The 144,179-nt window shown below is 38.6% G+C and overlaps 9 protein-coding genes and 1 long non-coding RNA gene across 10 annotated transcripts in view; all 10 read left to right on the top strand.

The window, feature by feature from the left end:
• LOC118557514 overlaps nucleotides 1–1,013 on the top strand; it is a 2,585-nt gene extending 1,572 nt beyond the window's left edge. The window contains exons 2-5 of the mRNA XM_036127645.1: nucleotides 1–184; nucleotides 283–408; nucleotides 561–592; nucleotides 698–1,013. The exon at nucleotides 1–184 is cut by the window's left edge and continues 176 nt beyond it. Of these exons, the coding sequence (XP_035983538.1) occupies nucleotides 1–184; nucleotides 283–408; nucleotides 561–592; nucleotides 698–826 (471 nt within the window). The 3' untranslated portion in view covers nucleotides 827–1,013. The remainder of the gene's footprint in view (nucleotides 185–282; nucleotides 409–560; nucleotides 593–697) is intronic.
• Nucleotides 1,014–11,230: 10,217 nt separating this feature from the next.
• On the top strand, nucleotides 11,231–11,793 carry LOC118557344. The gene is made up of 3 exons (XR_004927818.1): nucleotides 11,231–11,353; nucleotides 11,506–11,537; nucleotides 11,638–11,793. It is a non-coding gene; the product is annotated as an uncharacterized LOC118557344 (long non-coding RNA).
• A 10,630-nt stretch (nucleotides 11,794–22,423) lies between these two features.
• LOC118557513 lies at nucleotides 22,424–26,519 on the top strand. The gene is made up of 6 exons (XM_036127644.1): nucleotides 22,424–22,466; nucleotides 22,584–22,910; nucleotides 25,563–25,928; nucleotides 26,007–26,132; nucleotides 26,231–26,280; nucleotides 26,388–26,519. Exons 1-6 carry the CDS (start codon nucleotides 22,424–22,426, stop codon nucleotides 26,517–26,519), a joined length of 1,044 nt encoding a protein of 347 aa, XP_035983537.1.
• Nucleotides 26,520–59,691: 33,172 nt separating this feature from the next.
• On the top strand, nucleotides 59,692–62,745 carry LOC118557512. Its single transcript, XM_036127643.1, has 3 exons — nucleotides 59,692–59,932; nucleotides 62,179–62,535; nucleotides 62,615–62,745. The coding sequence occupies exons 1-3, from the start codon at nucleotides 59,692–59,694 to the stop codon at nucleotides 62,743–62,745; spliced, it is 729 nt and encodes a 242-aa protein (XP_035983536.1).
• Nucleotides 62,746–71,260: 8,515 nt separating this feature from the next.
• LOC118557511 lies at nucleotides 71,261–72,784 on the top strand. The gene is made up of 4 exons (XM_036127642.1): nucleotides 71,261–71,507; nucleotides 72,053–72,065; nucleotides 72,109–72,452; nucleotides 72,642–72,784. Exons 1-4 carry the CDS (start codon nucleotides 71,261–71,263, stop codon nucleotides 72,782–72,784), a joined length of 747 nt encoding a protein of 248 aa, XP_035983535.1.
• A 2,635-nt stretch (nucleotides 72,785–75,419) lies between these two features.
• LOC110367835 lies at nucleotides 75,420–78,733 on the top strand. Its single transcript, XM_036127640.1, has 5 exons — nucleotides 75,420–75,762; nucleotides 75,865–76,209; nucleotides 76,936–77,055; nucleotides 77,492–77,535; nucleotides 77,635–78,733. Exons 1-5 carry the CDS (start codon nucleotides 75,420–75,422, stop codon nucleotides 77,722–77,724), a joined length of 942 nt encoding a protein of 313 aa, XP_035983533.1. The 3' UTR covers nucleotides 77,725–78,733.
• Nucleotides 78,734–90,374: 11,641 nt separating this feature from the next.
• Nucleotides 90,375–92,780, top strand: LOC118557509. The gene is made up of 6 exons (XM_036127639.1): nucleotides 90,375–90,389; nucleotides 90,497–90,823; nucleotides 91,752–92,102; nucleotides 92,297–92,422; nucleotides 92,503–92,546; nucleotides 92,655–92,780. Exons 2-6 carry the CDS (start codon nucleotides 90,502–90,504, stop codon nucleotides 92,778–92,780), a joined length of 969 nt encoding a protein of 322 aa, XP_035983532.1. The 5' UTR covers nucleotides 90,375–90,389; nucleotides 90,497–90,501.
• A 9,651-nt stretch (nucleotides 92,781–102,431) lies between these two features.
• LOC118557508 lies at nucleotides 102,432–104,561 on the top strand. The gene is made up of 4 exons (XM_036127638.1): nucleotides 102,432–102,452; nucleotides 102,560–102,886; nucleotides 103,984–104,331; nucleotides 104,542–104,561. Exons 2-4 carry the CDS (start codon nucleotides 102,565–102,567, stop codon nucleotides 104,559–104,561), a joined length of 690 nt encoding a protein of 229 aa, XP_035983531.1. The 5' UTR covers nucleotides 102,432–102,452; nucleotides 102,560–102,564.
• Nucleotides 104,562–116,210: 11,649 nt separating this feature from the next.
• LOC118557507 lies at nucleotides 116,211–127,980 on the top strand. Its single transcript, XM_036127637.1, has 6 exons — nucleotides 116,211–116,253; nucleotides 126,570–126,902; nucleotides 126,998–127,339; nucleotides 127,439–127,564; nucleotides 127,651–127,688; nucleotides 127,771–127,980. The coding sequence occupies exons 1-6, from the start codon at nucleotides 116,211–116,213 to the stop codon at nucleotides 127,897–127,899; spliced, it is 1,011 nt and encodes a 336-aa protein (XP_035983530.1). The 3' UTR covers nucleotides 127,900–127,980.
• Nucleotides 127,981–140,554: 12,574 nt separating this feature from the next.
• LOC118557506 lies at nucleotides 140,555–142,083 on the top strand. Its single transcript, XM_036127636.1, has 5 exons — nucleotides 140,555–140,604; nucleotides 140,788–141,120; nucleotides 141,208–141,549; nucleotides 141,645–141,770; nucleotides 141,974–142,083. Exons 1-5 carry the CDS (start codon nucleotides 140,562–140,564, stop codon nucleotides 142,081–142,083), a joined length of 954 nt encoding a protein of 317 aa, XP_035983529.1. The 5' UTR covers nucleotides 140,555–140,561.
• Nucleotides 142,084–144,179: the final 2,096 nt, after the last annotated feature.

Genomic DNA, 144,179 nt, shown 5'->3' with positions numbered 1-144,179 from the left:
CATATCATCTACACTAATGAAAAAGTACAGCAAAATTGTGAGGATATATCTACATTGAACGATCAGAAGAAATGTAGCTACAGCTTTTCTAGGAACTTCAGCTCCTCTGAAGTTGGGACGGTGTACTGCGCTGTGGCAACATGTGGTGAGATATTATTTGGAAGAGGAACTAACACAACTGCAGGTATGGTTTTAGTTATTTTAGTATCATATTTCAAGCTATGCAAATACTGTTATTTCTCCATAGACAGTGACATCTTTCGTTTCCTCCTTGTTTTTCAGATCAATCACCAAGTTCTAAAGTTAATGTGCTGATAATCATAGTAATCTGCTTTGCAATTTCCATGATTGTAAACATTGCTTTTATCTGTCACCAAGCTCAAAGATCACTGCGTAGAAACCTTAAAGGTATGTTTTGTTGGTTAAATTACTTGTTTTGAAACAGCATAAATGCAATAATATTACAAATACCTAAATCTTTTGCCATTAAATGAAACAAATTCTATAAATTGATGAGGAGAGCACCTATTGAGGATACTTTTTGTTGTCTTTTTTGACAGCACAACACAATGTGAGTCAACCAGATAATACTGTAAGTGAATTGTGCCAAATTACCTATCTTCTATTTGTTTCTGATTTAAAAAAAAAAAATACAGCTGAATGTAATACTAAATTGTAAATGTCTTTTTCATCCTAGCCTGAAGATGGACAGGATCTGAACTATGCTGCCTTACATATCTCAGAACGGAAACCTTCAAGAGGAAAGATGAAAAATCAGCTGAAAACTGAAGACAGTGTGTATTCACAAATTAAGGGATTAAACTGAATAAGACACAGTGCTGTATTTATGTACACAACTTAATTTTGTAGATCCAAATATAACCGCAATGACAATTTAAGACTTTAATATAACCCTATGTCTTCTTTTCTGTCTAAAAGAAGCTCAAGTTCACTAGATTGTAAAAAAAAAAAAGAAAAAAAAATAATTTTGTATCTTACATTTTCTCATGTAAACATAAGTATGTTTTGGCCCAAATGTTTTTAATGATTAAAATAAGCACTAATAATAATTTCTGACTCTCATTACTGTTTGGGATAGTCTCATCTTTTAATAAATAAAATAAACTGCTTTGTGGAAGACAATCCAAAACACTATTGTTGGTTTAGTTACAATTTGTCACTGAACTTCTGTAAAACTGTATTAAGTTTTTATATATATATCAAGTGTGCTCAAATATAAAGCAGTAGCTCTCTAACATTTTGGACTATCTCAACCGTTTTAATCTATATGTTTATGTCGAATGACAGGTCAACATAAACTCCATTTTGTCTCAATCAAATGCACGTCGCTGTAAATTGTTATGAATCAAACAAAAAAACTGACAAAATTGTACTGGTATTTAATAGTATTTGAAGAGAACAATGAAGAGACTGTTTACGATTGATAAAAAAAAAAAAAAACATTTTGCTGAAGGAGATAATGACAGCTTTTGGGATATTTAGAAAACCTTTATTTGAATTTCTGATCATTCCGTCAGACACATGTTGTTTCTTAAGTTACAGCTCCTAAAAACATATCTATCTATTTTCATTTTGATTTAAATCAAATCCAAACATTTGGTTAAAAGTTATTCTTTAAATATGTTCTTTGTTTGATAAACTTGTCCTATTTTCCTGCAATCTTTCCTGCCGTTCATTTTACCTATGAAGAAATAATTTTCACTGCCAGAATTATAACACATATAATATAAATATAATAAAGTATATAACATTTTTACAACACAGTCTGCTGTTCTCCACAGAGCGTGTGAGCCATTAGTGCAAACTTTACAAATGAGCATCTTCTGTTGAGAAAAAGGCGTTAATTTCTGGGGTATAAAATATTACATAGCGTCTCACCCTTGAGCTTTGTCGGACTCTCGTCTCCTGTTATTTGTAATAATATTTCAGTTATTCAGAACTGTATAAATAAAATGATGTATGTATTACTTTGAGAAAAACTGTATCCTTGTTTACTAAGCTTATATAATATTCCACATTCCAAATGTTATTAAGAAAAACAAAACAGTTAAGTAATTAATGGTACATTTGTGATTAATTGAAATCATTTATTTTTCATTCATACTGCATCTTGAAACAACTTTCCAAAAAAAAGTAAAAAACAAAGCAACTGGACTTAATGGCTTTAACGACCGCCCATTACTAAGGGGTGGACCTGTTTCGATTGAATTTGCATGTTATCTAAGCCATTACAAGGCCTTTGTTGGGCAATGGTATAAAGCTTGTTACTCCACATTACTCCAGACTTTTTGAATTGAGAAAGCTTCCGGGAGAGGAAGCAAAACGTCTTCAACTACGGAAAACAAGTCCAGTTGCTTTGTTTTTTACTTTTTTTTAGAATGACCATGACCTGGATGACTGAGAATCTTCACCAGCATCTTGAAACAACCCAGTGCTGCATTTTTACTATCAGCACAAAACAAATTTAAGAAAAGAGGGAGGCTTACTTTTACAGTCATTACTATGTCCTGCTGGCTCAAGTAGATTCATTGTATTTTCCTGGTTTAATGAGCAACATTGTTTTCTGTCTACAAGTAGAATGGGGCCTGATGCAAGAATGACAAGCAATTTGTTTAATGCGTAAATTTTTTAATGTGTTTAGCTACTTTAGGAATGAATGCTTGGATTTTCACTGAACTAAGGATTATGTAGCTAAATTGAACAAACTTTACAGCCCCAATTTAGCTCTAATATATGGAGGCAAGGACCATATATTTTTCACATCATGATGCAAATCCAGCTAGAAGCTCACAGAAGGGGTTTCTACTGTTTTCTATCATAGTCAGAGCTTATAGTTTTAACTGTAGCTCAGATGAAAGTCCCTCTGTTGTCTTTTCCTCATGATGACCCTGATGATGCTCACTGTGTAAACCTCCACCTCACATCTTGCATGGTGAATATAAGTGATAAGCTGTAGCTTACAATCAGCCCCTTCTGAGTCAGAATTCAGTTTTGTTACTGTTAACTTCAGCCTGGGCTATGCTGCTCTGCTTCCACCTGTTCCTCTTCACCACTTAGTTCCTCTCCACCAAGGAGAGGGTATACCAATTAGAGCACACTCTTCTTGACTCTGCAGTTGCTCCGAAGTAAGCCCGGTTCCCCATTGTAACCCACTGTTTGGCTAATACATGAGGTAATGCAATGGCCCTGGACTGAACAGTGCTGAACACAGGATTACATGGAATTAGGGCTGAGCAAGTAAACGTGTTAATTTCGCGTTAACTCATTAGACTATTAACGGCGATATTTACTTTAACGCGGGTTAACGCATGTTGCTCACATGCTTTTATTTTGTGAAGGTCTGTTGCTGCGGTGTAGGGGTTTGAATCAGAATAGTAGGTGGCGGTAATGCGCCAATAACCTTGCTGTCAGCCCAGCCTCGGATTCAAAGAGGAACAAAGGTGCTGGCCGGAAAAAAACAAAGCCGACATGGGGAAGGCGGTGTTTCAATTCCCGCAGGAATTTGCTTAGGCGAGGCGGTGAGTTGGCGAACGGAACAAGTTTTGTGCAGAGCGGAGCGGAGTCTGCATCGACGCCGTCGGTGAAGTCGCTTCTCGCTTCAAAGTATCCGTGTGTTTTTGCCTGTTTTTCCCCTGCCATTCACTATATGCACGCGAGAAAGCAACAACAAAAAAACGCGTGTCAACGTCAAATAAATGCAAGCATATGGAGTTAGCAAGCATTTCAGTTTAAAGTTCTTCCAGCATGGAATATGACAGAAACAAGTTAGTTGTAACCACTGCCAAGTTAAACTTTGGTATTGAACATAAAATGGTAATGCGGCTCCCTGCTGTTACCTCAGAAATTGCCTGTTTTTGGTAGATTTTTCCCCATAAAGAGAATTCCCTGTCAGTGGCAATAACCTTTAATTTATTATTATTGCTATTTTTGTTTTACATGTTTAAGTTGAGCTTTACACTATATATGTGTTACTGATAAGTGCTACAAATTTTACAACACTTTTGTTCATATGGCAGCAGAACATTAAAATAAAAGTACTCTTTACACTACTTTTGAATTCATTCTTGGAGTTTGTAAATACAATGCGATTAATTATGATTAATCAGGCAAATTATGCGATTAATCGCGATTAAATATTTTAATCGTTGCCCAGCCCTACATGGAATATAATGAAAAAGAGTCGGTTGTTTTTAAATAAGAGAATTTAATCTAGTTATATCTTGGGGCTTGATCATCTTTTCAAAAGACATCTAAATGTTAGTGAGATCCAGAGCTGTTCCAGAGGAGGGTGCTGTCCAAGCTTACATCCATCATGGACAACACCTTTCACCCCCTGCACCAGACTGTAGAGGAGCTGAACAGCTCCTTCAGTGACAGACTTATACACCCTATTTGTAAAAAGGAGCGCTACCACAGATCATTCATCCCTGCTGCCATCAGACTTTACAATGCTGCACTATAACTGCAATAACTTGTGCAATACCTAATGTGCAATTACTATTTAATACCCTGTGCAATAACCTGTGCAATAATCCTGTTAAATAAGAGACTTCAGCTGTTATAGTTATCTCACTACCTCACTGTTGCTCTTACCTGGTACCACTTTAATGTACAACGTCACGTCCATATGTATATAAGTTACCTTAAATGTACATGAGTCATGTTAAATCTCTGCTTTATTTTTTATTTTTTTCTCGATCCACTGTATATATGTGGACGCACTGTATATACCTCATGCACCTTTTCCTCCTTTTGACACCTTCTTTTGATTATTGAGCCGATGTGACACATGAATTTCTCCACTGTGAGATCATTAAAGTCTATCTTATCAGAAAAAACTATTTGGGTATTTAACAAATCGTTAAAAGGGAAAATAATAGAGGATGGGAAGAGGGACAAAGAGAATACAAATTAAAACACTTGAAATCTGCATCTACACCTGCAGAAAGAGAAACAAAAAGAAAAACAGCGACTAACAGCAAACACATAACAGTACTGAAAGGTAAACGGTACAAATAATGCAAGATGTATTTAGTGACAACCACAGCTCTATATAGAGTATATCTGTATATCTGTAAGCACCTGAATCCATACACCTTTGACTGTATGCATGACCCTTGAAGTGTATAAGGTTTCTCCATAAAAATGTTCCATAGCCACAGAACCACCCCAGGACCGGTGGCAGACAAGGGAACCACCCAGTAGCCACATTACAGAAGCCTCCAGGGGAGCTGTAGTGACGAGCCCAAAGGTCCCACTGGCAGCAAACTATGCCAGAGCGACTCCAGCCATGCAGCCACAGACCCAAAGGCACACCGACCCCAGCAGAGGCCCCTACAGAGCCAAGGTGTCCAGGCTCTGCCAAGCAGCCACCTGGAAAAGAGCCAGCACACACCCAAGTACCCAGCCCTTCTGATGCCAAGCTCTGCTCAGAGACAAAACCTGTTAAGCTCAAGTCAGGAGACACCGGGAACCACCAACACACCAGCAGGCAGTGGTTTTTTAGCTTTTCAGCTCCGTTTTAAAAGCTCAACTTCTTTCTCCTTTCTGATCCCTCCCGCTGCTCACTCAAGCGACACGCTGCATTTCCAAGGTTTTATGTGTTGAAATGTCTGTTTTAGTAAATGGAGAGGAGCAGAAGTCAATAAAGCAGTGTTGCGGTTTTGAGTATTATTTTGATTGTAAGTCATATTTTTTCAAACAAACATAAATAATCCAATGGCACTGTTAGGGTGGTGGGCAACCAGCTGGAGGGACCCATTACTGGTAGAGGGCCCGAGGTGGTTTCCTACTTTCCTATAACGGTAAGTCCATGCCTGGTCAGACTACAACCACGTTAAACATGAAGTGTGTGATTTGAGAACATCAGGGTTGTAGCTTTGCTTTTTGTGGGTGAAACATTTCTGTATAAATCTTGGTGCCATAACCTTTAGTTGGCAGTTTCATGGTAAACAACTTAACAAGCCAATGATAAAATTACAGCAGATAAACACATCTGGATGTGCACTTTTGTCTGTGAACCCATTTATGGCTGGTGCCAATGTCCTCTGTGAGGCAATTCACCAAATAGCTTTTTATGAAAAAGTTAAAATGCTTTCAAAAGACCATTATGCTTTCAGAGCCCAACTCAGGGCTTTATGCTGGTGAACACATCTGAGTCCAGCACAGGCCACTATGTTCTTACTAAGTAACTCTATTATTGATTATTGATCAGAATTAGAATCAGAATCGGAATCAAGTTTAATCGGCAAGTAGGTTTGCACTTACAAGGAATTTGACTTGGTATTGATGGTGCAGACAAAAAATAAGAATACAGTAAAATAAGAAGCAAAAGGATATATACACGGAAGCTGTATACACTCAGCAGACTGTGCGTTAATGTAACGCAGAAGCTTGTAAGTCCTGAACGGGGGAGAGAGACAGTGTCCAGTTTTTTACGGGCGGCTCTTGGCCTTGTTCATAAGACCGGTAGCAGATGGGAAAAAACTGTTCTTGTGGCGTGAGGTTGTGGTCCTGATGGACCACAGCCTCTTGCCAGAGGGAAGTGACTGAAATATTCTGTGACTGGGGTGTGAGGGATCAGTCACAATCTTCCCTGCACGCCTCAGAGTCCTGGAGGTGTACAGGTCCTGGAGAGATGGAAGATTGCAGCCAATCACCTTCTCTGCAGACTTGATGACACGCTGCAGTCTGCCCTTGTCATTAGCGGTGGCACCAGCGTACCAGATGGTGATGGAGGAGGTGAGGATGGACTCCATGATGGAGGAGTAGAACTGCACCATCATTGACCTTGGCAGGTTGAATTTCTTCAGCTGCCACAGGAAGTACATCCTCTGTTGGGCTTTCTTGGTTAGGGAGTTGATGTTCAGCTCCCACTTTAGGTCCTGGGAGATTATAGTTCCCAGGAAGCGGAAATACTCCACAGTCTCAATGGTGGAGTCACAGAGGGTGATGGGGGTAGCTGGGGCTGAGTTCTTCCTGAAGTCCACAACCATCTCCACTGTTTTTACAGTGCTGAGCTCCAGGTTGTTCTCCCTGCACCAGGTCACCAGATGGTCAGCCTCCCGCCTGTAGGCGGACTCGTCACCATCAGAGATGAGTCCGATGAGAGTGGTGTCGTCCGCGAACTTCAGGAGCTTGACAGACTGATGACTGGAGGTGCAGCTGTTGGTGTACAGGGAGAAGAGCAGAGGAGAAAGAACACAGCCCAGGGGGGAACCAGTGTTGATGAGCTGGGAGTCAGAGTCATGTTTTCCCAGCTTCACGTGCTGCTTCCTGTCAGACAGGAAGTCTGTGATCCACCTGCAGGTGGAGTCGGACACATTCAGCTGGAAGAGCTTCTCCTGAAGCAGAGCTGGGATGATGGTGTTGAAGGCAGAGCTGAAATCCACAAACAGGATCCTGGCGTAGAGTCCAGGTGCTGAAGGATGTGGTGAAGGGCCAGGTTGACAGCGTCGTCTGCAGACCTGTAGGCAAACTGTAGGGGGTCCAGGAGGGGGTCGGTGATTTCTTTTAGGTGTGAAAGCATGAGGCACTCAAAGGACTTCATGACCACAGAGGTCAGAGCGACGGGTCTAAAGTCATTAAGTCCTGCGGTCCTTGGCTTCTTGGGAACAGGGATAATGATGGAGGCTTTGAAGCAGACTGGCACGTGACATGTCGCCAGTGAGGTGTTAAAAATGTCTGTGAACACTGGAGACAGCTGGTCAGCACAGTGCTTCAGGGTGGTTGAAGAGACAGAGTCTGGTCCAGCAGCTTTCCTGGGGTTCTGTCTTCTGAAGAGTTTGTTAACATCTGTCTCATATCTTTGGAGCTTCAACAGGCCTTTTTCTTAATGTTGCTTATTTCCTGTCTTCTTTTGTGACGAGTCACAATGGTGGTTAACCATCAAATGGTGCACAGCCTGGATTTGCTTTTTAGCCCTTTTATTCACCACCACCTCAGCCTGATACCTGATACCTTTTTGCAAACCTTATTATTATTTATTTTAAAACATTAAAATGGAAATAAAATGTTAGTTTTTAAATATGACAACAGATGCAGACATATATGATAATTATTGTAAGGTTTATTTATTTCAGTACCTCTATTCACCAAGTGAAACATGTCATACAGATTAATTGCACACAGACTAATGTTTTCAAGCCTTTTTTCTGTTAAGATCATTTTGAACTTACAGGTAATGAAGACAAGGCACATAAGATAAACTCATTACATCAGACTAATAAAAACATTGTTTACACAGAAATGTGGGCTTGGGGTGCACTGGGTTAGTGCGCTCGACCCACATATTGAGGTCTTAGTCCTCAATGCGGCCGTCCCGGGTTAGACTCCAACCCGTGGACCTATGCACGTCTTCCCCCTCACTCTCAGCCCCCTTTCCTGTCAGCCTACTTTCATGTAAGGCCACTTGTGCTACAAAATATGACAAAAAAAGAAAAAGAAATGTGTTTAATACTTATTTAACTGTTGTTATTTTCAAAAGATGCTTTCATTTTCAGAAACGATCCTCACCTGAATGTATATTGTAGCTTAACGACTATGAATGCAGTAGAAATGTATAAAATATTTGAAGTTGTCTTTTTACAAAAGGTCCTGTAACATTTGTAGCTCTAAACGTTTTATTACGCTGGGCAAAAAGGGCTCGTCAGATTGTAAAGGTTGCCAACCCCTGGTATAAACCAATGATATATATATAAAAAACATTTATTGACTCATGGCTAAATGATGTCTTCTTATAGCTTCAACATAAAAGGCCTATTGCTCTCTGGGAGCCTGTGAATCTCTGTGACAGACATTGTATAATAACAGTATCTGTCACAACATGTACATATTTACACTTTACATGCAATGATGTTTGGAATAATTGCCTGAACTTATTTTAAATGTCCAGGTGGGTACATTTGGAAACTTGTGTCAACACTAAATGTAATGGTAGAACAAAGAAGAGACCTTTATTGTGGCAGGAAGTGCACTTTGATTGTATATGCTAACCTAGCCAATCAGGTGCATTTGACTGTCTGAATCCCACACCTCCCCCTCCTACTTAAGAATCAAATGTCTCAATGAAGTCAGTGTGAACATGTTTCTGTTATGGGTTACACTTTTCCTTCTTCATCAAGGGCGTAAGTAGCATGTTTTATAAGCTACACAATTGCATGGATAGCGATTATTTTTTTTTAATATTCATGATATTTTTCATTGAATCATGCAGATACTTTGGTCCCTGTGGTCACAGTTCAACCTGGTGATCCTGTGACTCTGTCTTGTGCTTTTTCGGAGAAATTTAAGCGCACCACATGGATTCACTGGTACAAACAGAGTACAGGAGATACTTTGAAGTTTATTGTGATGCAGAAGAAAACCATAACGCCAGTGTATAATCCGGACGTCTCGGTGTCAAGAATAAAAGCGACAAGTGATGACAAATTCAGCAATCTAACCATCCTCAAGACAGTTCTACAAGATGAAGGAATGTATCACTGTGCTCATATGGACTGGATTGAATCTACTTGGAGCGGGACTTATTTGTCAATAAAAGGTACCAAAGTGGTTTAGTATTTCCAGAGTTTGGTGATGTCTTATTTTCTCTGAAAATGCACAGCTGCACTAGGGGTACACAACATGAAACAAAGTTAAGGTACACAAAAGTATTTTTGGCATTGATCCCCCTCTCTTATCAATGCAATCCATGAGCTTCACCCATAAAATAATAATAACTCTTTTTATTTAATATACATATTCCTTTTAATGTTTATTCCCATTCATGCAAAGTGAAAATGTGAGAATAAAAGGTATACTTTTTAGATAAAGGAAGAAAGATTTGACATTAATTGCTCATTTGAACTAGACCTAGAAAACTTGAGAATTTTTTTGGAAGGACTAAAGTTTTTCAAATTATCCTAATTGTTTTATACAAAAAATACATATATATCTAAGGGAAACACCTGGTAAATTTATGATCTAAACAGCAGCAGCCAAATTATATTTATTGCTGTCAAACCTTTAATTGTTAGAATTAACTTTGACAAATATTTTTATTGGACAGATTGTTGCTCTGTAAACTGTAAAGATAACATTTTGACTTTGTAAGAATTACTTTTATTAAAATATTTCCTACTATAGTTTATTCTGTTTAAGCTGAAAAACATAGCGTCTCTGAGTAGGAGTAATTGGGCGATGAAAATGTGAATGCGGGAGCCATCAAGACTAGAAAAAGTTCAAACTATTGGCTTTGTCACACACACATCTGGATATGTGTATAGATCTGTATATATATTTGGTCAAATGTATGAGCCTCAGTAAAAGTGACTTTCAGTAAGTCAACAAATATTAATATTTAAGTTGTCATTTTTTATTTGTGTTAATTTTAAGGGAAGAGAAGCACAACAGCAAAAAGGGCATTTTGTTCTCTGTCATTTCTGTTTTTCTTACAGAAACATTAAGATGACATTGAGCTACACTACTGTTTAGGAAAACCGACAAATATATCAAAACTTAAAGCATCAACCATAGTTTTTTCATCTTAAATTGAGATGACAGACCTCTTGTTTACACTGCTGTCTGTCATTTCATTTTCTCAAAGAAAACTGACAAGACCTTGAGCTACATTGAGCTCAGCAACATTAATGAAATTTTGCTCTTATGGGTTGTTTTTGGACATTAGACATTAATGAAATAATTTTCAGCTTGAATACAAATGGAAGACCTTTTTTTCACAGTTTATGTTCTTTTATTCCTTTTTTAGGAAACTCCGGAAAGACATCGAGCTACACTGTTTTTCAGAACCCAGTTTCTGATCCCGTCCATCCGGGGGACTCAGAGACTCTGCATTGTTCGCTTTTCTCTGAGTCTGAGGACAAGGTGTGTTCAAGGGAGCTCAGTGTGTTCTGGTTCAGAGCTGGATCAAAACACTCCCTTCCACATATCATCTACACTAATGAAAAAGTACAGCAAAATTGTGAGGATATATCTACATTGAACGATCAGAAGAAATGTAGCTACAGCTTTTCTAGGAACTTCAGCTCCTCTGAAGCTGGGACGGTGTACTGCGCTGTGGCAACATGTGGTGAGATATTATTTGGAAGGGGAACTAACACAACTGCAGGTATGGTTTTAGTTCTTTTAGTATCATATTTCAAGCTATGCAAATGTTGTGTTTTCTCCATAGACAGTGACATGTTTCGTTTCCTCCTTGTTTTTTCAGATCAATTACCAAATTCTAAAGTTAATGTGCTGATAATCATAGTAATCTGCTTTGCAATTTCCATGATTGTAAACATTGCTTTTATCTGTCACCAAGCTCAAAGATCACTGCGTAGAAACCTTAAAGGTATGTTTTGTTGGCTAAATTACTTGTTTTGAAACAACATAAATGCAATAATACTACAAATACCTAAATCTTTTGCCATTAAATGAAACAAATTTTATAAATTAATGAGGAGAGCACCTCTTGAGGATACTTTTTGTTGGCTTTTTTGACAGCACAACACAATGTGAGTCAACCAGATAATACTGTAAGTGAATTGTGCCAAATTACCTATCTTCTATGTGTTTCTGTTTTTTTTAAATACAGCTGAATGTAATACTAAATTGTAAATTTCTTTTTCATCCCAGCCTGAAGATGGACAGGATCTGAACTATGCTGCCTTACATATCTCAGAACGAAAACCTTCAAGAGGAAAGATGAAAAATCATCTGAAAACTGAAGACAGTGTGTATTCACAAATTATGTACACAACTTAATTTTGTAAATCCAAATATAACCGCAATGACAGTTTAAGACTTTAAGATAATCCTATGTCTTCTTTTCTGTCTAAAAGAAGCTCAAGTTCACTAGGTCGTAAAAAAAGAAAAAAACAATGGAATTTTGTATCTTACATTTTCTCATGTAAACATACGTATGTTTTGGCCCAAATGTTTTTAATGATTAAAATAAGCACTAATAATAATTTCTGACTCTCATTACTGTTTGGGATAGTCTCATCTTTTAATAAATAAAATAAACTGTTTGTGCAAGAAAATCCAAAACACTATTGTTGGTTTAGTTACAATTTGTCACTTAACTTCTGTAAAACTGTATTAAGTTTTTATATTCAAGTGTGCTCAAATATAAAGCCGTAGCTCTCTAACATTTTGGACTATCTCAACTGTTTTAATCTATACGTTTATGTCGAATGACAGGTCAACATAAACTCCATTTTGTCTCATTCAAATGCACGTCGATGTAAATTGTAATGAATCAAAAAAAAAAAAAAAAAAAAAATTTTTACTGGATTAAGTTTTTAATAGTATTTGAAAAGAACAATGAAGAGACAGTTTACAATTGATAAAAAAATAACCATTTTGCTGAAGGCGATAATGACAGCTTTTGGGATATTTAGAAAAACCGTCATTTGAATTTCTGTTCATTCCATCAGACATGTTGTTTTTTAAGTCAGATAAGATCCTAAAACATATTTATGTATTTTAATTATGATTTTAATCAAATTCAAACATTTGATTAAAAGTGATTCTCTAAATATGTACTTTGTTTAATAAACTTGTTCTGTTTTACTGGCATCTTTCCAGCTCTTCATTTTACCTATGAAGAAATAATTTTCACTACCAAAATTATAACACATATAATATAAATATAATATAGTATATGACATTTTTACAACACAGTCTGCTGTTCTATACAGAGCGTGTAAGCCATTAGTGCAAACTTTACTAATGAGCATCTTCTATCGAGAAAAAGGCATTCATTTCTGGTAGGGCTGGGCAAATTATTGCGTTAATTTCGCGTTAATTCATTAGACTATTAACGGCGATATTTATTTTATCGCGCATTAACGCATGTTGCTCACATGCTTTCAGTCAGTGTCAGTCAGCACGCGCGCTGACTGCAGCGCGCTGTGTCACGGCAGCACTCTCCCGCTCCCCCTCCCCTCTCGTACATGGCTCAGTGGCGCCAGCCAATCAGCACGCAGGCTCAGCCTGGCCCACCCACTCAGCTCTCACACAAACTCAACACACAAACAGCTGAGAGCGACCGCAACAGCGGAAAAACATGAACAGGGGAAGTAGCACCGTTTGGCTTTATTTTAATACCGTAAATGAAATCAAGCTGTATGTTTTGTAAAAAGCCGGTTCATTTCAGTGGAAACACAACAAATTTATCTAAGCACGTGAAAAAACATGAGCAAGAAAACGTCGAGCCACAGAAACGGAGAGAGGAGACAAAACTTCTGTCATTGCCCCGACAGACCCACAGACGTCTCTGACTGAGGCGTTTTAGTCCTCTAGGGAACATCCAGGTAGATCAGTGGTCATCTTCAGCAGCAGTTCATGTTAACTTTCAAAGTAGATATTATCTATCATATGTTACTGGAGCCCACACAGAAAATGTAATTAAGACCTTGAAAGAACCCAGTACATATATCCTATTAAACAGTGTTATTTAAGAGAAGATAACTTAGCTAATCCTTTTTTTATCCCACGACGGGGAAATTTATAGGATTAAAGCAACAGGCAGGTGCACACAACACAGACAAAATTACATAAGGATTGAAATATATAAGAGGTGGATTAGCGAAAAAACACTGAACATAACATTATTGTTATTATTATTATTATTTAATTGTAATAATAAAATAAAAACCACAAAACCCAAAAGGTCAACAGTTTCATGATACATCAAGCTTAGGGACTGGCTAATATACAGCAGGTCAAAAAAGGCCATATTTTGGCTGCAGTGCTTGCTGTTCTCTTATGAAGAAAAGATCAACTAGTGCACTAAATTCAATAGATGGGTTGAAAATATCCAGTATAAAATAAGTGCTACAAATGTTACAACACTTTTGTTCATATCGCAGCAGAACATTAAAATAAAAGTGCTCTTTACACTACTTTTGAATTCATTCTGGGAGTTTGCGCATACAATGCGATTAATCATGATTAATCGGGCAAATTATGTGATTAATCACGATTAAAGATTTTAATCGTTGCCCAGCCCTAATTTCTGGGGTATAAAATATTACATAGAGCCTCACCCTTGAGCTTTTTTGGACTCTCATCTCCTGTTATCTGTAATAATATTTCAGTTATTCAGAACTGTATAAATAAAATGATGTGTATGTATTACTTTGAGCAAAACTGTATCCTTGTTTAATTAGCTTATAGAATATTCCAAATTCCAAATGTTATCAAGAAAAACAAAACAGTTAAGTAATTGGTACATTTGTCCGTCCGTCCGTTGTCTTCCGCTTATCCGGGGTCGGGTCGCGGGGGTAGCAGCTTCAGTAGGGAGGCCCAGACGTCCCTCTCCCCAGCCACTTGGGCCAGCTCCTCAGGAGGAATCCCAAGGCGTTCCCAGGCCAGCCGGGAGACATAGTCCCTCCAGCGTGTCCTGGGTCTTCCCCTGGGCCTCCTCCCGGTGGGACATGCCCGGAACACCTCTCCAGGGAGGCGTCCAGGAGGCATCCTGACCAGATGCCCGAGCCACCTCAACTGGCTCCTCTCGACGTGGAGGAGCAGCGGCTCTACTCTGAGTCCTCCCCGGATGACTGAGCTCCTCACCCTATCTCTAAGGGAGAGCCCAGACACACTACGGAGAAAACTCATTTCAGCCGCTTGTATCCGGGATCTCGTTCTTTCGGTCACGACCCAAAGCTCGTGACCATAGATGAGGGTAGGAACGTAGATCGACCGGTAAATCGAGAGCTTCGCCTTTTGGCTCAGCTCTCTCTTCACCACAACGGATCGGTACAGCGCCCGCTTCACAGCAGACGCTGCACCAATCCGCCTGTCGATCTCCCGCTCCATCCTCCCCTCATTCGTGAACAAGACCCCAAGATACTTGAACTCCTCCACTAGGGGCAGCACATCCTCCCCAACCCGGAGAAGGCACTCTACCCTTTTCCGGTTCAAGACCATGGTCTCGGATTTGGAGGCACTGATTTTCATCCCGGCCGCTTCGCACTCGGCTGCGAACCGCTCCAGTGAGAGCTGTAGATCACGCCCTGATGAAGCCAATAGGACCACGTCATCCGCGAATAGCAGAGACGCAATCCTAAGGCCACCAAAGCGGATCCCCTCAACACCTTGGCTGCGCCTAGAAATTCTGTCCATAAAAGTTATGAACAGAATCGGTGACAAAGGGCAGCCTTGGCGGAGTCCAACTCTCACCGGAAACGAGTCCGACTTACTGCCGGCAATGCGGACCAGACTCTGACACCGGTCGTACAGAGACCTGACAGCCCTTATTAAAGGGTCCGGTACTCCATACTCCCGGAGTACCCCCCACAGGATCCCCCGGGGGACACGGTCGAATGCCTTCTCCAGATCCACAAAACACATGTAGACTGGTTGGGCAAACTCCCATGCCCCCTCAAGAATCCTGCTGAGGGTATAGAGCTGGTCCAGTGTTCCACGGCCAGGACGAAAACCACACTGCTCTTCCTGAATCCGAGATTCGACTATCCGACGGACCCTCCTTTCCAGAACCCCTGAATAGACCTTACCAGGGAGGCTTAAGAGTGTGATTCCTCTGTAGTTGGAACACACCCTCCGGTCCCCCTTCTTAAACAGGGGGACCACCACCCCAGTCTGCCAATCCAGGGGAACTGCCCCCGATGTCCACGCAATGTTGCAGAGCCGCGTTAACCAACACAGCCCCACAACATCCAGAGCTGTAAGGTACTCAGGGCGAATCTCATCCACCCCCGGAGCCTTGCCGCCGAGGAGCTTTTTAACAACCTCGGCAACCTCAGCATCAGAGATGGGAGAACCCGACCCAGAGTCCTCAGGCTCTGCTTCCTCAATGGAAGACGTGTTGGTGGGATTAAGGAGGTCTTCGAAGTATTCCGCCCACCGACTCACGACGTCCCGTGTCGAGGTCAGCAGCACACCACCCCCACTGTAAACAGTGTTGGTACTGCACTGCTTCCCCCTCCTGAGACGCCGGATGGTGGACCAGAATCGCTTCGAAGCCGTACGGAAGTCTTTCTCCATGGCCTCTCCGAACTCTTCCCACGCCCGAGTTTTTGCCTCGGCGACCAGCCGAGACCATGGTCTCGCCCTGAGTACCTTAAATGGTACATTTGTGATTAATTGAAATTATTTATTTTCATTCATACTGCATCTTGAAACAACCCAGTGCTGCATTTTTACTATCAGCACAGAACAAATTTAACAGAAGAGGGAGGCTTACTTTTACAGTCATTACTATGTCCTGCTGGCTCAAGTAGATTCATTGTATTTTCCTGGTTTATTGAGCAACATTGTTTTCTTTCTACAAGTAGAATGAAGCCTGATGCAAGAATGAGAAGCAATTTGTTTAATGTGTCAATTTTGTAATGTGTTTAGCTACTTTAGGAATGAATGCTTGGATTTTCACTGAACTAAGGATTATGTAGCTAAATTGAACAAACTTTACAGCCCCAATTTAGCTGTAATATATAGAGGTAAGAACCATATATTTTTCACATCATGATGAAAATCCAGTTAGAAGCTCACAGAAGGGGTTTCTACTGTTTTCTATCATAGTCAGAGGTTATAGTTTTAACTGTAGCTCAGATGAAAGTCCCTCTGCTGTCTTTTCCTCATGATGACCCTGATGATGCTCACTGTGTAAACCTCCACCTCACATCTTGCAGGGTGAATATAAGTGATAAGCTGTAGCTTACAATCAGCCCCTTCAGAGTCAGAATTCAGTTTTTTTACTGTTAACTTCAGCCTGGGTAATGCTGCTCTGCTTCCACCTGTTCCTCTTCACCACTCACACCAATTAGTGCACCCTCCCCTTGGCTCTGCAGTTGTTCCCAAGTAAGCCCGGTTCTCCATTGTAACCCACTGTTTGGCTAATGCATGAGGCAATGCGATGGCCCTGGACTGAACGGTGCTGAACACAGGATTACATGGAATATAATGAAAAAGAGTCGGTTGTTATTAAATAAGAGAACTGAATCTAGTTATATCTTGGGGCTTGATCATCTTTTCAGAATACATCTAAATGTTAGTGAGATCCAGAGCTGTTTGAGAGGAGGGTGTTGTCCAAGCTTACATCCATCATGAACAACACCTTTCATCCCCTGCACCAGACTGTAGAGCAGCTGAGCAGCTCCTTTAGTGACAGACTTATAAACCCTATTTGTAAAACGGAGCGCTACCGCAGGTCATTCATCCCTGCTGCCGTCAGACTTTACAATGCTGCACTATAACTGCAATAACTTGTGCAATACCTCATGTGCAATTACTGTTTAATACCCTGTGCAATAACCCTGTTAAATAAGAGACTTCAGCTGTTATAGTTATCTCACTACCTCACTGTTGTTCTTACCTGGTACCACTTTAATGTACAACGTCACGTCCATATGTATATAAGTTACCTTAAATGTACATAAGTCATGTTAAATCTCTGCTTTATTTTTTATTTTTTTCTCGATCCACCGTATATATGTGGACGCACTGTATATACCTCATGCACCTTTTCCTCCTTTTGACACCTTCTTTTGATTATTGAGCCGATGTGACACATGAATTTGTCCACTGTGAGATCATTAAAGTCTATCTTATCAGAAAAAACTATTTGGGTATTTAACAAATACTTTCTTCTTAAAAGGGAAAATAATAGAGGATGTGAAGAGGGACAAAGAGAATACAAATTAAAACACTTGAAATCTGCATCTACACCTGCAGAAAGAGAAACAAAAAGAAAAACAGCGACTAACAGCAAACACATAACAGTACTGAAAGGTAAACGGTACAAATAATGCAAGGTGTATTTAGTGACAACCACAGCTCTATATAGAGTATATCTGTATATCTGTAAGCACCTGAATCCAAACACCTTTGACTGTATGCATGACCCTTGAAGTGTATAAGGTTTCTCCATAAAAATGTTCGATAGCCACAGAACCACCCCAGGACCAGTGGCAGACAAGGGAACCACCCAGTAGCCACATTACAGAAGCCTCCAGGGGAGCTGTAGTGACGAGCCCAAAGGTCCCACTGGCAGCAAACTATGCCAGAGCGACTCCAGCCATGAAGCCACAGACCCGAGAGCACACCGACCCCAGCAGAGGCCCAACAGAGCCAAGGTGTCCAGGCTCTGCCAAGCAGCCACCTGGAAAAGAGCCGGCACACACCCAAGTACCCAGCCCTTCTGATGCCAAGCTCTGCTCAGAGACCAAACCTGTTAAGCTCAAGTCAGGAGACACCGGGAACCACCAACACACCAGTAGGCAGTGGTTTTTTAGCTTTTCAGCTCCGTTTTGAAGGCTCAACTTCTTTCTCCTTTCTGATCCCTCCCGCTGCTCACTCAAGCGACACGCTGCATTTCCAAAGTTTTATGTGATGAAATGTCTGTTTTAGTAAATGGAGGGGAGCAGAAGTCAATAAAGCAGTGTTGTGGTTTTGGGTATTATTTTGATTGTAAGTCATATTTTTTCTATTTCAAACAAACATAAATAATCCAATGGCACTGTTAGGGTGGTGGGCAACCAGCTGGAGGGACCCATTACTGGTGGAGGGCCCCAGGTGGTTTCCGACTTTCCTATAACGGTAAGTCCATGCCTGGTCAGACTATAACCACGTTAAACATGAAGTGTATGATTTGAGAACCTCAGGGTTGTAGCTTTGCTTTTTGTGGGTGAAACGTTTCTGTATAAATCTTGGTGCCATAACCTTTAGTTGGCAGTTTCATGGTAAACAACTAACTTAACAAACCAATGATAAAATTACAGCAGAGAAACATATCTAGATGTGCACTTTTGTCTGTGAACCCATTTATGGCTGGTGTCAATGTCCTCTGTGAGGCAATTCACAAAATCGTTTTTTTATGAAAAAGTTAAAATGCTTTCAAAAGACCATTATGCTTTCAGAGCCCAACTCAGGTCTTTATGCTGGTGAATACATCTGAGTCCAGCACAGGCCACTATGTTCTTACTAAGTGAATTTATTATTGATGTGCATATTTTGAGAGATAAATACAAGTGTTTCACAAACAAGAGATGTGACTGCACAGAGTCTCAACCTGGGATAATCTTACTTTATGAAACAAGGTTTTCTTGGGTTTACACTTGAGTTCAGTTATTGTGGATCTTGGGCTGTACTAGTTTGCACAATTGTTAATTAACTACAAAAGTACGTCTATTTTAGCTCGGTTCCCAAAGAAGAGCTGGTTCTTTCAGCTTTCATACGGCTCTATTATTATTTGTAATCTCTTATTTTAACTTACGTTGGCAAATACAAATGGCTCATCAAGATAACAAGGCCAAGGAGTCGGCTCTCACTCAGTCGTAGCTGGCTCTTCTGATTCACTACAAAGCATCGGCTCTCAGAGCTGATACTTGTGAGCGTGACCCATCACTAACGGTTAACCTCAATGGTTAACTTATCTGATCTTATGCGACAACAGGAGAGATGGTTAGACTCATAGAGCAAGTCTTTACACTTTGAACCACTTTGCTGTGGACATGTGCTTTACAAATAAACTTGACTCCACCAAATCAGCGCAATCAAGGCTCCTTCCATTTCTCATTGGCCATATTATCCCTGAAGGTGATAGTACCTGGGAAGCTCTCATGCTTCTCAAAGACATTGTTGAGCTTGTTGTGGTGCCAAGGCATACTGAAGAGACACTGGATATCCTGAACTGCAAGATATCAGAAAACAGACTTACAGTCCACATTTCCATAGCTCCGTTTAAGGCCCAAGCATCGCTATTTGAAAACATAGCTTCTCTAAAGGAACTATAAATAAGATATTTACTGAAAAGTCAACCTACAACCTGGGATGGAAGTAACATTCCCTAAAAACAATCGGTCCTCTCCATCACCACGTTTTTCTCCTTTCAACTCTAGAGGTACGATCCGGAACTACTTCTGTTCAGGGTGTAGCCCGTGTTTACTTCCTGGTTCCTGAGCCAATCTTATGAGAGTTCCCAGGGTTCCCAACACAGAGCGCAGCATTTGGTATTTTATCTTGGCAAAAGAGCTGCAGCCTGCAAACATGGAAGCCAGTAAGAGAAGCGGCTCAGAAACAGAAAACAATATCATATACCTATCCTGTGTTAGTAAAAATTCAGAAGGGTTTCACAACGTTTAGAAAGGGAATATTAGATTGTTGTGATTGGCAAACTGTTGTACTGATTTGAGCCACAAGGTGTCAGGTATTACTTATCGCTCCTTTAAAAGGGTAAAACATAATGCCCACAATTTTAAAAATAAACGTGGAAGGTATTCTACAAATGCTTACCATCCCAATACAGCCACTAAGAATGGATGACCAAAACCTGGAAGAAACTTGCCAGGGTTTGGTTAACGAAATGACGAAAAAAGCCAAATGGAGCCACTGTAAAGAGAGAAATGAATGTCATATTGCACTTCTCAGAAAAGAAGTTGTTTGACAAGACAAACCTACAGTCAACCAGATGGTACAGAGATGGCAAGCTCTTTTCACAGAAAGTCAGCTTATATGAATATTTCAAATGCCTTGTGTTCTTTTTGATGTTTGATCCACTTTAAATGAGTTTATGCTTGAGATCTGCTAGTGATCAAATTTTCAAAGATGGTCCTGCACCCGTCTTTCCAGCATTTTGTTTTGTATGCAATTTAAATTCAGTAATGTTGATATAAGAAATTGGATAATATTGTTTTGTCCAAATCGTATATTGAGGATAATTTTTCATCCGGTTATTCATTATTTACTATGTTTCAGATTGTTCAGGAGTTCAGCAGAATGGTGGGTAAAAGTCTCAAAGACAACATCTTCGATGCACTTGACCGCTTCTCTGCCAGCTTAATGGTTTAGGTAGAAGAGAAGCCGAACTGGGCAGCTTCTAGAAGCACTGTTATGTCAGGCAAAGGTATTATTAGCAGTCTACACGACACTACTCAGTATCTTCCTTCAAAGTTTTGAGATCAATAAAGTTAAATTATTTTATTATTATTATTTTTATTTTAGTATTTTACCTGTTGCTAAACAGATTTTGGCCAAACAATTTTATCATCTGGGTTAGTTTGATGGTCAGAAGAGTCTGTTAAAAACTATTTAAAAAATTTAGAACCGAACATTTGACGATATGCCTGTACTGTAGAAAGAAATTGAAAAATATAAGGTTCATTCTTAGTTCAAGCCTGTGAAAATGACCCTCATGTTAACGTATGTAGCATTTGAATGACAGTAGTTAATATACTTAATATGATATTTGTCTTCACGGGTAACGTTTCAGCTCCACCATGGTTTTAAAAAAAAAATAAATCCTAGAGGAAACCCTGGACACTATATGTGTCTCCCTGACCAGAACTAAACAAGGGGAGGTAGCATTAGGTTTCTATTGTCCTCAGCCCTTGAACAAACTATTGGAAAATCTGAGATGTACAGAAACCCTTTTAAATGTGGGCCAGAGGGCCAGCACAGCTCATACAGAACAAAATAATTGTAAACAAATAAATAATTGTATTAACACTTGTTTCCTTTCAAGTGTTTGCCATGTTAAGCTCTCTTCTTAAGGAAAACATTATAATTTTTAGTTATTTTAACATCTTTCCTCTACTTTCTCTATGATCCTTTAGATAACCTTGTATATGAATGGTGCACTACAAATCCTCCTTGGCTTTCAGCAAAGACAGCAACAATAACACTATATAAAAATATTTGCTCACTTATCCAAATCTTTGAATTTAGATGTTCTGCTTCTACAAACATTTGTGAAAGAATGGGAAGTTATACAGTATAAATAATTTCATTTAGTCACCCCCATTTGGTTATTTTCCACTTCTGCTTTTGAAAGGATTTCCTGTTCAATCACAGTTGCTTTGTTCCTGATAACAATCATTTAACGTGAAGCTCTGCACCTGTTTTTATCTCTGAATTGGTTTTAGTTGTGTCAGGGCGCAGCAGATGCAATGATTTTTATAGCTTTAGAAATGTCAAGTACCTAGACAAGAAGACTGCTCACCCAAAAGCATATTCAGCAATAGGATCATTTAACTAGACTCTGCCATGATTATTATTTGGATTTTTAGGAAAATGTTGCAGCTGTTTATATTGGTGCAGCTCATGGATAAAGAAAAAACTCTATCCAGCTGGTTGAGATAGAGTAAAAGCCAAGTGATTATAAAAAGCACAAGTATTATTCTTCTGGTCTTCATCAATGCAGTACGATGCATTGTAAAAAAAACCTTGATTGCAGTTTATTTGCCTTGATGAAAGAAGTGATTATGTGCTCATTTGGGTCAAATAGGAGAAAAGCAAAAAGTTAGTTGAATTTTGTGACGCTAAAAGAGCCTCATTGTGGCGGCAAGCCCCCTTTGAGAGTATATTCTGAGGCAACCAATCAGATACATTTGTCATTGTGGATCACCACACCTCTCTCAGTTTCTTAGGCATTAAGTGTCCTCATGAAGACAGTGTCAACATGACTCTGCTATGGGTTATACTCTTTCTTCTTCATCAGGGATGTAAGTAGTATTTACATGAAGTAAAACATAATTAGTGTTATCCAATAATTTTATTCATGTCTGATTTTTTTCAACTACTCTTTATTGTTTCCCCATGTTGCTTTTTATGTACCGCAGACACTTCAGTTCCTGTCGTCACAGTCCAGCTTGGGGAACCTGTGACTCTGACATGTGCCTTGACTGAGAAATTTCAGGCTGTGACATGGGTTCACTGGTACAAGCAGAGTGCGGGAAACACTCTGAAATTAATTGCAATGCTGCGTAACAAAATGCCGTCCACCTACGGACCGGGATTTTCAAGCTCAAGATTCAAAATAACACATGATGGCAACAAAAGCAGCTTGATCATTTTGGCAACAATCAAACAAGATGAGGGAATGTATCACTGTGGTCATATGGACTGGACTGAATCTACGTTTACTGGGACGTATTTGGCACTGAAAGGTAATTAACCATTTCATTTTGTGGGTATTTCTCTGATGCTCAAAGTTTGGATTTAGGTAAAATGGGTAAGGAGTCTCTCACTTGCCTCAGGATGGCTTTTCCTACAGAGTGTGTTCTCTTAGATTCCAAAAACGTTTCTAACTTAATCTATTGTGATTTGTTTTCTTACATATAAAATATATAAAAACAGACATCACAGCAATTCTGGGGTCTTGGCTGGTGGTGGACGTTGGGTCAGGGGGATCGGCTGGGACTGTGGCTAGCACTTCTGCCAGCCATAGCCATGGGGCCTGGCCCCCCGTGGCTTGGTTGGGGCCCCCGCCGGGGGGGGTTGCTTCTGGGGCCCCAGGTCCCTGGGGCTCATGGCTGGATCTGCTCCGGCGCTCCCGGGGACTTCAGCATTGTGGCTGTTGGGGGGGGGGGGGGGGTGTTTCTGGGGCTCCTCTCTGCTCTTCCCTTAGGTGGGGGAGGCAGAGTCCCTGTGTTGGTCCCTCTTGGATTCCTTTGCTCTGAAGGCCCATTCAGGCATCTGTGGTTTTGGTTCCCCTAGCGTCTGCCTCGTTGCTCTGCGGGCAGGTCTTTTGGCTTTTCACAACCACTATTGCTCATTTTTCTCATGGATAGATCTTACGTACACAAGTGCACTCTCACAAACACCTACAGGTGCTTGGATCCAGGTACGTACAGACTTCTATACATCTTTTATACAGAAAACCCCTATTATCATCTTCAGCTGTCACTTTATACATTCTGTATGAAATAATACCGTATATTCTTCAGTGATGGTATAAAGGTGTTGCTTGTTTGTACCTGTATTTTTCTTTCATATTTTCTCCTTTTTTTCCTTCTTTTACCTTCTTGTTTCAGCATCCATGTAACATGAAATGTTCCCTGCATAAATTGTAATAAAGCTTCTTGCATGCAGGATCAAAGCGGATCATTATGGCGAAAGCAATAAGGCTCCGCTTGTGAAAATAAAATCTGTTGGGCTCTTTTTGGCAATAAGACAACAATTCTTGCTACATTGCCAGACAGGACACAAAAAAGGCACACAAAAAAGACATCATAGCCATTTCAAAAACTGACATTTGAATAACATTTTTGCAATTGTAACTTATTGATATCCCGTTATGTTATTCTTCTTATTTGTTCCTAGCAGAATATTAAGATATTTACAGAGAAAAATTATATCAAAACTAATTTGAACATAAACAGCCTTATAGATTTTAGGAAGATTCCAGGTTATGAACTGCAATAGTACGCATAAACATTGTTAAATAATAGGATTATTTTCTATAGTCATTTGTTTTGTCAAAATACTTTGGAAAGGTGTAACCATGAAGGATACATTTTTAAAAATGCATGTCATCATGGATGTCATCTATTCTTAGATCGTACCCTTTTAAAACCTACACTTAAGCTTCAAATTATTTATCCACCTGGTAGATTTAGGTTTAACGTAATGTTGAAATTTGACCAACAATTTTATTCTGTTTAGAATATTAACATTTTGGAGTGGCACAACCTTAATCTTGAGTTCGAACAAATAGTAGTTTGTCAAGGAAGCTAAAGATTAAAGTGATGGCCAAGAGGTTTTCCAAATGTAAAGCTTTGGAGTTCATGACCAAATGCAATTAATCAAAATATTTGTGGAAACATGCATACAAAGCTGTTGAGCAATTAAGAGAAGGGTTTTGCTGCTCTTACTTCCTTGCTGATAAAGATTTTTCCATTGATTATTGGGATGGAAAAAACAAGAATATCCAAGCAGGTTTATTAAATAATTTTGGAAAAGAGCAATACACAGATAATCTAAGTATTGCTCTGGCTTACAGAGTTGGCACTTGTCTTTCATATGCAAAAACAGGAGGGGTGCAAAATATTTGCAGGACTGACTGTAAGAACTAGTTTTTTCCTAGTTATTATAAAAATAAGAAAATGATGAGTAGTGGATGATGAGGCAGGCAAACAGAACCAGTTTAGACAGGAACTCGCAGATGTACTCAGAATGACCAGAAGCCAGAGGCAGAACCTTGAGAAAAAACAAAAAACACAATGTTTCTCCAGCGTAAGCAGAGCAAACAACAGAATCCCTCAGGAATCCTCCCTTCCAAGTGGCGCACACAAACACTAGCTGATGAACTAGCAGGGCAGAGTGAGGACTGGAGCCAGGGAAACACATCTCGCAACCTACATGTGTTGTTAGCACAGGCAGTGCTCCTTGGTTGCTTCTGAGACATTCTGGCCCCAAGTGGATGAGTGAGGCAGGTAGAAATAGGGAGAGTGACAGGTGGACATAATTGACTCTAATTAGTGGCAGCAGGTGGAGCTGATCTAGTGTAGAGTGGTAGCTAGGATGTGACAGCACTGATTGGCTGGTGGCTGGGAGGTGACTGAGGTAATAGGAAAATTACTGGTGCCCGATGAAAGAGAGGAATGAAACAATAAATAGTCCAGAAAGGTAAAAACACCCCCACAAAAACCCAAATCCATGACATAAATACACTTTTTCGAAATACAGACTCAATTAATGAAAAGGTTTCCTCAGTTTGTAACAAATCAGAAATTAAAAAAAAAACATCTTAAAAGACAACTTTCAGCTTCATTCAAGATGGAAGGCCTCAGTTGCTTTGTTCTTTCATTTCTTCACAGAAAACTCCCAAAGGACATTGAGCTACACTGTTGTTCAGGAGTCAACATTATCTGATCCTGCCAGTCCAAAAGAGTCAGAGACCCTGCAGTGTTCAGTCCTCTTTGACTCTGAGAATCCAACCTGTTCAGGAGAACCCAGTGTGTTCTGGTTCAGAGCCATATCAGACACATCCTATCCAGAAATGATCTACACCGAGGGAAGAACACCGGACAATTGTGAAAAGACATCAGACCAGCCACATAAATGTAGTTACAACTTTTCTAAGGATGTCAGGAACTCTGAAGCTGGCACTTATTACTGTGCTGTGGCCACATGTGGACATATCTTATTTGGAAATAGAACAAACCTGGTAAAGAGCAATCAAGGTACTGTGCATATTATATCGTTTATGTTGTCATAAAAATTCATGCTTTTCTCAAGCAATTATATGTTTATTTTTCTAGATATAAATCCAAATACTGAAAGGATTGTGTTGGTGATCACATTAATCTTATTGGCTATTTCCATTATCTTGAATGTCATTTTCGTTTGCTGCCAAACAAAAAGATCTGCCTCTACTCTATGTAGTGGTAAGTGTAACTTACTAACCTAAACATCTTGAAGTCATTACATTATGAATTCTATCAAGGTTATTAGATCAATTCATGTGTTTGTTCTTTCTACGCAGAAAGTTCTTCTCAACTACAGCACAGAGATATTAGCCAACCAAGAGATGAGGTGAATAATAGTACTAAATTACAGTTGTTTGAGTGTAATAATAAACAACACAGCTGGTTTCATCAAACTTAATTTGAAATAAACAAATTTTTAATTCTACTCCACAGACTGGAAATGGGCAGGATCTGAATTATGTTGCATTGAATTTCTCTGGAGGGAAAGCACCAAGAAGCAAGAAGAAAAGAGAACTGAAGAGTGAAGAAAGTGTGTATTCGGAAGTTAAGGATAATATGATTTAATTTAGGCTCATGTCACAACGAAGCTGACAATGTAAATTATTTAAATCCAGAAACACTTGAGTTTCATTTAAACTTTGAGAGATGAAACAGTGTGCAAAGCTACATATGGTGAATATGTTCCTAGGTTAAGTACTTTGACTATATCAGTTTAAAGAAATATCTCCAGGTTTTTACATTTTGGAAAAATTGCCCCAAGTATAGTCGTTTAAAAAAATAAATGCTTTTCTTGTGTTAGAAATAAACCCCTTTTTGAATGTTTCTCTAATGTTAACAAAAATGTACTTAAAATAAAGAGCAAATTAATGAATGTTGTTTTAAGCATCAAACGTTTCAGTTGAATGGCCTACATATTGTTTTGATAACCATGCCTATCATTCTTAAAAAAAAACTTTAAAGATGGCAGATACTGATCAAACTAATCTGTAAAAAGAAAAAAAACATATACTGTCTTAAGTTTGATTATTTTACAGATCAGACCCCTGGCAAAACATTAAGCAGTAAAAAAAAAAGTAAAATTATTGTTTGAGTTATAAAGCCCTTAATAATAGGGACGTATCATATATCAATGGTTTATATAAGTGGGCTTGAACAGGAATGTCTTTCCTTAAACACTTGGCTGATTTTCACTTTTTCAGATGGAAAGTAGTTTGTGGTTACCACAGGTAAACCAGAACAAATTTTCCCGTGTTAAAATGAACACAGAGGTTTTATGAAATGCGATATGTGTAAAAGATACTGTAAACTCTTTAAGAGATGGCCTTTGTTCCTGTGCTTCAGGCTTTGCTCTTCTTTAGAGAAGGCTCAAAGGTGACTGTTGAATGAAAACAAAAGCCTGACACAAAATGTTTTGATATATTTTAAGTAACAAATGAGTTCCATCAATTACTTGCCGTATGGATTATTTTTTAACTTTAGTAAAAGGAAGACAGAAGGATGTATTCTATCATCATTTTCACCAGGATGAAAACTGACATCAATGAAACAAAGAAAACAATGTTGTTTGCTGCAGTAAAAAAACTTCAGCCGTTAAGAAAATGCTCTATGACCTTTTTGCTGACTGATCCAGTACAAGGTTGTGTTGAACTATACATTACAGTGTACTTTGATGTATCGGATCACTTTTAATAAACATGATTACCAATTGCATTTATTAATTTAGATACACTTCTTTCTGTTGAGGACACACAATGTGATCAACGGACGACATAGATGTGATGGAACGTTATACTATCTTTAGTAGTAAATAAAAGAATGTTCTTTTGGGTCGGTAGACCGGAACACTGGTGGGTTGTGGATATGAAGCGCACCGATGCACAGTTAACTAATTTAAAAAAACAAAAGGAATTATCACATCTGTTCTCTAAAATGTGTCTGACATGATTTTTCAGCATTCTCATTCCATTCCGGACTTATTTGAGTTTTTGTTTTTGTGTAAGTCTAAGGTTGTATTTTATAATGGCGAGTGACGGCAGCCAGATGAGTGTGTATCTGTACTTTTAAATTGCTCGCTTCCATGTGACTCCTAGCTGGTCTCCAATTAGTTACTTAAAGGCATACTATGCAACATTTTTCAGTTAATTAATGTGTTCCATACCGATTTGGATGATTAAATGAGTCATTTCAGGTCGAACAAAGGTTTTCTCGGCCGCCCTGGGGGTCTGTGGGGGAAATACGGCCCGCACACACAGAAGTCTCGCTTTACCGCGAGAACTCCATGTGTTTTTGCCCTGCCATTTACTATATGCACGCGCGAAAGCAACAACAAAGAACCGCGTGTTAACGTCAAATAAACATGCAAGCATTTCGAGTTCTATTATTATTATTATTATAATCTTTTTTTTTTTTTTTTTTTTTTTTTTTTTTTTTATGTTGGCGAGACGCTACCGCGGCGGCCGCGGCTTGGCGAGGCGGTGGCGTCTCGCCAACATAAAAAAAATAAAATAATAATAAAATAATAATAATAATAATAATAATAATAATAATAATAATAATAATAAAACTGGCGAGGCGGCGGCGGCGGTCGCGGCTTGGCGAGGCGGCGGCGGCGACCGCCTCGCCAAGATAGCGCTGCGGGAAGCCTGATGTTCATACCTTCACTGTGTTAGTCATTGTTTGTACTGCCGTTTTTTCCACTTTTCGTTGCGTTCACCTGTCTGCTAAGCTCAAAACAACCGCGCCTGGCTTGACGGAGGAACCAGAACAGCTGAGCATCTTTACGATAGTGCACTTTTACTTTCGCCCTCTGGGGGGAGCCTCGCTGGAAAATCAACCCCAGTTGCATAGTATACCTTTAAAGATTCTCCTCGGGACCCAGCTCTCTGCTCCCATAGCCAATCAACGCTTTTTGTGCCATTCTTCATATAAGAAGATTAATTAACAATATGTTGTCTGTTTCTTTTATTTCTGTCATGTTTTTTAATCTCTACTGGTTTTGGTCTTAACAATTATATTGATTGATTTCATTTTCTGTTATAGTTTACTGTATGTATCAGCCATTTTATGGTAGCTTTATCTGATGTTTGTTTTGTGCAGTGTCTGTTTCTGCATCCACATCAGTAAGCTTTGCTTTTTACCCAACACATCAGCTCTTGGTTTCTTCTTACCAAATGTTATTGATATTCTCATTTGTCCACTTTATTTGAGTTCTGTTCTGTGTATTTAATGACTTGGGTCCTCCCACTTCCTGCTGCCCTCACTGAAAGTTAATTTTCTTTGCATCTAGATGAGTCTTTCTATGTAAATCCCCTTCACCCACACGAGACTTTGATCTTTTTTGTTAGACTAAATACATAAATATATATTTCCTTTTTTATACATTTAAAGCAAAGTGACGTCAAATTCCCTGTTTGTGTGACAAATTTGGCAATTAAAGTTGATTTGATTCGGATTTTCATTTGAAATTTCCTTTTTTCATTATAATATGTCCAGGCCTATTTATTATTGGAAACTGTGTGTTTGAGTCTGAGTTTAACTAATGAATAAGTGGTCAGGTTAATTATATGTCAGGTACTGAACAAGTAAAACAAACCACAGTTTAACCTTTACTGTGGCAGGAAGTGCACTTTGATTGTATATGCTAACCTAGCCAATCAGCATTAGACTGTCTGAATCCGACACCTTCCACCTCCTACTTAAAAATCAAGTGTATCAATGAAGTCAGTGTGAACATGTTTCTGTTATGGGCTACACTTTTCCTTCTTCACCAAGGGCGTAAGTAGCATATTTTATCAGTTACACAACTGCATGGAGAGCTATTAATTTAAAAAAAATGTTGCTCATTATCTTTTTCATTAAATCATGCAGATTCTTTGGTCCCTGTGGTCACAGTTCAACCTGGTGGTGCTGTGACTCTGTCTTGTGCTTTTTCGGATAAATTTAAGAGCACCACTTGGCTTCACTGGTACAAACAGAGTACAGGAGATACTTTAAAATTAATTGTGATGCAGCAGAAAACCATAACGCCAGTGTATAATCCGGACGTCTCAGTCTCAAGAATAAAAGCGACAAATGATGACAAATTCAGCAATCTAACCATCCTGAAGACAGTTCTACAAGATGAAGGAATGTATCACTGTGCTCATATGGACTGGACTAAATCTACTTGGACCGGGACTTATTTGTCAATAGAAGGTACCGGAGTGGTTTAGTATTTTCATTGTCTTATTTTCTCTGACAATATTAAGTGGCCCTGGGGGTACACAGCAGAGAATAAAGCTAAAGTGCAAAGAAGAGTCTTTAGCATTCATCCATCTCTGTCATCAATATAATTTGTGAGCTTCTGCCATAAATGATTAGTGACTCTTATTGTTTAATATACATATTCCTTCTAATGTTTATTCCCATTCATGCAAAGTGCAATGAAATGTGAGAATAAAATATATACTTTTTAGATAAGGGAAGGAAGATTTCACATTAATTGCTCATGTTAATCTTATAAAATCTAGACCTTTTCTTGGACGAATTGTTGCTCTGTAAACTGTACAGATAACATTTTGACTTTGTAAGAATTAAATTTTATTAAAATATATCCTAATATATTTTATTCTGTTTAAGCTGAAAAACATAGCGTCTCTAAGTAGGAGTAATAGGGCGATGAAAATATGAATGCGGGAGCCATCAAGAGTAGAAAAACTCTGAAATCAAGCCATTGTTGAGGCTATACAATGTGATCAACGAATGAAATAGATGATGCAGCAGTATAAAATGCAGCAGTATAAAACAAATACCTTTTAGTCAGTATATTCTGTTTCATAGATCTGGGGTCTGTTCTTCGTACGTTGCTTAAAACATCCGAAATCAAATGAGACATCCAAGATGATTTCATCCGACTAATCATGATCCGGCTAATTGGGTTCTTCAAACACACCTGTTGTTTATGATTAGTATGGCTGGTTGAGTTATCTGAGATAACTGCGCGTTCATGCGTTAGTTTAAAAGGGGAAATGTATCGATAGTAGAAACATTGATCAGCAACGCTGCTATTGGCTGTTTAGCATGGCCAAAGAACGCCCACAGTTTTTCTCCCAAGCAGAACATGAGCTTTTAATGGAAGGTTATGCCGAATTTGAGTCATTAATTAAAACGAGAGGGAACACCTCAAAATCTCTTAAAGCAAGGAGAGAGGGCTGGCAATAAGTAGCAGACAAATTAATGCGTAAATACTGTCCATGTTTCTATCACTTTCTACAGTATAAATTTTTGCTTTTTAATAATTTTATATTTACTTTGTTCTTTTATGTCATAGCCTCCACAGGACCCACTAGAACATGGGGACAAAGTGAAGAATATTCTACAAAATGGTAGCCTTTAATTATTATACTGTATTTTAAAAAGCCACTTGTTATGGCAACAGATCCAATATCGGTGTCATTCCTTAGACACTGGAAGTAAAGGACACGTGCAAACTATAATAAAAGGAAGTTTTTCCTTTTCCAAGTCATACACAGTTTACACGGTAAAACTGTATTGCTCCGTGTCTAGATAATCCATCCATAGTTTTTTCTAATACAATATACGGCTTGACAGGAAGCAAGCCTTTCAAAGTAAAACTAAACTTCAGAATAAAATGGCCTGAACAAATCTTCTTACTTATTATGATAAAAATAAGCAAACCATCATACAAATAACTTAAAGGCATACTATGCAACATTTTCAGTTAATTAATGTGTTCCATACCGTTTTGGATGATTAGATGAGTCATTTCAGGTCGAACAAAGGTTTTCTCGGCCGCCCTGGGGGTCTGTGGGGGAAATACCGCACTTGCAATTGCAAGAGCTCACGGCCCGCACACACAGAAGTCTCGCTTTACGCCGAGAACTCCATGTGTTTTTGCCCTGCCATTCACTATATGCACGCGCGAAAGCAACAACAAAGAACCGCGTGTTAACGTCAAATAAACATGCAAGCATATCGAGTTTTATTATTATTATTTTTTTTATGTTGGCGAGACGCTACCGCGGCGGCCGTGGCTTGGCAAGGCGGTGGCGGTAGCGTTTCGCCAACATAAAAAAAAAAAAAAAAAAAAAAAAAAAAAATAATAATAATAATAATAAAACTGGCGAGGCGGCGGCTTGGCGAGGCGGCGGCTTGGCGAGGCGGCGGCTTGGCGAGGCGGCGGCTTGGCGAGGCGGCGGCGGCGGTGGCCGCCTCGCCAAGATAGCGCTGCGGGAAGCTTGATGTTCATACCTTCACTGTGTTAGTCATTGTTTGTACTGCCGTTTTTTTCACTTTTCGTTGCGTTCGCCTGTCTGCTAAGCTCAAAACAACCGCGCCTGGCTTGAGGAGAAACCAGAACAGCTGAGCATCTTTACGACAGTGCACTTTTACTTTCGCCCTCTGGGGGGAGCCTCGCTGGAAAATCAACCCCGGTTGCATAGTATACCTTTAAATATTTTCTATTTATGGCTCTAACACCACTTTTTCCTCCTTAAAAGCCACTGTTAAATTATGTGTCTGTTTATAACAGCCACCAAGAAAAATCTCTCTACAATTACACTGTCGCACTGCGCTAAAGGATTCTGTCTATTGCGCAATATGCGATTAATTCGAAAAGCTCTGAAATTATTCTTGCACCTTCGGCAACAGGTTGCTGTCGTAACAATGAACAAGACAGACTTCCCTATCTCCTCCGCTTATAAAGCTGCGATCTAATTCTGTTTACATGAAATAAGCCTGCTCGTGAGCTGGGGTAAGCTGGCGCACATGTTGCTATGACAGCAAGTCCAGGATAAGTTTCAAAGAATCAAACGATTCAAGATCATGCCAAACCGGCAACAATCCAATCCAGCTAACTGAGTTAGCGACGTACGAAGAACGGGCCCCAGAACAGAGGTGCCTTGTCAACGGCGTGCACTGTGGCATTGCTCTCAATAAAATTGCAGAAAAATGTGTCAATACAGTAAACATGAATTATGAAATAAAAGGAAATGATCACATTTGTTATCATTAAATATGTCTGACGTTTGATTTTTTTAGCATTGCCATTTCGATTTGAGGTAAGTTTTTTTTTATTGTGCAAGTTTAAATTTGTATTTTGTAAAGGTCAAGGGATACTGGCCAGATGTGTATGTGTGATTTTAAAGTTTTGACATCCATGTGACTCCATGCTGGTCTCCAATTGGTTACTTAAAGATTGTCCTTGGGGCCCAGCTCTCTGCTCCCATAACTGATCAGCGCTGTTTGTGCCATTCTTCATACAATCAGATTAATTCATGATGCCAATCAAAGTCACATCGTTGGCTGCTTAGATGTGCAGACGGGAATGTCAAATGAAAGTGTCAGACGACAACAAGAAGAAGGCAACAACAAAAGAAAATTCTGTTTTTCATTTACAAAATTATAATTTCATGAGAAAATTTATTTAGAACAGACAGGCAAAATTAAAAAATCCATCAGCCGACATGTGACCTTGGATGGATTCCTGTCATCTTTGACCTCTAGTGTCAAATCTGCTTCACGCAGTCTGGTGTCCTGCAACTTTTGGTCGTGACCCTGGTCCAACACGTCTGAATCAAGTGGCTGAATTACCATCTCAGCATGCAGTCAAGTCCCCCAGAGTCCTGCCAATGACCTGATTATTTGATTCAGGTGTGCAACTGTGCAACCGTCAAGTTATTTTTTATTTTTATTTTTTTTTTTGGACAATGTCTCTGGTCTCAGGAGCAACGCGCGCTATTTAGGGCAGATCGAATGGTGGATGTGAATCAAAGCAAAGGAGGAGCTCTTTCAATTTATATCCACAACTCCTGATGCACTTTGTCCAAAGTCGTCTGATTCTTCTGCTCACTTTACCTGGAATATCTTGCAGTTAAGTGCAGACCATTTAAACGGGCTCGAGAGCTAAGCTCAGCTTCTTCACATGCTTCAACTTTCTAAGCAGCATGAAGCCTGAACATCTTCACAGCCAGAAGAGCACCACCAGCAGCTCCACCAAGTGACCTCTTCAATGAAAAAAGCTATGTTTATATTGGTGCAGCTCATGGAAAAAAAAACTCTGACCAGATGGTTGGGATGGAGTAAAAGCCAAATGATGATAAAAAGCACAAGTATTATTCTTCTGGTCTTTATTAATGCAGTACGATGCATTGTACAAAACCCCTGATTGCAGTTTATTTGCCATAATGAAATAAGTGATCAAGCACTCATTTGGATCAAATAGGAGAAAAGCAAAATGTTAGTTGAATTTTGTGACGCTAAAAGAGCCTCACTGTGGCAGCAAGCCACAATGAGAGTATATTCTGAGGCAACCAATCAGATACATTTGTCATTGTGGATCACCACACCTCTCTCTGTTTCTTAGGCATTAGGTGTCCTCATGAAGACAGTGTCAACATGACTCTGCTATGGGTTATACTCTTTCTTCTTCATCAGGGATGTAAGTAGTATTTACATCAAATAAAACATAAATTAGTGTTATCCAATAATTTTATTCATGTCTGATTTTTTTCAACTACTCTATATTGTTTCTCCATGTTGCTTTTTATGTACTGCAGACACTTCAGTTCCTGTCGTCACAGTCCAGCTTGGGGAACCTGTGACTCTGACATGTGCCTTGACTGAGAAATTTCAGGATGTGACATGGGTTCACTGGTACAAGCAGAGTGCAGGAAACACTTTGAAATTAATTACAATGCTGCGTAACAGTATGCCGTCCACCTATGGACCGGGATTTTCATTCTCAAGATTCAATATAACATATGATGGCAACAAAAGCAGCTTGATCATTTCGTCAACAAACAAACAAGATGAGGGAATGTATCACTGTGGTCATATGTACATGACTGAATCTACGTTTACTGGGACGTATTTGGCACTGAAAGGTAATTATCTAACCATCTCATTTTGTGGGTATTTCTCTGATGCTCAAAGTTTGGATTTGGGTAAAATGGTCAAGGAGTCTCTCACTTGCCCCGGGAAGGCTCACTTATTCAAGCGGCAGATAAAATAGTAAAACACATTCTTGTTAGGAAGATTGTTTAAATTCTTATATATCAAGGTCTAAATAATATGAAACATGTTTAGTACAAAATAGATTTGAATATTTACAATTTTCTTACAGAGTGTTCTCTTAGATACCAAAAAAGTCCTAATTTAATCTATCATGGTTTGTTTTCTTACACATGCAATTTATAAAACAGTCATCACAGCCATTTAAAAAAATGAATATTTGACTAACTTTTTCAATTGCGACTTATTAATATCCCGTTATGCTACTCATCTTATTTGGTCCTGGCATATTATTAAGATATTTACAGAAAAAAAATATATCAAAACTGATATCTAATTTTAACAAAGTTACCAACAGCCTTTTAGATTTTAGGAAGATTCCAGGTTATGAACTGCCATAGTACCCATAAACATTGTTAAATAATAGGGTTATTTTCTATAGTGATTTGTTTTGTCAAAATACTTTTGAAAGGTGTAACCATGAATTAAGAATAAATTCTTAATGAGAATGGATGTAATCTATTCTATCATGGTACCCTTTTAAAACCTACACTTAAGCTTCAAATTATTTATCCACCTGGTAGATTTAAGTTTAATGTAATGTTGAAATTTGACCAACAATTTGATTCTGTTTGGAAGTAATATTGACGTTTTGGAATGGCACAACCTTAGTCTTGAGTTCAAGCAAATAGAAATTGGAAGAAGAAGCTAAAGATTAAGGTAATGGCCATAAGGCTTTCCAAATGTAAAGCTTTGGAGTTCATGACCAAATTGTCAAAATATTAGTGGAAACATGCATAAAGCTGATGGGCAAAAAAGTTTTTTGTGATGGAAAAAATAAGATTATCCAAGCAGGTTTATTAAATCATTTTGGAAAAGAGCAATACACAGTCTAAATATTGCTCTGGCTTACAGAGTTGGCACCTGTTTTTTATATTCAAGGACAGGAGAGTGGAAAAATATTTGTAGGACTGACTGTAAGAACTAGTTTTTCTCCTAGTTATTGTGAGAACAGACTTATGGGATTCTGTATGAAACAAGGTCTGAGAGATGACCTTTAGAGTGGAAAAGCAGAGAGTATTCCACACAAAGTCCATTAATACAGTAAAATAAGGACATAACATAGTCTGATTTCAGCAAGTCATAACATCTGAACTAAAAAATAAAATAAAAAGTCAAACAATAGCATTTTCATTACATTTGTCTTGACAGGTTCATTTCTTATGAAAAAAGAAACTTCTTGCTTGAAGGAAAATTATTTTAAATCTAAATCTGCCAGGAGAATAAATCGTGTCATGTTTAACTGTAGAGACAAGCTTTAGCCTAAAAACGTGTTAAAAATAATTAAATTGTAATGTTTACAAGTAACAGACTGGCGACCTGTCCAGGGTGTACCCCGCCTCTTGCCCGGTAAACGCTGGAGATAGGCACCAGCAACCCCCGCGACCCCATGAGGGATTAAGCGGGTTGGAAAATGGATGGATGGATGTTTACAAGTACAAATTCAATATTCAACCAACACAGAGTTAGATTTTTTTAAAAGTTTATTGAAATGATGAGGCAGGCAGACAGAACCAGTCTGGACAGGAACTCACAGATGTACTCAGAATGACCAGAAGCCGTAGGCAGAACCTTGACATAACCCATACAATGTTTCTCCAGTGTAAGCAGAGCAAACAACAGAATCCCTCAGGAATCCTCCCTTCCAAATGGTGCACACAAACACTAGCTGATGAACTAGCGGGATAGAGTGAGGACTGGAGCCAGGGAAACACAGAAGCAACCAAGGAACGCTGCCTGTGCTAACAACATATGCAGGCAGGTAGCAAGTTGAGACATTCTGGCAGTAAGTGAGGCAGGTAGAAATAGGGAGAGTGACAGGCGGGCATAATTGACTCTAATTAGTGGCAGCAGGTGGAGCTGATCTAGTGTAGAGTGGTAGCTAGGATGTGACAGCACTGATTGGCTGGTGACTGGAAGGTGACTGAGGTAATAGAAAAATTACTGGTGCCTGATGGAAGAGAGGAATGAAACATCTATCCTATTCTGACCCGCTTAATCTCTCATGGGGTTGCAGGTGCCTATCTCCAGCGTTCATCAGGCGAGGTACAGCCTGGACAGGTCACCAGTCTGTCGCAGGGCAACACATAGACAGACAGGACAAACAACCATTCATGCACACACTCACAGGGAGAACATGCAAACTCCATGCTGAAAGACCCAGGGTTGGATTTGAACCCTGAACCTTTGTGATGCAAGGCAACAGTGCTACCCACTGCGCCACTGTGCAGCCAGGAATGAAAAAATAAACACAAAACCATGACATAAATCCACCTTTTCAAAATTAGATATCAATTAATGAAAAAGATTCCTCAGTTTGTAACAAATAAGAAATAAAATAAACATCTTCAAGACAACTTTTAGCTTCATTCAGGATGGAAGACCTCAGTTGTTTTATTATTTGATTTCTTCACAGGAAACTCCCAAAGGACATTGAGCTACACTGTTGTTCAGGAGTCAACATTATCTGATCCTGCCCATGCAAAAGACTCAGAGACTCTGCAGTGTTCAATCCTCTTTGACTCTGAGAACCCAGCATGTTCAGGAGAACCCAGTGTGTTCTGGTTCAGAGCCAGCTCAGACAAGTCTTTACCAGATCTCATTTACATGGATGGAAAAATATCAAAAAATTGTGAGGAGGGCTCCTTCTCTACGAAGAGATGCATTTATAATTTCTCTAAGAAGATCAGCTCCTCTGATGCTGGGACATATTACTGTGCTGTGGCCACATGTGGACAGATACTCTTCGGAAATGGAACTAACCTGGAAATTCATGGTAAATATAAAAAAAATATTTATAAATGAAATACCTTCAGTGTGTAATACAATAAAGATTAGATCTTTATTCTAAGACAGATGATAGCCAAGCCAAGATGAATAAAAATGTTAACATTTTTAATGTTTATTATTTTTGTTCTTCTATAATGTTCCAGAATCCAGTTTTGGGTCACCAGAGGCTTTAATAATTCATTATTCACTGTCTGCTGCCTTAGCCATAAGTCTGATTTGTATGGCTCTCCTCATATGCTCAATCAACAGGATCAAATGTGGACATCGTCAAGGTAATTCAAAATGCTTTTCTCATACATCTGATTGTAAACTGTTGCATCTTTATTTATTTGTCTACGTTTCATATCCAGAGTTTGGTGAGGTGGAGGAAAACTGTGATCAGGTAAAGTATTCTGACTCCTTTTAACAAATGTTTTGATACATTTTAAGTAACAAATGAGTTTCATTAATTTGTATTTGCGTTATCTCTTATTTTTTTTACTTTAGAGAAAGCAAGACAGAAGGATATATACTGCCATCATTTTCACCATGATGAAAACTAGGAACAACGAAACAAAGAAAACATCAGAAAGACAGATGACGTTTGCTGCAGTTAAAGCCTTCGGCCTTTAAGAATATGATCTATGACCTTTGTGATGACTGATCCAGTTCACAGTTGTTTTGAACTATACATTACTGTGTGATTGTATCTTTTAATAAACATGGTTACCAATTGCTTTTACTTAATTTAGGCATGTGTTCATTCTGTTGGTATGGACATACTGAAATCAAGCCATTGTTTAGGGCATGCAATGTGATCAACGAATAAAATAGATGAAGGAACATTGTGCTGTTTGCAGCAGTAGAAAACAAGTATTTTTGAGCCAGTATATTCAGTTTTATAGATCTGAGCAGAGGTGGCTTGTCAACAGTGTGCACTGTGGCACTGCCCTCATCAAAAATGCAGAAAAATGTGTCAATACAGTAAACATGAATTACAAAATAAAAAGAAATCACATTTGTTCTCACTAAATATGTCTGACGTTTGATTTATTTTGCATTGCCATTTCTATTTGGATTTGAGGTAATTTGTTTTGTGCAAGTTTAAATATGTATTTTGCAATGGCGAGGGATACTGGCCAATGTGTATGTGTTATTTTAAAGTGTTGACTTCCATGTGACTCCATGCTGGTCTCCAATTGGTTACTTAAAGATTGTCCTCGGGGACCAGCTCTCTGCTCCCATAACCGATCAGCGCTTTTTGTGCCATTCTTCATACAATCAGATTAATTAATGATGCCAATCAAAGTCACATCATTGGCTGCTTAGATGTGCAGACGGAATTGTCAAATGAAAGTGTCAGATGATGACAACAAGAAGAAGGCAACAGGGAAATAAAATTCTGTCATTGATTTACAAAATTATAATTTCATGAGAAAATGAGATCAGACTGGCCAGATTAAAAAATCCATCAGCAGGCAAGTGACCTTGGATGGATTGTTGTCACCTTTGACCTCTAGTGTGACCTCCCCCCCACGTATTTTATTACCAGCCACCCTTTGATCTGAGTGAAATGTTTTCTTTCCTTACAAACAATGGTTTGTTGATTTTGTCACACTGTGAATATTTTCTGTTGCTTTAATTTCTTTCATGTTTTGGTAATCTCTCTTGGTTTTGGACTTGATAATATTATGCTCAATGATTTTGTTCTCTGTTATATTTTGTGGTAGCTTTATTGATGTTTGTTCTGTGTAGTCTCTGCTCTTGCATCCACACCAGTAAGCTTTGCTTAATACTCAACACATCACCATATGGCTTCTAATGACCAAATGTTATATATTTGTGATTACTGCATTTGTTTTATATATCCTCTTGTTCTTCTTTACTCACTAGTCTTTGTATTTAATTTCTTGGGTAATTCTACCACTACCTGCAGCCCTGTAGTAAAGGTTAATTTTCTCTACATCTAGCTGAGTTCATGTTTTTTTGTTATTTGTATGGAGATCTTCACCCACACCCGACTGTGATTGTTTTACAATCAAACATTAATGGATTTTACATTTGAAAATCATAGTTCTTATACATATTATGCTTTTAAACATGCTGTTGTACAACCTCTGGTCAAAAAGAAAAATTTAGATCCCTCTGTGCGGTCCAACTTTAGGCCTATCTCTAAATTGCCATTTCTATCAAAAATTTTAGAGAAAGTTGTTTTTATCCAAATTCAGTCATTCTTAGTGGCCAATGATATATATGAGAAGTTTCAATCTGGCTTCAAGCCTTTTCATAGCACCGAGACAGCACTGTTGAGAGTTTTTAATGATTTAATGGTGACTGCTGACACAGGAAATCCTGCTATGCTAGTGCTCCTTGATCTTACAGCTGCCTTTGACACTGTGGACCATGGGATTCTTTTAGCGCGACTAGAGCAGTGGGTGGGCATTGCAGGATCTGCTCTCTCATGGTTCCAGTCTTATTTGACCGATTGGAGCTTTTCTGTGCAGCCAGGTAAATTCACCTCATCTTCAGCCCCTTTGAGTTCTGGGGTTCCCCAAGGCTCCATTCTTGGACCTATTCTTTTTCTTCTATATATGTTACCATTAGGGTCAATTTTCAGGAACCATAATCTTTCTTTTCATTGTTATGCTGATGACGTCCAGATCTACTTTCCTTTGGCATCAAAATCCAACAACCCCGTACAGTCATTTTCTGACTGCTTAAACGATGTTATATCTTGGATGACCTCAAACTTTCTGAATCGGAATGAAAGTAAGACCGAAATTATAATGTTTGGTTGTAGTCCAGCAGATTTTCCTCCTGGCTCCCTGGGCCCTCTTACACCTAACATTCGATCATCAGTAAAAAATCTTGGTGTGAGGCTTGATGACAGGTTGAAATTCGATCGCCAGGTTAGCTTGGTCGTAAAAAGCAGCTTTTACCAGTTAAGAATTTTATCCAAAGTGAAAGGATACCTGCCACACAGAGATCTGGAGACTGTAATCCATGCTTTTATTAATACAAGATTGGATTACTGTAATTCATTATATGCTGGTTTGGACCACTCACTTTTACACCGTCTGCAGTTGGTACAAAATGCAGCTGCCCGTCTCCTTACTGGCACACCTAAACGTGACCACATATCACCCGTTCTAGCCTCGTTGCATTGGCCTCCGGTTGTTTTTAGAATAGATTTTTAAATTTTATTGTTTGTTTTAAAGCTCTTAATGGTCTAGCCCCCCAGTATTTGACTGAGCTTCTCTGAGATCCTCTAATCAGTTGCTACTGGCCATGCCTAAAACCAAACTTAAAACCAAAGGTGACCGCGCCTTTATGGCAGCGGCACCAAGGCTCTGGAATAACTTCCCTTGGCATATTCGATCGGCAGGCTCCTTTGAGGTTTTTAAATCCTCTCTAAAAGCGCACTTCTTCTCCCTGGCTTTTAATCAAGTCTAAGTGGACATTTGACAAAATTTTATTTTATTTTAAAATTTGTGTGTGTACCCCGCCTCTTGCCCGGTGAACGCTGGAGATAGGCACCAGCAACCCCCGTGACCCCATGAGGGATTAAGCGGTTTAGAAAATGGATGGATGGATGGATGGATTGTTTTATTTTAAAATGTTTTTTATTTACATTGAAAAGTTTATTCTATTATATTTTATCTTCTTTTTTTTTGCATTGTGTTTTTGTATTTTAGCTTTCGGTTTTTATCTTATGCTCTGCAATTGTGATTTCTGTACATCACTTTGGTCAACCCCAGTTGTTTTAAATGTGCTTTATAAATAAAGTTTGAGTTGTTGAGTTGATTGTTCCACAATTTCTGTAACATTTGCAAAAGATTAGCATCAAAGCTGCTGAAACCTTTCAAACCAAAGATGATCTATTTTTACAGAAAACCATGCTTGTTCTCCTTACTGATTATTAGCTCCAAAGCTGTCTAACCTCTGAAAAAACATTTAATAAGTATCCTTAACATACTCTCAGCCTAACTGACCAGCTGCACCATAGACAGATAACAGCACAGGGATTGAACTGAGGGACATTCCAAAAATGTGTCTGTCATTGAAAGGTACAATATTTTTGTCACTCATTTGAGAAAGTGACACTTTGATAAAGATCAGTGGTCCGCAAATCTGCTTCTCGAGGTCTGGTGTCCTGCAACTTTTAGATGTGTCCATGGTCCAACTCATTTGAATCAAGTGGCTGAATTACCTCCTCAGTATGAAGTCAATTTCCACAGAGTCCTGCTAATGACCTGATTATTTGATTCAGGTGTGCAATTGTGCAACCATTCAGTTATTTTTTTTTGACAATGTCTCTGGTCTCAGGAGCAACGCATGCTGTTTAGGGCAGATCGAATGGTGGATGCGAATCAAAGCAAAGGAGGAGCTCTTTCAATTTATATCCACAACTCCTGATGCACTTCGTCCAAAGTCGTCTGAATCTTCTGCTCACCTGACCTGGAATATCTTGCAGTTAAGTGCAGACCATTTAAACGGGTGAGAGACTACAGCTCAGCTTCTTCACACGCTTCGACTTTCCAAGCAGCAGGAAGCCTGAACATCTTCACAGCCAGAGGAGCACCACCAGCCTATCATGCTGCAGCAGGTCCACCAAGTGACCTCTTCCCTGAAAAAAGTAAACACCAACAAGGCTGCAGGTCCAGACATGATGTTTGCCCAGATGCTTAAATCGTGTGCTGACCAGCTAGCAGGGGTCTTTGTGGACATCTTCAACATCTCCCTGCAGCTCTCCACGGTTCCTACCTGTCTGATATCCTCTGTTATTGTGCTTGTCCACAAGAAACCAATCATGACCTGCCTCAATGATTATCATCCTATTGCTCTGATCCCCGTCATCATGAAGTGCTTCATCATTGTTCAGTAAGCAACTTAATACCTTTGCCACGGTAACACGTGGTGACAATAAAATACGCTAAAAGAGCCTCATTGTGGTGGCAAGCCACAATGAGTATATTCTGAGGCAACCAATCAGATACATTTGTCATTGTGGATCACCACACCTCTCTCTGTTTCTAAGGCATTATGTGTCCTCATGAACACAGTGTCAACATGACTCTGCTATGGGTTATACTCTTTCTTCTTCATCAGGGATGTAAGTAGTATTTACATCAAATAAAACATAAATTAGTGTTATCCAATAATTTTATTCATGTCTGATTTTTTTCAACTACTCTTTATTGTTTCCCCATGTTGCTTTTTATGTGCTGCAGACACTTCAGTTCCTGTCGTCACAGTCCAGCTTGGGGAACCTGTGACTCTGACATGTGCCTTGACTGAGAAATTTCAGGCTGTGACATCGGTTCACTGGTACAAGCAGAGTGCGGGAAACACTCTGACATTAATTGCAATGCTGCGTAAAAGTAAGCCGTCCACATATGGACCGGGATTTTCATTCTCAAGATTCAATATAACATATGATGCCAACAAAAGCAGCTTGATCATTTTTCCAACAATCAAACAAGATGAGGGAATGTATCACTGTGGTCATATGGACATGCCTGAATCTACGTTTACTGGGACGTATTTGGCACTGAAAGGTAATTATCTAACCATTTCATTTTGTGGGTATTTCTCTGATGCTCAAAGTTTGGATTTGGGTAAAATGGGTAAGGAGTGTCTCACTTGCCTCAGGATGGCTCACTTATTCAAGTGGCAGATAAAATGATAAAACGCATTCTTGTTTGTAAGATTGTTTAAATTGTTATATATCAAGGTGTAAATAATATGAAACGTGTTTAGTACAAAATAGATTTGAATATTTAACATTTTCTTACAGAATATGTTCTCTTAGATACCAAAAAAGTCCTAATTTAATCTATTAAGGTTTGTTTTCTTACACATGCAATTTATAAAACAGACATCACAGCCATTTAAAAAAATTAATATTTGACTAACTTTTTCAATTGCGACTTATTAATATCCCGTTATGCTAGTCATCTTATTTGTTCTTGGCATAATAGTAAAATATTTACAGAAAAAAAATATCAAAACTGATATCTAATTTTAACATCGTTACCAACAGCCTTATAGATTTTAGGAAGATTCCAGGTTATGAACTGCTATAGTACACATAAACATTTTTAAATAATAGGGTTATTTTCTATATTCATTTGTTTTGTCAAAATACTTTTGAAAGGTGCAACCATGAATTAAGGAAAAATTCTTACTGAGGATGGATGTCATCTATTCTATCATGGTACCCTTTTAAAACCTACACTTAAGCTTCAAATTATTTATCCACCTGGTAGATTTAAGTTTAACATAATGTTGAAATTTTACCAACAATTTTATTCTGTTTGGAAGTAATATTGACGTTTTGAAGTGGCGCAACCTTAGTCTTGAGCTCAAGCAAAAAAGAAATTGGAAGAAGAAGCTAAAGATTAAGGTAATGGCCAAGAGGCTTTCCAAATATAAAGCTTTGAAGTTCATACCCAAATTGTCAAAATATTAGCGGAAACATGCATAAAGCTGATGAGCAAAAAAGTTTTTTGTGATGGAAAAAATAAGATTATCCAAGCAGGTTTATTAAATTATTTTGGAAAAGAGCAATACACAGTCTAAATATTGCTCTGGCTTACAGAGTTGGCACTTGTCTTTTATATTCAAGGACAGGAGAGTGGAAAAATATTTGCAGGACTGACTGTAAGAACTAGTTTTTCTCCTAGTTATTGTGAGAACAGACTTATGTGATTCTGTATGAAACAAGGTCTGAGAGATGACCTTTAGAGTAGAAAAGCAGAGAGTATTCCACACAAAGTCCATTAGTATAGTTAAATAAGGACATAACATAGTCTGAGTTCAGCAAGTCATAAGATCTAAACTAAAAAAATAAAATAAAAAGTCAAACAATAGCATTTCCATTACATTTGTCTTGCTAGGTTCATTTCTTATGAAAAAACAAACTTCTTGTTTGAATGAAAATAATTTTCAACCTAAATCTGCCAGGAGTATAAATCATGTCAGGTTTAACGGCAGAGACTAGCTTTACCCTAAAAATGTTAAAAATAATTAAATTGTAATGTTTACAAGTACAAACTCAATATTCAATCAACACAGAGTTGGATTTTTAAAAAGTTTATGAAGGCAGACAGAACCAGTCTGGACAGGAACTCACGAATGTGCTCAGAATGACCAGAAGCCGTGGGCAGAACCTTGAAAAAAACTACACAATGTTTCTCCAGCATAAGCTGAGCAAATAACAGAATCCCTCAGGAATCCTCAATTTCCAAGTGGTGCACACAAACACAAGCTGATGAACTAGCAGGGCAGAGTGAGGACCGGAGCCAGGGAAACACAGAAGCAACCAAGGAAAGCTGCCTGTGCTAACAACACATGCAGGTTGCAAGATGAGACGTTCTGGCCCGAAGTGAATGAGTGAGGCAGGTAGAAATAGGGAGAGTGACAGGTGGACATAATTGACTCTAATTAGTGGCAACAGGTGGAGCTGATCTAGTGTAGAGTGGTAGCTAGGATGTGACATCGCTGATTGGCTGGTGGCTTGGAGGCATAGACATTATATACGTCGACGCCCCGCCTTCGGGTGAGAGGCGTGCCTACAGAGTGGCCATCTTAGGTCAGACCAAGCTGCGCTCAGAGAGAATACACGTCAATTCAGGAAAATGTACTTTATGTTTTCAGACACTCTGAATCCGGTGAATTCTCAACCGATTTACAGATAAATTAGCTGACTAAAAACGTCACCCCTTTAGGGGCTACATGAGATCAATTGATTAAATTCAATTATTGTCTAACTTAATACATAATTTCGATTTTGTATTGACAGTTAGCAAACTTCCAGAGCTCCGTCCCAGGAGGCCTGATTTTTGCTCTGCTTATGGGTGCGCAAATAAAAGGACACTAAAATCCACATCCCGGGGAATTACCTTCCATATGTAAGATTGTCTGATAGATAATCCTCATGCTTTAGTGTTACAGTTTTAATAATAATAATCGAACTTTATTGATCTCACAATGGAGAAATTCATTTCTGCATCTTAACCCATCCCCTTGGGGAGCAGTGGGCTGCGAGTGTGCGGCGCCTGGGGAGCAATTGGGAGTTAAGGGTTTTGCTCAGGGACCCAGAATGGCAGCTTGTGGGAGTTGAACTCAGAACCTCTGGGACCGAAGCTCTGTGCTCTAACCACCCACGAGGAGTGGTGGCCCCATAAACACAATATGTGCTAATGGGTAGAAGGGATGGAAGCAGAGAGAAGTACATTAAACACCCAGATTTCTGAGAGATGTGACTGAAGATATATATATATATATATATATATATATATATATATATATATATATATATATATATATATATATATATATATATATGTTTATAATAATATAAACAATAATATATATTGTTTTTGCTACGATTTTGTAATCTCTTTGATTCTAAGATGCATTATTCGTTTTTTGATGATTTTTTTCCCTCCGCATTGCAGTTTGTGTTAAATCATTTTTAAATGAAATCCTATGTAGATAAGTGCTGTTGTCATCACATACTCTTAAAAAGTGTCAGATGGTCACTAATGAGTATCTGTTTTTTGTACAGTTTAAAGTGTCATTTGTAAATGTGTTTACACACGAAGTAGGAAGCTACCCTGTTGGAAGAGAGGAATGAAACAATACACACAAAACCCCAAAACCATGATATAAATCCACTTTTTCAAAATTAAATATCAATTAATGAAAAGGTTTCCTCAGTTTGTAACAAATAAGAAATAAAATAAATATCTTCAAGACAACTTTCAGCTTCATTCAGGATGGAAGGCCTCACTTGTTTTATTCTTTGATTTCTTCACAGAAAACTCCCAAAGGACATTGAACTACACTGTTGTTCAGGAGTCAACATTATCTGATCCTGCCCATCCAAAAGAGTCAGAGACTCTGCAGTGTTCAGTCTTCTTTGACTCTGAGACCCCAACCTGTTCAGGAGAACCCAGTGTGTTCTGGTTCAGAGCCATATCAGATACATCCTATCCAGACATGATCTACACCGAGGGAAGAACACCAGAAAATTGTGAAAAGACATCAGACCAGCCACATAAATGTAGTTACAACTTTTCTAAGGATGTCAGGAACTCTGAAGCTGGCACTTATTACTGTGCTGTGGCCACATGTGGACATATCTTATTTGGAAATAGAACAAACCTGGTAAAGAGCAATCAAGGTACTGTGCATATTATGCCATTTATGTTGTCATAAAAAAATCATTTTTTTCTCAAGCAATTATATGTTTATTTTTCTAGATACAAATCCAAACACTGAAAGGATTGTGTTGGTGATCACATTAATCTTATTGGCTATTTCCATTATCTTGAATATCATTTTTGTTTCCTGCCAAACAAAAAGATCTGCCTCTACTCTATTTAGTGGTAAGTGTAACTTACTAACCTAAATGTCTTGAAGCAATTACATTATGAATTCTATCAAGGTTATTATATTGATTCATGTGTTTGTTCTTTCTACGCAGAAAGTTCTTCTCAACTAAAGCACAGAGATATTAGCCAACCAAGAGATGAGGTGAGTAATAGTACTAATTTGCAGTTGTTTGACTGTAATAATAACACAGCTGGTTTCAACAAATAAACACATTTTTAATTCTACTCAACAGACTGAAAATGAGAAGGATCTGAATTATGCTGCATTAAATTTCTCTGAAGGGAAAGCACCAAGAAGAAAGAAGAAAAGAGAACTGAAGAGTGAAGAGAGTGTATATTCGGAAGTTAAGGATAATATGATTTAATTTAGGCTTGTGTCACAATGATGCTGACAATGTTAATTATTTAGATCCAGAAACAGGTGAATGTCTTGAGTTTCATTTAAACTTTGAGAGATAAGAAAGTGTGCAAAGCTACATATGGTGAATATGTTCCTAGGTGAAGTGTTGTACTTTGAGTACATCAGTTTAAAGAAATATCTCAGAAAATTTTTCCAAGAAATTTTTCCAAGACATGAAAATGCTTTTCTTGTGTTAGAAATAAAGCCCTTTTGGAATGTTTTTCTCAGGTTAACAAAAATTTACTTTAATAGCAAATTAATGAATATTGTTTTGAGCATCAAATATTTTAGTTGAATGGCCTACATATTGGTTTGATAACCATGCCTATCATTTTTTTAAATGTAAAAATGGCAGATACTGATGAAATTAATCTGTAAAAAGAAAATACATATGCTGTCCTAGGTTTGACTATTTTACAGATCAGAACCCTGGCAAAAACTTCAGTGAAATATAATATAAAATATTGTTTTAGATACAAAGCCCTTAATAATAAGGACGTATCATATATCAATGCTTTTTATAAGTGGGCTTGAATAGGAATGTCTTTCCTTAAACACTTGGCTGATTTTCACTTATTCAGGTGGAAAGTTTTTTGTAGTTACCACAGGTAAACCAGAACAATCTTCCCCTGTTAAAATGATCACAGAGGTTTTTTGGAATGCAATATGTGTAAAAGATACTGTAAACTCTTTAAGAGATTACCTTTTTTCCTGTGCTTCAGGCCTTGATCTTCTTTAGAGAAGGCTCAAAGGTAAACGTTGAATGAAAACAAAAGCATGACACAATTTTTAGCTCCATATTTATTCTGGTGACATCTGCATTACAAAAGGTAACATTTATATTTTAATTTACTGTTTAACATTTGCCTGTAACAGTTCAATCCTTTTTCAGATTGCGCTGAAATAAATATTATTATTCCATCACTTTATTTTCTTAAACTTGCTACAGTGGAATAACTATTGAGGATTTATCATTTCAAAAAGAAATTTGGACAGTATATTTATATTGAAGAAGGAAAAATATTTGGCCCACTGGTGGTGCAATAGGAAAAGTCACTGGATGAAAACATAGCGTAAATTGAATATATTCTTTGGACCTCACATACTGAGCATCATTTCTCTGATCAGCGATTTGTGTCTATGTGTGAATTCTGAGCTGACGTCTCATCAATATTTCAGTATTGTTACATATAGACAATAAAAACTCTTTATTCTTGATTCTTCTTGATTATGTCTATTATGTTGTTTGACTGTTATATTGATTGATATATTGAGGGAGTGAGAGCGCGTGTGAGAGAGAGAGAGAGAGAGAGAGAGAGAGAGAGAGAGAGAGAGAGGTGACCAAATACAAGGAACCAAAAAAACAGCAGTTCATGGTAACAGGAAACGCTCTTTGGGTATTCTGCAATAACCAATCGGATGCGTGTGCGTTTGACAGCTAGGATCGCCACACTTCCCCGTCTTACAGAAAGGTCTACTCTACTCTCACAATTTTCTTAACAATTTCCTGCTCTTTATTACATGAGTTTGTCCCATTACCTTTTCTTATATTAAACTTCTATTTTTCTTTAAATGCAGATTCATTGGTTCCAGTGGTAACAGTTCAACTGGGCAAACCTGTGATTTTTACATGTGCTTTCACCAAGGAGTTTCAGAGCATGGATTGGATTCACTGGTATAAGCAGAATGCAGGAGATAATCTCAAATTAATCTCAATGGCACGTGAGAATACAAACCCCATTTATGGACAAGGATTTTCCTCCACAAATTTCCACACAACACTTAATGACAAAATGAGCAATCTAACAATCTTGAAGACCGCTACAGAAGATGAGGGAATGTATCACTGTGGTCATATCAGCTGGTTTCAATCTATGTGGAATGGAACTTATTTATCAATAAAAGGTAAACAGATTATGGTCTTCTTCCACTATTTAAGGAAAAAGTCAGTGAAACCCTAATAACTATATTTTTGCAAAAAATGTGAAACCTGAAATTTTATAAGGGATTTGTTTTTATTTTAACAATAGGTTTTATTTCCAGTAGGTTATCGATTGGGCGCGCTGGTGGCGCAGCAGGTAGTGCGACCCATGTATGGAGGCTTTAGTCCTCGGCGCAAACGACCCAGGTTCAACAATGACCCGCAGTCCTTTGCCGCATTTCTCTCCCCCTCCTCCACCCCCTTCCTGTCAGCCCACTGTGTTAAAAGACAAGCCACTAGAGCTGTGAAAAATTTCAAAAAAAAAAGTGAAACTATAAAACAATTTGTTTTGATTTTAAATATTAGAATTTAGAATTATGTTTTTTTGCCTGGACAACAACGAGTAACTCTATCAAAATATTTTTCAACAGAGCTTTAATAGTTTTAAAATATTGATGAAATAAGATGAAAATTGACATTGTAATGTATTTCTTTCCTCTTGAATCTTTACAAGCTAAATCTTACTTTTAGGCAAATTTCTTTTATCTCGAACCATTAGAGGTTAAAGAAGGCAAAATGTGAAACCTGACATTGTTTTGTATGTCATAAACACGTCTGTCCCCAGAATAAACATGAAAGTGTAATATCCTATGTTTAATCCCCCCCCTGTAAAGTTAATCTAACAGTTCTCACCAATATTTGTCAATGATGTCACTTTTCTATTCCCAATACTATTTCAATAGATGCAATAAACAGAAATCAAACGTTTTAAGAAAATCTTGACCAAATCCAAATTTCAAAGGCCTGTGTTCTAGTGTTTTGTTAGCTGTAATACATGAGTTTGTTTACTGGTTGTCTGATAAAACAAATTGTAATTATCTGACAGGAAAATCTGCAAGGACAGCGAGCTACACTGTTGTTCAGCAGTCAACATCAGATCCTGCCCGTTCAACAGACTCAGAGACCCTGCAGTGTTCATTCCTCTCTAAATCTGAGAACCCAACCTGTTCAGGAGAACCCAGTGTTTTCTGGTTCAGATCCAGATCAGATGAGTTTTTGCCAGATCTCATCTACATGGATGGAAAAATATCAGAAAATTGTGAGGAGGGGTCCGACTCTCCGAAGAGATGCGTTTATAATTTCTCTAAGAACATCAGCTCCACTAATATTGGTACATATTACTGTGCTGTGGCCACATGTGGAGAAATTCTGTTTGGAAATGGAGCTAACCTAGACATTCATGGTAAATATATACAATTATTTATAAATGAAATACTCTTTGTGTAATAGAATAAAGATTAGATGTTTATTCTAAGACAGATGATAGCCAATCAAGGATTAATAAAATTGTTCACATTTTTAATGTTTATTAAAAATGTTTAATGTTTATTTTTCTAATATAATGTTCCAGAGTCCAGTATTGGGTCACCAAAAGCTTCAATAGTTAATTATTCACTGTCTGCTGCCTTAGCCATGAGTCTGATTTGTATGGCTCTCCTCGTATGCTCCATCAACAGGATGAAATGTGAACATTGTCAAGGTAATTCAAAATGCTTTTTTGTACATATTTGATAGTAAATTGTTGCATCTTTATTTATTTGTAACATTTCTTATCCAGCGTCTGGTGAGGTGGAGGAAAACTGTGGTCAGGTAAAGTATTATAACTCCTCTTAACAAATGTTTTGATACATTTTAAAGTAACAAATGAGTTTATTTGCCTTATCTATTATTTTTTAACTTTAGAAAAAGGAAGACATTAGGATGTATACTGCCGTCATTTTCACCATGATGAGAACTAGGAACATTGAAACAAAGAAAACAGCAGAAAGACAGATGACATTTGCTGCAGTTAAAGCCTTCGGCCTTTAAGAAAATGTTCTATGACCTTTGTGCTGACTGATCCAGTTCACGGTTGTTTTGAACTATACATTAATGTATCGGATCACTTTGAATAAACATGATTACCAATTGCTTTTACCTGATTTAGGCATGTGTTCATTCTGTTGGTATGTTGAGGCTATACAATGTGATCAACGAATAAAATAGATGAAGGAACATTATGCTGTTTGCAGCAGTATAAAACAAGTATTTTTGAGTCAGTATATTCTGTTTTATAGATCTGAGCAGAGGCGGCTTGTCAACAGGGTTACTGTGGCATTGCCCTCAACAAAAATGCAGAAAAATGTGTCAATAGAGTAAACATCAATTATTAAATAAAAATAAATCACATTTGTTCTAAAAAATTATGTCTGACTTTTGATTTGTTAGCAATGCCAGTTCGATTTGGATTTTGAGTTTAAATTTGTATTTTGTAATGGCGAGGGATACTGGCCAGATGTGTATGTGTGCTTGTCCATGTGACTCCATGCTGCTCTCCAATTGGTTACTTAAAGATTGTCCTCGGGGCCCAGCTCTCTGCTCCCATAACTGATAAGCGCTGTTTGTGCCATTCTTCATACAATCAGATTAATTCATGATGCTAATCAAAGTCACATCGTTGGCAGCTTAGATGTACAAGCGGGAATGTCAAATGAAAGTGTCAGATGACGACAACAACAACAAGAAGACATGAGAGAATGGCAACAGCAAAAGAAAATTCTGTCATTGATTTACAAAATTATAATTTCATGAGAAAGCAAATTTAGACCAGACTGGCCAGATTAAAAAAATCCACCAGCTGGCAAGTGACCTTGGATGGATTTATTTTTAAGTCATTTATTATTGTTTTGTCTTCCCTGACCTCGAGTGCAACCTCCCACTGCATATTTTGTTACCAGCCACCTCTTGATCGGAGTAAAAATGTTTTCTTTCTTTACAAACAATGTCAATGTCAACAATGTTGATTTGGTCACATTGTGAATATTTTCTGTTTCTTTGATTTCTGTCATGTTTTTGTAATCTCTTTTGGTTTTGGACTTGAAAATATTATGCTCACTGATTTAGTTCTCTGTTATATTTTGTGGTTGCTTTATTTGATGTTTATTCGTTTAGTGTCTGTTCTTGCATCCACATCAGTAAGCTTTTGCTTTATACTCAACACATCACCACTTGGTTTCTAAAAATATTTTCTATTTGTGATTACTGCATTTGTTTGATGATCTCATTGGTCCTTCTTTGCTCTCTATTCCTGTTCTTTGTATTTAATTTCTTGGGTAATCCTACCACTACCTGCAGCCCTGTAATAAAGGTTAATCATCTTTACATTTGCTCCCCATGCTCCACTTATCTGGAACAAACTTCCAGAGTTCCTTTAAATCAAGATTAAAAACACATTTGTTTAGGATTGCCTTCAACTGTTCTTATTGAACTGTATTACTGAAACATCATTAGCTCACTTTGTAGTCCAACTGTTTTTACTTGTTTGCTTTTAATTTCTATTCTCCCATGTTCAATTTTGTTTCTGCATTTTATTCCTGCTTGCTTTTATTTTGTTTTATTTTCCTATATTTTAATCATGTAAAGCACTTTGCATTGTCTCTGTACTGAAATGTGCTATATAAGTAAATTTGCCTCGTCTTGCCTTACATCTAGTGTCTAGAGTTCATGTTTTTTTATTTGTATTTAGATCCTCTTCATTCACATCAGACTGTGATCGTTTTACAATCAAACATTAATGGTTAAGTAAATTCAAGAAATTACATTAGAAAATCACAGTTCCATAGTTTCTGTAACATTTGCAAAAGATTAGCATCATAAATGCCAAGACCTTCGTAATCACACAGACAGCACTTAAGAGGGTACGCATCCCCTTCAAAACAATTATCTATTTTTACCAAAATTAGGCTTGTTCTCCTTGCTGATTAATTAGCTCCAAAGCTGTCTAATCACTGAAAAACTTTGAATAAGTATCCTTAACAGCTACTCTCAGCATAACTGACCAGCTGCAACAATAACAGCACAGAAAATGGACTTGGGGACGTTCCAAAAATGTGTCTGTCATTGAAAAGTACAAAATTTATTTCACTCATTTGAGAAAGAGACACTTTTCTATAGATCAGTGGTCCTCAAAGGTTTGGTGTCCTGGTCCAACACATCTGAATCAAGTGGCTGAATTACCACCTCAGCATGCAGTCAAGTTCCCCAGAGTCCTGCTAATGACCTGATTATTTGATTTAGGTGTGCAACTGTGCAACAGTCCAGTTATTTTTTTCCACAATGTCTCTGGTTCAGAAGAGCTGATCATGAGGATTACAACATTTGTAGCCCATGTGTAAGCTTCATCTGTATGTGTGAATAAAGCTTTACCCTCCTTGTGGAGGGTGTCAATGACTTCTGGGTATCTGTCTACAATCTTCCCCATAACTGTATAGCCTACTGACCCAGACTGATAGACCGTTAAGAGGCTCCGGAAACCTTTACAAATGTTTTTGTCATGGTTTTAAGTTATTTGGCCCACATGCAGGACGCACCAAGGAGATCGAGAGAAAGTTTAGCAGGTTTATTCCGGGTATCGAGCACTACAGTGGAGGTGACGGCTGGATCTACAGTGCAGGTGTACGCCAAGGGCTGTGGAAGGTGCAGGAGTTAATTCAGCCTGCGGACAGAGAGCGATAGGTTAGTCCCCACGTCAGCAGGGCAGAAAACACAACTGGCCAAGAGGCTTGCCTTGAGAGTGTCTAGGATCCTCCCGGGGGAGGATGAGAGTGGACTCAGTGAACAGCTTCCAGATGTGGAGCGTCAGGATTTCGGTGGAGACGGTGGCCATAAGGCAGGCAGGCAGGTTGATGGAGGGTGAGCGGGACCCGATCAGCGTGGCAGGTGAGAGCGAGCGGCCTGCTGTCAGCTGGGGAACCAGGAGGGAGTTCCTACGGTGAAACTTGGCTTGAGACTTCTCGGGATCGAGGGAGCCTCAGCTTCGGATCACTCTCCGAAGCTGAGGCAAACAAGGGAACTCGGCTAGAGACTCTGCAGGATCGAGGGAGCACTTCGGAGCCTCCCTGCAAAACTGCAGCCACCTGTGGAGAGAAAAAAAAGGCAGAGTCGGCAGAGGCCTGACCGGTGCTCCCCACTGAGTCCTGACAGTTTTGAATTAATTAGTTGATTAGGGTGTAACACCATGTGTTTCAAATATTCTACTTTTTTACAATATTTTAACTTTTAGAGACAATGAAGTTTGGTCTTAATTATCTTTAGGCCATAATCATCAAAATTACAAGAAATCAAGGTTTGAACTATGTCTCTCTATGTGTAACAAATCTATATATTATGAGCTTCATTTTCTGATATGAGCAGTGCACGATTTGCAAAAAAACCAGAGGGGGGATCATTTTAAAAGTTTTATTAATGAATAAAAGTTTTATTAATAATGGTTAGCTAGCAAGTGCTCTTTCAGGTAGCTAGCTAGATCCAGTAGGTTAGACTATTGTTTTGAAACTTGCACCATATACTGTCAGGACTCGGGAGTTGGTATTAGTTTACTTTAACCGCTTTGAGCAGAAAACGTAGTAATACTCTTTAAAAAAAAAAATAATAATAATTCACAAATGTGAAGGACACAAGACATGTATTAATATAAATTTTGAAAAATCGACAATATATTACTTATTCAGATCAGAGGGGGGAGGATTTTTCTAGAGAATTTAAAAAATTAGTTTTCTTAAATTCTGAAGTTTACAAATCACTAACATGACAGACAGAACAAAATAGCTATTAGTAATTTGGCCAAATTGCATTTTAAAGTGTATGACCCAGATCAAACGTTTAGGCTATTCTTCCACAAACTTCTCACAATAGTTGAGTTATATGACACCTATATTAACACTTTTTTTCTTGTAGGTGCAAAATTTGTGTCAGACTCACTTTATATTAATTAACAAATATTTATATATTTTAAGTTGAAGTAAAGGTGGCGTTATTTAAATGAAGAAATATGATGTGGCCCTAATAGTGTTTGTCTCTTAAACAAAGATAGACATGGTATTAAGCATTTACCCATTTTTATACTAATTTTACATTTTAATAAAGTCACAAGTTTTATGGTTAATGTTTTTACTCTCTCACACACATATATTCCTGAGCTTTCAAACCAACAACAATAATTTCTTTGTATGTTTTTGCATTTTGTTTATATCCACATTCATACAGATTTTTTAAAGCCAGGAAAAAGGTTTTAAATTTCCAGGTCATTCCAGAGTCTTACACTTTGTTTCCAACTGGGGCAGGAGCTTATAACCCTTGAAAGGGAACTGTTTAGCACAGCTTCATGTGCTGACACTGTAACTCCAGGGTATATCTTTTGGCAATGTGATTCAGCCTTAGTTTGTCAAATACAGAGACAACAATTTAATAAGTATTAAGTATGGTTTATGGGTTGGGATTATGTAATTTTATCAGCGTGTAAAAACTCATCTTCAGAACCAACCTCTGCTCAAAATAGTGATTTGCACCGTGTAATCTACTTTCAGCAGTTATCACTGCTTATTGCAGCCGTAAACTGCAGAAAAGTACGGGCAGAGCTGCTCCCTCTGCTTTTACTACCGTCCGTCAGCTCCTAGAGGAGGACGCGCGTTAGGAGATGGAGGGATATTTCAGCTGCTTATACTCAAAGTGTATGTAGTGTAAGCAGGTCTCTTAATAACTCCTGTTTATCATCACTTATTTTGGAGCCCAAATAAGGTTTATCACTTTCAGAAAGAAGCCCAAAAAACCGCAACCTGCGGCTTATGAAATTTACAAGCGATTTTAGTAAAAAGAAGCTCAAAGTCGCATAAAATAAACAGTGAGCGCGGGTCTGTCTTGCTATAGTCTCTAGCATTCTTGAAATTACGGAACGCGCACATTAGAAACAGTGTGTGTGTTTTGACGCGAGCATAACACACGTTAAAAAATGTTGATAACGCGTTAAAACTGACATCCCTAATAATCAGAATCAGAATCAGACATACTCTAATAGTCCCAGAGGGAAATTACTTAAATATATATATATATATGTACACGCCCGCTGACAAGGGGGGACAAACGAGTCAGTTGTCCCGGGCCCAGGACAGAGGGGGGGCCCAAAACTGACACTCTGATCATTAAAATACAGGCAGAAGTAATTATCCAGAAAATATTTGTGTGAAAAATATTTAATGTTAGAGTAACTAAATATAGTTATATATCTGCATTAGGTATATGTATAATATGTTTTCTTTAAATAAGGGACCATTATAACTCCCCCCACCCCAACATAAAATGGTTTGACCATTAGGACAACGGCTGGCTGCAGCTTTGAAAGTTCGTTTCGAAAAAAAAAAAAAAAAAAGTTTGTTTCGCTGCAAACATGTCTCGTTTTCAGAAGTCCGGCGCACAGAAAAGAAAAAATAAGAGAAAAAGAGAAGACAAAACTAAAGGCTTGAAGATTTTTATGACCAAATATCTAAAAAAAAACTGAGGATGAGTCTGGAACGGAATTGAAGAGGGATGGTGCACATTCAGAGCCATGTAAGAAGCAATGCGTTTATCAATGTGATTTTAAAGTATAGCGTCCGCTAGCTAGTGTAAGGGGGAAAACATCTTTTCTTTTACAGAAATACTTGAGCTTAGCGAAAGGGCAGAAAGCAGAGAGAGTGCAGAGGTCCAGATGCAGGCTGAAAGACAGGGCGAAGCAGGAGAGCCAGCTGAGGCGGGGAGCTTGGTGGACAGAGAGAAAGGACAACATAGCAGTTCTCCCCTCGCAGCATGTGCTTCAGGAGGGGGGGAGAGGCAGCATGCGTTTGTGGAAGAGACAGAGAGAGCCATCCCTACCGATAAAAGAGACAGGGCAGGTGGAGGAGCTTGCTGCCCGATCGGAGAGTCTGAGCACAGTGGCTTAAAGACGGATCATAATTTTAATGATCCCGCGTCATGGCCAACACAGATGACGGATTCTGATAGAGTGAATGTTGTGCGTTTTATGGCAACAAGGAAGCCTTTTTTGGAGATGGCAAGTGAACTGCCAGCAGATTCAGAGGGCAGAGAATTCCCAAAAAATCTAACATATTCTGCCTCCCACAATGGAAGGGAAAACATTGTTAGGGACTGGCTAATATATAGCAGGTCAAAAAAAGCCATGTTTTGCCTGCCGTGCTTGCTTTTCTCTTATGAAGAAGAGAAAAGATCAACTAGTGCACTACATTCAACAGATGGGATTAAAATATCCAACATAAATACAGAAAGCTTTATGAAAGATTTCCAGGGCATGAAAGAAACTATGCACACAAACATTGTTATTGGAAATGGAAGAACCTACAGCATTCTGTCTTGCAGAGTTCTGGAATCGACAGCAAAGAACAAAAACTGATGGAGACAGAAATTGAAAAAAACAAATTACTACTGAAGCGAATTTTGGATGTGACGCTGTATTTGGCCTTTAGGAATCTGCCTTTCAGGGGCAGCACAAATACACTCGATGAACCAGACAATGGAAATTTTCTTGGTTTAATTGAGCTATTGGCAAAGTATAATAGCCTCCTAAATGACCATTTACAAAACATTACAGAGCACCATCAACAGGGAAAAAGAGTCCAAGCTCATTACCTTTCATCTGAAAGCCAAAATTAATTTATTGAACTCCGTGCTCCGCTTGTCCTCAACACTATTCTGAAGGAAAGGCAAGTAACAATATTTAATTCCATAATATGTGATGCAACCCCAGATGTGTCAAACTTGGAGCAAAATATTCTGTTGCTGAGGTACGTCAGCCAGACATCCCCTGAGGATGGGTGGGAAATAAATGAACGTTTCCTTGGATTTAAAGCATTTTCCAAAAAGACAGGAGAAGAAATTGCTGCAATGATCCACCAATCGTTATGTGAACATGACATAGATATAGCTGATTGCAGGGGGCAGTGTTATGATAACGGAGCTAATATGGCAGGAAAAAAAACTCTAAATAGCTGCACTGTCAACTACATTCATATTTATTAAGTGTATTTAGGCCTACCTGCACATTAACAATGTAAAACTTCTTATTCACATAATCTCCTTCATTTAGTTAAGGACCTGTGATAGGAATATGAATGCCATCTATGCAGCCAATTATGCCTGGAAAACCTAAAATATATGAATGAAAAATTTGTGCTTGAACTCAAAATTTGTCACAAAATTTGATGACAAATAAGTCATTGCTTTCACTTACATCTGCAATTCGGTGTTCTTCTAGTCTTGTGGGTCTGTGACTAGAGAACACCACTAAAGTCTACAGTAACTGAGTGCAACAGTAACATTCTTGAAAGTTAAGCACCACCTACGTTATATAAAAAGCTGCTGTTAGCATAGAAACAAAGTGGAGCACAAATAATTTGTTTTGAACTAACAGCAAGCCCTTGTTGTGTTAAAGGAGTGATATGTGGGCTATGAATACTAAGACAAATTATTGACCACATCAAAAAATGCTGATAAGATATTTAATTGTGTTTTGATGAGTCTTCTCTGACAGAGACTTATGCAGAATATTTGCGGTCCAACGTCTACAGGCTTCTCCAGAAAGGACACGCCTTTTCTGACACTTCCTAATGTAGAGCTCAACTAAAATGTGAGGCAATGCAAGGCAAGGCAAGTTTATTTATAAAGCACTTTTTAGTAGGAAAAGCCTGGGTTTCCAAACAATAAAATAAAAAACTCCTACTGAGCAGGGTTGTTTCAAGGATTTATGTGATGGCGTAATTTGACTCAGGGTGATAACTTTCTTACTTTCTAAAACAGAGAAGTCAAGGTATGCCAAACTTTACCCCAGTTACTCTGGCTTACCACTAACCCTGCTAAGTGAAATGTGGCCCAGGTATTCAAAATGCTAAATAAAGGCACACAAACAGATCAGAGGGTCATTTTACATACAGGAAATGCCCTTTTGATTGTATAGTCTACGATAACCAATCAAATACATTTGACAGACAGGATCGCCCCACCTCCCCCTGTTACAAAAGCTTGAGTGTCTGAATGAAGACAGTGGCAACATGACTCTGTTATGGCTCACATTATTATTTCTTCATCAAGGATGTAAGTACAGTTTTTTTTAATTGATACAGAACATTTTCTCATTCAAGCATGCTAAGGATTTGCCTGACCTTATTCAAATCTAAAAGTTTTATTCATGCTAATAGATTTTTTTCACCTGCTACTTTTTTCTCCAATGTAGATACTTTGGTTCCACTGGTGACCGTTGAACTTGGTCAACATGTGACTTTAAAATGTGATTTTCCTGAAAAGGTTGGAAGTATGACAGCGTTTTACTGGTACAGGCAAAGTGCTGGAGATTCTCTGAAATTAATACGGATGCCGCAGAAAACATCCCAGTATGAACCTGAACCACCTACCTCACGATTCAGTGCAACATACACTGAGAACAGTAGTAATCTTACAATTTTCACAACAGTTCAAGAGGATGAAGGAATGTATCACTGTGCTCACAGGGACTGGCAGGAAATTATCTGGAGTGGGACTTATTTGTCAATAAAAGGTAAATAAGTTATCTCCTATTCCAGTGAGTTTTGTTTATTCGTTAATACATCAAGATGAACATCCTTTTGCTGAATGAAGGGAATCTATCATGAATGTGTTTCTTAAAGATTTATGATCTTTAAGGCAGCTTTAATAGAGGTCAGAGGCATCCTGGTCCTTAGATTTAGCTGGTTTAGTTCTTTTTCTGACCAGCTTGCAGTTTATAGTCTAGGCTACTGATGACCAATACCTCTAATCTTCTTCTTAATGCACAAACAACTTAGAAAATAAAAGCAGAGTTGAATAGAATTTCTCACAGCTAGATGTATTGACAATTGGGTGTTGTTCAGTCAGCTTATTCTTCAGTTTTTAGATTAATTTTCCAAAATATTTCTTCTCAATCACATGTGGAAAGAAAATGTGAAGATGTCATACTTTTAATGAGCTTACTACTAAAGTGGAGCACTTTGCCATATAAGAATAGATCATATTACAAACCTGTGGTTTCAATGTAAATTATCTGATCTTTACCATATTCTAAAATATTTAAAATGACTTCACCTGAGCAATACAAAACCACACACCAAAAATGTCTACAAAAAGTGTTCCCCTCCTAACCATCAGCATCCTTTTAGTACAGAACCTGTTTGATCGTAAAGGTTTAAAACATCTCAGTTGTATTAAAAAAGGCATTTATGTTTTGTTTTTGTTGGACCTGCTGGTTCCTTTGCCCATCCTCTTCTTGCAAAAGTATCATCATTTGAACCTTTTCAAAATTTTGTCCTGCTACAATTAAAACATTTTATTTGTTTTCGTTGGATTTTATCTGACAGACCAACACAAAGTAGTGCAGAATAAAAGTAATACATTGTTTTAAATGAAAAAAGGATGAAGATTTTATATTTAGCCTTGGTAACTCAACAAAGCAGCCCATGGTAACTATGGAGGAGTTGCTGGTGAGCCTCAGGTTAGTTGGGAAAATCTGCGAAAATGACAACAAGAAGAAAGAATTTATGGAAGAATAGCAAGAAAAAAAGATATTGTTTAAGGAAGCCATCAGAAGTCCTCCTTAAGCTTTGCTGTGTAAGAACCACAGCAAACAAGTGGAAAATAGTGCTCTGTTCCAAGACCAAAACAGAGCAACACTGTGGTTGGTTGAAAACTAGCACGTTGATTTATCGGAAAATGTCAGCTTCAGGCTGCAGGGATAATATTATTCGGTTATGACAGGAAAGATGGTCAGAGTTGATGGGAGGATAGATGGAGATAAATGTAGCACAATCCTTAATGAAAACATGTTAGGACCGAAGAAGACACTAATGCTCCACCGGTTCTCATTGGTGCTGCACGGCAAATAAAGAAAAAAATGTATACGTTTTGGATTTTTTAATTAATTCCTGTCAGGGATAATCTGTCCTGTTTGCTCTGATCACACACTGGCACAAACACACCGCCACACGTCGCATCGACCAAGGCTGTGAACAGGTGCATGTTCATGTGTACATTTCAGGTTGCACCGCAGCCACAAACCTGTAGCAGCTTCATTATTGTTTTTTTTTTTTAATGTGGTAGTCTATACCAAGGCAGATAAATAATTTGGACTCCAAAGCATTTTTTCTTCCTGTTGGGTTTCTTTTTTTGCACGTACAGCGGCCTTTGATGAACTGTACTGGGAAAATCTATTATTTATTATTATTTATGAAAGGACATTGACATTTGATTTATCTGATTCATCTAAGGAGAACTCTTTAATTTATTATGGGACAACTGTTTTAGTAGACTTATTTGATTGCCGTTTTGTTTTGAATGGATTTGGGATTGAAGAATGGAGCATGTGGCTGAACAGCAGATTTAGTTTGTTAATATTAAATACAACCGGTGCTTTAGATGGATGGCAGATGCTGATATGGTGCACACTGATGAAGTTTATTACTGTTGTACGTCGTGAGCGATTTAGTACTAAACAGTGATTGTATAATGTACACACATTAAACTTAATGTTGTACCAACGATTATTAAATCCCCGTCACACAGAATGTCATGGAGTAGTCTTATATGATTGCTAAAATAATACAGTTTATTCCAGGCCTATGACACTGATTCTAAACATACAGCTGAAGTGTTGATCAAATAATATTTGTGTTAGAATGTTCATACATTTAGTTTTATCCACCTATTTTAAAAGCATTCTCACTTAATATAGAATTTCCACCAGTTTCAAGCCTCTTTATTATTGTTGTCATTGTTATACAATGTTTTCCACAGGAAACTCTGAGAGGGAATCAAGCTACACAGTTGTTCAGCGGCCAACATTGCCTCATCCATCCCATAAAGCAGACTCAGACACTCTGCAGTGTTCACTCCTCTCTGACTCTGAGATCCCAACCTGTTCAGCAGAGCCCAGTGTGTTCTGGTTCAGAGCAAGCTCAGTAAAGTCTTTCCCTGATATTATCTACACGGATGGAAACGGATTTGAAAACTGTGAGAAGACATCTGACTCTCAGAAGAGATGTGTTTACAATTTCTCTAAGAACGTCAGCTCCTATGATGCTGGGACGTATTACTGTGCTGTGGCCACATGTGGACGGATACTCTTTGGAAATGGAGCTGATCTTCAAATGGGTATGATTGTTTACATAACTAGTGGCTTTACAAAAATAAGCCAAAGACAGTAATTCAGACATATTTCTTTGTTTTCTAGATGAAGCATTTGAAATCAAGATGCTGGTGGTTACAGTTATCTGCCTGATAATTTCTGTGATTATTAATATAATTTTCATCTGTTGCCAAACACAAAGATGTGCATATCAACAATATAAAGGTATGACTTAAGTAGTGAATTATATCTTAGACAAATATACATTTGCTATTATACAATCAGCAGGTCCATATTTTCATATCTAAAGATTCTGACAATCAGTGAGTAAAATTTAAGTTTTACCATTTGTTCCTTGTATACAGAAAGATCTTCACAGAAAGGACATAACTTTGGCCAGAGAAGGGATGATATAGTAAGCACTAACATTAAATCTGATTGTAGTTTGCAACTTAACAGCTTGATATCACAGTGTAATTCTGAGATGAACTTTTTCCAAACAGGCTGAAGATGGACCAGATCTGAACTACGCTGCGTTACATTTCTCTGAAGGGAGAGCATCAAGAGGAAAGAAGAGAACAGAGTTGATGACTGAAAGTTTGTATTCACAAGTTAAAGGATAATTTTTAATGTGTGTTTTTGTAACATGTACAGCACACTTAAACTGCTACATTTATTCATACATGCAAATTGTGGATACAAATTTGACTCCCAATTAAAGGGAGTAATGAAACAAAATAACTGTATTTTCAATGTATTGAGTATTAATATTTTAAACTACATATTTACTTATTCTAGTGTTTGGAAAAAATAAACCATCTGGCTTCATGATGTAATGACATATTTATGTTGTGTCAACAATTTTAATCTGTAAAGTCTGCATTTCCATCTAAATTAAAAACAAAATGCATTCTGTTTGTATTTAGTTAAACTTCCTGTGTTCATTCTGTGTTTTTATTATCCCTCATCTCCCCTGCTTGGCACCATCCCACAGTTGTTCTGCATACCTCTGATTAGACTCATCTGGTTTCAATCTTTATTATTCATGAACTCATTATTTAAGCTCTGTCCACGTGAAGTCGAAGACAGTAAACTTTCAGAAACAATTAAGAAAAAATGTGCGTCCACACGAGAGGTCGCAACAGTAGTGAAAATGCTGTAGTAGGTAAGCCGGGCCAATTGGTGGGGCTGTGACCCTGCCACAGAAACATTTAGAAACACGGACAACTCGTGAAGTCAACTCAGCAATATCTCAGGGGATCAGAAACAAACATTTAAGCATGTTTAATGTGATTTTTATGTGGGGTTGGACGGGAACGCGGTGTGTAGAGTGAGCTTGTTAGAAAGGAAGAGTTCAAGGATGGTACCAACAGCCTTAACAAATCCAATATTTACCGTACCATAAACACAACACCGGACAGCATCATGTTTGTTGTGATTTGTGAGAGTGAAGCACATTACAGTGAAAGATGGAGCTACAACATCATCGTTGAAGAAAAGATGCTGCAATTATGTACACGCAAAGGGTTGTGGGATACCTTTAGGCTTCTTAACATCGTAACGGACGACATGGAGTTCCTAGGCAAAACTAGCCGTGGGAAAGAACAAATAGGCCCCTTTTCCTACCTCCTTCCTTACTGATTGCACTATTCAGACAGCACTTATCATGGTGACCACTGATGCACTCCCACTTTGGCTGACGGGTCCTTACTCTATGAGAGTATTCAGATTGAGCCTAAGTTTTTTTTTGTTTCCTTAATAAATGTTTGTATACCTTTTACTGCTTATAGTTTGCAAGTGTTTGGTTCCTTCAACACCATGACATCTCAATCATAAAATGTTCAAGTTTTTTTAAACCTTCACAAATAATGCAGGCAATGACTCTCACTGCATTGATATCCTATAAATTACAGGTTATTATTTGTAGATTTACAGGAGAAGGTGTTGCAGAAATTTGGGTCTACTGGGCATATTGCCTCCCTAAAGTAATTAAATTCTAATGCCTATTAGCTTTTGTTCTGTTTATACCAGTTTACTTTTTCCGATTTAAAGAGAGAGGCACAGTAATTATGAAATAATTCTTCATAGGTAAAACAAAACAGGGTTGCAAAAGTATGTGGTGGTTAGCCCTGTTGTATTGTTAGTTTGAAACTTGTCTCTGGTCTTTATATGTATGGTTTGCAAGCAAGGGTTTTCCCCAAGCACTCAAGCTTCCTTCCACAGTGCAAGCACCATCCATACAAACAATAAAATCCAGGGCACACTCCTGGATCGAGGAATTCCTGAAGATTTTTAGTGGACATGTACGTATTGCAATTGGTTGTGTGAGATTTGGCTTAGCAGCTTACCTGGAACCGCATTAGGTACACACCATTGAGGTATCTGCTAGAACTGGCGGTCCAGGCACTGCTGCTCTTTTAGCTCATGTGGCACAACAGCATCTTTTGACAAAGGCTTATGGGGAATTGAAGCACATCATACTCCAGAAAGGAAACAATGCCACTATTACATAGGAAGACATGTGTGTTTGGAGCTACCTACTTACATGGCAAACAGGTGTTACACCATTTTCAATGACCTATCAGATTCTGTGACTTTAGAGGTCGCTGTTTTGCTGACCTTTCCATAACTTGTGAAGGACAATCAGTAGAGAGAAGAAACCTTTTTAGGAGACAGCCTTTGCAAAACAATGTTCACCTTATCAGATTTTAAAAGTGGCATTAAGGATAAATACAAACATTGTATTTAAAAACATTAAGCATATGCTCTAAAACAAATTGAAAGAGGTTAATGTAGGATACTTGATATGGCAAGATATTACCTATTCATGATATATATATACATATATATATATATATATATATATATATAAATATATATATATATATATATATATATATATATATATATCCATAGATATCCATAATAAAGGCTAGATGTCTCGTCCGCGCTGCTGGCCAATGGGGGTCGACGTCCGCACGTGGCGGCCATCTTGCCACAGGCAGCTCGCTCATTCGTAACATTGTGTTTCAATGGCGCATGTACTTAAATAACCATAAATAACTTCCTCAATTGTCTTACGATTCTCAAACTGTTGGTTTGTTAAACAAAGTCAGACAGGTAGGTAGGACACGAGAGAGAGAGAGAGAGAGAGAGAGAGAGAGAGAGAGAGAGAGAGAGAGAGAGAGAGAGAGAGAGAGAAGAGAGACACACACAGAGAGAGAGAGAGAGAGGAGAGAGAGAGAGAGAGAGAGAGAGAGAGAGAGAGAGAGAGAGAGAAAGAGATATAGACGAGAGAGAGAAGATATATATATATATAGATAGAGATATATATATAGATATATATATATGTGTATATATATTATATATACACATATACACACACACACACATATATATATATATATATATATATATATATATATATATATATATATATATATATATATATAAACACTTTATTAGGGTGTGATTAATTATTCCACAGTTCTAATTTATTTATATTTACATACATACTTTTATAATATGAATATTACTGTTATAATAAAATATGAAATACTGACAAAAAGGCTTATTGTGTGGCAACCTCTTGGTGTAGAAGCATAATCCAGGTTTCAAATTAAAGGTAACACTTTGAAGTTTCATGTAGACTATTCGGATTATATATCAGGAGTAATTACACAAAGTTCCTATTTTTAAACCATTGTAAAAGTGACATTTATTTGCTATTAAAATTGGTACAATAGTCCCATTCACAAGTATATATAGATGTAGCATGTTGAAATCCCCACCTACACTACTGTGATGGTATACACATGGAAGACAGAGATTTAAAAATGACCCAAAAAACATAGCTTGGCTAATGCCCTTTGAAAAGGACGGTTTTATTGAGCTTCTGTTGCATGTTGTTGCTCTGTAAGCTAAGGTTAGTTATTTTGGCAATGTGGTGCAGCCTTAACTTAAAAAACAAGGACACAACCAACGTTAACAGTGTATGGTGGTGGCTGTCTATGCCATACTGTGTTTCTCCGATGTGCTCTCTGAGCACAAACACATCCTCTGACCCTATCCTCTTCCGTACAATGTACACGACCTCTAGCACTTTGATAGGCTGTGATCGTCTGGTACATGAGGTCTGACGAATGACCCACTCTGCTGTCCTGACCACATCACTGTGCCTTCTGATGGAATCACCAGATTTCCATTGTTTTTTAACTTCAGCAGGTGGTAGCTCATGGTCCTTGATGGCAGATGCAGCATCTGTTACCAAGCTGGCACGGCAGACATCACAGGACAGCTTCTTCAGAGCCCGTCGCTCAACAAATCCTGAAATAAGAGTTGGTATATTAAAATAATTTATAATAACCATGGGGAAATTAGGGGAACATTTATCTTTTTGGACCATTGTGAGATTGATTTCCCTCAAATTTACACCAAAGATTAATTGTCATACAATCGTTATTGGTGTCAGTAAAACCTGTATAATTGACCAGTGGTCTCAGCCTTGATAACTTGCGCAAGTAGCCGTGATGCACAACTATGCTGCATGATTAAGTTATTTTTCAACAAGAAAATCTGCAATTTTGACATGTTCATGCATCAAGAATTATAGCCACGTTCATAACGTTTGTAAGAAACCAAACTGTTTGTAAATCCGTCAAGAATTCAATGAGATAAGAGTATTTGTGTTCGTGCTGATCACTCACCTTACATTAGGTACCACAGAGCACGCCAGAAAGCTTGCCTGAGGCAAGATGGCCGCCGGTGATGACGTTTGAGACTCCGCCGTAAGACATCTAGCCTTTATTATGGATATCTATGTATATATCAACGCAACATTCTTTCTTTTAGCAGTTGTTATAACCGAGCCTTATGGTTTTTACAATTTTTCCTTATAGGGCTGTGAGATTGCATATCAAGTCTATGTGCACTTGAGGGGCACTATGTTTGTTCCGGATGAGACAGCGAAACAGTGGCATCTAGAGTCACACAATCTGATAGGTCGCGGAAAATCTGAACTTTATTGACACTACCTTTGCTTTATCAGCCGTGTCTCTAATCCCCTCCACACATGCACTAGTCTATTAAAGGCCTTTCTGTCAGTTTCCATTCCTGAGAAGGTCAACGAGGACACTCATGTTGGTCTGCCAGCCGTTGCTGAGCTCACCCTATGACCTCAGCATCCAGGGCCTCATCGAGACGCCAAGCATCCAGGGCTCCATCGTTTTAAGGTCCCTAGGTTGTTGCAGGAGTTTCTGTATTCGAGTTGTGTAGTTGGGTTCCAGAGCTGCTGCACGACAAGCCACTTCCTGAGTTACTGTGTGGGATTCTGTTACCAGAGGTCCTGCAAGGTCTTCTTAAATGGTTCCTGGGCATCAGACTTCTGGGTGCTCCTGTGCTCAAACTTCAGAACACGTAAGTCCCCAAGTTCCAGGTCTTTTCTGATGCCCTACTCCAAGTCCCATCTGAAGCTAAACTTGATATTCAGAGGTATTTGTCTGAGTTTTTGATGCCTGTTAAGAGCCCTGCTCTGTTGCCGGCCTCCATGGGTCCTGCTCCGTTGCCAGCCTCCAGGGATCCTTCTCCGCCTAGAGAGTCCTCAGAGTCACCCATCTGAGTCCCTGCTTCTCTAGGGAACGTCTCTGAGCTGCCCGCTAGAGATCCTGCCACGCCAAGGTCTACCTCCGGGATGCCCACCTGAGCCCCCTTTATCAGGGAAAGCAGAACCAGGCTCGGTGTGAACGGTCATCTGCCTCGACCGAATGGGAAGACAGAAGACAGAACAGAGACACAAAAAAAGCACAGAGGCACACATTGATCCAGGAATCCCTTTCTATGTTATAGGGTAAAGGCAGAAGATCTGCCCCACTGGATGCTGTCAGCTAACAGAACGCCAAATAAAGTGTACCTGCAACTATGAAGAGAAAAAAGACAGAGAGAATAAAAAGTTAAAAGTTGAAATAACAACAAACAATGCAAATTGGAGAACAGTAGGAGAACTCAGCAGAGTGAGAAAAATAGGTTGTGATTTCCTGCAGCAGCCTAAGTCTATAGCAGCATAACTACAGAGATAACTCAGGACAACCTAAGCCACTCTAACTATAAGCTTTGCCAAAAAGGAAAGTTTTAAGCCTAGTCTTAGAAGTAGACAGGGTGTCTGCCCAACGGACCAAAACTGGGAGTTAGTTCCACAGGAGGGGAGCCTAATAACTAAAGGATCGAGTCATCTATGGCCCTTCTTCCAACAGCTTTCACTGAACATGCCCACACATGCCTCCTATTTCAGCCTGTCTATGCATAAAATCCTAAGACAAATACTTTATTGAAAATAGTCAAACTCAAATTATTTAATTTGATTGAGCCTTTAAAAATAAGGAAAAGTTTGAGAAATTATCTAAAAACTGAGAGTAAGGTTCTGGTGGATGCTACAAAACAAACAGAAGTGGCTTTATTGCTTTGCGGTTTGGATGAGGCAAACTAAGGGTTAATTGGCCTTGGACTAATTCATAAATCAGACTTAAGGATTGCTACTGCTACTCCTCCTCTTCATCCCATAGTTCTGGGAATCTGGTAATGTATATAATTAGAGGAAGTTGACCCATTCGTATTAATGTAGTCCTCTTGCAGCCAGGTTTCAGTGAGACAAATAAAACAACATCCATCCATCCATCCATGCATTGTCTTCCGCTTATCTGGGGTCGGGTCGCGGGGGTAGCAGCTTCAGTAGAGAGGCCCTACTGAACAATACGATTATCAGAAATCAATTTATTAACTAACAGTCTTTGAAGTGAAAGACATTGCATTCAATAAACCACTTTTTTTTTTGGTTCAAGTTGAGTCGTATTAATCACTGCACCAATTTATGCTAGTGTAAATAAAACATCAACACAGAAACACAAGGAAACAAAGGTGTTTTTTGGAGGATTAATTATAGGATATTTAAGTGCATGGATAACAAGATTTGTCGTAAAGAAATAAAACCATGGCTGTTTTTTTAATCATTTTGTGTGGAATATCAACAAGGACCACATGCACTTCTGTTTTCGGCAGTCCCATTTCCACAGCCGGAGCTGCAGCTGGCTGCTGTTTCCTTGGGAGCAGTGTGAGTCAGAGTTAGCAGTAAACCAGAATAGGATCAGGATCATAACCTGCACCGTAGTCAGTGTGAGCCCCAAGTTAGCCTGATCTGGAGCAGGCTAGCTGCACAGAACAAATCTTCTACTACTGCCTGTGTAAATTCTCAGTTATCCTGGTCATCGGAGCAGCAAACAAGGTTAAATCTGAGGCAACCGGACTTTTGATCAGTTCTTTGAGAAAACGTTTTGACGACTATCCAGGAGTCTTTGTTTATTCTGGTGGCTCCCACTTAAACAACCTGTAGTTGGTGCACAGCTGTTTTTAAGGACATGGAGGTCCATCCTCCTAGGCGCATTCTCAGTCAGATGCAAATCAATTACCCACCCTTCACTGTCCTGGGTCGTTAGAAGCTATTTCTTGGTGTGAGTGTAGAACTTGGTCACCTGAATCATGATGAGACTGCTGATGTAGTCACTTTAGAATGTGTTGGAGGACCGAGCTGTAGACACTGAGGAGTTGAAAGCGCAATCCTCCCCCTTCTGTTTAGTGATGGCTTTTATCTTTTGACCAAGATGGCTTCTTTCACACCTCTTTCAAACAATCTGTTATCCATATCCAAAATCTGGACATCACTGTCAGCAAGTGGACCGCTGCGGGCCCGCCTGTGCAATCTGTTTGTGTAGCTGTTGTTTAGTTTCTGCAATGTAGGAGTCCTCGCAGTCCTCGCTGCATTGGACTGCATACACATCGCCACTCATGCTTAATCCACTATGTTGGTTTTGTGAAACAGTTTTGTGAAACAATATTTATTCATTTATTTAGCCCTATTGTATCCTTAACAAGAAACTTGTCTCTGACCTTTCTACGTATGTTTTGCAAGCAAGCGTTTCTCCAAGCTCTCAAGCTTCCTTCCACAGTGCAACATCACCCACAAAAACTGTAAAAACAGAGCAGAACAGGAACAAAAAATGCGTGGATACCTTCAAGCAACTGGATTTGTTATTGTTCATGTTCCTTACTTTTTCACTCGTATGCTATGGGTTATGATGGGACCAGGAACCCTCTATCTTCACTGTAAAATGCAACAATCTACCAAGATTAAAAGCTACTCCTAGAATTGTGTATAATTTTATGTGGATGTCAACTTAACTATAATGTTAAAAAATGAAACAGGGATTTAGTATTTTAGTTAATTTAGGACACTGGATCTGACTGATTAAGACCTCAAGCAAAGTGATATAGATGAATCAGAAAGACATTTACTTCACATAACAAATGGTAAGGAGTTACAGGGACTATATTTGTCTCTGAAAAGTAGCCCATTGTAGCAGGATGTCCTCTTTAAATTTTTATTATGAAATAACCAATCAGATGAATTTTAGACATCTACATAACCACACCTCTCTCTGTTACTTCAGTGTGAGGTTTCCTAATGTAGACATTGCCAACATGATTCTGTTGTGGGTTACCCTAATTCTACTTCATCGAGGGCGTAAGTAGTACTCATGTGAAGTAAAACTTTTTCATTCAAGTATGTAAATGATGGCTTATTTTATTTAACTAACTTTTATTGTGTATCTCTAATCTAATACAGATACTTTGGTTCCAGTAGTCACAGTTCACACTGGTCAACCTGTGACTTTGACATGTTTTTTTACCAGGATAATTGAGAGCATGGATTGGATTCAGTGGTACAAGCAGAGTGCAGGAGATTCTCTCCAATTAATCTTAATGCTGCGTAAAAACACAGACCCCATTTATGGACCAGGATATTCTTCCTCAAGTTACAAGACAACTTATGAAAACAAAACGAGCAACCTGACAATTTTGAAGACTGACGCAGAAAATGAAGGAATGTATCACTGTGCTCATACCAATTGGCTTGAATCTACGTGGAGTGGGACTTATTTATCAATAAAAGGTAATAATGTAAAAAAGATATTCACAGTTTTGAAAACTATCACAGAATGACCTAAAAACGCTTTGTGTGGATTTTTCAGCGTGAACTTAAGGCAGTTTAATGTGACCAAATAAAAATATAAAATGTTTTTATCTCTCTGAGAATCAAATTAAAAAACATGAAGTTTTAAAATCTTAAACTTGTTATGATGTAACATTTTTGTCTATGGTACTATTACATAAATTGTAATTTTATAGTGTTTGTACAACTAAATGTTACCCGCATAAAAAAAAGTATTTGTAAATTTTTTTCCTTGACAAATATAACCTATTTAAAATGTGTGTTAGTTTATTTTAAGGTAAAAAGAAGCTGTTATCTCATTGCAGCCTTTTTAGCAGCTAAACTGAATACAAACATGGATAAATGTATGTTAGAATAAACTTTTATTAATGCCTTTATCCAAAAAAAGGGATCCCGATGAGCTCTGCCAATTTGACAACAGCCTTGTAGACCAATGTGATGTGATTATTTAAAAAACCCTTTCTTCATTACAATATTTTGACAAGGTAAAACACAGAAGTAAAAAATAATATTTCTTGATATTTTTTAACACAGAAACAAGAACATCAAACATTGTTGTTCAGCAGCCAGCGGTTTCACATTCTGCTTATCCAGGAGACTTGGTGTCTCTAAAGTGTTCACTCCTCACTGACTCTGACCAAAAGTCATGCTCAGGAGAACCCGACGTGTTCTGGATTCGATCTGGATCTGACAAATCCTACCCAGATAGCATCTACATTGATGGGGAAAGATCATCTTACTGTGAAAAGAGAGCCGACATTCAGCAGAGATGCGTTTATAACTTCTCCAAGAACGTGAACGCCTCTGATGCGGGAACTTACTACTGTGCTGTGGCCACGTGTGGAGAAATATTATTTGGAATCGGAAGTAACCTGAATATTCAAGGTACCATTTATTCTTTTGTTGTTAAATTATTTGAATGTGTGTCACAATAAGAAGCCAACATCAGTTGTTTTATCATTTGAATTCCTTTAGTCTGTTATCAGCCAAATCAAATTTAAGATGACAATTCTGATATATAATCTTAAATTTATAATTTATTTATTTTTTGCTCTTTCTTCATTAATGCTACAGAATCAAGTCTGTCTCCACTGGACACCATCACAATCATTTGTCTCCTATCCACAGTTTTAGCTATAAGTTTAGCAGTCATACTTGTCCTCATCTGCCTCATCAACAAAAACAAATGTGAACATTGTCGAGGTAATATAAGATAATCATCCCCTACTTATCTAATTAGAAAAGTGTTATTTCTTTATTTTAATATTTCTTTTACTGTCCAGCTGCTGTAAAGCTGCAAAAAAGAAACAGTGAGAAAAGCCAACAGGTAAAGTATTAATACTGCTGTTCTTAAATATGTCTAACACATTTTAAGACAGATAAATAAGAAAATAATGACACATTTTTTCTGATATATTATTTTGTCATTTTTATCCTTAGAAAGATGAAGACAGAAGATCATATTCTGTTGCAATTTTCTCCATGATCAAATCTGATAATACCGAAACAAAACAAGCACCAGAAAGACAGCTGTTCACGGCAGTAAAAGCCTTTGGTCTTTAAAATATGTCGTACAACCTTTGTACTGATTAATCTAAATTCAAATTTTGGAGCTGCAATTCTTTGTACAAAGTATTAGTTTAAGTTTGCAGAAATAGTGAATAGTAGACCTCTTGAACATTTTCTGAGTATGGACCTTTTCCTTTCTCTACCACCAAAACAGCTTTCTGTTGGGATACAAACAAGAAACAAACCAGATAAGGAAAGGGTGTCTTTAATTAAGACCTTAGCAGTCAGTCATTTGGACCTTGATGTGTTATGTGGTGCTGGTTTTGTAAAATGGTGGCATATCCATTGATGGCGATGTCATTGGGAAACCGTGTCCCTAATGTTTAAATGGATCGGGAGTGTCGGTTACTTTTATGTACAGTAAGTTACAAAATAAATGTTTTCCCCTGGAGACATTATGATTTAAGAGATGGGCTGTGATATTATATATAATCACAAAATATATTTACTTAAATAATCCAAATATATACAAACATAGGAAACAGTGCAACACTCTTCAATCCTTATTCCCTGTCCCACTTAAATTCCCTACCTCCTTCATGACTACTTTATTCAGATTTAAATATTAATAAAAAATCAATTAGCAATTTGTGAATAATACAGAATCTTACTATACATGTTTTAATTTTTTTTAAACTTGGAAATTACTGATGTTTTAATCCAACCAAAGAAAGGAAAAGAGGTCTAGGAACAAAACTGATTTCGGTATTATAGGTCACCTCTGGATAAAGTGTGTACATTTCTCTTTACTAAAATATTATTTAGCTTTTTTTTTTTTTTTTTTTTTTTTTTTTTTTATTTAGCTTTTTTGTGGATCCTGTACTTCTGTGACTTGGAATTAAGACAGTCTTGGTAATATGTTCAATAAGTTTGTTTTGCGTTGGTTCACAGTTAGTTAGTTGTATGAATTGTCTCTATATGCATAGGATATGTACAACAATAGTAAAGTTATAAATACAAAAGGAAATATCATGTTTTGTGGTGGTTTTGTAGCAACAGTGACTTGGGGGACACACATACAATCATTTGCGTCATGACGAAAAAAACATAATTTTGTTGAAACATCTCAAGACATTAAACAAGAAGTTAAAGCTTGTACAAAAAGGGTCTTCAAAATGGTCAATGAGCTCAATACACCACCAAATTATTTAGAAAATGTCTTTAGAGAACCAATATCAATGTTTTAGAGCGACCATCACAAAGCCCGGATCTAAGTGCTTTGAAAATTGTTTAGTAGAATTAAAAAGTTGCAACTAAGGCAGTCTACTAACCTGAATTATTTTACTGCACATTGCGGTTGCGGATAAAGCAGAAGACAACGTAGCAGTGATAGATCTACTGATCACGGACGAGAGCATAAACAGGAAGAAACACGAGAAAATTGAAACACCATCATGTTAAAGAGGAAATGGCAAGATTGAGGTTATTGGCACATTTACAGCTTTGACCCCCAAATCAAGAATTTGTTTCAGCAGATTTCAGGAAAACCCATGCCATCTCAAAGTGGAGTGCTAAGAACTGTTTAGTTACTTTGCAGAAGTCTCCCAGGCCTCAGCAGAAGGGTAAAAAATATTGTACTTTCTGGTTTAAGACTCAAAAGGCAAAGTTTAAGACTTTAGACTATGACAATCTAAACCTTCCACATCTAAATTTAACAATCTACTTGGGACCTCATGTCTTGACTTTGGATTAGAAGTAAAACTTGACTTAAAAGACCTGACCAGTTTTGACAAATTGTTGCAAACACAACACCGAGCAACAGCAGTGAAACACAATTACAAACAACCTTTCAAATTAAAGCCCAAGCCCTGCTCTTTCCAGCAGTACAAGTATCCCCATTTGTGATACAAAACTCACTGAACCAGCTGCAAAAGAAGAGGAAAAACAAGGCTTGTTTTAATTTCATATTTGAAATACCAATACAAATCCTGGTTAGTTTCACAACAACGTGAAAAAAAAAAATCAGTCAGTAAAAGTGGGTCATAGTAGTGCAGAATAGTGGGGTGTGCATTTTCCTACGTTTCAGCCAATCACCATGATTTTAGCTAAACATTGCTAACCTAAATCTTCTGTCTGGGTAGGAAGGTGTCAGTTGTGTAAGAGAAAGGTAACTAGAAACAATGATCAGAGGACTGACTGTTTTTTCTTTTCTAAGCACATTGGGTGAGTTCACTTCCTGTGTACTGAAAAAAATGAACTACTGAAATGTTTAAAATTCTGTTTTATGTCCACACTTTAGTGCAGTACTCATTTTAAACCTATTTTTTTTAATCCTTTTTAGTCATGATTCAGACCTTAAAGGATCCTGACAACATCCTACTGACTGAAGCTGGACTCGGTCAAACTGTGACACTGAACTGTAATGCATCTGGGTTTGAAAATGGGTTGTTTTTTTGGTACAAGATGAATTATGGCTATATGGTTCAAACAGTTGCTACAGGCAGTTTTGGCAGTGTACAACTTGAAAAACACTTTGAAAACTCAGCATTCAAAGTTAATAACATGGGGAACATGCATTATCTCACCATCAGTAATGTCAGCAAAGAGGACGAAGCAACATATTTATGTCAGGCAGGAGGGGCATACAAAATAGTATTTATTAATGTCACAAATTTGTCTGTGATTGGTAAGATAACTTAATTTCTGTCTGTTTTGTTTTATTATTGCCCACCCAACCAAATGCTTCTAATTGATGTTTGTGCCTTTTTACTTTGTTTTTTAAACTTAGATTCTCATAAGAAGTCCTACTATGTGAAACAAACTTCAGGCATGAAGTCTGTTTCGCTTGGAACCGAAGTGAATCTGCAGTGTTCACTTCTCTCAGAGAAAAAAGAAAAAGAAAGCACGGACCAGTGTGCCGATGAACACAACGCGTTCTGGTTCAGAGCAGAATCAGAATCTAATCCAGGATTCATCTATGTTGATAAAAAGCGTTGTGACACACAGGAAGGAGGCAGCTGTGAATACCGCCTGTCTAAAACTATACAGAGCCCCTCGGATACTGGAACATACTACTGTGCTGTGGTCACATGTGGGGAGATCCTGTTTGGAGAAGGAACCAAAGTGGAGACAAGTATGTATTTAGGTCCACTACATACTATTTTATGTATAATCCTTCAGTTTGCAATAATGATGTCTTTGTGAAGTGTTTACAAACAGGCACACTGTTTATAGTAATTGTAAAACGTTATCTTGCCACTATAGCTCTTAATTTAATAGTCTTTGGGTACTGTTGTTCATTTGAGCACTTAAAGAACACCTGCAATAAACTTTCATATGATGGGGTGTAAGAGTTAAGGTTATTCATTCACTATTTGTAACCAAAGGATTTACTGATCATCATGATTTCTTAAATAACATAAGGCCATTGTGTTTTTCTAGTCTTTTATGTTTTTAGAATTCTGAATAATCAAAGTGAATGGGATAAGGAAAGCCTGCATTGTTTTTTTTTAAAAGTGTGCGATATAATGTATCCTCAAATGTGTAGTGACATATTTCCAGAGATATAGTTTTCCTAACTCAAAATGTGCTGAAGGTGACTCTAAATCAGCTTTGACCTTATTTTGGAACAAATAGCATCTACTGAATTTACAGTGTAAGTTAAAAACATTTTCAACAATCTAAAACTAAATAAAAATAAAATAAGTAGATATTTTAAATGTACAAATACTTCATTATTCATTTCCATCTGAAAAATGAAACCCCCTTTAGTAACCCACCCGAGCAGATATGAATAATGGATATATATATATACATATATATAAATAGGTATGATATTTGCAATATTTTCTAACTCTAGGACAAGAAGTGTGCCAGTATGGTATTGTTCTTGGAGCACTTTTGGCGTGTTGTGTACTGGTGAACTTCGCCCAGATTTTCAGCAGCAGAAAAGGAAAGCAATTTAATGAAAATAAGATTGGTAAGTTTGTTGTTTGTACTAATCTGTCTGTTTCCAAATCACTTGTTTAATTGTATGCATAGCTTATTGTGCTTACTAAATGGTTATAAACTGTCCATACAACAATATTGAGTTATTATAATGTTACTAGACATTTTTGTTTGTATCTGCATTCTTTCAAATTCCAATTTCTTTTGGTGCTGAAACACTGAATTTCGCCATTGCAGCAAAAGTAAAGGATTGTTTTATTATATTCTATTTTATACCATGTCTGTTTTTCTAATGTCAAAGATACTGATTCACATTGTATTGTGAATCAGTTCTTTTTTTATTTGGCTGCTGCTTTTTAACCTTAACATCCAAAGTGAAACCCTTACATTTTTACAAATAGATATTTGTCTGTTTTGCTAAAAAAAAGTTTAATTTTAATTAATTATCTCTTTATTCTTTGACCCAGCTGCTGTCAAGCTGCATAAAATCCCTGGTCAGAAGACTGAAAAGGTGAAGGATTAACACTGTTGTGGAATTAAACATGCTGATAAATGTTTAAAATAACAAATTCGCTTTATTGCTGCTAAACTGTCTAATTTATCTTCTCAGAGAAATGAAGACAAAAGGATGTATTCTGCTGTCATCTTCACCATGATAAAAACTGATAACACTGAACAACAGGAATCAGCAGCAAAATAGATAATGTTTGCATCTGTAAACCCTTTGACCTTTTAAACATATTCAAAATAACTTTGCAATGATTAAATTTGCCCACAGTTCTTAGGAGTTACACATCATAACATTGCAGATGTAATAAAATGTATTACTTTGATGAAGCAAGTTGTATATGTATTACCAATCATAATTAACTTCATGAATATTAACTAAATGTTGTCTTGTTCATTGTTTAGTAATCCTGGTGCTACGTTGGAAACTAATTGGTCAGCGGAAAGGTTTCTTTAGATAGTGTAAAATTTCTATTCCATTCCATTTCTATTCTATTCCAGTGTCATAATTTCTCCCAGAGTCGACTTACAAACAACAGATGATCAGGGATGCTGAGCTTTAGAAAAATATTACTTCTCGTATTTTGAAATGTACTGCCTATTGTCAACTCAGAGGCCAGCATCGATATTTGATGGTGTGCCTTATGGTTACCATTGCGCTTACTGACTGATTTTATGTGGTAAAATGTGCTCAAAAATCGGTTAAAATATAAATGTTTAGCCTGGCCAGCCAGACTGACACTGTCAACACGGCATACCAGTCTGCAAAGCTGATGGTAGAGCACAATTTCAAAGGCGGGACTTGCAGGGTCAGAGGAAACAGGGTAGAACCAATCAGATAACTACGGATGTGACGCAAACTCTGAGCAACATGCTCTGTTTTTTCTCCTAGAGCAGAGAGTTGTTGAGTTTTTAAAGATATATCCAGCTCATTTGGGACATCATTAATACATTGTGCCATTGGGCCGCCATCTTGACTGTTATAGCTAAAGAAAAGTGCTGCTGCATTAAGGGTAAATAGAGACACATTGTAAACTCCTGCCTCCCACGCTGTGAATGGTCCTGTAAGTTTCATACCGGGGAATCTGAGCCTGTCCAGACCAGCAAGCTGTGTTTTGAATACACATAATGTAAGTCGGGGCTGCACAGTGGCGCAGTGGGTAGCACTGTTGCCTTGCAGCAAGAAGGTCCTGGGTTCATGAGTTTGCATGTTCTCCCTGTGCATGCGTAGGTTCTCTCCAGGTACTCCGGCTTCCTCCCACAGTCCAAAAACATGACTGTTAGGTTAATTGGCTTCTCTAAATGGCCTTAGGTGTGAGTGTGTGCGTGAATGGTTGTTTGTCTCTTTGTTGCCCTGCGACAGACTGGCAACCTGTCCAGGGTGTACCCTGCCTCTCGCCCAGTGAACGCTGGAGATAGGCACCAGCAACCCCCGCATTTTTTTTTCACATTTTTAATAACTTGTTTTGTAAAGAGGAGCTGGATTTTGTGTTTATCTCTGAGACTTGGCAGCATGAAAATAAAGTTTCACATCTTAGAACTGTGTCCCAGAAACTCCTCATTCTTCTTTACACCTAGGATTTCTTGTAGAGGATGTGGCAGGGCAGTCATTTCAAAAAGAAATTTTTATGGCAGATCATTTCTTCAAGCTCTTACAGTTCTTTTGAGACAACTGAGATAAAAATTGGACGAACTCAGCCAAATATGGTATTTTAATTTATTGTCAACCTGGGTCTGCTGAATCTTCTCTGACAGACCTTGAATACTTTTTATCCCTTACTTTTAAACTAGGCTAGATCCTCATTCTCAGAGATTTCATGTTGAAGACTCATCAAATAGTGATAACAAGGGGTTCAGCATTATCATTATCTGGCCCTCTTGGACCTGGGGCTCGTTCTTCGTACGTCGCTAACTCAGTTAGCTGGATCTGATTGTTGACGATTTGGCATGATCTTGGATCATGCCAAATGATGACAAACACATCATTCAACAGTGGCTTATAAAGAGGAAAAAGTGGTGTTAGAGCCATAAATAGAAAATATTTAAGTTATTTGTATGATGCTTTGCTTATTATTTTTATCATATATCAGTAAGAAGATTTGTTCAGGCCATTTTATTGTGAAGTTTAGTTTTACTTTGAAAGGCTTGCATCCTGTCGAGCCGTATATTGTATTAGAAAAAACTATGGATGGATCATCTAGACACGGAGCAATACAGTTTTTGACCGTGTAAGCTGTGGATGATGCTTCCTTTACATTCAGTGTCTTTCAGTGTCTAATGCATGAACGCGCAGTTATCTCAGATAACTCAATCCAGCCATACTAATCGTAAACAACAGGTGTGTTCGAAGAACCCAGTTAGCCGGATCATGATTAGCCGGATGAAATCATCTTGGATTTAACATTTGATCTCGGATGTTTAAAGCAACGTACGAAGAACGGGCCCCTGGTCTTCACTTATGGTGTTACTGTAGATCATTTGCAAAATGCATTTTGTTGTCTTCAGTGATCATAAGTGTACTTTAATGTTGTTACTCTGAGTCTTTTACTAAAGTTTGTTTTGAGCACAGGCATTTGATGTTTCAGTCATTTTAAAATGTTCTCTTCTTTTCATTTTTACATCTTTTTCTGATGATAATGTTGAGCTCCTCATTCGTTCTTTTAATGAGCACTGTCATGATTATTTTTTGTGTTTGCTTTTGGACTTTCTGGACTGACTTTTCATGCTCCACTCCTCTCAGCCACCAGTCACCCTCCAATCAGCTCAGTCACCTCCCAACCACCATTCAGTTTGGTTCAGGTTAGTGATGGCCAAATGAAGCTTCATGAAGCAATGAAGCCTTCCAGCCCATTGCTTCATTACTCAGTGCTCTCTAATGACATCTGCTGCTGTAGTTATACTTTAAAGGTCTAGTCACTTAAAATAAATAAAAAACAAAGCAACTGGACTTGTTTTCCGTAATTGAAGACGTTTCGCTTCCTCTCCCGGAAGCTTTCTCGATTCAAAAAGTCTGGAGTAATGCGGAGTAACAAGCTTTATACCATTGCCCAACAAAGGCCTTGTAATGGCTTAGATAACATACAAATCCAATAGAAACAGGTCCACCCCTTAGTAATGGGCGGTCGTTAAAGCCATTAAGCCAGCAGATTGGACCGAAACTGGTCCACTCCTCTGTAACGAGGAGTCGTTAGAGTGTTATTGGCTTGGTTCAAAGGAACAATGTTTTGATCACCCGAATGAGGGTGAGAGTTAAGGTGATGACTGGCCGGAGTTAATCCTTTATCTGTGTTGTAAGTTTTTGAGATTGGAACCTAAGGCCTCCTCCTCTGTTTAAGGTTGGTCTTTCTCTCTTAAAGGCATACTATGCAATATTTTTCAGTTAATTAATGTGTTCCATACCGTTTTGGATGATTAAATGAGTCATTTCAGGTCGAACAAAGGTTTTCTCGGCCGCCCTGGGGGTCTGTGGGGGAAATACCGCACTTGCAATTGCAGGAGCTCACGGCCCGGACTCACAGAAGTCTCGCTTTACGGCGAGAACTCCATGTGTTTTTGCCCTGCCATTCACTATATGCATGCGCGAAAGCAACAACAAAGAACCGCGTGTTAACGTCAAATAAACATGCAAGCATATCGAGTTTTATTATTATTATTATTATTTTTATTATTAATATTATTTGTTTTTTTTATGTTGGCGAGACCAAGATAGCGCTGCGAGAAGCTTGATGTTCATACCTTCACTGTGTTAGTCATTGTTTGTACTGCCGTTTTTTCCACTTTTCGTTGCGTTCGCCTGTCTGCTAAGCTCAAAACAACTGCGCCTGGCTTGAGGAGAAACCAGAACAGCTGAGCATCTTTACAACAGCGCACTTTTACTTTCGCCCTCTGGGGGAAGCCTCGCTGGAAAATCAACCCCAGTTGCATAGTATACCTTTAACGTAGATGGCTTCCTTCAGACCCCTTTCAAACCATCTGTCTTCTTTGTCCAAAATGTGGACATTTTGGTCCTCAAAAGAGTGTCCTTTGTCCTTAAGGTGTAAGTGGACAGCAGAGTCTTGTCCCGAGGAGGTAGCTCTCCTGTGTTGAGCCATGCGTCTGTGGAGAGGTTGTTTGGTTTCTCCAACATAAAGATCAGAACATTGCTCACTGCACTGAACTGCATACACCACTCCGCTCATCTTAGGTTTGGGGGTTTTGTCCTTGGGATGCACCAGCCTCTGTCTGAGGGTGCTGTTTGGTTTGAAATGTACTGGGATTTTGTGTTTGAAGAAAATCCTCTTGAGTTTTTCAGAGACTCCAGCAACATATGGGATGACAATGCTTTTGCGTTTATTCTTCTCACCATTATGTTCTGCAGTGGGTCTTTTGGATTTTCTTGCTGATTTGACAAAAGCCCAGTTAGGGTACCAACAGGTTTGGAGGGCATCTTTGATGTGTTTCTGTTCCTTGTGCTTCCCTTCTGTTTTAGTTGGGACATGCTCGGCCCGGTGTTGTAAGGTTCTGATGACAGAAAGTTTGTGCTGCAGTGGGTGGTGTGAGTCAAAAAGAAGATATTGGTCTGTGTGTGTGGAGAGCTTTGGGAACCTTCAGAGGAACACCACCAAGCCACTGGTTTAGATATGTGGATGACACCTTTGTCAAAATCCAGTTAAAAGAAGTGGAAGCTTTGACAAGACACATCAACTCCGTGGACAACAACATCAAGTTTACTCGAGAGGATGCCAACGACAACAAGCTACCTTTTCTCGACTGTTTGGTGAACTTGGAAGGAGATGGAAACCTCAACATTGAAGTGTATAGGAAACCCAAATGACCATGACCTGAATGACTGAGAGTCTTCACAAGCTTAAAATACATAACTTAAAAAAAACAATGTAACATAGTAGAGTGTGCAATTTTGTATCAAGGTTTTTGTCCAACCCATGTCTAGTAGCTGATTGTCTGCTGACTTTTATGTAACTCTGCCATCTGTATTGAGTTCCTATAATGATTTGCACCCAAAGTAACCCTGCTCTTATGTTGCTCATTGGTATTGTTTAATTTAATGGCATGGACTAAACATAGTTGGTGCAATTGTGTCTTGTGTGTATGCCTGTAGAGGCAGACACATCATGTTTGTCACATTATTTTTTCCAAAATAAACATTACCACTGCAGTGGATAAAACATAAATCAACATAGAAATTAATATTTTAAATTATGTTAATTATTGTCTTCTTCTCATGTTTTAATTCAAAACCTGCCCTTGAGGATAATTCTGATGTCTGGTTTGGAGCCTGGGTATTTGTGGGTTGATACTTGCTTTTTTATTTCTCTATTATAAGTGCACACATCATGCAAACTTAGTTAAAGTGGTTAAAAAGTATTACCTGATGGGGGTAGTTTTTCCTTTTTTTCAAACTGGTTGTAGTTCAGCCACTGCTGCTGAGAAATACTGTTCACAGGTGATACAATCTCTATCACTACTGACACCCTGATCAAACTACCCATAACAATAACCCCCAAAGCAACACGTTTTATCACGGTTTTATTTTGAAAATCGACAAGCAAAATTAAGCAGTCACATGTCCAGTGTAATGTGGGGCATTGTTTGTCATTGGGCACTTGGTTTACAGCAAGACGGCACGCACTTTGAAGCAGGGCTTCATCTGACACGCCCCCTTTTTACTTGATACATGGCTTGAAGCCTGGCTTCAGAGGTCCATTCACTAGTTGAGGTCCCTCCTGGGATTTCTGTGTCTCGCTCTACCCATACTGGGAACACGTCGTAGGCTTCATGTTTGGTTCCGCCTGCAGCTCCTGGTCACGTCTGGTTCTGGCTGCTACACCTGGTTGTATCATTCCTGCTTGCCCATCTCATCTGCCACTTACACGTGTTTTAAAGTAAACTTCTTAACGCTTTTGTGTTGGCTGAGTATCGGGTTCACCACATACACTCTTTACAGAACACTGCCTTGCTATTGTCAACCAGGTTTCTCCTTAAAAAACTAGTGACCGTGACTTTATTTTTCTCTTACTGGTTAAACAGCCAGACTAATTCTTCTAAGGCTACGTCCACACTGGTGGTCTTGATGCTCAATTTGGATTTTTTTTTGCTTTTTTTAGGTGGCCATCAAACTTCTGTCTGAATGGTTCAAGACCATAAAGCAACCCGCATGCGCAAATAACAGAAGACATCACAGAATGTCCCTATTAAAACAGGTACAAACTAATCAGTGTGTACAAAGCTGATCTTCAAACCAGGTGCAAAGCAATTTGCACCTGGTTTGCAGAAATCACATCAGAATGATATGATGTATGTATGCCGGGACATGCACAGATAGACTCTAGGTGGGGCTGGAGCCCTTCTGTGCAAAAAAGTGTCCTTGTGAAATTATTATTTTTCTTTTTTTCTCAATTTATCTTTTACAGTATGTAGCATGTGGTAAGGTATCTTTTCTTGATTTAAAAGGTTGTTTTTATTAGTGCACCACATTTTCTGTAAATTTGCCGGATAAGAGCTACCTCCATGTCCTGCCGCGCGCCTCTCTCAAAGTGAATGTGCAGTGAACAGACGTGGTGATGCAGCAGCAGCGCTTCCTCTCCTCTCACCTCTTCTGCTGTCTATAGAGCACCAGGAGATGACATCACACAACCATCAGGTGCTATATTGGCAGGATAAGCCCTTACACAAACTAAGTCACTAATCAACAGTTTTTCAATTTTGCAACGATGGTTGACTCGTGTTGTGCCCTTGGATGCACAAACCACTGAGAGAAGTTAGAAGAATTTTATCGCATTGCTAAAGATCCTGTTAGAAGGAAAAAATTAATTTCTGCCATTAAACGGGCTCGGAGTGCGACAAAGAAAACCGAGCACTGGATTCTTTCACTCAATGGTTCCGCTTGTGCAGTGAACATTTCATATGCTAACTTCAGATGAATGTAATTTAATATTAACATCATTTGATCTTTTACAACAGTATTGCTTGCTATTGCATTACATTTTTGTGTCCACAGTTTTTATGGTAATGATTTGCCAACGCAGAAAAATAAATAAATCCTAATGCTGGCAAGCAAACGTTTCCATACTAACAGAAAGTCCTGTATAGTAAACAACCATGATGATGGTGATCATGACTTTTTCTGTATATAATACAGCAGCCTGCATGGGCCTAATCCAACTTTTACTCTATGTATGATCCAGTACAGTGCCTGACTGAATAGTCAATCCTACTGTTTCTTATTGAACAGAGTGCAGAGTGCCCACTGCTCCCACACAGTGGGAGCAGTGGGCTGCCACTGTGTGGCGCCCGGGAAGCATTCTGGGGTTAAGGGTCTTGCTCAGGGACCCAGAGTGTAGGCGCTGGGGATCGAACCGGGTACTTGCATCCTTCTCTAAGTGCAAGTGCGCTGCTCGGCCAACACTCCACGGCCAAAGTATTTTGATCATATTGTAATTTTAAGGCATGCTTTAACAGAGGAGTCATTTCATCTTTGTGAATGATTCACCTGTAAGAAAAGTCACCATAAAACGCGTTTGTTCAGCTACTAGTTGCTGTCCAACATTATCATAGCCTATTATAGCATAATTGTAGGGTACTTACCCTTATAGTAACAATGAAGAAATTCCTGTTGTGGTAAACTCCACAGCAGAATCTAAGCCAGAAATTCCGACGGAATCCATTTATATCCCTCAAGACTTTTGTAGGCCTTCAGTGATTCTCCGGTGTAGTGGGAGGGAGAGTTGATAAGTCCACTATATCCACTTATTTCAAAATCACGAATCCTGCAGCGTTGGCTACCAGATGAATTGTTTTAAAAAGCACACAAGGAGCTAAGTATGGATCACAAATTTTTAGTCTGTTTACTTAAGTTGTTTATCGCTATATATCGCTTTGAGAAAGTTAACTGCTCCAATCCATTCCTCTCGTTAATTTCCATGCTTTCTGATCCTGCCAATATGGCAGTGCAAACCAAATTGGTCACGTAATGTGCGGAGCTCCATTACAGCCCTGCCATGGTGGAGGCCCATGGAATTTTTCAGGTAACAAACAAACTCCGTGCATTTGCTTCCCAAACATCTGATGAAGAAGTGTAATCTTCAATTGCTTGAAATGTTTCTAAGCTAACTGTAGTTAGTCTCATTATTCTTAACATTCCAAGAATCATATATCACGCTGGTCTCATGCAGAAGAAATTAATATACTTATTATGACCATATTCTCAGCTGTCAGTTTAATTTTGACAACAAATATTTTTTAACTTTTTTTCTGATCAATATACTTAAGCTCATTAGTCAGTTACTGAGGATAACCCGTGTGCACCATACATGGTAAATTTGTCAAGGTAACCTGCTTTGTATAACCATAAGGTTAACCATAACCATAAGGTTATATGGTGCAGATGATATTTTGTGATAATGTATGTTAAAATACAGAATTATGTAATCAAGGCAACCATCATGGCAACAGGTGACTGAGCGGCCAGTGGACAGGCTGGTGGTATCTGTGAAGGGGGGTCGGAGCAGCGGCGGCGTGGTGCGTGGTCCGATGACAGCTGGAGGAACCAAGGCTATCCGATAAAAATCCTCAGCCCGGCTTGGTAAAGCCAAGGGAGCGTCGGGTTATTGCTTGAACACGGGGAACGTAGGAGCAGGACACAGAGAGATCTGAGTTGGGCTGCTCGTCTTGGAACAACAGAACGTCGGCAACGCTGGGAACGGGTCCAGAGCGTGAGGCGACCTAAGGCACAGGAGACAAGATTTTAGCACAAGAAGGAGGCAAGTTTTCACGAGCCAGGGGCTGTTGAAGTGTACCAAACAAGGTTAACACCCTGGCGTCCTCCAGCTGTCAGGGCGCTGTTCTTATAGTGCAGCCGCATGCAGCAGAGCAAGCTGCAGGTGTGTACCATGCCCACCTGCAAACTCAGGTCACCTGTGGGGAGAGCAGAGAAAAGATATAAGGGAATTATTTCAGAGATCGTCTGGGGATGTAGTTTTTAGTAGTATTTTTAATTTACTAAGAAGAATAGGCATTATGGGGAGAATATAATAGATTAAGATTGATCCATACTCCAATCTGGAAGGTGGCGGTAATGCACCTAAAAGTTGTTTGCCAACTGCCATAAAAAAAAAAAAAAAAAAATATATATATATATATATATATATATATATATATATATATATATATATATATATGTGTGTGTGTGTGTGTGTGTGTACAGTACACGTGTGACGTGTGCTTGGTCTGTACGGTACTATGTACGGTGCAGACCAAAAGTTAGGACACACCTTCTCATTCAAAAAGTTCTTTAGTTTCATGACTATGAAAATTGTGGATTCCCACTGAAGGCACCAAAACTATGATTTAACATATGTGGAATTATATACATTATGTATATAATTATGTACTTAACAGAAAATATCAGTTGTGGAGGCCAGGTCATCTGGCGCAGCACCCTATCCCTCTCCCTCTTAGTTGTTCTAGAGATGTGTCTGCTGCTAGAACTCTGTGTGGCATTGACCTGGTGTCTAATCTGAGCAGCTGTTAACCTGCGATTTCTGAGGCTGGTGACTCAGATGAAGTTATCCTCCGCAGCAGAGGCGACTCTTGGTCTTCCTTTCCTGGGGCAGTCCTCATTTTTTTGTAGCGCTTGATGGGTTTTGCGACTGCACTTGGGGAAACTTTCAAAGTTTTGCGAATTGTTCAGACTGACTGACCTTCATTTCTTAAAGTAATGATGGCCACTCGTTTTTCTTTACTTAGCTGCTTTTTTCTTGCCATAATACAAATTCTAACAGTCTATTCAGTAGGACTATCAGCTGTGTATCCACCTGACTTCTGCACAACACAACTGATGGTCCTAACCGCATTTATGAGGCAAGAAATCCCACTTATTAAACCTGACAGGGGACACCTGTGAAGTAAAGACCATTTCAGGTGACTACCTCTTGAAGCTCATCAAAAGAATGCCAAGAGTGTGCGAAGCAGTAATTAAAGCAAAAGGTGGCTACTTTGAAGAACCTAGAATATAAGACATATTTTCAGTTGTTTCACACTTTTTTGTTAAGTATATAATTCAACATGTGTTAATTCATAGTTAATTCATGCCTTCAGTGTAAAGGCATCGAAATTTTCATAGTCATGAAAATAAAACTCTTTGAATGATAAGGTTTGTCCAAACTTTTGGTCTGTACTCTACACACACACACACACACACACACACACACACACACACACACACACACACACACACACACACACACACATGATCAAGCTGTGCCTGTAATACATTTCATACTACAGCTCCCTATGCTGGTACTGCAAAAGGTGCTGTTTTTCTCCACTTGAGCACCTGCCCCCAAAATATCTGAGTACTCCTCTGAAGACCTAACAAACTTGGACAGAGTCGTTTTACACTAAACAGATGCGATTAAAACAATTTATTTTATTGTGATTGTTGTTTTCTTTTTGTGAAAGAGAAACGGTGCTTGCTTCTAGTGAACCACATAAAATTCTCTGGCTGATTATTTGAGTAAAACTTACAGAACCAATTAACACTAAAGAGATTGATAAAATTATTAGAAGGTCATTCTTGGTAAATTGTTATACTTTTCTTTACATAATGTACCTCTGGTTAATGACAGAGACTTATGTACAAATGTGAACATGTAGTATTAGAACTTGTGTTAGACACTCACCAACGTGTGATTTGTTCATATTTTTTTAATTTTCAGTGGTTTCCTTTTAGTCACCACATCCTCATCTGCAGGCAATGGGCAGCATACCCTCACTAAAGCCTTCACAGAACTTTCTGTCTAACAAACGGTTTATTTTCCATCAAGCGGCTTTTTTTTACGTGTCCTGTCCAGCAGTGTAGCCCAACGACTGACGGAGTGTGATAGGGGAAATGAGTGTCTTCTTTTGAAAACTTTCCCCTCAAGAAAGTACAATGCATCTTGCAATTTTTCACTACTACTGTACAAACAGCTACACAACCTATTAGTAGTAAGCTTTTTGTTGAACATCAAGTGTTATGTCTATGAAGAATGTATGCTGTTTTCAAAGTGGCAAAAAAATTGTACACTATGTGGGTTTTGGAATGAAGGTTTGTAAAAGTTTTCCATTGCCATGTTAACACAGACTCACTTATTTCTCAGATACTGATCGCCTGGCAATGTTGGGATAAAAGTTCAATGTTTTACAGACTCGATATGTAAGTGTTTCCATGAGGTTAAACTGATCCATCAACAGACCAATGTTGGTATTTTATCTACAGTAAAACCCAGCTTGTGACCCTTTGTGTCATTAACCTTGGATCTATTAAGAAACCTTGGCAGGCAGGCAACATGATATTCAAGCCAAACACAGTGTTGTGTTTAAAACGTTTCTTATCAAAATTCAGGATGACAGTCAGGGATCCTTTGCAGGAGTAGGAGACCAGGCAGAGCTTTAGAAAGCTGGCTTACTCGCTTGCAGGAGAAACAGGCAAGGTAGCTGGGGCTAGGTCCAAGTCCAGGAGATCAGCCTTTGTCATTCACGGGTGGTCAGAGTGAGGTGGGCAGACAAATCTAAGGGCTTGGCAAGGCTTGTTCTTGTGATAACAGTCCAGGTTGTGCCCCAGAAAACAGTAGCTCCAATGGCAGACATTGGCTTGGCAGGGCAGGAAGATCGGTCATGGTCAGAACATGGAAATCCTGCGCACAAGCAACGAGTTTTGGAAGCAGACGGAGCCAGAGCAGCCGATCTTGGAGGCTAGTAGCACTGGACCAAGAATCATGGTGGTCAGCGTCAGAGCAGGAATTGTGGTGGCCGGCATTGGAGGAGCTGGACTTTTGTTCTGTCAAATATAAATCTGGTTTCCAAATGTTTCATGCAGCTGAATCATTAATCTTACCTATGGTTTTATTTAATTGACAAACCAACTGGTGGAATATGTGTTTGGTAATTTTAGGTTACACTGAACTTATTTTAGAAAAAAGACAAAAGGCAGATCCAACTGTAAACATCTGAAGTGGTTGAGCTTCTTTTTTGGGATGAGTATATGTCCAGAGAGTCCCTCAAGTAATTTTTAGCCTCTGAGCCATGTCCAGTGCATCTCCACCGATGTACAAGTTCCATGTAATCACAAACAGGCTTGTGGTTCCCATGACCTGGATCGCTAAGATTTTGCACAGGTATAATGTTATATGTAAAGATCAACAACCTGTAAATCAAATTTGTATAATATGGTTAACCTATTTTTTAATATAATAAAAAATTCCCCGACAAAAATTCAGGTGTGGTAGCTCTGTTGATGTTTGTGTCTACTTAAATGGGTGTTTCACAATTTAAGTAACAATGTTATAGTTCAGAGGCTAGTCATTTGTTTTATTTGTTCAGAAAGAAATCTTTGCAGGGATCAAAATTCATGATCCAAAAACATGAACAACATGATCATAGTGTTGTTCAAAGATGTAACAAAAACTGGTGACACTAGTTATAACATTTTGTCACCTAGATTTTGCAATTTCCTCCCTGCCCAGAACATTTGTATCAGGTTTGTTTGCAACCTTGTTTTCTGTGTATGTTTTTGTCTTTAGCAAAAAAATAGTGCTTACAAAACCAGGAGATAGTCAATATATATATATATATATATATATATATATATATATATATATATATATATATATATATATATATATATATATATATGAAGGCTCAACTATGAGAAAAGACATACAGGAAATGCCCTATCATTGTATATGCTGTAATAACCAATCAGATGCATTTGACAGGATCGTCACACCTCCCCCAACTACATAAGGATCTACTACCTCAATGAAGACAGATTCATCATGACTCTGTTATGGCTAACATTGTTACTTTTTCATCAAGGGTGTAAGTACTTTTTACATAAATTGAGACAGAATTTAATTTAATTCAAGTTTGTGAAATATGTATTTTGGTTCTGTTCAATCTAATATTGTGCTCCCCCCCCATTGCAGACTCGATGGTTCCAGTGGTCACAGTTGAACTGGGTCAATCTGTAAATTTGACGTGTGCTTTTCAAATGAAATATCAGAGCAACACATGGCTTTACTGGTTCAAGCAGAGTGCAGGAGATACTCTGAATTTAATAGTGATGCAGCAGAGAAGGACATCCCCCATGTATCAACCAGAATTCTCTGATTCAAGATTCAATGTAACATACACCAAGCATGGCAGCAATCTTACAATTTCATCAATAGTTGAACAAGATGAGGGAATGTATCACTGTTCTCAAAAGGACACACTTGAATCTACGTGGAATGGGACCTATCTATCAATAAAAGGTAAATAAGTAATTTTCTTCTTCCACTGTTTTTAAGATCCTTTAATTCACAAATTAACCAGTGTTTATCTGAAATGCAACTGGACATGATTATGTCATTAAAAGAGGTATCCTGATGAAAAATGTTTTAAACCAGCAGACAAAGTATATTTTCAATGTTCAAGTCAAGTAAACATCTATCTTTTATGTTCTCTTTTTGCCTTGCATCATATAACAACATTTGACATAAATGCATAAATTTAGAGAAACCAATCACCAAAAATTTCCCCATACATTAAAACAGCAACGGATTTAATACAAAAAGCTGTGGAAAAGCAACCTAAAATCCACAAACCCCTCAATAAAAAAATACAAAAACAATCTAAACAAAAATGTTCTTACATAAAATGAAATTAATATTGACAAAATTTTTTACCATAAGTATTATAAAAATCTTACTAACAATTTAAATAACTGAATTTTTAAAAAGTGAGAACTTTAACAAATATTTTAGAAAGAACAGTACTTTGCCAGGTTTAATTAGTTCTCGTATACGATTAAAGTCGGTGCTGTAACGGTTATATTCTCAAACAGTGATGTTCACGCAAATACATAAAAAAATACCAACTGTATACATACTTGCATATATATATATATATATATATATATATATATATATATATATATATATATATATATATATATATATATATATATATTAAAATAAAAAACTTAAACAAGTACACTTTGTACCGCACATTAATGTACATATGAAATATGACCATAAATTAAGTGTCCAATATTCAATTTTCTCACTGTAAAAGTATTTTGATTTAATACAGCCTCTCATTACCAAATGTGATACAAATTGTCTATTTTCAAGTATTTTACATCTAATATGAGTTTGTTTAAATTGTGCTCTAACACAAATTACCATTATTGTCCCATAGAAAACTCTATGAGAACATCAAGCTACACCGTGGTTCAGGAGTCAACATCAGTTCATCCTAAAGACTCAAAGACTCTGCAGTGTTCAGTTCTTTCTGACTCGGATAACAAAACCTGTTCAGGAGAACCCAGAGTGTTTTGGTTCAGAGCCGGATCAGCAAAGTCTTTTCCTGATATTATCTACACGGATGCAACAGGAGCTGAGAATTGTGAGAAGAGATCAGACACTGAGAAGAAATGTGTTTATAACTTCTCCAAGAACGTCAGCTCCTCTGATGGTGGGACTTACTACTGTGCTGTGGCCACATGTGGACAGATATTGTTTGCAAATGAAATAAACTTGGAAATTGATGGTAAATATATAAAATTATTAATTATTAATTATTTATTAACAACATACCTTCAGTGTGGGTAAGAATAAAGATGTAGTCTTAGCTATAAGCACTCCAACTGAAAATCCCTTAGCTAGATTTTAGCCTATCCAGATGTAATTAAATGGTTTGCACGTGTGATGTTGTTTATTGATTTTTGTCTTATAATGTTCCAGGATTCAGTGTGTGGTCACCAGAAGCCATGATATTTATTTTTTCACTCTCTGCTGCCTTAGCCATAAGTCTGATTGGTATGGCTGTCCTCATAAGCTCCATCAACAGGATCAAATGTGATTGTCAAGGTGATTCAAAATTCTTTTCTCTGACTTATTTTGTAGTAAATGGTTGCCTCTTTATTTTACTGTCTACTTTTCTTATCCAGAATCTGTTAAGGTGCAAGAAGACTTTGGTCAGAACAAGCAACAGGTAAAGTGTAACGGCTTCTTTTATCAAGTGTTTTGATACATTTTTAAGTAAATGAGTTTCATACATTTTTATTTGGCTTATCCATTATTTTTAAATGGATTTCCTTAGAACGACGAAGACAAAAGGATGTATTCTGCTGCCATTTTCGCCATGATGAAAACTGACAACACTAAAAGAAAGAAAATAGCAGAAAGACAGATGATTTTTGTTGCCATAAAAGCCTTCGGTCGTTAAGAAACTGTTCTACTTGTCCTGATTGATCCAGTTTACGGTTGTTTCAAACTATAAATTTTAATGTACATCAAATGTATTGGATCGCTTTGAATAAATATGATTAGCAATTGCTTTTACTTAATTTAGGTATGTTTTTTCTGTTTAAATTGACATTACTGAAATAAGGCCAATATTGAGGACACACAATATAATCAAGGGACTAAACAGATGTTAAAGGATCTTTATACTGTCACAGTGGAAAATAAAGTACTTTTGATTGGGTAAATTCTGTTCTATCAACAGATAGAATTTGTCTATTTGTTTAATAGTTGACGTCTATTTGAGCAGTGGAGGTTTGTCAATAGGGCACGCTATGGTGCTGCCTACATAACAATTGCAAGAAAAACAAATAGACAAATTAATTTATAATGGACCTCAAAATCCATCCGCAGGTAAGTACCTGCGGATGGATTTCTTTTTAGGGTAGAGTTTATTGTTGTGTTGTCAGCCCTGACCTTTGGTGCCCTTCATTCAGTCTTTTATCACCAGCCGCCACTGGTTTGAGTGAAGACATTTTCTTTCTTTACAAACAATGGCGTGTTGGTTTTGTCACACAGTGAATAATTTCAATTTCTTTTATCTCTGTCATGTTAATCACTCGTGTTTTTTTCTTAAAATGTGATGCTCATTGTGATTGTTCTCTGTTATAGTTACCTGTATGTATCAGGCTTTTTGTGGTGACTTTACTACATTGTTTGTTTTGCTTTTTCCCCAACACATAAACTGTTAGTGTCATACTACCAGATTACTCGATTTGTTTGATTTTCTCATGTGTTTATCTTTAATTTCTTTGAGTCCTGTCCTGTGTATTTGTTTTTTAGCTCTTCTGAAATATTGCTTTGGGGACATCCCTGGTAATCTTACCACTTGCTCCCATGTCTCATTAAAAGTTAATTTACTTTACATCTGAATGAGTTCATGTTGTTTTAAATTTATATTTATCCCTACCCACAAACTGTGATCATTTTACAATCTAACAATAATGGTTGAGTAAACTGTAACAAGTATAACAAGTAAAACCACTTGTGTCTGTACACATTTTAAGTTGCAAGCTAGAGGTAAAAATGTATATGATAAAACAGAGAAACAGTCAAATATAGAGAAAGAAGAGAAACAGATAAATCTGTGCATAAAGACTGATGTTGCTCCTTTCTTTTGTTCTCTGATATATTTCTGTATTAAAAATCTTCTTCCATTATTCTGATGTAAGGCTGTTTTTTAATTATATCTAAGTGAACAATCATAAATAACAGATATAACTGCATGAACATCAATATGGTATTTATAAACAGGATCAGAGGTAAATTTACAAAAACAGCAGAGTGTAATCAAATTAATAAACGGTGTTCAAGGCCCATCCTAATCCGTAGTAGAGCATGTGGACAGAATAAGATTAGCTTCTTGATAAATACAGTGGCTTGTAGAGACAGGTTCTGTCTCAGCCGCATGAAGAGCTTGCTGCACAGCTGCTTCAGACAGTGTCCATATGTTTATCAGACAAGAAAGCATTTGGAAATCAAATAAACGTAGGGGTAGTGACTGCGATGTGGTTGCCACTTTCAGTGTTGGTACAGATTATCTTTCTAATCAGTTTGTTCGAAAACCCAAATTGAATTCACCTATGTTCAGGAAACAGTTTTCAATAAAATGCGCTGCACATATAAACATAGCAGTCTCGTATTGGCGAAGTTAGCTTTAGGTTGGATATTCGTGCTCCGTTGCTTCAGCAGTGAGCTAGCACACAGAGTGGTAGCACCAGATCAGCCCCCATGTTTCATCTCGAACAGGATTTGCGGTCTGCTGAAGCCGCAGACTGCAAATATGCAATGGCCAACTTAAAACTAACTTCACAGCGGCAGGCAAGCTGACAGCTTTGCCAGGGCCCGGGACAGCACAGTCTTTTTGGGCCCCCCCTCTACACCTGCCGCCACCACACACACACACACACACACACACACCAAAACAAAGTCAACTTAACTGTATACTTCATGCCCTGGAAATATCTGTATTGGATACTTCATACTGGATATTTTCAACCCATCTATTGAATTTAGTGCACTAGTTGATCTTTTCTTCATAAGAGAACAGCAAGCACTGCAGCCAAAACATTGCCTTTTTTGACCTGCTGTATATTAGCCAGTCCCTAAGCTTGATGTATCAGGAAACTGTCGACCTGTGATTTTTATTTTATTATTACAATTAAATAATAATAATGTTATGTTCAGTGTTTTCCCTAATCCACCTCTTATATCTTTCAACCTTATGTAATTTTGTCTGTGTTGTGTGCACCTGCCTATTGCTTTGATCCTATTTATTTCCCCGTCGTGGGATAAATAAAGGATTAGCTAATGTTATCTTATCTTAAATAACACTTTTTAATGGGATATATGTACTGGGTTCTTTCAAGGTCTTAATTACATTTTCTGTGTGGGCTCCAGTAACATATGATAGATAATATCTACTTTGAAAGTTAGATAATATCTAAGGTCTGTCGGGGCAATGACAGAGGTTTCGTCTCCTCTCTCCGTTTCTGTGGCTAAATGTTTTCTTGCTCATGGTTTTTCACGTGCTTATATAAAATTGTTGTGTTTCCACTGAATTTAACCGGCTTTTTACAAAACATACAGCTTGATTTCATTTACGGTATTAAAATAAAGCCAAACAGCGCTTCTTTCCCTCTTCAAGTTTTTCCGCTGCTGTGGTGTTTCCCTCTGTCCAAATCTCTGAGCAGCAGCGCACAGAGCGGTTGTTTGTGTGGGAGCTTAGTGGGCGGGCCAGGCTGAGCCTGCGTGCTGATTGGCTGGTGCCGCTGAGCCATGTACGAGAGGGGAGGGGGAGCAGCAGAGTGCTGTGACGACTGGGAGACTGGTGAAGCTGCCCCAGTTGCGCGCACACTGACTGACACTCTGACCATTTGTCAGTGTCAGTTTTGGGCCCCCCCTTCTGTCCTGGGCCCGGGACAACTGACCCGTTTGTGCCCCCCTGCCGGTGGGCGTGCACAGCGGTTCAAACTGGAGTTATAATTGTGTAGTATTTCCCAATAAATTAACTTCAGCCACTCTGACTCTCATGTCATAACAGCTCCTCTTTTTAGAAGACATTCTCTTCTCAGGTGGAGCAGTCAGACATGCTAGCACGACCAATGCCATTAAATTAGTGGGCCGGTATCAGCTGCATCAACAGTCAACTTCTGAACTGCTATAAAGCCTAAACAATTACTGGCAGTTGCTTTGAGGTAAATTCAACATAATTCTTAAAAGTTTTTTTAAGATATGCAAAAAAAAAAAAACTTTGTGTAAAAAATATAAAATTTTAAACATGTTACTTTCTTTATATAAAAATAAATGTCCAGTTTCCTAAAACACAAACAAACCACAAAAAAACACTTCATAATTAGATTAGTCCTCCCATTGACTCCATCTTGCAGCATCTTTATGTAGACCCCCAACAATGTTACTGTCTGTGGGGGTTGGGTGGCTGGCCTTTGTTCTCTTTCAGACTGCAGTGTTGAGGTGGAGGGGGTAGGTGGTGGTTGACTCTGTGGGGTTGGTGTTGCCCTCCGATACCCTTTTAAAAGATCAAATACGCTGACATACTTTGCTGACCCAACTTGGTCAATGCATTGTTCCATCCTGGTAAGAGGATAAAGGTCTGCTTTAGTAATACTATTTACTTTACGGTAGTCAGCACAGGGTCTAAAAGTTGAGTCAGACTTCCTAATTAGAAGACAGTGTGATGCCCAATTCTATATATATGGTTCCACAATATCATTTGCCAAAATGTATTTCACCTCTGTCCCCAACTGTTGTTTCTTCTCCTCAAATACTCTTTAAAATTCTTGTTTATTGGGCTTAGCCTCTCCGGTGTCTAGAGCTTATGAATAGACCAGTTCACGCGTGACGTCACGAGCTACATCCGCGCTACATCTGTGCCAGAATTTGCAGTCTACACTTCATCTCCGGTAAATGTAACTTAATTTTGCACTAGTTATTGTTCTACTTAAATAATTATATAAATAAAAAATTAGGATATATACTTAAGTCAAGACTATTCGTTTCGTAATAACATATGTACATGTACAATGTATGCAAACCCTCTGGCATGAGTCTGTGAAAAGGATTAATAAGACAAAAACACCAAAATAATCCTTTGTGAACAATGTTTTTTATTTAACCTACCGGTGGTGGGTCTTCCTCTTTGCTGAGGCGCTGTCTGTGTCCGACTCCGCTGTCGGTTGTTACACAAACATGTCTGAACATGTCCCGATATGAAATAATTGTAGCCGTCCAGTGATTTCATGGCTTTCATGCTCTTTCGACTGTACTGGCCTGCCGTGTTTATAATATAGCTGTATATGGAAACACTTGGCCAACTTTTTCACTGACTCGCTCCCTTCCTTCAGGGATGGAGTAGTTGCTGTGTGGATCTGGCAGTCGGATACCATCAACCATCAACTTACTCATCTTGTGATACGTTATCTAAAGAACAAAAATACGTTGAGAACTCGTCAGTTTCTTTGTTTGCGTCCGCGTGAGCTAGCATGGGTAGTAACATTTGCAGACGTCTTGCGCTTCCTTTTCTGTGGGGTGAACTCCCACACAAACAAGCAGTTGAAAAATTATAAATCTCTGGAAGCTCACCTTCAGTTCCCTCACGGATGGCTGCAGGATCTGCAGATTTTCAGGGTCAGCTATCATAAAACCATCCTTTTCATGAAGGTAGCTGAACATCACATGCACACACACTTGCGTCACAACAAACATTTAAAGGCTGCTTACTTGTTAGGCACCTTTGCAAAGTAAAATAGTGCAGTAGTGTGTTGTTTCTAGTGATTTGTGTAAAAGGCTATTTTGATTTGAAACATTAAGGCTTTGTTGACTGTATATTACGACTACTACCTTTTGATGTTATTGCTGTTATTAGAGTCACCATTTATTTCATTTTTGTAATTATACCATTTTTGTAAAATTTTTTTACCTTAAGTTTTGAACTCAGTGCCTCAGTAAACTTCCCTTTGGGTCATCATCTTGGGGTCACCTTGGGTCATCATCTGTTCCTCTGGCCAAGTGCACTGTGCACATGTCTGGCTGACATTGCAGAGTCATGTACACATGTTGAGGCTCTCCTGTTTAAAACTTAAGCTGCTGTCTGGATACGGGGACAAAAACAGCCTTCACTTTATGCCTAGGTGTTTTGCACAGCAATGCTGTTGTAACTACTCGGATTTACAAGACCTTTTGTATCTTAAGCGTAGTTGATTACAACACCTCTGTTTACCTGTTCAATTTAATACTTGGAGTATTTTGTCCCGGAAAGCTCTTTTGTTGCTTTTTAAATTTACAAGCCTTTGGCCTTTTGTATTCATTTGATTAGTGTCCCATATTTACACTCGTTCACTTCATGTATCCCTGTATTTGACACAATAATGATGTTGCACCTGCTTAGATTTATTAAAAATGTTTGAATTTGATAATAGTGCAACTTTTTACCTGTTCACTTTATGCTTCTGGGTATTTTACATAGTGATGTTGTAGTTGCTTAAATTCATGCACCTGTGAGCCTTTCGTGTTACCTTGAAGTTTCAATGTTCATCTACGGCCCCAGTTAACTTGCTCTGATCCCACTACATTGGAACAATATATAGACCGGTATGTCTTGATGCTTTCCAACCTCAGTATTAAAGGTGCATAGCCACGTGATTTGACTTATTTTTATGTCAGATACTCACTCTGGTTGCATACAAGTTGCTATGAAAGATTATCAAGTCCTGCTTTCATATTGGTTATTAATTTGGTGTTTTATGCTTGATGTCTGCTCAATTTGTTAGTAAATAAAGCTTTTGTGTATACAATTTTTAACAAAGTACTTCCTGCACATGCGCAGGAGGGATTAAAACAAGGAAGTGACTAACGGCTATTAGCAACTCTAGGTGAAACAATGGAGAATGTCCCAAGAGCTAGTGAAAAAACAAAACAAAACAAATGCAAAGAGAATGATTCTAAGAGGGAAATAACTAGAATGCCACTGGGAATACAGTTTCAAGAATCAAGAATATTTTATTTGTCACCATGGTGAAATTTCTCTTTGCCTACTCCCATTCACATTATTCATAATGAAGGCAAAAACTGACAAACAGGCAATGAACAAAGTTTACTTTTTTGATAATAGTGTGCATCTCAGCAGTTAAATCACAAACAAACTCAAAATAAGTCTGTGAATCTAACCTTTTTCTAAGACGAAAGCATTGGCAATATGCCTCAGGCACTAGCTCACTCACCTTGAGCATATAGCAACAATGTTGTTCCAGCTACTATATTTTTCAGACTAATAGAATTAACGTGTCTATGTCTGTTTTTGTTTGTTTTAGTGTTGGCAAAACAGGAGCATTTTTGTGTACCCCTTACAAAAGTTTAGCAAACTGAATCAAAAATAAACAAACCTAAGTTGGCCATATGATTAGGCGCTTGAGTGAAAGGCTATGTCTTGATTTTTAAAAACTCAGTATGTTATGTTTGGGAACTAAATAAAGGTAGACCTACGACCAGTCAACCATGGGTGGAGTTGTTTTACACTGAACAGATGCAATTAAAACAGTTTGTGATTGTAGTGTACTTTTTGTGGAAACTGAAATAGTGTCAGTTTAGCGTATCAAGTTTAGCCACAGCAAGTTTTTTTTTTTTTTAGGTTTTTTTTTGCAGTTTATAGGTAAACTGAATAAAGGGTCAACAAATCACAAATTGTTTTTGTTTCACAAATCACAAGCAAGTTATTTTGCTTGTAGTAAACCACCGCAGATTTTATGTTGAAAACCTGCGGAACCAATTAACACTAAGGAAATTGATACGATTTTTAGAGGGTCATACTTGGTAAATTGTTATATTTTTCTTAACACTATATGTTAACATTTCTACATTGGTCTCTGCCATTAACCAGAGATACATTGTGTAAAGACATGTTCTTTTTAATGTTTTCAGTGGTTTCCTTTTAGTCACCACATCCTCACCTGCAGGCAATGGGCAGCCTACCTTCACAGAACTTTCTGTCTAAAAAAGTGTTTATTTTCCATCAAGCTTCTTTTTTTAACGCATCCTGTCTAGCAATGTAGCCGTCAGAAATGTTATCTGAGCGGCAAGGGGAAACCCAACACATTTACTTTCACAAGTATTTTGGCTTTTGCTATAATGCTCTGGTTTATATATTTATAAATAAAAACTATCAGAATTTGCTTAGGGGTTAGTTCAATTGCAGTAGAACCAGAGACAGAATTGAAAGGGAAAAAGAAGAGAACGATAGAGACAGAGAGATGTGGATTTACAAAGTTTAAAGGAAGAGACAAAGAAAAGAATAGAGAAGAGAAATAAGTATAAAGAGAATACAAGACAACACCCTAGGAGTCTGCTCCTACACCTGCAGAAATAGGGAGAGAAAAAAACAGCGTGAAAACAAAAACATTGGATAACAAAGTCACTGAAAAGTACACTAGATGACAAATACAAGATGTATTTAGTGGTAACTACATATTAGTGGTATCTACTCTGTAGATTGTATTTCTGTGTATCTCTAAGTACCTGAATCCAAAAACCTGTGAATGTGTATATGGGTGTTCTTGCGTTTATAAGATTTCTTGATAATGTTGAATAACTGGCATGGCAAGGCACCGACCTGCTCCCCAGGACCTGTGGCAGGCACGAAGGAGATCAGAGCCACAGACATCCAAAGCAACCCTAGAGCACAGAAGTCAGGGGAAGACAACATTGTTGTCTAATCTAAATCTGGTCCAAATGTGTCACGCAGCTGAATCATCAATCTGTCACGATTTAGGTTTTTGTTTGTTTTGGACTTTTCCGGATTAAGCTCTGTCACCAATCAGCTATAGAAACTAATCAGCTCAGTTCACTCCTCAGCCACCACCCAATTAGCTCAGTCATCTACCAGATGCCACTGTGCATGTGACCAGATCCACCTGCTACAATTAATTAGAGTCAACTCTGCTCACCTGTTCCCGGTCTCCACATACCTGCCTCAGCCAGCTCATCCCTGCCAGAACGTCTCATTTTGCCTCGTGCACTGTTGTCCTGTCACGTTCAGTTTATGTGTGCTCAGACTGTTGGACTTGTCTTTGCCCGTGTTCAGCCTTCACTGATGTAAGTTCCAGGGCCTTTGTGCTGCTCAGCTTCTGCTATTTTCTGTGAGGTCCAGCTGCTTGCTCTGCCCGTTCTGATGGGTCGCCAGTCTGCACCTTCTGGTCAGCTCCTGCTGACCAGCTCCTGCAGTATTCATTCTGCCATTCACCCCACCTGAATCCTCTGGTATTCAGCCCATTACTGCCGGCCTCATTGCTATTCTGCAATAAACTTTTAAAAAACAAAGCTCTGTGTTTGGCTGAATATCGGGTCCCCAGCATCATTCATAACAGTACGCTCTGGCCACACAAAAACTGAGTGTGACAAGGCAGCAGTGCACATGAGGCAAGACGAGACGTTCTGGCAGAGATGAGTTGACTGAGGCAGGTATATGTAGATAGGGGACCAGGTGAGCAGAGGTGACTCTAATTAATTGTAGCAGGTGGATCTGGTCACGTGTACAGTGGTCCCTGGAAGATGACTGAGCTAATTGGGTGGAGACTGAGGTGTGAACTGAGTTTGGATGGTTTCTATGGCTGAAATGTGACAGAGTTTGATCCGGAAAAGTCCAAAAGAAACAAACAGAAACCTAAATCATGAAACAATATTACCAAACATGGTTTTTATTTTCTGACTAACCAACTGGTCGAATATAATTTGCATAGTTTTGTACATTTTAGGTTAGACTGAGCTTATTCTAGAAAAAAAAAAAAGATAAAAGCCAATTCCATTACACATAACTGTAAAAATCTGCAGAGATTTTGCACAGGTATAATGTTACATGTAAAGATCAAATGCTTGTAAATCATATTTGTATAATATGCAGGGATATAATCTCTGCAGGGATCAAAATATTTCAAGTACCACAGGACAATGTTGAACTTTTTATAAAATATAAATTGTTTTGATAATTTGTGTGTTTTGAGAGGTTCTTTATTACAGTGAGGCTGAAAATTTTAACTTAACTGGGGCAAGAAAAATTAGATAAAAATAAATGAATAAATGAAAAAGGCCTTTTAACAGCTTTGGTGATTATAAGATGTTGGAACTCACCAAGCCTCTATAATTAATAAGGATTCATTATCCAAAAACATGAACATCCTTTTTGATCATAGTGTTGTCCAAAGTTGCAACAAAAACTGATCTTCTGGTGGCGCTAGTTATATTTTGTGGCCAATAATATTTTGCGATTTCCTCCCTGCCCATAACATTTGTATCAGGTTTGTTTGCAACCTCGTTTCTGTGTATATTTTTGTCTTTAGCAAATAAATAGTGCTTACAAAACCAGGATATAGTCAAAAAATATATATAAAGGCTCAACTATGAGAAAAGAAGCTCGCTGTACATACAGGAAATGCCCTGTCATCGTATATTCTGTGATAACCAATCAGATGCATTTGTCAGTCAGGATCGTCACACCTCCTCAACTACATAAGGATCTACTACCTCAATGAAGACAGATTCATCATGACTCTGTTATGGCTAACATTGTTACTTTTTCATCAAGGGTGTAAGTACTTTTTACATAAATTGAAACAAAATTTAATTCAATTGAAGTATGTGAAATATGTATTTTGGTTCTGTTCAATCTAATATTGTGCTTTCCCCCCATTGCAGACACTATGGTTCCAGTGGTCACAGTTGAACTGGGTCAATCTGTCAATTTGACGTGTGCTTTTGAAATGAAATATCAGAGCAACACATGGCTTTACTGGTTCAAGCAGAGTGCAGGAGATACTCTGAATTTAATAGTGATGCAGCAGAGAACGACATCCCCCAAGTATCAACCAGAATTCTCTGATTCAAGATTCAATGTAACATACACCGATCATGGCAGCAATCTTACAATTTTATCAATAGTTGAACAAGATGAGGGAATGTATCACTGTTCTCAAAAGGACACACTTGAATCTACGTGGAGTGGGACCTATCTATCAATAAAAGGTAAATAAGTAATGTTCTTCTTCCGGTGTTTTAAAGCTACTTTAATTCACAAATTGACCAGTGTTTATCTGAAATCCAACTGGACATGATTATGTTACTAAAAGATGTATAACCTCAAAGAAAAGCTTGGTTCAGGGAGCAAGGAGGTATCCTGGTTCAAAATGTTTTGAACCAGCAGACAAAGTATTTTTCAATTTTCAAGTCAATTAAACATGTGTATCGTTTGTGTTCCTTCTTTGCCTTGCATCATTTAGCAAGTTTTGAAATAAATGCAGACTGAAAGATTTAGTTTATTTATTGCACGTTATACATCTAAAAGTATACTATTGGAATTGTTCCTCCAAGTACAAGAAAAAAAGTTTTAGTGTATAGATGATGCTTAGTAATCATTTTGAAAAAAAAAAAAACCCAAAACAAAACACACAAACTCTCTGTCAATACTGATTTTGTGAAATTTAAAGGATCTGGTACTAGCCAAGATGGGAAATTAAGTAAATCTATCCTAATTAAAACAGCCAAGAATTTAATAGAAAAGCTGTGGAAAAACAACCTAAGAATAAAAAGAAGGAAAACCTGAAAATTTTAACGGAATTTAACTTAACTTAAATTAAAATTGAAAATCTTTTGTTTTACAATAAGTAATATGAAAATCTTACTGACAATTTAAATAACTGCATTTTTAAACTGTGAGAACTTTAACAATTATTTTAGAAAGAACGGTACTTTGCCATTCTTAAATGATTTCTTATATATGATTTAAGTTGGTGCTGTAATAGTTATATTCTCAAACAGTGATGTTCACACAAATAAATAAAATGAATACCAGCTGTAAGCATACTTGTACATATATTTTTTAAATTGTAGAACTTAAGCCAGTACGCCTGTGTACCACACATTAATGCATGTATGAAATATGACCATAAATTAAATGCCCGACATGTAATTTTCCAAATGTAAAAGTATTGTCACTTAATACAGCATTTCTTTACCAAATGTGATACAAATTGTCTATTTTCAAGCATTGAAAGTACTCTACTTTTCATATCTGAATTTGTTTAAATTGTGCACTAACACAAATTACCATTATTATCCCATAGAAAACTCTACGAGAACATTAAGCTACACCGTGGTTCAGGAGTCAACGTCAGTTCATCCAAAAGACTCAGAGACTCTGCAGTGTTCAGTTCTTTCTGACTCGGATAACAAAACCTGTTCAGGAGAACCCAGTGTGTTCTGGTTCAGAGCCGGATCAGCAAAGTCTTTTCCTGATATTATCTATATGGATGCAAAAGGAGCTGGGAATTGTGAGAAGAGATCAGACACACAGAAGAGATGTGTTTATAACTTCTCTAAGAACGTCAGCTCCTCTGATGCTGGGACTTACTACTGTGCTGTGGCCACATGTGGACAGATATTATTTGCAAATGAAATAAGCCTTAAAAAAGGTATGACATTATTTATCACTGGAGGTGACGTACAAAATGGCCAATTTAATCACAAATATATCTGCTTTGTTCAAAGGAATGACATCAATTTTCTTTGTTTCTAGATAAAACAAATGAAACCCATTTCCTGGTGGTCACAACAGTCACAGCAATCTGTTTGGTAATTTCTTTAATCGGTAATATTGTCTTCATCTACTTTCAAATTCGAAGATCACCACATGAACAAATGAAAGGTTTGTCTAAATTACTGAATTATACCTTTTAGATTTTTTTTTTTACTTTACTTTTAGTTATTAGCTAGAGCCCACATACAATATACAGAGCAATGTGATTTACATTGCATTACTGGTCTGAATCAGAAAAATAAAAAAACACACATAGATATATAACCAACAACCCAGGAGCAGGGTACACACCACACTGACTTTTTTTTTTTAGAAATTTTTAATACAACAACCAAACATGAATTTAAATCAAATGAAATAAACCTGGTATACACTGAATCAGAGTAATTATGTGTGTCACTGTTCCAGAAAACTCTTCTTCACAGACAAGACGCAACTTTAACCAAAAAGGAAATGATGTAAGTAAATGAATCTTAATGACCTATTTTGCTCTTTGTAAAACTAAATAATAAGTCTAAACATTACAAAGTAACATTGATATGGAAATGTACTTTTCTGGACAGACTGAAAGTGGACCAGATTTGAACTACGCTGCGTTACATTTCTCAGAAAGGAAAACGTCAAAAGGAAAAAGGAAGAAAGAGTTAATGACAGAAGAAAGTGTGTATTCACAGGTTAGATGACCAGTGTGAATATATGTTTGTCAATCTCTATGTAAAACCTAAATTGTGAGATTGTAGAGCATACTGTTCTGGACATGAAATTAAAAGTTGTGGATTTAATTACAACGCTGAATGAAAGGCAGATGTGATGAAAGAGGAGAGTGTTTTCAGTATTTCATTATGAGCTTGACTACATATTGTAATGTCTTTTAAAAATTAAACCAGTTGGCTTCTTCTTTGTGTGTGAAAACTATTACACAAGTTCAAAATAAATAAAAAACAGCTCTATGGATGTGGAGCTTTCTGATATTCCACTCCAAAGTTATATAACTTTCTAATATATTGTTGAAACCTGGATATTGTATTTTTCAGTCCTCTGAACTAAAGTAAGAACAAAACAGCTCTAAATACCTAAATATTAAACACACCTATACCATTTTGAACTGTTCCAGACCAAAGCAACCCTCTGCATCTCCCACTCCTTGTGCTGAATTTATTACATGATTATGTTCATTTTCATCTTTTGATGTGTTGTGCCAGTTCATACGTGACAAAAGCTGCATCAATTCGGGACGTAACGGACTGCGTTACCCATGATGCAATGTGGTCAAAATGGCCACCAACTCATGTAGTTCATACGTGACAAAAGCTGCATCAATTCGGGACGTAACGGACTGCGTTACCCATGATGCAATGTGGTCAAAATGGCCACCAACTCATGTGGTCAAAATGGCCACCAACTCCCATCACGCAACACGGCAAAATGGCCGCCGATCAAGATAAGGTTGCTATGGTGATGGCTATAAAAGCCGATCACACACGACAACCTCCCTTCTTCCCTGGCTTTTGGCCAACCCGAGAAGACACACACACACACAGCTGATTCCGTTGGGGTGATTCCCACGCCACGTGTTCGATTGCTCGCTGGACCGAGATTTTTCGACGCAACGGTTATTCCCTGCTTTATAACAGGAGGTCGACTTAAATAAGTACTTTTAAATTCCCTCTGATCAAAAGACTGAGAGACGCCGCATCTCCCAGTGATCGAAGAGGACCCCGCTTTGTCTGGCCAACAAAGCGACTGACTGAACCCGGAGGAAGAAACGAAGGAGCTTCTCCCCCGTCCCGCTGCAGCCTGCGGTCATCTGCGCTCGTCAAGACGCGTCCAGAAAGCCGCATTTCTCGGAGCGCTCCGGACCAGCCCTCAAAGTAACGGGGTTTTCCCCTTTTATTTCTGTTTCACCAACAGGGTGTTTAGAAGTGCCTGGGCAGGCGGTAGAACTTTGTAGGTGTTGGTTAATGCTTTTATTCCACGACGAAGTTGGAATTATTTTGCTGAACATTTTCTCTGTATGTGCATGCATTTTACAATTGATTTGCTGTGTTGATTTGTGATCCACCAAGAACCCCGCCGTGGGTTACTGCTTCATTTATTTTCATCTTTTCCCCTGCTTCCCCCCCCTCTCTCTTTTCGCTTCTCCTTATCAGTTAATTTCTTTGTCCGAGCTCAAGTCGCGGGCTTTGCTTTAAACTCCCAGTTAGCTGCGCCCCTCGAAGCGAGGCATTACCCCATCAGCGTAAGCGTGGTTACGTCATTAGGACCTCCCCTCATACGTCATCGTAGCAGCCATCTTGGGAGGGTGACGTATATCTGAACTGTAGGTAGCTTAGCTGAACTAGCTTTGTGTAAGACATCAAAGCGTCCAGTGAGATTCCCGAAGCTGTTCTGTCTATCAATGCTGATTCGTCAAATGCCGATGTTTCGAGGGCGGTGTTAAACAACTTTGAGTTAAGTTAAGATCTGCTAACCGCTCATTTTAATCCATTGTTTATTTTGTTTTGTTCTTTATTTCCACATATATATTTTGCATGTTTTAGTTTAGTAATGAGTAAGAATTCCAAAGTTGTTTGAATCAGAGAATTACTGTAACAGGGAATTGCTTTTGGTTCAATAAAACCACGACTGCGGAATAGACATTGTTTTGTGTTCAGTCCAATTCACAGTTACATGGTTATTCAGAAATCAGAGCTAACCTCCTTTGGAGTTAACATCTGATATTAATACAGAGACAATATCATTGGATGGTGATAAGGAATAAGGATTTAAACTCTAATTGCAGTTACATTGGGGTTCTCACAGCCTGCTGGATAAACCTGGTCGGTTAACAGTCCGACCTGATCATTTATTCCAGCATAAATGAGTTCATAACAGCAAGTTAACTAATGCATTAGTGGTATAAATACTTATAAGCTTATAGCTAACATCACCACCATTTGAACTATATTTGTTATAGCGAAATTTTGAGTTGAATGATTTATTATTTAAATTATAATACCAAATTATAATTAATAATAATAATAAGCATATTCAACCAGCTTATGGCATAACAGATGCATACCTAATGAAATGGTTTTGGTGCTTAAGTTAAACATTGCTGATTTATTGTATAACAACAGAAAATAGTACAGAAAACAGAAGTCCCCTTAATTATATTCTGAACATTTGTTTTATATGTTTAGGCAAATCTAAGTTGGCTGCTTTTATGATTTTTGCAGTATTAACAAGACTGTCATTAACCACATGTGTTTGTTTTTGGGTTTATTTGTATTTAAACTATGATCATTCGTGGATGTTCTTTCATGGTTTTTAAGGTCTTGCCATATCAGTTAATTTCTCTGTATTGAATTTCTTACATATTTCATGTTTCCTTTTACTATTGCATTTTGGTTTAGGTTCCTATTTTAGCGTTACACTTTTTCCCCCTTGGTTTGTAGATCCTCTTGTTTTAGCCCAGCTCCCTCTACATCAGTGCCCATATTCACAAAGATTCTCAGAGTTCTCTCAGAGAGCCCCTTTTTTAGCCTAAAAATTCTCACCTAGGAGTGTTAGTTGAAAAGCGATTCCCATCGTGCGTCTTTGAGTAAGGAAATTACAGAAATTTCTGTGATGTGGTTGACCCCAATGTTAGGTGTAACGCTGTCTTTTAAGAGCAGTGATTGGTTGACAAGAAAAAACAACACAAATGCACTCCTAGTATGGAGAAAAATTAACTGATTAATTAGACTGAATTCAGAAATGCGTGTCATGTTGATAAAACTTGGCAAAATTAATTGTCACACAGAATCAAAATCCTTGGACTTATTTATATCTTAATCATTATTTTGATTAGCTTATTTGTTTTATTTGGTAAACATTTTACTTCTTCATCTATTTGATATTAACGTACACTCACCTGTCAGCATTTTACTGGGATTGGCTGCTTGTGTTAGGCAAAACGACCGACACAAAATGGAGAAAAGAAAGAGGAAACCCCGGACACAAAAAGGTGGGGATGATGTAAACTGCGACTTGTGAGTTCCGACCTCCGAGGCAAAAGGAAGGCATCATAAACTGCCTCACTTGCATGCAGTCAAGCTCTACAGAGCTCTGCTGATGATCTAACATTTGAATCTGGAATGTTGAAACAGAGAGGCACCTAGCACTTGTGCGTGCCACATATTCAAATTTGGGCCAAATTATTCAGGAGTCAGACAGACAGGGAACCCAATATTCAAGCTCCACACAGTGTTGTGTTTGAAATATTTTTTTCATAATGTGATCTAGAGCCATCAGATTCTCTGCAGGAGCAAGCAGGAGACCTGGGAAAGGTGAGTGCTGGCTTACTCACTACAGAGGAGACAGGCAGAATGACCGAGGCTGGGCAGAGTCTGGGAGGCAGGATTGAGTCATACATGGGTGGTCAGACCTGTCAGGGGTGTTGTGGCTGGGCCAAAATGCAGACAAGTGCTCAGGAGTCGCATGTTGAAGATGGTGATGATTAATCAGGAAAATAACCAAGGCTTACAAGATGACAGGGAATTAGGAACACAACAAGGAAGACCAGAACAGGGTGGATAGACCAATGAAGATGGAGGACCTGACAATGTATGTGACAGAGTTGGCAAAACTCATAAGGGAGGAGATGGAAGGAACAATAGGTGGGGCAACAAGACAAAGTTGAACTGAGTGAGGCAATTAGGCTGCAGGAGAAGGGGGACAATTAAATAGCAGGGGAATAAGAGAATCTAACTGGGAACAAGACATTGGCCAGACTTGGGGGAAAAACCTACATAAGCTAAGAAGGGACAGATCTCACAGGACTACAGAAGCTAACTAAAATAGAAACTGAATCTAACAGTGCAAGAACGCACTAATAGCATAAACACAGAAATGAAACTAACGAGAGGTTGGCAGAAAAGAAGATCTAACAAGTATACTAAAATATAAAAAGAACATAAGCTAACAAGACAGGAACCGAATCTAACAGGTATATACCATTTACATTAATACAAAACAGAAAACTAATCAGGTGACAAAAACATGGATCTAGAGATGAGCAATACTAAAATATATCATAACCAAACTGCAGGATCCCCAGGGATCTACAATAAATAATGAAACACCTGGGAATCCTCACAAGACCTGAGAAGGGCAGACAAATCCAGGGGCTTAGTAAGGCTCATAGTCATGATAACAGTCCAGGTTGTGGTCCAGAAAAGAGAAGCTCAGTTAGGCTGCATTCCCACAGCATGGCCCCGTTTCAGAAAAAGCAGCTGCCTTGAATAGTTCTACCTCACGCTGTCATACTCAGTGTTTTCAGTTTCAGAACAGGTGGTTGCAATCAGGTAACTAAACTCAGCGTCCTATCAACCCTGAGTGAAGCGCAGAACCCCTCATCAATGGAACGCAGCTAACGCGAATCAACAGCAGGAAATAAGAAGCCTCGAAGTGTGCATTACCCACAAGTTCAATTAAGCCTAATGGAGAATATCAGGAAATAATTTACCAAAAGAAACAATGCTGTTGCTTCAGAAAAAAGCCAGTTCACATTAAACGTTGGCCATCTACTAACAAAAAAAAAAAAAAAACTGCTGCTAATGTGCTGGCCTCAATCAATTTAGAAAGAGAAAAAATCAGGTGTGAGGAAAGGAAATCTGGAAGTCAGGAAATCAGGAAGTCAGGAAATTTGGCACTATATAAATTGAATTGAATTGAATTGAAAGAGCAATCACAGGTGGTAGGCTCACAGGTGCAGAACATGAAGCTTAATTATAACTGATGTAATCTGGCAGTAAGTAATAAAAAACAAACAAAAGTGTTTTTACAACAACATAATGACTCAGCATCGAAGAGTCTAGTATTGTTTCTGTGGGTTGTTGAGTTTAAAAAAACTGTGTACATTCGACTATGTGAGAATCGGATCACAAGACTGTTTCTTTATGTTCAGAATTTATTTGAGTTCAGGTTTCACTTGTATAAAGACCATTTCAGCTTATTACTCATGCTAAAGCACATACAACATCCCAAAGAGAAGGCTATGATGATACATATTTTATACAATAGATAACGTGAGAAAATTACAATGATTGGTCGTGAAACGATGAGAGGGAGTCAGAATTTGTGGGTGAGACTTTAAGACCCCTTAATTTTAGCTGAGTCTTTGTATTACATGGTTGAAATTACAAATTATCATAATTTATGACAAGATATCTTGAGGCTTATGAGGCTCAGAGACTGCATCAGAGCAGTTGAACATCAAACTACAGTATATTGTGCCCCCTGCCCTCTTTTTACTAGACAAATTGTTTCCCCTTAACAGGCATGCTTTCTCAGTACACCAATTGGTCTAAGAGGAAATAAAAAGCGTTTTCACACCTTGGTTCATAAGTCTAGCCTCAGTACCGCTTCAGTTTCAGTCGAGTAACTGCCTGCTGCAAGCCACAAAAAGTTGAAACCATAAATGCAGAATCAGCCAAAGTAAATTAAACAAATGTGATCTGTAAATTTACTAAAAACTGTGTATTGTCTTACTTTGTAGTTTTAACCGTGTGTGCTCTTTTGCTTGTGCGAACACTGGGTGTCTGAGACTGCAAGCCACCATCAACAAACAGGAAACATGAATTGTGACTTCTCAGTAGGATAAACACCCTGCAATCGGACCACTGATGTTTTGGTTTTGTTTTCAGGTAAAGTCTATAAAAAACTAATTTTATTCATCTCTACAGCTGCAAAGGCCATAAAACTCAATATTCTGATACACTAGGTAATGCAGCAGTTTGAACTTTCTTTAAAAAAAACATCAATGGTTTATGGTTTTAAAGTTTAATTGCCATATTTCAGAATGCATAATGAAGATTTTGATTATATTTAAAATATGACTTAAAGTAATATATGTATTGTCAGGTAATTTAAGGTGGAGAGGTTTAAAGCAAGTTCAGGTTTTAAAACAATAAAAAGGGACATCTTACTTAGCACTGTTCAATTCATCATCCAAAAATGGAGAGGGTATGCTAAAACTGCATACCAATGCATGGCAATCCACCAAAACTGACAGGTAGGGCAGAACATGCATTGATTAAAGAAGTCATCAAGAGCTTCATGCTATTTTGAGAGCTACAGACAGACAAACTGCTAAGGTAGGCAAGTCTATATGTTGCCTACTTCACGAATCTGGCCTTTTGGGAAGAGAGGTGTGGAATAAACCTGTAAAAGGTCCATTTGGAAGTGGGTGCTCTGGTCACATTAGATCAATTTAAACATTTTGGCCTCAATGGAAAACATCATGTGTGGATGAAAACTCACAATCCTCAAAACAGAATCCACCCTTCATGGTGAAATGTGGTGGTGTCACCGTTATGCTACCAGGATTACTTTCTTCAGGAGAGTGTTGGAAGCTGACCAGAGTTGACTGGAAGCTTAATGTAGCTAAAAAAAACCACTATTACGAAGGACAATCTATTAGAGGCTGAGAAAGATTTGTGACTGGGGCAGACATTCACCTTACAGTAGTACAACAGCATTGAATGTGTTCAGAGCTATCATGGAATGGTTCATATCAAAGCATTTTACCGTCGTGGAATGGCCCAGTCAAAGAACTAAACAGGCTCAGTCAAAGTCCAAATCTAAATATACATGACAATCTGTCATGAGAATCAAGTGTTGTGCAATTATACACTGTTTACAGTTATTTAATGTTTAATAAATAACTATCTGTTAGGTATTGTCCGGTGGGTATCACCTCTTAAGCTGTTATCAGGACAATAGTTGAAAGGGATGAATTCAAGCACTGGTGATCTTTTAACAGCAAACTTTGCACACACATAGAATAAGGAGAACTTCCCTTCAAGTTCAAGAATTTTTTAACAGAAATAAAATGAACATCCAGAGAATATCACTAAACAATGCTGTTTATCTGAATTAGCACTATATTTCAATCAAGATATCCTCTACTTGGCTAGTGAGCCTTAAACTAAACCTACTAGGAAAAATGAAGATAAACAAAATAAGCTAAGGAACTATGTACATGCAAAAAGACAAAAGACAACATAAAAGTGGTGATCGTCATCAGAATAATTAAGTTAATCCTGGTTCACTTCAGATCTGACTTAAAGAACATGGAATGGAGTTAAATTAGCTTAACTAATTTAGACGACATTTGGCACGTGTTTCAAGCCATTCACAATGCAAATCCTGAGTTAAACAAAACATTTGATGAAATAACATTTTATTTGAGTCAAAGAACCAAAGTTCACCTTAGAGAACATGGAATGAGCTTAAATTAGTTTAACTAATTCAGAACAACATTTGGCATGTGTTTCAACCCATTCACAATGCAAATCCCGAGTTACACAAGACATTATTTAAGGAAATAACATTTTAAAAATTGATTTTCTCTGTAAGAATCTGTAAATGTTAGGAACGCTCGATTTTATTAATGTGATTATACCTCCGGGTGGCTAGGGGTCGCTGTAGCAATCAGCCCCTAAAATCGGTTACTTCTAAAGTTACACAAACGCCTTTAGATCAACATTAATATTCCATATTAATGCGGCTGATGGCATTTAGGCTAGCGAGCTTTCGGGGCTAACTTTAAAATAAAATTTGGCTTTATTAGTCATAATGATTGGACTGGATAACATAAACAGTAATGACCATCAATGTATGAAACCCTTGTGGACATAACATTTGTTACAACCATGAAAAACACACTCGAATCATATCGGCTATGGCCTGATTCGAAGAAGCTAGCGGGAGCTACCCTGTAAGCTCCATGTGTTTAAAAACACCATGTGAATGCATTGCACAAGCTTTCCAAACAAACCCTTCCACTTTCCCTATGGTTTCTCTGCCGAACCTGCCGGTTCCTCGTGTGAGCTGGTTCACTTTGGCCATCCAAGGAAGAGCAGTGGTCTATGGAAAAACTCTGGTCATTTCAGCAGTGGGCTAGCCTGCAGCTCTGCGGCCTAGCTGACACGGGGTCGGGTTGCCGGTCCAAGGTCCTGCATGCAGTCTCTAAGCTCTCAGCTTGTCTGGTGGGGGAAGACAACCGATCCGCCGTCTGACGTCTACTTTTCTGCAACAGCTGACAAAAGTAAACACGGCTGGTTTTGGCATTCTGTACTTCAGCGGCTGGTTGTGCACAAGTTAGACTACAAACTTAGCTTCTGACTCTGGTCGGTAATTCTCCGAACTCAGTAGAGGACGAGTTTCTCCCCATTGCTGTCCCAACAAAACAGGAACTGTTTCAGAGAGGCACATTTTTTCAGCACATTCAGCTCGTGGGTCTTTCAGGCCCTGTGAAGCCTGCTTGGTGGCTCGCAAGTGTGGCTGGCTTCCCCAGCCAGACGCTCCTCCAAGGTCCCAGGCAGGAGTGGAGTATGAGTCTGAGTCCCAGGTGACTTGCAGGGTATGGCTGGCTGGTCTCAGCCCCCTCTCCTCGAGGGCTCCAGGAAAAAGAATGGGCCTTTTGAATCTAAGGAGTGGTCTAGGCTCATATGGCAGGGCACCCTGCTGAGAGAGGCTGTCTCAGCCTGAAAGTGTGAAATTATTTGCTTAAAACCCCATTTGAGTTGTCCTCCGGTTACATAGTCAGAATTCAATCTGACATAAATTTTCTCATCATGGCTTTAACATCATGGCACAACACAAAACTTAAAAACTGAAGTTCACAGGTGCTCTCCATCCAATGTGCACAAACCAAATGCATCAATTGGAATCATGTTTTAGTCAGAACCATTTTCTAAAACTGAACCACAACCTTCTTAAGGTATAGATGCAATTTATGTAATTCAGAATCAGTGTGGCCATGGTGACTGTTTGCTATTACTACAACATTTTGATTTTTAAAGAAATGCAGTGGTGCAGGAGTAGTGAGCACTATAGATATATGGAGGCCTTAGTCCTTGATGTGGATTCGGTTCCGGCTTGAGGACTTCATTTCTTTCCCCATCTGAGGAAAGAGGCTTTCTACTTTGTAAAAAAGTAGCCGATAGTGCCATAAAGCCCCAGAAAACAATAATTGTTTTTTTTTTAACCATTTAAAGGCCTCTGACCAATAGCAATGTTATTGTCTTCTAGACATTTGACTAAATCTTAAAACCAGGATCTGTAATGATCAGAAAGGAGGACCCAGAAGACAACAAGACAGGTCAGTGGCGTTCGAAGGCTGATTTATTTAGAGAGCGGCTCAGGTGGTTCGGCAGGCAACGTCAGACCCGGAACTCCTGGTTGTGAGGACAGCAGGTTAGCAGATTCGGGGCAAACTGAGAGTCCAAATGTGCCGAAGTAACGAGGGGCACTAACCTGCAAGACCTTGGGTCAGAGAGGCGCCGTCCGCAGAGCCGAGGGGGGAAACGTCCGGCTGAAGCGACGTGGTCCTGGGGCCTTCAGGGGCGTGATCCGGGAAACGGTCCGAGGTCAGAGTCTAGAGAGCAATCCTTGGGGGTTATCCTTACGAGAGGTCGGGGTCCGGTCCAAATCTGTGCAGCGATAAGGGCTTAGGCGTTACAGGGTTAGTCTGGTGCAGTACTCACAAGAGGAGCGGGGTCCGGTTCACAGGTAGTCCATCCAATAGATCAGTCCAAAGGGGTCAGGCGGGGCTCGGAGTCGGGAGATAGATCGGGTCGATTTCTCAGGAAGACAGGCAGAGGCAGAAAAAGGGACAGGCAGGGTCGGGAACAGATAACAGACAGGTCGGATACAGGCAAATAGTCAGGTTAACGCTGGAATACTCTTACCGTAAGGGCTCAAGATACTCTGGCACTGGCATTAGGTCCCAAGGCTATTTATATAGCTGAAAGAACAGGTGGAGCTGATGACAGTAAATTGCGGGGTGGGTCTTGTAGGAGCAGGCGTGCAGGACAGGTAGTCAGAGCCGAGATCATTACAGGATCTTTCTGACCCATAAGCAGAAACCAGATGAAAGTGCTTTCCAACACCAAAGAGTAGAGCTTTTTAATATTTTTTAATAATTTTTAAAACCGCCCTTTTCCGTATTATGTTTGTGCCATGTACAGTTTTAATGTACTGCTTGTGGTGGTCAGAGGGCCCAGTGGCACCGATGTATGGCAGCCTCGCCTCCGTCAGTCTGCCCCAGGGCAGCTGTGGCTCCTAACATAGCTCACCGCCGTCAGGTTGTGAATGTGTCCGTGAATGGATGAATGACTGACTGTAGTATAAAGAGCTTTACAAGTACAAGATGTTTACCGCTCTACCATAATAAGCAGAATAGGTTTTTATCCAGAATTTCTTGAGTTGCAAGTGTGATCTGTTTTATAAAGGTTGACTTAGATATTACCAGACATGTTTGTGATTCAGTCTCTTCATTTAATTTTGACTTCTTAATTTCTGTTGGAATGGGATCTCAATAGAAACCTGATAGCATGTCCTATAATTATATTAGACCCAAAGCAATGATGTTAAACATATTAAAACATGCAACAGACATGCATTTTATGGCGTTATGGGAAATCAGTTTGTTAGATGAACACGTAAGATAAAATGACTTGTGGAAGAGTGTATATCGAACATAAAAATCATTACCATGGTTACCATCAGAAGGAAAGTGAACACATTTTGCCTCTTGTGTTAATATGGAAAAAGGGGTTTATATTATTTCCACTGTGGTTGTATTGTAGTGAAACCTCATGATTAAAAAGGCCAATCAGGTTGTTGTGAAGTTGTTCACTCCCACTCTGCAAGATTATATTAGGAGGGCTGACCCTATGATTGCCTCATGGTTGGATGTAACCAGTGTAGTGGATTGATATAAAAATGATTTTTCTATTTTATACATTTCTCACTCTCAATGCTGGATGTAAGTATATTTACAAAATTTGAAATGTACGTTAATAAATAGAATGGAATATATATCTCTTATGTATGTTTGACTGTGTGTACAATTTAGTTGTTATTTTTAGTTGTTATTAGATCATTGTCGGGTTTATTTCCAGATTGCGCTGAAGAATTTAAGTTTGAGGTGAAGACCATGACTGTGGGACAAAATGTGACCCTGACATGTCCTCGCCAGACCTCTGCCCTCTACAAAGAAACTTTGTACTGGATCCGCCTTATTTCTGGAAACTGGCCTGAATTTCTCGGAGCAACATTTAACTTTAAGTATGATGATGTTTCCAAGATTCCTCGCATTCAGACAAAACAGGAACCAGGAGAATTTCTTCTCCATATTAATGAAGCTCAGCGAAATGATACTGGACTTTACTACTGTATCAAAGTCAGACAACTTGACTTCATATTTATGAATGGAACTTTTCTACAAATTAAAGGTAAAAGTATCAGTTAGCTATTTACAATTTCATGTTCTTTATTGAGTCACTTTCTTCTGGTTCTGTGAGTAAAACATGTTTTTTTCCCAGGATTGGAATCAGACGTAACTGTTTTCGTTAAGAAGCCTCCATCTGATCCAGCTCATTCAGAAAACCCAGAGACTCTACAGTGTTCGGTTCTCTCTGGTTCTGACAGAAAAACTTGTCCTGTAGATAACCAGGTGTACTGGTTCAAAGCTGGATCAGATCATTCTCATCCCAGCTTACTTTATCTAAAAAGAAGCAATGGAGATCAATGTGAGAAAGGTCCTGAGGTTCCCTCAACACAGAAATGTTTTTACAACTTCTCTGAGACCTCTGATGATGGGACTTATTACTGTGCTGTGGCTGCATGTGGACAGATATTATTTGGAAACGGAGCAAAACCAAAGGGTATCTATAGAACTTTTCTAAACAATGATGATGAAGAGGTTTGTGGAATCAAATCTTTGTAATAATTGATGTTCTTTTATTGTTTGTTAAATTTGTCTAGGTGCCAAAGTACAAGATTTCTACAAACTATTTCTTGCTCCATTATGTTCAGCTTTGGTGATAAGTCTTCTTGTAATATCCTGCCTCATTTATAAAATTAAGAAGAAAACATGCGGTTGTTGCAACGGTAATACCAGTTTTGTATATAAATGTCTTAAATATTTATTAAAAGGTTTTAAATATTTACCATACAATTTTTGTCACTCTAAAACAGATCCTGTACCATCAATAAGCAATAACCAAAGTCATCAGGTAAGATGACAAAATATTACTGTAAATTCTTTGTTTATTATGTAATTGTTTTGGTTGTTTAAGCTTTCTATTTTTTATAGAGGGAAGAAAACAGTTTGGTTTATTCTGCACCAGCGTTCAACTGGAATAAAGCTAACAAAGGCGAAAGAAGAAATGTAAAAACAGCGCCGGAGGAGACGGTCTACACGGATGTTAAAACATTTAGATAGATTTATTTGCTCTAATATGATGAATTAATTGTTGTTTCTCATTCGTAAAACTGGTGGTAAAAATACATTTTATCATTAAATAGGTATTATGTATAGTTTCAATATCATGCTTTACGCAGGCTGATTTAGGTTCAGGGTTTTCACAGTTTTCTATTTAGTGTATCAGAAGTTCTAAAAATAAATCCCAGAATCATGTAAAAATGTTTTATATATAATTTACTGCCTTAAGGTGTTATTTTTACCATGGTTTTCCTTTTTTCTAAATTTAATTTTAGAAGGAGATGAAGTTTTTTTTCCCTCCGAACTGATTTTGTTTCATTGTTATGCGCAGCTTTATATGAGATGGTAAAATACAAATAGCACAAAATTAACAAAAAAAAAAAAACATAAAATTTTAAAGTTAGTAAAGTACATCTAGTAATGAAAGTTTACATTTTAATAATTTTTCTTAGGATACAATGCATTAAATGGGTTGAGGTGCCTGGGTCGCTTACACATGCAATGTCTAAAGTTCATGTTTTTAACAATTCGCCTGAAATGTAACCTTTTCCTGTGGTAATTATAAGGTATTGGACTTTCCATCCCCTCACAAAGTGGCACAAAGGGTGAAAACAATGACGTGATGTCTTAAATGTACGTGAAAAAATTTGTTATATTACAGAACTTTGGAAACACACACTTGGAAGCAAGGTTCATAAAAAAACTTCTAATGTATAAAACAAATCTGTGAACTGTCTATTAATTTGACTACTTACTGAAGCCCAGACATGACTTGGATTTTATCTTTTGAACTGTAGTTTTGATAAGTTGTGTGTTACCATGTCATGCTGAGATAGTATTGATGGCTTGATTTTATTACAGTCAGAAAATGTCTTGTGTTTTGTAACTTCATCAAGAACTTATGCAGTAAACCCAGATAAATTAAAAGAACAAACCTTTCATGAGATAAAAATAAAATATGTTCAAGGAAATATACCCTAAATAATTGGTTGCTGCAATGGTAATAGGCTACCACACAGTGGTACAGGAAGTCAATCTCTCCAAATCACTATCAGTTTGTGTGGAACTTTGTGATGCTTCAGTCTGTTGAACATCCGCTGGATGCTCCACAAAGTCACCTCCCCGACAGCCTGAGTAACCGCCTCCCAGATGATTTCAGCAACGTCCTCCACAAACGTGTTGTACAACGTGCTGATCAGGCGGATCTTAGCATCGTAGCCTTCAGCTTCTCTGGTGAATACCTTTTTGTACCTAGTCATCTGGAGCTCCAATAGCGACAGCCATTCTTATCCACGAAGCCGTGTTCCTTCTTTAGTTTTCTAATGATCTCCTGCTCCTCTTTCAACCAATGAGGAAACACAAGCTTCTCTACAGAACTGATTAGTCGTCAGAGCCATGACATGTGCCACGTTCTCATTTTCTGGTTCTCCTGCCCAGAAAACCGACCCAAACGCGCAGGAAAACCTTGCTGTGAAGCGCTGAAGGTTACATTCCAACATCTTTTTGATCTGATAGACACATTTTGTTTTGATGTAAGGAAGGCACTCATGCAGCTCGTCCACCAGTGCCCAGTTTACCTGTATTTCTTGGCTGTTTTTCATGTCCCGTTGGTTTCTTTTCTTCTTCTTTGTGTGGGAGGAGTGGGAGTGAAGAAGCGGAAGAGAGTCTCAGTGGTTTTTCTTACTTTTTTCTGTCTTTTCACTGGGTGTATGTAAATATTGTGTATGTAGTTGTTTGTTGCGCTTTGTTTTTTTTAGGTTTTTGGTGGGTTTTGTGGGTTTTGTTATCGTCGGTTGTTGCCTGGCAGCAGGTCAGTGTCCTTGCACGGCATGGTGGTGGGTGGGGGTCCTGGTGCCTTTTCCACACTGACACTGAAGAACGACATCAAGGTGGGTGCTGAATCTCCGTGTAGCGTAGAGGACGTGTTTGGCAGTAGGTGAGGTCAATGGGCACAGTGCCATCAAGTCTGAGGCCTGTATGAACTGTTGTGGAAAAAGTTGAGCAGGCGCACCTGTTGGTCGAGTCGGGGATTACGGTCAACGGCTCATTCCTTCAGGTGTCGCCGCTCATGCAGCCAGCCACAAAGATCATTTTATCAAATGTCCCTCCATTCGTCAGTGATGTATTCCTCGTCAAAGAGCTGTCTCGTCATGGAAGGGTAGTTTCCCCCGTTAGTTTCCCTTGTTGAAGAGTGTCATTTCACACAGGAGACAGCTCTACATGGTTCTCAACAAACGTGACAAGGAGCTCAACCTGCATTTTAAGGAAAAATAGATGACTTTGATTACATGTTGTTTGCCACGTCGTCAACCATGAAGCTCTTTGGTTGTGGCCAGGAGGGACATTTCATAAAAATGTGTCCAAACCCTGGGCAGAACTGGCCCTATCAGAAGTGGTGGAGCAGCAGCCTGCAGCTGCTAGTGAGGAGGGTATGAGTGGTATCACCACTCAACCAAACTAATGGTTGAGTGGTGAGTGAGGGGAGCACGGTGATGTGTGATGGTGGGAAGAGGTGTAGAGGAAATGGGGAGGAGGGCAGAAATCAGGGTGAATCGGAGCAGGATGGTGTGTGTGGAGAGCACAAGGGTGAGATTGGTGGTGAGATGAATGGCTTGTGTGGAGATAAGGGAGGGAAAGGTGAGGTGCAGGTTGATGGAGGGGAGGTGAATGTGGAGGAGGCTGTAGTTGCTTTTGTGGAAGAGAAAGGTGAGGGGGAGCAGGTGGTGGAGCTGGAGGCTCCTACACAAGTTAAAAGACGTAGTAAAAGGAAAAATGTGGTGACTGCTGTCCAGTCCAGTAGGTAGGTCAGCAAGGTGGCCATGGAAAGAAAATAGATTTCTGATAGCAGTGACGGTGAGCTCTTCGACAGCAGTGTGGTGTTGCTGTCACAGACCAGCTGCGCCGAGCCAAGGTATCCTGTAGAATCCTTTTTTTCACTTTTCTCCAGCAAACAAAAGGTTTAAGAGGGGTGAAGGTTGAAAGTTATTTTGCTGATTTGAGAACTTTTTATTTTTCAGTCAGACACCATATTAGACATATAGAGGTGGTAGGTTTTACTGAGCAACAAGTTTACAGAATGAAGAAAGTAATGAGTAAAGTTAGAAAGTAATTTTGAATCACATCAAATGCACAGGCACTTTTGTATAGCTGTTTGGTATGTTGTTTGTAATTTCTCACCCAATATTGATGAGCAGGCGCACCTGCAGGCTATTTCAAAATAGCATCCTTGAACATTAATAGGGCTAGAGAGGCTAGACATGGCCAGTTGTATTCTCAGATTTCTAAAGTTAAAAGGGTTGCCTCAGTTTTATCAGAGTTTTTTTAAAATCCTGTGCACTTTTTAAGCTAAAAAGATCAAGAATGTTTAACTCTCTGCATTGTTTTTTAGCAGAGCCTTTGTTTTATGGAGCGAGACCAGACATCAGTGGCAGCATGATGCCAGGTGTGTTGGAAGCAGCGCTGCGCAGGTCTGGGACATTGACCGTAAGGCAGCTGGTGGAGGGGGCCAGAGTGGATCTTGAGAACGTCCAAGACGTAGGTTTTCTGCTTGGGGTCCGGTCTGCCACGTTGGTGGGGCGATACTTGGACCTGGTAAATGAGAGGATGACAGCTGGAGAGAGGCATCTCTTGCAGCCATCATGGAGCCACTGTGGAAGTGCAACGTCAAGGCCAGGATTAGACTGGAGTTTGACTTTGTTATTAGATTATTATCCTATAGTCACTATGACTTCGAGGTAACATCCTCACAGCATCCTTCCTATCCCTCCACTAGTAGAATGCACCCCCTGGAGGGGTCCATACTCCCCTCTCAACTCGACAGGCCCCAAGAGCCTTTAGCGTGCCTGGGTAGGGCCAGATACTCAGGCATAAACCCCCAGTGACATACTCCACACAACCCAAGCCCCCGAGGCCCCGCCGGGACACCCGCCCAAGGATGACACACCCCGGGAACCCAGAGCCCCGGACCCAACCCAGACCCACCCAGCCACAGCACAGCTACCAGACCAGTAACCCACATCTGTTGGTGCAAAAAAACCCAAGAGCATCGCAAAGGGGCGACCAGAGGCCACCCTGAGGCCCCCAAGCCCCACCTGGGTTGAAAAAAACTGTTTTTCCCAAAGTGCTTTCATCTAAGTCTCCCAGCAAGCAAACTGAGGGGAAAGGTGAAATTTTACAATTCAAGCACTTTGACAAGTCCTTACATAGCTGGACCTAGAACCTCTGAACAGGATAAATAACCATAGTGCATGGATATAATTGGCAAGATTATTGCCTGTGCACTGTGAGCAGATATCAGACTGTGCAAAACCCATCCTAAACAATCTTTTGTTCAAAGCTGACTGATAAATCCTCTTCCCATTTCATAATAGGTAGAGATATTGAATTATCTAGTTTCGACAGTGTCCATAATAATTTAGACTGTAGTTTCTTTTTATTTTTTGGGTGGCGGGGGGGTAGATCCAGGAACTCTAATACATTTATCGGAATTTGTAAACCACCTTTAATGAGTTTAAAGGTATACTATGCAACCGGGGTTGATTTTCCAGTGAGGCTCCCTCCAGAGGGCGAAAATAAAAGTAAACTGTCGTAAAGATGCTCAGCTGTTTTCCTGGTTTCTACGTCAAGCCAGGAGCGGTTGTTTTGAGCTTAGCAGACAGGCGAACGCAACGAAAAGTCGAAAAAACGGCAGTACAAACAATGACTAACACAGTGAAAGTAGGAACATGCACAGAGAGAGAGAGAAACCATTCCAATGTTACTTACAATCACATCAGCAGAAACGCGAGGTCCGCATCAGCCTTGCAGCCTTCTTTTTCTTTTAGCTCTCGCCATTCGGAAAAAACTTGCCGAATGTTCACCCGTGTACGACTCCTCTCTCTGTCCAGAGCCCTTTTCCTCTTTCTTGCCTGCTCCGACATGGGCTTTCGCTGTTTTCTCGCTGGTTCCGCCATGATAACTGCACAAATATCGGCACTGCACTAGCAACGAGCATGCCTTTCACTGGTGGCGTGTAGCAGTTCTCGCCGTAAAGCAAGACCGACTCTCGCGATGCACCAGACTTCTGAGGCTGTGGGTGCGGGCCGAGGGCTCCTGCAATTGCAAGTACGGCATATGTGATAAACTTAGTTCCTTCAAATATATGTTCCAGGTGATCAATACCTTTATTCATTAAATATGGAAAGTTTATTATATTATTTTTCGTAGGATGTAAGGATTATTCCAGATGGGTGTACGGCTGCATGGGATAGGGATGACTACATCATATCAAAAAAACTCCCACCATGCTGTCAGAGAAGACCTGATGTTGATATTTTTAAAGCATGCATGCCTTTTTATATTTGAGCTAATAGATCTTGATATCTTCACATATTATTTGTATTTTTTTTGCGACACTAGTGGCTAATTTTTCATACAGTGGGCTGACAGGAAAGGGGGTACGAGAAAGGGGGAGAGACATGTGGCAAAGGACCACAGGTCGGATTCGAACCCCAATTGGCCGAACAAATGCATTGTTTGATGATTGTTTGATGATTGCCAACTGCGCTGAGTCCCTGCCATATTCAACTTGTCTATAAATGGACTATGTAGCGCTTACTGACCACTTAAGTGCTGTACACTACAGCCGCATTCACCTAATCACGCTCACTAACGTGCGTGACGAGGGGAAGCTGGAATCCAACCTACATCCTTCTGATTGCAAAACAACTACTCAACCCATCAAGCCACAGTCGCCCTTCAAACGCTCTTTAACAGAATCTTTGTTTTTCTCAGTACACCAATCGGTCTAAGAAGAAAAAAAACACCTTTTCACGCCTTGGTTCATAAGTACAGCGTCAGTACCGCTTCAGTTTCAGTCGAGTAACTGTCTGCTGCAAGCAACAAAAAGTTGAACCCATCAATGCAGAATCAGCCAAAGTAAATGAAACAATTCTAATTTATAAATTTAATACAAACTGTGTATTGTCTTACTTTGTATTTTTAACTGTGTGTGCTCTTTTGCATGTGCAAAACACTCGGTGTCTGAGACTGCAGGCCACCATCAACAAACAGGAAACATGAGGTGTGACTTCTCAGTGGGCTAAACACTCTGCAATCGGACCACTGATGTTTTGGTTTTGTTTTCCGGTAAAGCCTATGAAAAACAAGTTTTATTCGTCTCTACAGTTGCAAAGGCCACAACACAGAATATTTTGATTCACTAGGTAATGCAGCAGTTTGAACTTTCTTTAAAAACAATGTTTTACGGTTTTAAAGTTTAATTGCCATATTTCAGAATGCATAATGAAGATTTTGATTATTCTTATAATTTGACTTAAAGTAAAATATGCATTGTCAACTAAGGTGGAAAAGTTTAAAGCAAGTTTAGGTTTTAAAACAGTAAAAAGGGACATCTTACTTAGCACTGTTTAATTAATCATCCAAAAATGGAGAGGGTATGCTAAAATTGCATGGCAATCCACCAAAACTGACAGGTAGGGCAGAACATGCATTGATTAAAGAAGTCATTGAGAGCTTCATGTTATTTTGAGAGCTACAAACAGACACATTGCTAAGGTAGGCTAGTCTATGTGTTGCCCACTTCACAAATCTGGCCTTTTGGGAATAGAGGTGTGGAATAAACCTGTAAAAGGTCCATTTGGAAGTGGGTGCTCCGGTCACATTAGATCAATTTAAACATTTTGGCCTCAATGGAAACCGTCATGTGTGGATGAAAACTCACAATCCTCAACACAGAACCCACCCATCATGGTGAAACGTGGTGGTATCACCATTATGCTACCATTACTTTCTTCAGGAGAGTGTGGGAAGCTGACCAAAGTTGACTGGAAGCTTAATGTAGCTAAATAAAACACAATTATGGAGGACAATCTATTAGAGGCTGAAAAGGAGTTTAGACTGCGGCAGACGTTCACCTTATAGCAGTACAACAGCATTAAATGTGTTCAGAGCTATCATGGAATGGTTCATATCAAAGCATTTTACTGTGTTAGAATGGCCCAGTCAAAGTCCAACTCTAAATATATATGATAATCTGTTATGATAATCAAGACTTAAAAATATAAGTTCACAGGTGCTCTCTGTCCTGTCTAACTGAGCTCCAGCTATTTTGCAACAAAGCACGGGAAAAGTAGTCAATGTGCACAAACCAAATGCAACAATTAAAATAATGTCTCAGTCAAAATATTTTCTAAAACCGAACCACAGCCATCTCCAAGAATAGATGCAATTTATAATGAGTGGGGCTCTATTATGGTGACTGCCAGCTATTACTAGGATATTTTAATTCTTAAAGAAATTGCTAGGCTTAGCCTCCCAGAAAACAGTTCTGGCCTCCAAAGTTCTCTAACCAATAGCAACGCCACTGCTTTCTAGACATTTTGAATTAAAGTGTCAAAACACCAGGATCTTTCTGACCCACATGCAGAAACCAAGTAGATGTTGTAGATTTACACCAAAGAGTCAATTTTTGGAATATTTGGATTCAAGATCACCAAATCTCATTGGACCATGATCTTTACTGGTTTATTAGAGTAGTTTTTGAATCCTGACTTTTACATATCCTTTATGTTTGTGGGATGTGTAGTCAAAATAAGCAGAATAAGCTTTTATCTATAATTGTTTGAGTTGCAAGTGTAATCTGATTTATAAAGGTTGACTTAGATATTACCAGACTTGTTTGTGATTGAGTCTCTTCATTTCATATTCATTTATTCATTTCTGTTGGATTGAGATCTTAATAATATCAAAAGAAACCTGATAGAGTCACGATTTAGGTTTCTGTTTGCTTTGTTCTGGACTAATTAGTCTCCACTCTCCTCAGCAAACAGCCCCTGTCACCTCCCTGTCCACACTTCAGTCTCCAGTCAGCCCAGTCATCTGCCCAGACCATGTCCACCTGTTGTCACCAGTTAGTCCCAACTCTGCTCACCTGCATTCATATACCTGCCTCATTGACCCACTCACTGCCAGATCGTCATATCACATTTCATTTCACAGCACTTTCCATCACCCCACTTGTGCCCTGTCTTTTTTTTTTTTTCCAGTTTGTCTACGTGCTCCACCTGCTTTGGTTCAAGACTGGTAACACCTGCATCTCCTGGTCTGTTTCTGCTTTTTCAATAAGCCCCTTTTTACGTAACTCTGTATCCGGCTGACTTTTGGGTTTTGTCAGCGGTAGCCGTTGCAGTACGATCTTGCCACCACAAACCCAATGCTGACACAGAGTTTATGCTCTGGACTGGGTATTATGATGGACACTTGGGCTCTGTTTGGGACGTAGGAAGACGTCAGACGCTTACCTGAGGTTGTCTTGAACCAAAGCAATTATTTGTTAAAACATGAAACAGACATGCTTTTTATAGCATTACAGGAAATCTGTTTGTTAGATGAACACATAAGATAAAATTACTTGTGGAAGAGTGTATATCGAACATAAAAATCTTTACCATGGTTACCATCAGAAGGAAAGTGAACACATTTTGTCTCGTTAATATGGAAAAAGGGGTTTATAATATTTCCACTGTGGTTGTATTGTAGTGAAACCTCATGATATAAAAAGGCCAATCAGGTTGTTGTGAAGTTGTTCACTCCCACTCTGCAAGATTATATTAGCAGGGCTGATCCTATGATTGCCTGTTAGTTGGATGAAACCAGTATAGTGGATTGATACAAAAATGCTTCTTTTATTTTATACATTTCTCACTCTGAATGCTGGATGTAAGTACATTTACAAAATTTGAAATGTACGTTAATAAATAGAATGGAATATCTCTTATGTATGTTTGACTGTATCTACAGTTTAGTTGTTGTTTTTTTTAAGACGTTATTAGATTATTTGTGGGGTTTATTTCCAGATTGCACTGAAGAATTTAAGTTTGAGGTGAAGATTGTGAGTGTTGGAGAAAATGTGACCCTGACATGTCCTCTCCAGACCTCTACTCTCTACCAAGACAGTTTGTACTGGATCCGCCTTACTTCTGGAAACTGGCCTGAATTTCTCGGAGCAACATTTAACTTTGAGTTTGATAGTGTTTCTAAGATTCCTCACATTCAGACAAAACAAGAGCCAGGAGAATTTCTTCTTCATATTAATGAAGCTCAGCAAAATGATACTGGACTTTACTACTGTATCAAAGTCAGATCACTTGACTTCATATTTATGAATGGAAGCTTTCTACAAATTAAAGGTAAAAGTGTAAAAAAAAACAGTTTTTAAACTCATTCTTATTTCTGAGTAATTTCCTTCTGGTTTTGTAAGTAAAATAATTTGATTATTTTTCAGGACAGGAATCTGATGTACCTGTAGTTGTTCAGAAGCCTCCATCTGATCCAGCTCATTCAGAAAACCCAGAGACTCTACAGTGTTCGGTTCTCTCTGGTTCTGACAGAGAAACTTGTCCTGTAGATAACCGGGTGTACTGGTTCAAAGCTGGATCTGATCATTCTCATCCCAGCTTACTTTATCTACAAGGAAGCAGTAGAGATGAGTGTGAGAAAAGTCCTGAGGTTCCCTCGACACAGAAATGTTTTTACAACTTCTCTGAGACCTCTGATGATAGGACTTATTACTGTGCTGTGGCTGCATGTGGACAGATATTATTTGGAAACGGAGCAAAACCGAAGGGTATCTATAGAACTTTTCTAAACAATGATGATGAAGAGGTTTGTGGAATCAAATCTTTGTAAAATTGATCTTCTTTTATTGTTTGTTAAATTTTTCTAGGTGCCAAAGTACAAGATTTCTACAAACTATTTATTGCTCCATTATGCTCAGCTTTGGTGATAAGTCTTCTTGTAATATCCTGCCTCATTTATAAAATTAAGAAGAGAACATGTGGTTGTTGCAACGGTAATAGCAGTTTTGTATATCCATTTTAAAATATTTATTAAAAGGTTTTAAATATTTACTATACTATTTTTGTCACTCTACAACAGATCCCGTATCATCAATTGGCAATAACCAAAATCATCAGGTAAGATTACAAAATATTGTAAATTCTGTTTATTTTTTTAAATTTTTTTTGTGAATTTTCTATTTATTTTATTTTTTTATAGAGGGAAGAGAACGCTTTGGTTTATTCTGCACCAGCGTTCAACAGGAATAAAGCTAAGAAAGGAGAAAGAAGAAATGTGAAAACAGCGCCGGAGGAGACTGTCTACACTGATGTTAAAACATTTAGATAGATTTATTTGCTCTAATATGATGACTTAAATGTTGTTGTTTCTCATAAATTAAAATGTATCATTAAATAGGCATTGTGTATATTTTCAATGTCATCTTCTATGCAGGCCGATTTAGGTTCAGGGTTTGTTACTTGGTGTATTTAAAAAGTCAAACCAGTTTTTCACATTTTGCACAAAGCTTTTGTACAGTTTTCTATTTAGTGTATCAGAAGTTCTAAAAATAAATCCCAGAATCATGTAAAACATATTTTATATTTAGTTTACTTAAGGTGTAAGTGTGATCTTTAACTTTTCTAAAATTATCCTTTCATCAGGAAATTAATTTAAATAAGAACATGTTTTAATGAGTAAAATCCAAATTTGTAATTATTCTTCATATAAAACTTAATTCCTTTATGATACTTTTTAGGTGTAGCTGAAGTTATTTGTTTTACAGAATTGTTTAATTTGATATTGATGGCTTTTTATGAGATGGAAAAATAGAAACTGTACTATATAAAGAACAAACAAGTTTTAAAAAGTACATCTAGTAATAAGGATTTACTATTCATCTTTCTCAGGACACCTAATGCATTAAATGGATTAAGGTGGCTGGGTATCTTACACATGTAATGTCTAAAGTTAATGGGTTTTAACATTTGGTTTGAAATGTAATCTTTTCCTGTGATAATTGTAATGCATTTGACTTTTCTTCTACCCACAAAGTGGCACAAAGAATAAAAAACAATGTGATGTGTTAAACATACGTGGGGAAAAAAAAACACTTGTTAACAGAACTTTGGAAACACACTTGGAAGGAAGATGCTGAGACAGCATTGAGAGCATGATTTGATCAGTCACAAAATGACTTTTTTATACTTGTAAACTGGTCAAGAACTTAGTAAACTTAGATAATTAACAAGAACAAATCTCACAAGATTAAAATAACTTGTTAAGGACATTTACTCTAAATATAAATTAACTTTCAAAGTGAGTGATTTGACTTTGCTTGATTTGTTCCTGAAAGTCTTCATTTCATTTTAAGTTCTTATGTTCTGGATACACTGCCTGGCCAAAAAAAAGGTCACCACCTGGATTTAACTAAACAAATGGGTACAAGCCTCCTATTGGACAATTACTACATGGGCGATTATTATATATTATCAGCTGGCAACAAGTTATTTAACCCCAACTGGTGCAGTGAGTTGCTTCTCATTTCTTAAACAACCATGTCAAAGGACACATCCCGTGGTTGTGGAAAAGATGTCAGTCTGTTTCAGAAGAGTCAAATCATTGGCACGCATCAAGCAGAGAAAACATCTAAGGAGATTGCAGAAACTACCAAAATTGGGTCAAGAAATGTCAACGCAATATTAAAAATTGGAACCTGTTTCTCCAGACAGGAGAGAATAAGAGTTGCTGTTTCCAGTCCAAACATTGTGTCACAGTACAATGTCCACATGGGAGGAGTTGACCTTGCTGACATGATGGTGGCCTTGTACCGCACTCCTGCAAAGTCCCACTGGTGGTACCTGGGCCTCTTTTGGCAAATGGCTGATATAGCCATCAACAATGGATGGCTTCTGTATCGCCGAGATGTCCAAAACATTGGTGTGCAAAAGCACAAAGCTTAAGGTATTCAGGCTGGAGGTTGCAGATGCCTACATCCACGGTGGAAAGAAGAAGGAAAGGCCTTCCAAAGGGGGGGGGGGGTGTTTATGTGCACAGCCCCACTAGATGCATACAAAGGCCAACAACCCCGAGACCCATGATTGATGTCCGCCATGATCAAGTGGATCACTTTCCAGCTTTCACAGACAAGGGAAGGTGCAAGCTTTGCCCAGTAGGATAGACAACAATCTACTGCACAAAATGTGGTGTTTGTCTGTGCATTGTCACTGGGAAAAATCCACGGAACTGCTTCCAAGCGTTCCATAAAAAAATAAACATAGAAAGGAAATGAGGGGAATTGTTCATAGAGTTCCCACCATTATGGAAAACCTGGCCCCATAAAACTTTCTCCAGTGTTCAGTTGTGTATGCAAAATTAAATTGCTGTGTTGTTTTGTTTTTATGTAATCTTAAGTGCACAAAAGTTAAATATGTTCCGTTTTTGTGTAACTTTGTTATGAGATTACTAAAATTGGAGAATTGGTAAAAATGTATAAAATCAACTTTAGAAGTGCTATGTGTAATGTAAATGACCAAGGAATACAACAATGTATGGGTTGAGTAGTCGCCTGGCAATCAGAAGGTTGTGGGTTCGATTCCAGCTTCCCCTTGCCACATGTCGATGTCCTGGGCAAGGCACTTAACCCCAAATTGCCTACCGAGCTGTGTCTTGGTGTATGGGGAGTGTTGGCCTAGTGGTTAGAGCAGCACGCTTGCACTTAGCGAAGGATGCAGGTACCTGGTTCGATCCCCAGAACCTGCACTCTGGGTCCCTGAGCAAGACCCTTAACCCCAGAACGCTTCCCGGGCACCGCACATGGCAGCCCACTGCTCCCCAAGGGTGGTGGGTTAAAAGCAGAGAACAAATTTGGTTTCAATGTATGTTTCAATGACAATAAAGATGATATTATTATTATATATAAATTTTGAATGTGGAAATATTTCACTTAGGGCCTAAAGAGATGAGTGATACAATTTAATTATTTTTTGCAACTTATTTTCCACTCCTGCCTGTTTAAGGGTTAATAACTAATTTTAGAATACAGTACATAAACAGAAATATATAATGCAAGATTTAAAAAGTAAATATAAGGATGAAAGTTTACTATTTAATCATCTTTCTTAGGACACTTGATGCATTAAGTACAGAGCAGACTGTATTTCCTGAGGAGGCTTAGATCCTTGAGGGTTTGCAGCAAGATGTTGCAAATCTATGTCTGTTGTGGTGAGTAGTATTCTCCTCTGCCACCGTCTGTTGTGGTACCAGCATCAGAGCAACTGACTTAAAGAAGTTCAACAAGCTAATAAAGAAGGCACGCTCTGTTTTGGGGATCCTTCTAGAACCCCTAGAGATGACTTTGCCAACAAGGATTTTTCATAAAATGAAGGAAATTATGGACAACCCTAAGCTTTCCTCTTCATCAGACTCTTGTACAACAACAGAGTGTCTTCAGTAAGAGGCTTCTCCAGAACCGATGTAAGACAAACCGGTACAGGCGATCCTTCTGCAAATGACATCCCAGGACAGAGCTGGCTCTCCTAATGAGCTTATCCAGCCACGTCCTCTCAGCTACAGATAAGCTGCTGCTCTAACAGACCACTCCATACAAGATGGCCGATGCCACCACAGAGTTAAGGAAGGTCTTCAGGAGTGCTCCCTGTACTCCAAAAGACCTCAGCCTCCTCAGCAGGTAGAGTCTACTCTGACCCTTCCTGTAACAAGCATCAGTATTATGAGTCCAGTCCAGTTTATGGTTGAGGTGAACACCCGGGTACTTATAAGAGTCCACGATCTTGTCATAGTTTGAGTTCCTGCCTTAGTTTTAATTTCTGTTTTTAGGTTCTTGTTTTCTATTTTAGCTTGTGTCCTGTTTCAGTCTTGGTTTGAGTTCCACCTTAGGTTGGGTCTTGTCATTTATTTTGTGTTTCAGATTGGTTCTTGAACTATTTTAGTTTAACCTGTTTTCAAATGGCAGTTATTCAGTAGTTCAGTTCCACCTCCAGCCACTTCCCTGATCAGCTCCTCCTAGTCTAATTAGTTTCATTCCTTTCACCTGCTAACTCCCCTACTTAATCCTGCCTCTGTCCCTTGCACTTGGCCCGATCATTGTGTGTGTGTTTTTCCCTGCCTGGGGTAAGTCAGATCCTGCCAGTTTTCTGTTTTGCCTGTCTGCCTGAAACCCTACCTGATTCTGTTAGTTTTTGCCTTAATTATTTGACCTGTTCTGCTCACTTTGTTTTATTAGACCAGCCTGACTTCTGACCAGTTTATTTTAGGTTGTTGGCTGTGGACTGTTCGAGTTTTTTGGTCACTGCCTCCTAGCTTTTTGGCTTGGTGCCCTTTTTGGTTTTCTGCCTCTTTTTGCTCTGTTAATAAATCACATTTTTATTACAACCTTTGCTTGTCTGGCTGAATTCAGGGTCCTCTGTTTCTGATTCATGACAGATCTCCACATCAGTTCCCTGAATATTCACCTGTGTCAGTGAGGTGGGTCTTTGCTCCATCTAGCATGAGGTGGTTATGCTGGCACCGGTCTACATAGCTCTGGAGCCCCTGCCTGTACTGTGACTCATCTTTATATGTGATGAGACAGACTGTGGCAGACTCCTCAGAGAACTTCTGGAGGTGGCAGCCTGGTGAGCTGATGGAGAAGTCTGCAGTGTAGAGGGTGAACAAAAATGGTGCCAGCACAGTTCCCTGCAGTGCTCCCGTGCTGCAGATCAACTTGTCAGAGACAGAGCCCGTGTCCTCAAATACTGTGGTTGACCAGTGAGGTAGTCCAGTACCCACTGGGAAAGTTGATGATCCACTACTGACTGCTCCTGCTTGTCCTTCAGGAGTCCTTATTGGATGGTGTTGAACACACTGGAGAAATCAAATGACATGAACCTCACCGTGCTTCCAGGATTCTCCAGGTGGGCCAGAACTTGGAGCAGCAGGTAGATGAGGGCATCATCCACCCCGATGCCAGGCTGGTAGGCAAACTGAAAAGGATCCAATGAAGACCACCAGGGGGTGAAGATGGTTTAAGATCAGCCTCTTGAGGGTCTTCATCAGGTACGATGTTAGTGCTACCGGCATCTGTTGAGATCTTTGGGGTGTGCAGGCTTAGGCACTGATACTAGCAAGAGGTTTTCCACAGCTGGGGTACTTTCCTCTGCTTCAAGCTGATGGTAAAGGTGTGCACCATGATGCAACATAGCTCATCCACAAAGCACTTGAGGAGCCTGGAACAGTGGACCTGCAGCCTCCCTCAGTTTGGTCTTCTGCAGAATGTTCCTCATGTGGAACATTGAGAAGGATGAGGTGGAGGAGTGGGACTCATTAGTGGAGTCATCTGAAGTGGAGGGGCTGGATGACAGCTGAGACCTAAAAGATGTGCAGTTCTAAGTGGAAGAACAGGCAGGTGAGGGTGTCTGCAGCATGTAAGGGTGAGATGGAGAGGCTGGCCGGTCAAACCTCAGGAAATGCTTGTTCAGCTTATTCATCCATCTCAAGTCACATAAAGCCTAGACTTTCTATTTGTGACCCGAGATGGTATTTAGGCTTTTCCAGACCTCACTAATACTGTAGTTCTGCAGCCATGACGTCTTACCCTATCTCTGAGGCAGAGCCCAGACACCCAACAGAGAAAACTTACTTCAGCTGTTTGTATCCGTGATCTTGTTCTTTTGGTCATGACCCAAACCTCAAGACCATAGATGAGGGTGGAAACGTAGATCGATCAGTATATCGAGAGCTTCGCCTTTTGACTCAGTTCTCTCTTCACTACAACAGACCAGTACAGCGCCTGCTTTATGGCAGATGCAGCACCAGTCCGCCTATCAATCTCCTATTCCATCTTTCCCTCATTATTGAAGACCCTGAGATACTTAAACTCCTATTCAATTCAATTCAATTCAATTTTATTTATATAGCGCCAAATCATGAAATATGTCATCTCAAGGCACTTTACAAAATCAAGTTCAATCATATAATACAGATTGGGTCAGATTATATAGATTGGTCAAAAATGTCCTATATAAGGAAAGCAGTTGATTGCATCAAAGTCCCGACAAGCAGCATTCACTCCTTGGGAACCGTAGAGCCACAGGGAGAGTCGTCTGCATTGTACATGGCTTTGCTGCAATCCCTCATACTGAGCAAGCATGAAGCGACAGTGGGAAGAAAAACTCCCCATTAACGGGAAGGAAAACCTCTGGCAGAACCGGGCTCAGTATGAACGGTCATCTGCCTCGACCGACTGGGGTTACAGAAGACAGAGCAGAGACACAACAAGAGAAACAAAAAGCACAGAAGCACACATTGATCTAGTAATCTGTTCTACATTAGATGGTATTAGCGGGTGAGCCGTCTTCTCTGGATGATGTTACAGTTAACAGAACGCCAGACCAGGTGTACCTACTATGAAGAAAAAGAGAGAGAGCAAAAAGTTAAAAGCTGAAATGACGACAGTCATTTCAATGTAATACAATGCAAAACTGTAGAACAGTAGACTGAAGAACAGTAGAAATCAGTAGAGTGAGAAAATTAGACCCTGATGTCCTCCAGCAGCCTAGGCCTATCACAGCACAACTATAGAGATAGCTCAGGGTAACATGAGCCACTCTAACTATAAGCTTTGTCAAAAAGGAAAGTTTTAAGATTAGTCTTAAAAATAGATAGGGTGTCTGCCTCACGGACCAAAACTGGGAGTTGGTTCCACAGGAGAGGAGCCTGATAGCTGAAGGATCTGCCTCCCATTCTATTTTTAGAGACTCTAGGAACCACAAGCAGACCTGCAGTCTGAGAGCGAAGTGCTCTGTTAGGAACATACGGGGTAATCAGAGCTCTGATATATGATGGAGCTTGATTATTAAGGGCTTTATACGTTAGAAGGAGAATTTTAAATTCTATTATTGATTTAACAGGAAGCCAATGAAGGGAAGCTAAAATTGGAGAAATATGATCCCTCTTGTTGATTTTCATCAGAACTCTTGCTGCAGCATTTTGGATCAGCTGAAGACTTCGAACTGCATTTTGTGGACTTCCTGATAGTAAAGAATTACAATAGTCCAGCCTTGAAGTAACAAATGCATGGACTAGTTTTTCAGCATCACCCCTGGACAGAATGTTTCTAATTTTGGCGATATTCCGGAGGTGAAAAAAGGAAACTCTGGAAACCTGTTTAATATGGGATTTAAATGACATGTCTTGGTCGAAAACAACACCAAGATTTTTAACTTTATTACCAGAGGCCAAGTTAATGCCATCCAGATTAAGTGATTGATTAAGAACTTTATTTTTTGAAGACTCTGGCCCAAAGATTACAACTTCTGTCTTGTCAGAATTCAAATGCAGGAAATTTAAAGTTTTCCAGCTTTTGATGTCATTAAGACATGACTGCAGTCGAAGTAACTGATTGGATTCATCAGGATTTATAGATAAATATAGCTGAGTGTCATCAGCATAACAGTGGAAATTAATCCCATGCTGTCTGATAATTTTGCCAATCGGAAGCATATATATAGTAAATAGAATTGGTCCAAGGACTGAACCCTGTGGTACTCCACAAGTGACCCTAGAGTTTGAGGAAGATTTATTATTAACATGAACAAACTGGAATCTGTCCGACAGATAAGATTTAAACCAGCCTAATGCTTTTCCCTTAATCCCTACAGTATGCCTTAAGTCTTTGTAGGATAATATTGTGATCAACTGTATCAAATGCAGCACTGAGATCTAACAGGACAAGTATAGACACAAGTCCATTAACTGAGGCCATGAGAATATCATTGGTGACCTTCACCAGAGCTGTTTCAGTGCTATGATGAGCTCTAAAGCCTGACTGAAACTCCTCAAGTAGGTCATTACTTTGTAAATGTTCACATAGTTGATTAGCAACTACTTTCTCAAGAATTTTAGATAAGAAAATATTAGATATAGGTCTGTAATTTACTAATTCATCTTGATCAAGAGATGGTTTCTTAAGTAAAGGTTTAATAACAGCTACTTTAAAAGCCTGTGGTACATATCCATTTACCAAGGATAGATTAATCATGTCTAAAATAGGACCACTGATCAGAGGGAATACCTCCTTAAACAACTTGGTTGGGATTGGGTCTAACATACAGGTAGAAGGTTTAGATGAAGCTAAAATTTTAGATAGCTCAGAAAGCTCTACTGCTTTTAAACAGTTCAGACACTGCGCAGGTTCTAAGGATTCCTCCAATGCTGCCTCACTTACTGAGGACGAGGTAATCATGTTTGGGAGGATGCTAATTATTTTATTTTTAATGGAATCAATTTTATTTATGAAGAATCCCATAAAATCATTACTGCTACGAGCTAAGGGAATGGATGGATCAACAGAGCTGTGGCTCTGGGTAAGTTTGGCAACTGTACTGAAGAGAAATCTAGGATTATTTTTATTCTCTTCAATTAATGATGAAAAATATGCTGCTCTAACTCTGCGAAGGGTCTTGTTATACAACAATAGACTGTCCCTCAAGATTAGGTAGGATTCCTCTTGGTGTGTAGAGCGCCATTTTCTCTCCAATTTCCTAACATTGTGCTTCAAGGAATGCAGCTTTGAATTAAACCAAGGAGCCAGCTTCCTGTGAATAATCACCTTCTTTTTCAAGGGAGCTACATTGTCTAATGCAGAACGCAATGACGAAGTCATACCGTTTACAAAAACATCTATTTGTGAATTGGAAGAAACAACATTGCTGCCATCTACAGGGCATTTCTGCAACACCGAGGATATTAAAAAGGGGACAGACTCTTTAAGTTTTGATACAGCATTATCCGATAAAGATCTACTATAATGGAACCCTCTTTTGGGGGTGGAGAACTCGGTTAGATTAAACTCAAATGTTATTAAAAAATGATCAGATAGGACAGGGTTGTGAGGAAATACTGTTAATTCTTCACAATCAATGCCATATGTCAGCACAAGGTCTAAAGTATGGGGCCAAGAGTGTGTCGGTTTATGCACATTTTGAGCAAAACCAATTGAATCTAGGATAGTTTTAAAGGCTACACTAAGGTTATCACATTCTGTGTCAACATGGATGTTAAAATCACCCACTACAATAACCTTATCAGTATTTAACACCAAATCAGATAAGAAATCTGACAACTCATCCAAAAACTGAGTGTAAGGGCCTGGTGGACAATACAAAACAACAAACAGAAGAGGTTTTATTGCTTTGCAGTTTGGATGAGGGAAACTGAGGGTTAAATGTTCAAAAGAACAAAAGTCGTCTGAAGGGTAAAACGGACCGGGACCACAGGGATGTTTCACCGCCACTCGGGTGCGGTAGCTTTAACAAACTGGTGTTTCCGTCCGGACCCAAAGGACGACGTACCACCTTCCGTTTTCTGGTCAGAACGGCATTCCGGGAGAAAAACACACAGCTTGCGGCCGCACAAAAAGGTAAGGAGATTCCATTTATCTCCCAGTGTCTTTTTCTTCCTGGAAGGGCCGACTTTTTGTACTCCCAAAGGCAGAGAAAAGGTTGAGAATAATTGTTTGCAAACGTGTCGATAAGAACTTGGGATTTGCGTGCGCTCACAGCGGTGAAAGTCCGGGAGACTCCGGCCAGGTCTCTGAAAATACTGTGAATGTGGAGAATTAGGGTTTAAAAGGTCCCCTTGTTAGGCACGGAGGAAAATACGTGTTCCTCTGTGTTTAGCATAAAAGCAGCCATTCTGACAGGCTGCTCCGCGCTGCTCCGCGCTAGCAGAGGGGCAGCTATCAGCTGGTCTTTCCATAGCACGGAGCCGGGTCTCTAATTCTGACACCCTCGCCTCCAAAGCTACAAAAACACAACATTTATTACAAGTACCATTATCACTAAAGGAGGCAGAGGAATAGCTAAACATCTGACACAGAGAGCAGGAGATGGCCGTGGGAAAGACACCGTCTCAATAGGATAATGGATGGGTAACAGTACAGAAGCTGCAGAGAGGTGTGTTAAACTACGGCTCTGCTTCCTGGTCTGGACCCTGGGTTGTCATCTTGTTGATTTTCATCAGAACTCTTGCTGCAGCATTTTGGATCAGCTGAAGACTTCGAACTGCATTTTGTGGACTTCCTGATAGTAAAGAATTACAATAGTCCAGCCTTGAAGTAACAAATGCATGGACTAGTTTTTCAGCATCACCCCTGGACAGAATGTTTCTAATTTTGGCGATATTCCGGAGGTGAAAAAAGGAAACTCTGGAAACCTGTTTAATATGGGATTTAAATGACATGTCTTGGTCGAAAACAAGACAGGAGCACCTCGCCTGCTGAGGAGGCGGTGCTCCTACAATTCCTCCGCTTTATTTGCTAGCAATAAAAAATGTACTATGACGATAGAAGGAAGCGCGAGTCTATAGCTCCTCCTCCATGTCTGTTGGCTGCTCCCTCCCCATCTGCCTCGGTTGTTCCTTCAAATCTCCTTGGGTATCTCTGGTTGAGTTCCTGGATTTCTGGATGGGTTATTAGCCAGAGCTTGCAACTGATCCCAAGAGTAAACAATGGGCTCACTCCAGTCTCTGTTGTCTCCGAGAGCAAACCCATGAAGAGAAGTATCAGCAGCAAAGTAGTCCATAAAGCAGTTGCATCCATAATTGTGAATAAGTGTAAAGAAAAACGGGATCATAGGCACTCAACTAGATTAATATAATAGATAAAAATATAAAAACTCTAGTAAAAACTTAGAAGTACAGAGTCACTGACGTGAGCAGCCAGCCCAAGCGGTGCTCAGAAAAAAAAATGCCTACATGAATGGGTAAAGCGGTTTGGAGTCGTCAGACTTGATAAAACGCTATAAAAGTACAAGCCATTTACAGAGGAAGTGAAAATGGAAAAACTGGTGTGGCAGGTGTTGAGGAAAATAAATATCTTAGTTGGGGTTCCTGAGGAATGCAGAGTGTTGACTGTCTCTCCCTGTTGCTAGGTAGAATAACACATGAAGTTTTAAGGCAGGGGCGGGGGGGGGGGGGGGGTAGGTCATGTGGCTTGACCCTTTGCAGAGTAGAATGGTCTCTTTGTTGTGAGCAGATCAAACTCCTCCCAAGCATGGGAGGGACGCAGCCTTTAAAAAAAGTATTCAGACTAGGAAAAGTTAGACAGAATCTTTGCATCACCATGAAACAGGATATCAGCTTGTCATGAATACCACAGAATGGTAATGTAAACTCTGTCTCCATTCGGAATTCCTAAATAATTAAATATGCATATTACAATGTTTTACCTCTGATCAATGCTTTTCTCATTTATTGTCAAATCTTAAACCGGGGTAAGAATGGGCCTTTTAGAGCTAAGCAGAAGCAGGCCGGTATGAATACTACACAGGCTAGTCCAGTTTGCTATAATTTCATTGCACCAAGTCAAAATGGCCCCAACGTACTTGCATGCATGCTGACAATGTCAGGGCTGATCAGTATGACATGACCAATGATGCCCTGTTATCTCCTCTCAAACCCTGACCAGGGCATGACTGAGCTTCTGGTCAGTCTGAGGTGAAAACTGGTGGCATCAGAAGGACCTAAACATGATGTCCCAGTCATTCATTCTCCAGGAACTGCCTACATACTCTTACAGCACAAGGCAGGGAACTATCATGTACCAGGAGGAACCCAGGATACACACCACCAAAGAGTCTAACAATGGGTCTGAGAATTTCATTCCAAGACATAAAGGCAGTTTGGGTGCCATTGTTTATCCTTCATTGCTAAGGCCACAGTGACTCACTACCAAACCGTTTATTCTGAACAATGTTGCAGGCATAATAACATTCAACGCAGCTACTCCAGACTCTTTCATCTTTTTTACATGAGTTCAACATGATCCTGCTCTCCTCTTTGAAAAGAAAAGGGTGCCAGTGCTTAAAATGCCAATTCTAGTGTTCTCTGGAAAATGCCAGTCAAGCTCCACAGTGCCATGCAGTGAGCAGAGGACCTGCTAGAGGATGTTGTGCCCTCACATGAAGGGCCTGCTGCAGTGGCCTTTTGCAGGACACTTTGCAGGGCTCTGGCAATACCTATCTTGTTCGTCCTTGCACAGAGGTGCAGGAACTGGTCCTGTTGATGGGTTAAGGACCTCTGATGGCCTTGTCCAGCTCTCCTACAGTAACTGCCTGTCTCATTGAATCTCCTCCCTGATTTTGAGCCTGTTCTGGAAGACACAATAAATTCATGTGCCATCCTGGTGGAGGTGGACTGCCTGTAGAACCTTTATAGTTTCCAGCTATCGCTTCATGCTACCAGTAGTGACCTTGCTGATCAAATGCAAGACTAATAAAGAGCAGTCAAGAAAATGAAGAGCGAAAAAATGTCTAGCCTCCACCTGCAAAACTCTTCTTATTTGTGGGGCCATCTTATTGTTACCCCTTCAGTGCATCTATTGTTATATTCATTAACACCAAAACAGCTGACACTGATTAAAAACCCCCTCTACTACTTAACTGACCAGATGAATATTCCAGAAGTTTACCTGATTTAATGTTATACCCTGATTAAAAAGTGTTCCCTTAATTTTTGAGCAGTGCATAAAAACAGATTTAACCACCTTTCATTTCCCCCAGATATTCTTCTTTTTATTTCAAATTGACTGTTGTGTTAAAGTTGGATTTTTGAAAACCTGATTGCATGTTCCTAAATTATATTATAATGAAAGCAATAAAATGCAGTATTACCACATGGCACAAACATGTTATTCATTGTTAAAGGAAACCTGTTTTTTAGATGAACACATAAGGAATTATGACGCGTGGTAGTGGGTTCTTCAAAACATAAACAACTTTACCATAGTTATCATCAGTGGGAAAGTGAACACACTTTCTTTCATGTGCTGGAGTGGGGAAAAAAACATGTTTAAATTATTTCCGCTGTGGTTCTAGTGTAGTGAAACCTCATGATTAAAAAGGCCAATCAAATTGTTCAGAAATTGTTCACTCCCACTCTACAAGATTATATGAGGGTTCCTCCTATCATAGCCTCTTAGTTAGATGTAGCTACTAATGTTAATAAATACAAAAATGCTTTTCCTGTTTTATGCACTGCTTGCTCTCAGACTTGGATGTAAGTATAGATACATGTGTAATATATATATATATATATATATATATATATATATATATATATATATATATATATATCACTTCATAGCTTTACCTTTGTAAATCTTATATTTAATTTTGTGAGTAAATCTCTGTTTCTATAGAATTTTATAACAATGAGATAATTTGTGGGGTTTATTTCCAGTTTGCACAGAACAATTTAAGTTTGAGATAAAGACCGTGACTGCTGGAGAAAATGTGACCCTGACATGTCCTCGTCAGACCAATCCTCTCTACCAAGAAACATTTTACTGGATCCGCCTTGTTTCTGGAAACTGGCCTGAATTTCTTGGAGCAACATTTAACTCTGTGGACAATGAAGCTTCAAAAATTCCTCACATTCAGACAAAACAACAACCAGGGGAATTTCTTCTTTATGTGAATAAAGCTCAGCGAAATGATACTGGACTTTACTACTGTATCAAAGTCAGGCAACTGGACTTTATATTTGTGAATGGAACTTTTGTGAAGATTAAAGGTAAAAGTATGATTCATAACTGCATATTTTTACATGTGAGTAATTTTCTTCTGGTAATAAGTGAAACGTGACTATTTATTTATCCAGGACAGGAACCCGATGTAACTGTTGTCCTTCAGAAGCCTCCATCTGATCCAGCTCATTCAGAAAACCCAGAGACTCTACAGTGTTCGGTTCTCTCTGGCTCTGATACAAAGACTTGTCCAGCTGATGACCGGGTGTACTGGTTCAGATCCGGATCAGATCATTCTCATCCCCGTCTACTTTATCTACAAGAAACCAGTGAAGATGACTGTGAGAAAAGTCCTGTGGTTCCCTCGGCACAGAAATGTTTCTACAACTTCTCTGAGACCTCTGATGATGGGACTTATAACTGTGCTGTGGCCGCATGTGGACAGATATTATTTGGAAACGGAGAAAAACTGGGGGGTATTTTGACAACTTTTCTAAACAATGATGAAAAGGTTAGTAAAATATAATTTTCAAAATAATTGATCTCCTATTTTCTTCTTCAATTTTTATAGGTGACAAGGTACAAGGTTTCTACAAAATATTTCTTGCTGTATTATGCTCGGCTTTGGTGATAAGTCTTCTTGTAATATCTTGGCTCATTTATAAAATTAAGAAGACGATGTGTGGTTGTCGCAACGGTAATACCAGTTTCATCTATCCATTTATTGTTCTAGATATAAGTGTTAGATTTCTATTATTTATTTATTTGTTTCTGCAAACAGAAGCTGTTCCCAATATTGGTGATAAACAAAGTCAGCAGGTAAGGTGGAAAAAATGTATTCAAATTCTCTTTTTATAAAATAATTGTTATTTTTCTTGAAACTTTCCGTGGTTTTTTTAGATGGACGAGAAGACTTTGGTTTATTCTGCACCAACATTCAAACAGAACAAAGCAAGAAAAGGAGAAAGAAGAAATATAAAAACAGCGCCGGAGGACACGATCTACACTGATGTTAAGACACTTCGATAGATTTACTTTTCGCTAAATTGATTGAATTGTTGTTTCCCATTCCTAAAACTGGTGGTATAAATATATTTTCATCATTAAATCTGCAATATGTACAATTTCTACATCATGTATTATTTTTATGTTGGTATCTTTTTTTAAATAAAATAAACCAATTATTCATGAATCAGAATTTATTTGTTAAACATTTTATATTAGGTGCATTAGTAGTTGTAGACTTAAATCTCAGTCTCATATAAAAAAGTATTTATTATTAAAAGGAATGCATCTGTTTTAGGGAACTGCAAGACTGTTTTTTCTCAAACATTAGTTTTTTTTAAGAAGCTAATTTAAAAACTTTATTATAATCACTCTTTACGTTAACTAAAATCTTTATGAAGTCTTTTATGAGATGTAATTAATTTAAAATCATCTTATTATTATATCGACAGAATTAGTTGTTTTATGTTTAGTTTTTCTGATTTTTTTGACAGTAGAAAACAAAAACAGCTAAAAAATACCACTTGAGAAGATTTTTTGCTATTTAATGAACTTTTCTTGCACACTTGATGTATTAGATTTGTTGAGGTTGTTGATCATTTTAATAAATTGTGTGTTACCATGTGAGGTTGATATAGTACAGAGGGAAAGCTTTTGTCCCACTCAGAAATGATCTTGTGTTATCTAAACTGATCAAGCAGGTTATTCAACACAGATAAATTACAAAAAGTAATCTCACAACATAAAATGTCAGAAAAGTCCTTGAGGGTTAAGGTAATATAATGTTCACAGTCTGTCATTAATGTGACAGTGCCAGATGACACTATTTGGTTCATATGATGTCTAAAAGTGTTTTTTGTTTTGTTTTATTGTGGTCATGTTCACGGGCATCAGACCCATAGGGGATAAAGTTATTTTAACATCCAATTTTTTTTTTCTGCTGGCGGAATTTAACACCCACAAAGTTTCTGCAGTTTTAAACAGACACCTTGCTGTTCCACCAAGTTTCTCTGCACCCAGCTTTGAGTGAGACTGACTGGCTACTGCCTCTTCTGCTGTGTTTGTTTATTGCTGAAGAGAAATATCAAGGTTGATGATTCATACATGTGCATGCAAGGTTCTCCCCGACAAAATGGTGTTCCCCTGCATCAGGTGCTTAGCAGGAAGAGAAACACATATTCATCTTAAAGGGCTGAAGCCTAAATCTTGTTTTTGTCAGTATACTAGCATACATTGGTACTTTTAATGTTAGATTATAGAATAATTAATTATTATTGTTTACATTTAAGTTACCAGTGCACCCTGCTTGTTAAGAATAGGAAGTTACTGGAGGCATCAGTTAGAGCACAAGAAGTTTCAGAGGGGCATAGTGAAATAAATGTAAAGTAAGGCATAAAGTAAGTTTTATGCTTCTCTGTGTGTGTGTGTGTGTGTGTGTGTGTGTGTGTGTGTGTTGTGTAATCAATACTATGTGTGATACTATTTCCATCCAAGGTGCATATCCTTGTTTGGTTTACGTGCAGGCCTACATAGAATTCCTAACTGCCTTTTACGTTTTTTTATTTTGAGTTTATGTGAGGATATGACCAAAAATGAAAGGAAAATAAAATAAATACAAGGTAGGGAGAGATTACAAGGAGGAAGAATTGTTTGGGAGAGGATCAGAAAACTCAGAAAAGGGTAATATTTGTCTATAGATCTATAAGATCAATCAACCAAATGCAAAAAACAAACAAACAAAAGAAAAAACAGAAATGCCTCTGGACTGTACATGGTTTTATGCAGTGGTTACCTAACCACTGTATACAAATTACGTTGGAAGCAGATGGCAGGTTTGCTTTGGTACCATATGCTTACCATTTGAAGATGATGGACTTCATTCTGCTCTGGGGAACACCAAAGATTTGGATATTTATTCATAACCCCACTTGATATGTACTTTTCAACAACTTTCTCCCCAACTTATTTGGAGAGTTCCTTGGTCTTCATGATGTGATGTGAGTTGGACTTAACTTAACTAATTGTGGGACTTTTGAAGGTAATTAGTTAGACAATAACTTTCGGCTGGCTTCATAGCAAAGGGGAAGAGATACATATGAAG

This window comes from Fundulus heteroclitus, chromosome 23, assembly GCF_011125445.2.
Source record: "Fundulus heteroclitus isolate FHET01 chromosome 23, MU-UCD_Fhet_4.1, whole genome shotgun sequence".
Classification (NCBI taxonomy): domain Eukaryota; kingdom Metazoa; phylum Chordata; class Actinopteri; order Cyprinodontiformes; family Fundulidae; genus Fundulus; species Fundulus heteroclitus.
The sequence above is the reverse complement of the archived record's forward strand: the minus strand, read 5'-3'. Positions and strand labels throughout refer to the sequence as shown.

Coding starts and splice junctions, on each gene's coding strand:
- LOC118557513 (XM_036127644.1), top strand. CDS start 22,424: ATGACTCTGCTATGGGTTATACTCTTTCTTCTTCATCAGGGAT. Junction 26,133..26,230: donor TGCCTCTACTCTATGTAGTG/GTAAGTGTAACT, acceptor CTTTCTACGCAG/AAAGTTCTTCTCAACTACAG. Junction 26,281..26,387: donor TTAGCCAACCAAGAGATGAG/GTGAATAATAGT, acceptor TCTACTCCACAG/ACTGGAAATGGGCAGGATCT.
- LOC118557512 (XM_036127643.1), top strand. CDS start 59,692: ATGACAGCGTTTTACTGGTACAGGCAAAGTGCTGGAGATTCTCTGAAA. Junction 59,933..62,178: donor GACTTATTTGTCAATAAAAG/GTAAATAAGTTA, acceptor TGTTTTCCACAG/GAAACTCTGAGAGGGAATCA. Junction 62,536..62,614: donor TGGAGCTGATCTTCAAATGG/GTATGATTGTTT, acceptor TTTGTTTTCTAG/ATGAAGCATTTGAAATCAAG.
- LOC118557511 (XM_036127642.1), top strand. CDS start 71,261: ATGGATTGGATTCAGTGGTACAAGCAGAGTGCAGGAGATTCTCTCCAA. Junction 72,453..72,641: donor AAGTAACCTGAATATTCAAG/GTACCATTTATT, acceptor TTAATGCTACAG/AATCAAGTCTGTCTCCACTG.
- LOC110367835 (XM_036127640.1), top strand. CDS start 75,420: ATGATTCAGACCTTAAAGGATCCTGACAACATCCTACTGACTGAAGCT. Junction 76,210..76,935: donor AGGAACCAAAGTGGAGACAA/GTATGTATTTAG, acceptor TTCTAACTCTAG/GACAAGAAGTGTGCCAGTAT. Junction 77,536..77,634: donor CTGGTCAGAAGACTGAAAAG/GTGAAGGATTAA, acceptor TTATCTTCTCAG/AGAAATGAAGACAAAAGGAT.
- LOC118557509 (XM_036127639.1), top strand. CDS start 90,502: ATGGTTCCAGTGGTCACAGTTGAACTGGGTCAATCTGTAAATTTGACG. Junction 90,824..91,751: donor GACCTATCTATCAATAAAAG/GTAAATAAGTAA, acceptor ATTGTCCCATAG/AAAACTCTATGAGAACATCA. Junction 92,103..92,296: donor AATAAACTTGGAAATTGATG/GTAAATATATAA, acceptor ATAATGTTCCAG/GATTCAGTGTGTGGTCACCA.
- LOC118557508 (XM_036127638.1), top strand. CDS start 102,565: ATGGTTCCAGTGGTCACAGTTGAACTGGGTCAATCTGTCAATTTGACG. Junction 102,887..103,983: donor GACCTATCTATCAATAAAAG/GTAAATAAGTAA, acceptor ATTATCCCATAG/AAAACTCTACGAGAACATTA. Junction 104,332..104,541: donor TGAAATAAGCCTTAAAAAAG/GTATGACATTAT, acceptor TCAAATTCGAAG/ATCACCACATGAACAAATGA.
- LOC118557507 (XM_036127637.1), top strand. CDS start 116,211: ATGATTTTTCTATTTTATACATTTCTCACTCTCAATGCTGGAT. Junction 126,903..126,997: donor AAGCTTTCTACAAATTAAAG/GTAAAAGTGTAA, acceptor ATTATTTTTCAG/GACAGGAATCTGATGTACCT. Junction 127,565..127,650: donor AACATGTGGTTGTTGCAACG/GTAATAGCAGTT, acceptor ACTCTACAACAG/ATCCCGTATCATCAATTGGC.
- LOC118557506 (XM_036127636.1), top strand. CDS start 140,562: ATGCTTTTCCTGTTTTATGCACTGCTTGCTCTCAGACTTGGAT. Junction 140,605..140,787: donor GCTTGCTCTCAGACTTGGAT/GTAAGTATAGAT, acceptor GTTTATTTCCAG/TTTGCACAGAACAATTTAAG. Junction 141,550..141,644: donor AAACGGAGAAAAACTGGGGG/GTATTTTGACAA, acceptor CAATTTTTATAG/GTGACAAGGTACAAGGTTTC.